Below are 117,368 nucleotides of genomic sequence, written 5' to 3' on the forward strand. Positions count from 1 at the left end.
CCCTAAGAGGACCTGGGTTAGGACAGGAATAAGGCTGTGAGACCTCACAGGAAAGGGGCTGCGTGCTCCTCGCCAAGGCAGGATGAGTTCGGAGTGACTCCCTTGCCAGGAGTGGGTCTCCAGCTCGTGAGAACTCTTCCCTCGCTGCCCCAAACTTCCACAAGGACAGAGCTAGGCCCCAGACCCGAGGGCCTGCCTTCACCCTCAATTAGGCCTCCTCTCTGACTCTTGGAGACCAGGCTAGGGATCACAGGGGTGTGATCTGGGTCAAGGGCCTGGAGGGGTCTGGGACAGGGTGCTGTGAGACGTCTGGGGCAGGCCCTCCCGCCCCGGCAGCTAGGCTCTCACAGACAGGCTGGTTTAGGCAGAGCCCCGAGGTGGGTCTGTTGGGCCGGCAGGGGAGCCCCTCCACAGCTGAGCCGCAGGAGGCCAACGAGGGGTCTGGAATTCCTCTTCCCCTCCCTCCACCTCCCCTCCTCACCCTTCTCCCTCCCTCCCCAGCCACCCTTTCCACCCCCCCACCCCCCCACCCCGCCCCCCGGCCTGCTCCGGAGCGGGGAGGCGCAGTAGGGGCTGCCCGGCCGCCAGGCAAAGGAGGGGCGCAGGGAGGGGCCCTGGACGCTGGGCCAAGCTGGGCCCCTCGGTGGAGGCCCCGCGCAGGCAGGCCCCGCCCCGGCCTCGCACATCTGGGCTGGGAGCGCGGGCCCACCCGGTGGCGCAGCCGGCGCGGCCATCCGGCCTGGGGGAGGGGGCGGCGGGCGGGGTGGGCGGTGCGGGGCGGCGGGCGCACGGCGCGGGGCTGGGCGCACGTCGAGGGCTGCGGCCACCGTTCAGGGCACGGCCACCGGCTGCGGGTCGCGATCAAGGTGGCCGGACAGAGGTCGCGCTGTCGGGAGGGCTAAGGTGAGTTCGGGGGCGAGGGGTTGCTGGGTTCCCAGAGAGGAGAAAGGCGCCGAGGTTAGCCATCCAGTCCTGGGTCCTGGGCTGTCGGCTGAGACACCACCACAAACTTCCTGAGCCCGGGAGAGGGCGGGGGCTGGTTAGGGACAGATTTGCAAGCCCCTCTCTCCAGCGAGGGCTGCAGGTTCAGGAAGGAAATTGGGGCAGCGATTATGGGCTCCCATCCGGGCTTTGGGACCCCACACACGCTCTGCGGAGGGTGGGGGTGCTGGAGAGACTCCTGTGCCGTGGGATGGCGGGGCTGGTGTGGGCCTGAGGGCTGCTCCAGGGGGCCAATTTGTGGAGGACACGGTAGCTAGGGATTAAGTGTGTGTGTTTGGGAGGCATCTTGGGTGGGGGTCCCAGGGTCTGTGATCCTGGAAGTTCTAGAGTGGCTGGGTGGCCAGGGTGCCAGTTTCAGACTGGACTAGCCCGTGACTAGGGAACTCTAGTTTCTCTCTGTGAAGCCAGCTTGGGGGTCCAGGTGGGCTGGGGTCTGGGTTCTGGGCTCCCTGCAGGGCAGTGGAACCTGTCTGTGAAACAAGCTTGTGTGGGGAAAAAAGACTGGGAGTAAACTCTAAAATATGGACTCCTTCTGAGAGCAAAGGCAGCCCTGGAGCCCCAGAATATAGGGAGGTGATGGGGAACCAGTGGACAGAGGATGGGAGGGGCTTCAGGGCCTGGGCTGTGTGGGACAGAGGTTGTTTATGAACTGGCTGCTCCCATGATGAGGACCCACCGAGGTGGGGCAGGATGTATGGAAAGGAAAGTTAAGGACAGGAGGGGCCTCAGGAGGCCATTTCTGTCACCCCTGCCCCAGTCTCCCCACCCTGCAGCTTCCCACTGGTCCCTCTCCTGGGGGACTTCTCTCCAGAGACAGACTGAAGCAGCCCTTTGGGATCTCTGATCTGTCCCTTCGGCCCCGGTTGGCTCAATCTCTGGCTTGGACGAAAGCGTGTGGCCTCCCTTTGCCTGCTGACAGAGTTCCATTAAAGTGCCAGCAGCATGCTGAGCAGAGAGCAGTGGGTGGGAGAGGCTGGGTCCCAGTGTAAGGCAGCCTATGGGGGAGAGAGGGGAAATGTAAAGATCTGGGTGGGTTCTTTGTCCTAACAGGCAGAGGACAGGTATGTGCAGAGCCCTGAAATCCAGCAATACCCCTTGCCCCCAGTATGCGGGGGGGGGGGGGGGGGGGGCATAAGTACCCAGCTTTAACACCCCCACCCCAGGAAGAGATCTTCAGAGAATTCTCTCCAAAAGACAAGAAACCCCAGGTTTTTGTGAGTCTGGGGATATCTGGGATGGGAATCTCCGGTTTTGAGTCCCGACTCAGCCACACCCTGTCCTGGTCCCCAGACCTGTCAGGAGTCAGAGTGAAACTGAAGATTAGAGGTTGATACAAGGTCAAGGGCTAGGGGTCCTCTGTCCTTGGGCAAGGATAGGGATGAGTCCATGGGCAGGGTTAAGGATCTGTCTGTGGGTAGGGTCGGGGTCAGGCTGGTTTAGCCTGTGCTTATAGCCAGGAAATGAAGTTACTTTCTGTGTAAATCAAACTACCCCACCCAATTATTCTCAAACCCATAAGCATTAGCAGTCTGAAATTAGTGGGCCCCTAGGGCAGGATCTGTCTCCTCCCGTTTCCAACTGTGGACTCTGCCCAAGACATAATTTTTGGGAGCTGAGGTTGTCCTGAGCCCCACGGTCAGCACTCTCCTTAAATGTTTCTGGGTGTGTGTACATGGTGAAGGAAGTCCCAAAGACAGATAGATGGGGCTGCTACCCCCCTTTTACTTCCACCTATCAAGGAATCAGCAGGATCCTCTTTCTTTAACAAATTGATTCTGGTCCTCCTGCCCTCCCTAAAGAAAGAAGAATGACTAGAATAAAACTCTCAATAAGACCAAAATCTTCTAACGAGAGAAAATTCAGAATCCACAACACGATGGTAAAGAACACTGCGCACATCTGTCCAACTCCCTGCCTTTATCAACAACCTTTTTTTACCTGGACTTGATCCTCATAAGTCCTTTGTGTGAACCATTTTGCAGGAAAGGCACTGAGGCATAGACAGGCAACAGGATGCATGCCAGTCAAGTGCCATAACAAGCCCTTGCCAGCCCTGAGACCCCAGTGGAGGGCACTCCGTGAATCACACACTCAGAAATGGCAGGTAACGGAACCAGCTTCAGACAGCTGGGGAGATTACAGGCATCCAATGTGGATGTGGAATCCAACTTAGAGTGATGACTCCTGACTCTTTTTTTCCTGGTGGTTCTAGATTGTTTCTCCTCCAGACATAAGAGTCTTGGTCCAAAAAAGCCATTCATTCCTTCAACAGTGTTTCCCCAGCACTTAGCTCAGAACCCCACACAAAGAAATGCTCAATAAGTTTTTGCTGAAGAATTGAAACAATGTACAAACAGGGCTGCCAGCCTCCCCCTTGTGGCCTTGATCCAACCTGTGCTGGTAAATATTTTACAGTCAACTCTTCAAGAGGGACAAAACCCCATTTTGTAGTGTTTGCCAATTTCTGTGGTGTAAATGCTCCCACCGTGGCTGATTGAAAGCTGCCAATGTGATATCAGTGAGTTCAGAATTGGGAAGAGATGCACAGAATCAGTTCTTGCCCGCTGGTGGGAACCAGCTCTCCAGCGCGCCCCTCCATCACCCTGAGCTGGGCTCCTGTCCCTGGATCTCAAGGCCCATACCCACCCTCTCTATTTGCTTTTCCTTTTCTCAGTATCACCCAGCTAGCAGCTCTATGAGTGCCAACGACCAGGCCCTATCTTTCCCCTGATTCTGATTCCTGGGCATCCAACTGTGCACCTCCGATGACAGCAAGATTGAGTGTGTCTGGAAATCTCCGTGGTGCTGGCCCTGCAGGGGTATCCTGGACATGTATGGGTGTCTGTGCATGACAGGACGGGGTTGTGTGAACTGTGAGTGAGCAAGGGTGTGTACATGGGTGTGTTCTGCCTGCGTTCTGTTAGCAAAACTTCCTGACCAGTCAGTCCACTGACTACAGAGAGGGAGTAGGCTCTGGGCAGCCCCCAGTTTTGTTTAGAGGGACCGCCATGTGCACTGAGGACCGTGGCATTGGTGATCCGAAGACTGGCCCAAGGACAGTTGAGCACACTTCTCAAACTTGAATGTGCACCAACCCCCTGGGGATCTTGTTAAAATGCAAGTTCTGACTCAGCAGGTCCGAGGCAGGGGCTAAAGCTCTGCATTTCTAACAAGCTCCCAGAGGATCCGATGCTGCTGTCCTGAGACCACACTGAGTAACGGAGCTGTTGACCTGTAGGACTGTGTCTCTAACCTGGGCCGCAGAACGTCACCAACACAAGTTCAAGTTCCTCCCATCTTAGAAAAGAAAACCCTTCCTCCCCTCCTCAAGCTTTAAGTTCCTTCAGTGATTGCCTGCGAATCAGCTCCTGATCCCAGCCACCTTCCTGGAAGTGCTAGCTAGCCCCACTCTCTTACCCTCTGTTTGCTCCTCACCTAGGCTTACCTGCCACCCACCCCATTTCCATCATTCCACCAAAATGCGTCCCTGGACCATTCATACAGGCGTTTCCAGTCTCATCTAACCACCTCTAGAGGCATTTAGCCTCACGCCTTTCTCTTACCAAGATCTTCATGAAACCATAGCAGGCATCTCGGTCTCCTCAGCGAGCCCACTTTCCACTAATCCACATTTGTGTGCAGGTTCTCCTCACTTCCTTTCTCCCACTCTACTCTCTGCCAAGCCTCGCATGACAATGACCCCCAAACACACATCTCCACTTCAGCTTCTCCCTGACTTCTAGATCGCATATCCTCTGGCTCCTTGCTCTGTCCTTTCAGCAGTTTCAGAACTGCACTCAGAACATTGCCCCCTTTCCCCTGCCAGCCTGCCCTTCTCCAGTATTCTTCATCTCACCATCCATCTCCTCGCCTGAATCAGAGAATGTCATCCTTGACACCTTCTTCCTCATCCCCCACATCCAATCCAGTCATCCTCCATCAGCCCTGTTGGTTTTAACCTCTAACAAGTCTCAAGACACACAGCCATTGAGCTCCTGCTTCCATGTTGTCCCACTCTAAGCCACCCCCCCACACCCCCCGCCCCCCCCCCCACCCCGTGCAGCCAGAGGGACTTTTGAAAATGAAATTTAGTCATGCCCCCACCTCCACTCCACCACTTCAAACCTTTCAAGATTTGCAGTTGTCCTTCATGTAAAACCAAATCTAAACTAGGGTCCTCAGGGGCCTGCCTGCAGGGTCAGGCCAGCCAGCCCTCTCTGCAGCCTTACCATGCTCCCTTTTCTGCCCCACTTGTATCCAGCTGTGACCTTGAAAGCATCCTTTGGAATCTCAAATTCACTTGGGTGATTATCTGGTTATAACCAGCTTTCCCACTAGGCTGTGGGCCCTCGGGGCAGGGACAGTGTCTCTGGGTCTCTAACGGCCCCCAGCGTCTGGCACAGAATGGGTACTGACAACATTTAGGAGCATCCAACAAAGCAACTGTTAATACCTTTTTGAGACAAGCTGGACCTGTGCGACTGAGCATTAGATGAGATTAAGGAATTACTATTAATTTTGTTACACATGATAATGGTGTTGTGGTGACGTTTTTTGTGTTTTTTTTTAGGTCTTTATCTGTTGGAGAGACACTGAAGAATTTATAGGTGAAACAATATAACATCTGGGATTTGCTTCAAAGCACTCCAGCCAAAAGTAAATAAATAAAATAAATAAACATTCAATGAGGGAACAAAGGAACAAATAAAAGCCATTCTTCTGCTTGTCTGTTCCTGTTCACAGCCACAGGGCCTGCAAAGATGCTGGCTGTCCCGGAGCTGGGCCTGCAGGGACTGTACATCGGTAAGACCCCCTCATCTCGGCACTGAGCCATCATTCCACTTGCTCCAGCACTGAGATTCACCCCAGGCTGTCCACGGGAGCCTTTCCCAGAGAGGTTCCTGAGTGTGTGTGTGTGTGTGTGTGTGTGTGTGTGTGCAGGGAGGATTGGTGCACACAAGACTGCATGTGAGTGTAGGTGCACATGTGTGTACAGAACACATCCATTTGCAGTACCCCCTGCATGTCTATTAGTGTGTGTGCGCAGAGCAGGTCTGTGTGCGCAGGACATACTGTGAATGTGTGTATGTGTCTGTTTGCCTGTGGGCTGGTCTGTGCACAGGGCCTTGTATGAGAGTGTGTATGTCTGCAGGTGGGTCTGTGTGCACAGAATTCTCTGTGTGTGTGCCTGTGCATCTGCCCGTGGCCTGATCTGAAAGCAGGCTCCGGGTTCTCTGCAGGGGTGGGAGGCCAGGAGGCAGGAGGGACACTCCTCAGGAAGTCCACTCACAAAGACCTGGCGGGCCGGGCCTTCCTTCCTGCCTCCCTTCCCAGGCTCAAGCCACAGCAACTTGGCCCCTCAAACTGGAGCTGGTGGCAGGGCCCAAGGCCACGCTGGCTGCCTGAGAAAAGGGAGCCCTGGGGGTGTGACTGTCATGTCCCTACCCCTCCAGCATTCAAGACAGACTCCAGCCCTGTCCAGGCACTTTCTAGAGTCCCCCTCATAGCTGGGCCCTCACATGTGACCCCAAGGCCAGGAAGGGCTGGGACCTGTTAGGGCCACAGGGCAGGGCAGACACTGAGGGAGCGTAGGCTCTGGCCCTGGCTCAGCCTGCAGCCAGACAGACCAGTTTGCTTTGTCTATGGTTCTTCACACCAGACTCCATCAGCCTCCCAGTCCCCATGTGTGAATCTCAGGGAACCCCAGTCTCCCTCACAGGGGCCTTTGCAAAAGCTAGTGTGGTGGTGATAGGCCAGCAGCCCACACCTGGGGTATATCTAGCCAGGCAGTCCCCTGAGCTGCCTGAGTCTCCAAACCAGGTTTTAGGCTGCTTTCCAGGGGCTGCACTGCTTCCTCCCACCAAAGGTCCAGCTCAGTCCTGGGCCTGTGAGAGGATCTCAGTTGGGCCTCCTGCCCCGCCAGTGCTGGCTGCAGCTGTATGTGTGTTGTATGTGTGTGTGTGTAGTGGGGGAGCCTTGAGACCCAACTGCCTAGTGTTGTGGACACCCCTCAGCTCCGGGCTAGGCTGGGGGAGGTGCTGCTCCACCTTGATCCTCACCAGACAGCCAGCTGGGCCTGTCCTTGGCCCTTGGTGGGGAAGGGAGGGGGGCTACGCCCTCAGGTTCTGATTAGAACCATGTGGCTGAACTCTAGGGAGCGGGGAGCAGTTAGGTCTATAGTTCCCCCACCTTTTCTGGTTTCTCCACCCTCCACCCCACCCCAGGAGCTTACCTGCCCCATTTCTTCTGCCCTTCTGTCTCTGGATTCAGTCTCCCTGGCCCCCACAACACTTCTGTCTCTCCCCTCTGCTGCTCTGTTTGAGAGGTGCTGGGGGAGACCGACAGGAGTCCCAGGTGAGGCATAGGTTATCCTCCAGAGATGGTTGCCTCTAACTGATAATGGGCCCTCAGCCTGCCCCTGCCTCAGTCACATCCTTCATCCCCACCCACTCAGTTAATCCCCCTTCCCCAGCAGGGCACCCCTTGCCTTAGCCCAGCCAGGACTGATGGGAGAGCTTCCCAGGCCTGGGGCCCAGCCACCAGCCCCCTACCCTGACTGTGCCACAGTGATTTGCCCTCTCTTTGCAGGCTCCAGCCCAGAGCGGTCCCCCATTCCCAGCCCACCCGGCTCCCCAAGGACCCAGGAGAGCTGTGGCATTGCTCCTCTCACACCCTCGCAGTCTCCAGTAAGCCGAGTGGGAATCTGGGTGGTATGGAGGGGGTGGTGCTTCAGAGAACGAGGCCTGGTGTCTGGCAGAGTCCTGGCAGGGCCTGACCTGTGCTGAGTGCCCCCCTGCCTCTGTCCCAGCACACTCCAGTCATGCCCCCCCACAGAAGGGTTAACCTCAGGTGACCTTGGACAACAGGGGTAACAATTGTAATGAGGTGAGCTCCACATACTACCTCCCAAACACCACCCTTACAGGAGACAAACAGGAGCCGTTGTAGCTAGCCAGCCTGGGGCAGGTAGACTTCTGAGCATATCGATTTTTAGGGTCCTCAAAGCACTGGGCCTCCCAGAGTTGCTCCCCCTTCTGTCAACTACGGCCCCACCTGAATACAAGTTATATCTGGGGAAGAAGAGATATGTTGCTAAAAAATAGTTTGGAAATTACTAGCTTGAAGTATCTTGGACATAACCCTCCCCTAAGCTCCCTGGGTCACCCCACCCCAGATGGCCTCACTCTAGTGATTCAGCCTAGTAACCCTCTTGTTCTCAGGGAGCCCGGGCCTGGTCTGGGAGAAGGTAGGGACTATTCTGGGCACTTGCATTGGACCTCTCTTCTCTGCCACAAAACTAACAGTCTGGTTGTGTTGCTGTGGCCACAAAGATCAAGAGGGTCAAACATACACAGGTCCATGTGCTATGAAGCTGCCAGGAGGAGCATAATTGCTCCCAGCTGGCCCCAGCTGTGAGATGGTGTGAGATGGGGGTGGGGCACAGGCAGTGCAGACAGAAGTGGGCAGAGAACCAGAAGCAAGAAAGCAGGAACTTGAGCCAAAAGCTGCACAGGGCTATCTGAGAGGCATCTCCAGGGCTCAGCCTGGAGCCTGGGAAGGGAGGGGAGCCCAGGCTGGCAGGTGTGGGGGGGTGGACCAGGGCTGTCTGGACCACAGCCAGGGGAGGGGCAGGGCTCCCATGTGCAGTGAGCCTGGCCCTTGGGCTGCTCCCTGATTCTAGGTCTTGTACTTGCAGAAGCCTGAGGCCCGAGCCCCTCAGCAGGCCCAATTCTCCGTGGTAGTGGCCATCGACTTCGGCACCACATCCAGTGGCTATGCCTTCAGCTTTGCCAGTGACCCTGAGGCCATCCACATGATGAGGTGAGGGCAGCTGGGCTAGGAGGTGGGGCTAGGGCAGTTGTCCTCACACCCTGGGATGGGCCTGGTCCCAGAAGTACTGTCACTGAGGAGACATGGGGTATGCTCAGAGCTCCTTCCACCCCTAGTCTGGGCTCTCTGCTGAGGCAAGAAGTTTGAAGATGGCCCCATACTTGGGCCCCCAGCCTCAACTGGAGCAGCTCCCTGTACTCTGCAGGAGATGCTGGGCTCTATTTTTAACTTTTTAAAAATGTATTCAGATAAACATACAATAAAATAAACAAATCTCTTTCTGGGCTTGCACACACACAATATATGCATATATATGTGGGTGTTTTTTTTAACTTATTCTTTTTATTTTTTAAATTTTTATTGGAGAATATTGGGGAACAGTGTGTTTCTCCAGGGCCCATCAGCTCCAAGTCAAGTTGTCTTTCAGTCTAGTGGAGGGTTCAGCTCAGTTCCAAGTCCAGGCACCGTTTTCAATCTTTAGTTGCAGGGGGCGCAGCCCACCATCCCATGTAAGAATTGAACCAGCAACCTTGTTGTTGAGACTCACGCTCTAACCAACTGAGCCATCCGGCCACCCCAACATATATATGATTTTTTTTTTAATTAAAAGTGGATATCACTCAATTTGCCTTGTTTTAAACTTTCAACATTATTTTGTAGACATTTCATGTCAATACATAGAGCTACCACTTTCTTTTAACAGTTGCATAGTACTCCACAGTAAGGATGTGTCATAATTTACCTGTTCTTCTACTGATAGTTTTTTTTTGGGGGGGGGCAGTTTCCTCTAATTTTTCACTATTACAAACAGTGCTGCAACGAACCTCCTTCCTTGAAAACTTGTGCTGGGATTTCTATGGGGTAGATTCCTAGAGGCAAATTCCTGGGTCCAGCATCTCAAATGAAAAACAAGGATGTAAAGTATCAGATAGTTAACTGAGTTGACAAATCACACCGTTGTCGGAAAGAGGTGTTCGAAAAATCCATTCTGATGTTCAAAGAAATGTTCAAACAAAACATTTGGTTGGAACACTCCCTCCAGGCCTCCAGACCTGATCCTTTGAACGTATTTTAGTGGGGCTGCAACCAGTAGGTGGAGCTATAGAAGACGCCAAAGTTCCCAGCCCAAACTGGCACGGAAGATTAGGGGGTTTCCCTAGGGTCTGGGAGGCTAGACGGAAGGGTGGATGGAGAGACAGACAGAAGGATCACTGCGCCAAAGATACAAGGATTGACCTTTGTAAACTCAGACTGCCCTTCCCCTTTTTCTGCTCCCTTCACATCCACATGAGGCCACAAAGACTCTGGGCATTTACAGCCCTCTAGGAGTCAGCAGCTGAGGCCATGCTGGGGCCGAAGACACATGAAGGGACACTGTCTCTATCCTGTGGAGGTGATAGTCATAAGAAGTCATTGGGGGACATCCTGGCCTCCTCCCAAGCCCTCCCCACCCCTGGCAGCCACCAAGTCCCGTCATTTCTGTCTCTGATATCTCTGGAGTACCCATCCACTTCTCTCAATGGCCACCAGCCCTAAGTTCAACCCCACCCTCTCTCACTTGGATGGTTTTTCTTTTCTGGCCTCTCTCCCCTCCAGTCTGTCCCCATGTCATGCCTCTTCACTCCCCAACTTAAAACCCACCAAGATAGAATTCTGATATGGCATTTGATGTTCTTCCTTAGCTGTCCTTAACACTCCTGTATTTTCTCCTGCTCATATTGAGCCAACCTACAGCTAGTTCTCCTGCTCTTTCACACCTCTAAGCATTTGTACATGCTGTTCCTTCTGCCTGGATTCCCAGTTCCTTCCCCAAGAGGCTGCAGTGGTGAACAGAGGGGTCAAGGCACCAGGGAAAGCAGAGGAAGAACAGGAAGGATTTCCCAGGCCAGTGAACTGGGCAGGAAGTTCTGGGTGAAGGTCCAGATGCACCTGTGAGGAGGGAGGTTTGGAATCTCGTTCAGGTTTGAGGGGACCTGCCAGAGGTGCAATCAACGAGCGTAGCTGCTGAGGTGGGCCAGATTGGAATGTCATGTATGCTTTGAAGGAGCTTGGCTGTGGAAGATGGCCTAGAGGAGGGCAAACCAGCTGGCTGAGAGAAGGACTCTGGTAGGGTGCTGGAGAGACACCAGGAAGCCAGACCCAGGCAGATGGATGGATGATGGCTTGCTGCTGTGTGTTTAAGGTGCAGGGAGGCGAAGTCAAGTGGTATACCTCATGGGAGTGGGAGCTGAGAATGTTGGATGGATCCTTTGGTCCCATAGATAGGGAGGATCCCAAGAGCAGCACTCATGGAGATTTAAGTGGATGCCAAACACCATCTTCACAAAACCCTAAGAGGCAGGTACTATTATTATTTCCATTTTACAGATGGGAAAACAGACGGGGGGAGGCTCAGTGGCCTACCAAGGTCACACAGCTCATCCCAGAGCCATCACCAACCCCACCAAGGGAGGGTTGCTGCTCACCCCACTGATAGCCCTTCCTCTCCGCAGGAAATGGGAGGGCGGGGACCCAGGTGTGGCCCACCAGAAGACGCCCACCTGCCTGCTGCTGACTCCGGAGGGCGCCTTTCACAGCTTTGGCTACACCGCCCGCGATTACTACCACGATCTAGACCCTGAGGAAGCGCGGGATTGGCTCTACTTCGAGAAGTTCAAGATGAAAATCCACAGCGCCACTGTGAGTCACATTGCGGCTCAAGACCGGCCGCAGCCAGGGGGCGGGGCCAGGAGGGGAGAGGCGGGGCTAATGGAGGTGGGCAAAGTTAAAAGGTGAGGAGGGGCGGGATAGAGGAGTGGCTAAGGGGGCGGAACTTAGACGTAAGGAGATTGAAGCGGGTGGAGGAGTGCGGTTAGAGGAGCGGGGAGGTAAAGAAGGGCTGGGGACAGAACTATTGTGAGATTGGAGCCAGAGTGGGATGGCCAAAGAAGGGAAGCACCAGGAAATAGGGAGATTTTAAGAGAGAGGTCGTCCGGAAATGGGGGCAGAGCTATGGCCGCCTGCAGAGTCACCCTGTGTCCCTGCCAGGATCTCACCTTGAAGACCCAGCTGGAGGCAGTAAATGGAAAGAAAATGCCTGCCCTGGAGGTGTTCGCCCATGCCCTGCGCTTCTTCAAGGAGCACGCCCTTCAGGTGCACGGCCCCATCCCTGCAGACGGGGGATCACCCCCAGACCTACCTTTCCCCTCAGCCCATTCCCTGCCCAGCTGATGGGCAGCCACGGTTAGATGTCATCTCCAATCCCCAGACTTCCTGTCTGGTACAGCCTGTGCTGCCCCTACAGGTGTTGGTGGAGGGGGGAATGTTAAGGATTTTTCCAGTTCTGCTGGGAAGTCCTTCCTGAGGCTTGATTAGTTTCAACAGCTCCCACTGAGGGCTGGAGACACCCCCCTAACCCAAGCCAGATGTTCCCCTCACTGTCCCCTCTTGCTCCAGGAGCTGAGGGAGCAGTGCCCATCGCTGCCAGAAAAGGACACTGTGCGCTGGGTGTTGACGGTGCCCGCCATCTGGAAACAGCCCGCCAAACAGTTCATGCGGGAGGCTGCCTACCTGGTGAGGCCTGCAGGCGAGCAGTGGACGTTGCTCTGGAGGGCCACAGAGATGGTCCCATATCCTCATTCACCCCACCACTACTTGGGACCACAGAGTCATAGTGTAAAGACCTCCAGTCTTCCCCTGCTGGGCATTTTGGAGGGTTGTTGCCACCAGAAGGGGGGTGGGCCTGCAGGAACAGAGGGCTGAGGGACCCAGGTACAGCCCAGGCTAGCTTAACCTGTCTTAAATCAGGTTTCCCAGAAGCAGAGCCCAAGATGGGGATTCTTGTGCATTGGTCTACTGAAGAAGGGCTCTCAGGAGAAAGGGGGTGAGGGAAGCAAGACAGGAGAAAAAGCTGAGCAAAGATGTGGTCTCATCTGGAGTCTAGCCTCAGCCTGATCCCATGGAGAGCTCTGGAGGGAAAGTTGTACCGCGAAGTTGGCTAGTGAGGTAAAGGGGCGAGCTTTTTGTGCATCCATATCAGTGTGTCACTGGTTGCTGAGGTTGGCGGGGGGACCTCTTCAAGCAAAGTGGTTCCCATTTGGCTGAGGGCAATTCTGCAGAGAAGGGTGCAGCTGTGAGCCAACACTCCCAGTAGCTGGGCAGGGCACCGAGAACGTCCATTTTGGCCTGCATCCGTATTTTCAGGAGCACCACCACCACCATGGCCACTGTAAGTTCTTGAGCACAGGAAATAGGACTATGAAACTAAGGAGGGAGGTGATCTGGGCCAATGTTTGCTGATTTTCCTACCATAAAAAATACAAGTTTGGAGAAAGGATGGGTGCAGCTCAGGTACCCCCTTCTCCAGTGAAGATGTGGGGAGAAAGAGGGACACAGACTTCCAGAGCCAGACTCATTGCTTGTTCCTGTCTCTGGGGCCTTGGGGGACACCATCGGACCTATAAAAGGGATCTTGGGCTTGCCTATAGAGCCCTTGGAGGACACCGTGGGCCAGGCATGCCCTAGGTGCCTCTGCTTGTCACTAGAAGGAGCTAACCCTGAGCTTAGTGGGCATCTCCCTACAGAGACCATGATGAAAGCAAAGCTGTGCCCAGCCAGAACAACCCCCACCACCACCGTAGTGCCCCTCCCAGTGCTGGTTTACCCATCCTGCTTCCTCCCACACTTCCCTGGCTGCCTGCTCAGGAAGGGCTGGCCCTGGGCAGGAAGTCTCAATACCCACCCATCCCCATGCCCCACCTGCTCAGAATCCAGGGAAACCCACAAAACCGTAAAGTACTTCCCATGGGGATCCCCTGTCCTAATGCAGGAAGTAACAGATCCGAAGTGTTTTTCTCCCCCCCCCCCCCCCCAGCTGGCCTATTTTGGTGCCTGAAATTTCCCTGTTAAGAGTTTCCTTCCTCTTACATTAGATTCCCCAGGAACAAAGTTCTTCTGGGAGTGGGGAAGCCTGTGGCTACTGTCTGGACACCAGCTCAGTGGAGGAAGAGGGTTCAGTGAGCCAAAAGGTCACTGATCTCCTCTGATCGATGGTCTGCCCATTATGCCCTCTCCCTGCCTCACCCCCCACACATACTATGCTAGAGTCTCATTAATACCCTCAGCCAGTGCCCAGCTGACCGGCCCTACCCTGTGAAGGGGAACTTGCTGCAGCCCGGGCCACCTTGGACAGCTCAGATGGGCAAATCCCAGGTGCTCTAGGTTTTGATTATGTCTAGGGTCTCTTCCTGCTGGGCAACCCCATGGTGTCCTTGGCAATGGCCATACCCCTCCCCAGTCTGGTCACAACGTGGCTGTGAGACAGCTCCAACTTTGTGCAACATGGGTAGCGTGTGATAGGAGGTAGGAGCCCCACAGGCCCCAGTTGCCTGCCCTGGGTGCCATCTTAGGTGTGACAGCCCGTGGTGCTTCTGGCCCTGCCCACCACCCATCCCCAGGCTGGCCTGGTATCTAGAGAGAATGCAGAGCAACTACTCATCGCCCTGGAGCCTGAGGCCGCCTCTGTCTACTGTCGCAAGCTGCGTCTGCACCAGCTCCTAGACCTGAGCAGCAGGGCCCCAGGCAGGGGGCGCCTGGGTGAGCGCCGCTCCATTGACTCCAGCTTCCGGCAAGGTGAGCCGCCTCCAGTGGTGGGCTTGGAGGCAATCGCTCTTGGAGAGTCAGAGGTCACTGAGACCAGAGTCTCAGCCACATCCAGCATGAAGGGGAGGCCCCCCTATTCTGGAGGAGCCCAAACTGGAGAGTAGAAACATCCCAGGTGGAGTTCAGTCTGAGGGAGGAGACACAGCCCTGAGCTGCGAGAGCCCAGTCTGAGGGCAGAAGTTTTACCCTGCCCTAGGGGCGCACTGTCTGAAGAGGGTAGTACTCAGCCCAGCCCTGAGTATGGGGGTCTAGGGAAACAGCCTCCCCTGGTCGGGGAGGGTGGTGCTTGGGTACTGACAAAGGAGACATCAGCCCCCACTCTGAGCCGATGGAGGAGGTCTTCAGGAGTTTTCCCCTAAACAGCCCCTGAATCAGCTGTCCCCCCCCCCATATCAGCCCCAAGGTCCTGTTGCCAGGACCAGGCACTGAGACAGTCAAGATCAACTTTGTTCCCACCCACCCACCCACCCCCCGCCCCCATGCTATCTCCATGACTGGGAGAGGTTCCAAGTCCTGGGCTCCCAAATTCCCCTAAGACCTCCTCAGCACACACACAGCTCCTTCAAACCCTCTAACCTAGATTTTGCCACTGCCTGAGCCCTCCTGCATTAAGGGAAGGCTCCGCAGCCAGAAATGCTTCCCCTCAGCTGTTGGTTACAGCACCTGAGATTATCCTATCATGTTTCTCTGGACTCTTTGGGGTTCAGCACTGCCCTCTCCCAGTTAGGAGTGGAGCAGCAGTTTCCAGGGCACTGGCTGCTCCAGGTGCTCATGGAAAGCATTGGCAGGAGGATGGAGATTGAGTGTTGTAGCTGAGGCACCTCCTAACCTCACTGTCTGGCTGTCCCTCAACCCCCCAGCCCGTGAGCAGCTGCGAAAGTCCCGCCACAGCCGTACATTCCTGGTGGAGTCGGGGGTCGGAGAGTTGTGGGCAGAGATGCAAGCAGGTGGGGCGACCGGGAGATGACGGGATATGTCTTGGGCCCTACGGGACACCATATACTGATGGGGGGTAAGGGAACATCAAGAAGTTGGCTCCAGCCCTTAGAAAGCCCTCCCTTCTCCATCCGCTGTACCTAACCTGGCAGCCTCCTCGGTCACCTGCATCCCCACCTCACTCGGCCACGCCCCTAACTCACGCCACTCGGGTTATCTTCCGATGGAGTTGCAGAGCCCTGGACCATTCCCCCCCCCACCCCACCCCCACACACACACACCTTGTGCCTCTACCTGGTGGCTTGAGGTTCAAATACCTGAAGCCTCTCACACACCCCCACCACCGCAAGCAGGGCTGGGCACCTGGGGCTGGGCCAGAGGCTGGGTGACTCCGGAGAGGGCTCAGGGCTAAGGGTGCAAGGCAGGCTTCGAGTGTGTGTGCCCACACTGGCTGTCACAGGAGACCGCTACGTGGTGGCCGACTGTGGCGGGGGCACAGTGGACTTGACAGTGCACCAGCTGGAACAGCCCCACGGCACCCTCAAGGAACTCTACAAGGCGTCTGGTGAGTAGCCAGCGCCCTTGGTACCCAGCCCACCAATGCCTCCTAGCAGTGGGGTCTGCACTGAGGTACCCTTTGCTCCCTGCCCCACCCCAGGCGGCCCGTATGGCGCGGTGGGCGTGGACCTGGCCTTCGAGCAGCTTCTGGGCCGCATCTTCGGTGAGGACTTCATTGCCATCTTCAAAAGGCAACGGCCAGCAGCCTGGGTAGATCTAACCATCGCCTTCGAGGCCCGCAAACGCACTGCAGGCCCGCACCGTGCCGGGGCGCTCAACATCTCACTGCCTTTCTCCTTCATCGACTTCTACCGCAAACAGCGAGGCCACAACGTGGAGACTGCCCTGCGCAGGAGCAGGTGGGCGGGGCATCGCGGGTTCAAGCAGGGTGTGCACATGGGGAACGCCCCTACAAACAAGGGTGTGGGTCCCAGGGGCCAATGGGAGTGTGCCTAATCCGCCACTCGCGCACGTCAGGCCAGCTTCTTCGGCGGCAGGGGGAGGAGCAAGAGAATCATGGGCGGGGGTGGGGGGGGGGGCGGAGGCCTGTCTCCACCCCGGGTCCACACACACACACACACACACACACACACACCAGCCAATGCGCCATGGGACCTCAAGCCTGCAACAGAAGCAGGCAAAATCCCCTGAGAGAAGGGCTGGGATGACACAACGTGCTGTCTGCCCAGGACCCTGACCCATGGGTCTGTGCCCCCTTCGCCTACAGCGTGAACTTCGTGAAGTGGTCCTCACAGGGGATGCTCAGGATGTCTTGCGAGGCCATGAATGAGCTCTTTCAGCCCACAGTCAGCGGGATCATCCAGCACATAGGTGAGCACCTGAGCTCCGGTCCTCCACCCCCACATACACACCAGATGTGGGAATAACTCTCCCTATTAGTGCCTGGAAACCTCCACACAGCCATACTCTGGAACCAGACCCAGAATCATCTGGAACACCTGGAGGACGCAGTGCGTTGGGGATTAAGAGCTAGGAGGGATGATGTGTAGTCTTGCCAAGTTAAAGAATCTCTACTGCCTCTCTGAAGTATCTAGAGAGTGAGTACAATGTCTTGCACGCGGTAGGCAGTAGGCATTTAGCAGGTATAAATGTGTATCCTTTCAGGCCCTGCATGGCGGGGGTGGGGGGGAGAGGTGTAGTATTGGCGAGGCAGAGCCCACGAGGATCTCCAGGAGCCCTCAGTGAAAGCGCTCAGTGTTTTTCTTCATCAGAACCGATCGACCATTTTATAGTTTAAATGGCTAGTTTCTAATTGCCAGGAGGGCACAGGCAGGTGAAGGGGAGGTGCCAGTGGCAGCATAATGGTGGCCTCAGTGGCTCACTCTCCCTCTCTTCCCCTTCCCTCCTCTTTACCCGCCCGTCCACCCCATCCTGCAGAGGCACTGCTGTCTCGGCCTGAGGTGCAAGGCGTGAAGCTGCTGTTCCTGGTGGGCGGCTTTGCTGAGTCAGCGGTGCTGCAGCACTCGGTGCAGACTGCACTGGGTCCCCGCGGCCTGCGCGTGGTGGTCCCGCACGACGTGGGCCTCACTATCCTCAAGGGTGCGGTGCTGTTCGGGCAGGCGCCGGGCGTGGTGCGGGTGCGCCGCTCGCCACTCACGTACGGTGTGGGCGTGCTCAACCGCTTCGTGCCGGGGCGCCATCCGCCAGACAAGCTGCTGGTCCGCGACGGCCGCCGCTGGTGCACCGACGTCTTTGAGCGCTTCGTGGCCGCAGAGCAGTCGGTAGCCCTGGGCGAAGAAGTGCGGCGCAGCTACTGCCCGGCGCGCCCTGGCCAGCGGCGCGTGCTCATCAACCTGTACTGCTGCGCCGCTGAGGACGCGCGCTTCATCACCGACCCCGGGGTGCGCAAGTGCGGCGCGCTGAGCCTTGAGCTCGAGCCTGCGCCTGCAGACAGCGGCCCCGACGCCGCGGGCGCGCCCGCAGGCCGCCGTGAGATCCGTGCCGCCATGCAATTTGGCGACACCGAGATTAAGGTCACTGCTGTCGACGTCAGCACCAATCGCTCAGTGCGCGCTGCCATCGACTTTCTTTCCAATTGAGGGCGCGCTGACGCGATGTCAGCCCCACTCTGCCCGTCCCCGCCTTTTGGTTCCGGGCTCTGGGGAGCCGGTAGGGGTGGAAGATGGGGGATGAACAATCGTCCTTGTTCTGATGTCCGAGCCCCTTACCCCTTTCCCTGCCCGGGGAGATGAGGTCGCAGGTGGGTGGATAGGGACACATCCAGAGACTGGCTTTGGGATTGGGCCCTGCCAAAGACAGGTCTAGGAGACTGGGCGCGTACACAGGGAACATGTGACTCGGAAGGCAGCATGCACCAAAAGATCGGGCCCGGCCTGAACTGGGGGTGGGGTGGGAGTGGGGGGTAGGGGCAGCAGCAGGTGGTTTGCAGGGCCTGGGACTGAAGGGCCAGTGCACTGATTGTGGGCTCAGCTCACACAGGCAGGCGGGCAGAGCAACGCTGTGCCACAGAAAAATGACTGGAAGCAGACACGAGGGACATGGGCAGTAGGACCTTCCTGGACGCGGTGCTGACCACCCAAGTATGACTGTTAACTGTAGCCTGGGCAGCAGACTAGTGAGGGTACAGGGTGAAGGCACTTATGAAGGGATGTGGGGGTAGCATGCTGGGGGATGGGCTTTCCTTCAGGAGAAATGATCCACTCAATCCCTATCCCAGCGACAGAAAGGGGGCAGTAGGGAGGACAGAGAACAATGAGGACTGGTCTCAAGTGTGCCATTATGCCCTCCCATTACATGCAACAGCCCTCCCTGCTCAAGAACACTAAGGAGGCAATAAAGCATTTATGTTCAAGGTAGAGCCATAGCCTGCTGGTACCACACAAGAGGGGATGGACCCCAGTAGTGTAGTGGAAGGGGCCTGGGTTCCAGAAAGAAGGGAGGAAGCTTTCAGCTGTGGAGGGGGCTGGGAACTGACCAGAAGGGGGTGCTGTTGTTTCCCTTTCAAGCAGAACTCCCCCCAGTCCGTAAGACCTCTCTCTGGGCTGGGCAGAAGGCTCCTCCCCATCCAAATCGAATTGGCAACTATTGCCAAGCCTAAAATGCACCACCTGTAGGTAGCTCTTCATAGGCTAGGTACTATAATACCACACAGTGCCCTTGCCTCCTGAAAGAATGATTTCAGCCAAACTGTTTCCTGGCCCATCTTTGAAGGATTGAGCATTCTCAGAGCCCTGGAGGACAAAAATACCACTAACCTCTGGTATCCACTGAAAGTTTATTTCTTTAGGGTTTTATCCCAATCCGTCATTTAAAAACCAAGTAACACACACCTGGGGGATAGAGGCTGGTAACTACACCTCCCTCCTACTCACCATGGACAGCAGTGGGAAAGAGGGAGAAGGCAGGTGGCCGAAACGAGACAGCAGCAGCAGTAATGGGGACTCCGACATCACAGAGCCAGCTCCCTCCTCTCCCAGGCTCTGGCTGCAGCTCCTATGGCTTGCAGTGGAGAGTGGGTTGAACCCACCCCAGGTCTTCCCCCCTTCCCCCTCAGATAGCCTCCTTGGGGGCTCAACCCATTTCTTCCGGCAGGAGACTGAGGCACATGGAGAGGAGGAAGTGGGAAGAGGAGGATGCAGGAGAGGCAGGGAGATGGCACAAATGAAGGCAGAGGTGAGGTGTGAGTGACACCGTGGCTTAGAAGCCCCTGGGCAATCCACCCCCACACCCACCCCAGGGAGGGACAAGGAAGCCACACCATCACACAGCATTTGGAGAGATGAGGTGGAGATTAAGGCTAAGGGGTCCCAAGGGGGGCCAGGGCGTGGGCCTCAGTCGAAGCCATGCCAGTCACTGTGCTCCGAGTCGTATTCTAGCTCAGCACCCACGCACTTGACACCGTCCAGCAGCATGGGTGTGCCATGGTGCCGGTCTGCAAGGCAAGATACAAGTCAGTATGCCAGGCTGGACCCCTGGTTCCACCCACTCTAAGGGGACCCCTCCACCTCCCCTCTGAGTTCTACCAGGGGGTAGAGAGGACCCACCAAGGAGGTAAGGAACCCCAGCCAGGGCAAGGATCCCTTTTTCAGATGGAGGAAGGCAGAAACCCCTTTGGGCCAACCTGGTACCTCCCTCTAGCCAGATGCATGCTTAATGCTCTCACCCATGACTCGTGCCTGCACCAGCACACGCACACAGGTGCCGGCACCACCTTCACAGGCGAGCAGCATTTCCTCCTTGAGGACGCCTTCCTTGTGTGCTGTGTACTCACACTTGATGCTGTAACCTGTCCGGGCAATCAGCACCTCCATGGCCTCCTGCCCCCACCCCCCAGCACTCACCACCCACCACCAAGACTTGCTGCCTCCTCCAAAGGAGCAACGATGGTCCAGGACCCATCCCCCCCAGGGCTGGGGCACAGGCCTAGGAAACTTCCCATTCTTCAGTGAGCTCCACATGCCTCCAGCCTGCAGGCCGCTCCCATTATGGCTCCGAGGGTCAAACTCAGGCTTCTAGGAGCAGGGCCTGCTGATCCCTCATAACAGCAGGCAAAGAGAGGGGGTGATGGGGAAAGGGGGTGGACAGGGCAGGCCTTGAGCATATCAGGTGGCAAGAGGCAAAGGTCTGAGGGGGTTTGCTCAGTTCACTTAAGGGTAATGTCATGAGGAGGAGGTTGGGGGATATGAAACAAGCTGGGGCTTCAGCACATGGCGGAACTGACACCCCAGCCTCTGAAGGGTGTGGGGGATCAAGTCAGCAGGGTAGGGAGAAGCAACCCCCTGCCCAAAGCCCAGGACTGGTGGGTGCTAGGAGGAGGCCACCTAGGGTTCCTGAAGCTCTGGCAGGTTTTCTTTCTTGTGGGACCGGAGGAAGGGAGGGCTGGAGGTCCAGACCCAGTTCCTCTGGCTCTCTTCATCCCACTGAGGAAACTGCCAGGCGATGGGCAGACATAGGCCAACAATATGAGCCAATGGACTTCTGTCCCGGAAATGACGCCTGTGGCATGGAACCTACCAAGTTGCCACACTGCAAGCCTGTGTAGAGGCACCATGTCCCCAACTGCTGAGCTGCCCGTCCACCCTAAATGATGGGAAGGGAGCATCCCATGCTCTTGCTCCCACTCACACCCAGGCCCTGCTGGAGGAGGGCAGGCCTCCAGTACCCGGAGCAGAGGACGCACCTTCTGGGACAGGCATGACACTGAGGAGCTTGAGGTGCAGGCTGGGAACAGGTGCCTCTTTGACGTCCTTGCTCAGCCTGTGCACCGAGGGCAGAGTGAAGGTAATCTCATACCTGTGCAGGATCTTCAGAAAGCCAACCTGCAGCAGGAAGAGTCGGGGAAGGAGGCACCTTCACTTACAGCCTCGCCCTGGGCCTGCCCAGCTTGTGCCACCTATGATCCTGTGGGCCTCTGCACCTGTTTCCTAGGGGACCCCAGGGGGGCCTAACTCCCCCCACCACTCCAGCTGGTTCACACTCCCAGGCCCTTCCCCTAAGGACTGCATCCCCACAGCTCAGCCAGCACATTTCCTCAGTATCTGTCTCATGGGACCCACAGCTCTTCAGTGGCCCATTTTATAGACAAGCAAATGGAAGCCAGGAAATGACCAGCTTGAGGCCTCTTGACCACTCCTGCCACGAGTGGCAGACAGCAAGGCACTAGCCACTGCCCAAAGGGGAGGCTAAAAGTCCCACAACCTGCCCCCACCACTACCAGCACCTTCCCAGAGCCAACAGCCCAGAGTCAGGGACACTGGTTCTCGTCATTTATGTGGAGACATGCGCCAACACAGATTGCACAGGATGAAGGATGGGATAGAGTTAGAAACACAGACATTAGACCAGCTATGTCAGTCCAGAGCTGGCCCAAGGCCTGGCACCAGCCATTGAACCCAGGCTCCTGCCTGCCCTACTGGCCTCTGAACCTGGATGCCTGCCTACCTGCCTGCCCACTCAAAGGCTCACTGTGTCCAACAGCGCTGACTCGGGGTCAAAGCAATTTCTGTTGTTCATACACAGTGCTTGGCAACCGACACCTTCTGGGATAGATGCCATACTTGGAAACTCCAGTTGTGTGAAGGGTCACAAGCCAGGGTGGTTGTTGAGCAGGTAACTGACCAGAGTGGCTGACCAGGAGGCCCGGGTGCCTGCTGTACCCACAGCTCACGTGCACATACTTCCCTGCTCAGTTTCAGGGACTGGACGGCCCTGTCCCTGGGGGCCAGTTGGATTGGCTGCACAGAGCAGTTAGCCTTTCAATGGGATCAGGCTGATGTCACTGTGTGATAAAGTTCAGTCTGTGTGGCTCCCATTGCAGGTGGAGGGTACATCTCTCAAGAGAGCTTTTTGGCTGGACCTGCCAATGGTAACCCTGGGACTCAGCTGCACCCCTTGCAGAATTTTCCAGGGGAAATACTCAGAGATGTGCAAAAAATACTCATCACTGCCCTGCCCTATTTATAACAGTGAAAAATAGAAACAGCCGTGACACCAGGAATAGGGAACAAGCTAAATCAATGACGATACATATAATGGAACACGAGGCCATTGTAACATCTCATGGAAAATTATTTACTGACAGAGGCAGGAGATAGTTCATAACAAAAGCAAGCAAAAAAACAGTGTTACACTGTGATGCCAGCTTGTTTTTGGAAACAAAGCTCAAAAAACGAAAAGAAAAGAAAGCCAGAATGACACACATCAAAATATTAACCGTGGTTATTTCTGGATAGTATGAGTGTGGGTATTTTTAAATTTCTTTATAGTTTTCTCTATCTTCCAAATTTTCTCTAATAGACATGGATGGATTTTGCAACGGGAAGGAAGGGAGAGGGAGCTATTTTTTATATTTTGGTGCATTCGGTTTATTCCCTTGGGGAAGTTATCAGCTATAGAAGGAACAAGGATTTTCGAGTTTGGCAGAAATGGGTATGAATCTGGGCCCCTCCTCAGAGTGGTCTCAATGGACCAGATCCCCACCCCCACCTCCCTCACCCCTGTATCCCTGCTCATCTCTGGAACCCTGGCTTATTGTCCAACCTGAGTGCCTCACTCCCTGTCTCCCCCAATCCATTCCCTACAGAGACACCCTCCTGCCCCTCCTACGTGAATATGGGATCCAACAGTGTCCTTCCTGGCAGCTGGAGAAGCCCTACTGGAGGGTGTGTGAGGTGTCACCAATAGGTGAGGGCGATGCTTCACCAAGCAGAAAACATGGGGTGAATCAGCCAGAAGTCTGACAAAGAAGGTAAATAAAGTCACACCTTGTTATCAGCATAATTAGCCTCACACCTGTGTGACATACATACATGCTTCCATGTCATTCTTGCACCAATTCTATGGGGTGTGAATTGTCTTCATTTCAGAGAACAGGAAGCTGATGTGACCTGCCCAAGGACACAGAGCTAAACAGCAGACCTGGACCTGTACCCAGGCCTGTGGCCCCACAGCCTTAACACCCACATTCCAATGCTATTGTTCGGGTGATGCTGATAACAGCTCTGCTCTGCTCACTTTCCTCAAGTAACATTCTAAACGCACTCATCCCATTGCAATCTCACCACCTCCCACTTTACAGATGGGGAAACCAAGGCCCAGGGAGGCATAAAGACATGCCTATGAAGCAGCTTAGAGGAAATGGAACAGACAGACCCAGGAAGCCAGACAGGGCTGAAGAGGAGGTGGAGGGAGGAAGGCCGATGATGAGGGGAGGTGTGCACATACCTTGACCAGAAAGCTGCTGTCACTCTCCTGGGTGACCATGACGACTGAGTCATGGAGCTTCTCATCAAAGTGGACATGGCTCTGGGAGCCTTCTGCATCATGGCCTGCCGCAAAGCGGATACTCCGGACTCTGGGCTTGTTGCCTAGGGAGAGTGGGAGAGGGCTCCAGGGGCTGCAGGCTTCTTCTACCACCAGGAAACAGCTCCCTCTTATTGTCTCTCCACCCCCTGCAACTGCCCTTGACACTACTCAGCACCCACTGGCGAGGCTCCTTTCAGGGCAAGGACACATCCTACTGGACACAGGATCATAAGGCTTGAGGCCCAGGCCTCCCACAAAAAATACTCACCCTGAGAATGGGTGTTGGGGGGAATCAGGGATTAGCTAATATGACCCCTCACTTAGAGGGGATAAGGCTGCCACCAGAGACAGGAAGAGACAGTTCACCAGACTCTCAGGAGGGCAGGATCCAGCCCAGCCTCAGGCTCCATGCCCCGGGCTCTCCTCCACAGGACCAAGCTCCCCATCTCTGTACCTTCTCTTGCAAATATGTCTGTACCTGAGGCCCTGCCTGGCCCTCCTGATGACCCCAACCTGGTAGGGGTTGGGGACACGGACAGGAATGGGCTCTATGGGACCTCCCTGGGGGTGGGAAAAACAAAGGGGGCCAAAAGCCACACTGAGCCCACCCACCTAGGAGAAGCTGCAGCTGCCCTGAACTCATCACTGCTCACTGGCACGAAAGATGGAAGGACCCAGTGGAGCCTCCTGGACCCTTCCCAGAGATGCCTTTCCCTCCTCTGCTTAACCCCTCACAAGGCTCTTAGCTGTCCCCTCAGGGGGGTCAGGTTCTCCAAAGCCAAGAGGCTGGGGGTTGAGATAGGCAGAGTATCAGAAGCTGGGCTGAGGGCCTAAGCTGGGGGAGGTCTATCTTGCCAAGAGCACGACCCCAGTCCTCTCTGGCCCCCACAGGCCCTAGGCCTCCCAAGAGCCCTGCTCGGAGTCCTTTAGGTGGGAGGGCCTGGGCTAGCCCTGTCCTGAGACCTTGGACACTCAGTGGAAGCCCAGGGGAGCCAGCCTGGCACTTCCACGTTCCCTGCTACGCCCCCCGACCTGACCCTCAAATCTCACCAGGTCTCCCTCGCCTAAAACTCTCCATGAGTCATTCTGGACTCTGAATGAAACCCAAATTTCTTTCCACAGCCTGCTGTGGCGCTACCCACCTTGCCAATCTCAGTGCTCACCCAAGCCCCTCATGCCCCCCAGTCCCCAAGTGGAACACGGAGGCTGGAACATGGGGACACAGGGCACACACCTCCATAGATCAGCACACCACGGAGCCAGCAGAGGTCCCCAGGTTCCCTGCTAGGGCTTGGGTGTGCCCCAGGACCTGGCACAAACACTGGTGCAATTACTGATGTAATTTGTCCTCACAATCATACACACACACACAAACACACATACACACACACACACACACACACACACAGCCAATGCAGGCCCCACATGCACCAATACCTCTCCCACCAGAACCCGCTGGAAGACCCTGCAAACCCCACTGGCCAGGAAGGCACTTACCCTTGTTGGCTGCAGCCATGGACGCCCTCCCTGTCACGGGGTGAGACACGCAGCTACTGCCGGACCCCGCCTCTCACACTCAGCAGTCTCCCATGCTCCAAGGACACCAGCAGGAGCCTGAAGAGGGGGGAGTGGGGAGGCATGGGTCAGGGCCACCCATGGCCTGAGAGCAGAGATCTCCCTTTAGGAAGGACCCAAACCCCTGCTGCTCTCAGCAGCCCAAGTGGTGCCTGGGTCCTCTAGCACAGGGGGCTTCTACCTCCACTACTCTACCCACACCCCACATTCACCCAGAGCCCTCACCCCTGCCTGACACCCTGCTGACCCAGGACCTGGCCAGCACGCGCTGAGCTGCAGCTTCTGGGTGTCAAAGTGCCACAACAGGACTCATGTGCCCTGCCCACCTGAGGCTGGTGGAAGGGCAGTCTGGAAAGGAGGTGACCTCTTTGGCACCTTCCAGGAGCCAGTTCTGGAGTTGGCGACCCCAAGGGCTGTACCCCACGCATCCAGAGGCCACATTATTAAAGTCACACCCAGTACTGCTGAGTTCAGGTCGAAGTCACCTGTACGCTCTGAGGGGAACAAGAATGGAGGCCCAAACATAAGATAACATGTCCTTGGAGCTTTCTTCCCGGTGAGAGATTAGTCAGGGCGATATGCAGGACAGGCACCTGTGGCGGGGTTGTTCCCCCAGCTCAGCTCCCCAAGAGCTAGCTGGCAGCCTCCAGGCAGGGGCAGTGGAAGGTGCCCCGAGGAAGCCTGTGTGAGCAGTTTGACCCCCAGTGAGCTGAGCTGGGACCATCTCAGCATCAAAAAGAATGAGTGCAACTGACGGAAACAGATGGAATACATAAAATTGGAGCATTCGCAGAGATTAGAAAAAAAGAGAAAGTAAAGCAAACAAACCCAGGCCCTCATTTGTCACTACTGACAGTAGCAATGCCCTAACTCTTTACTCTGAAAATTGGCAATAAGGAGAAATAATTCAGCCTGTCTCCCAGTCTTCCCTGAAATGAAATTGCCCTGGTGGTTAAAAGAAAGCTCTTCGTTACAGAAGAATTCTGGCTATTAAATAACAAAGGAATGACCAAATGCCAAGTAATTCTGCAACTCCCAAAGAACTCATTTACTGGAGGCAATGAGTCAGTGGATGCTAAACCAGGAGCGAAAAGGTTGACAGAAGTGGATGCTCACAGATGCCCACGTTCCACGGACAGATGACCTAGGTTCTTAAGGGGAATGACAGAGTTTGCAATGGAAGAACGTGACACCAGCCAGTCAGGCACCCATCACTCGACCCTCACTCACAGTGGAACCTGACACACTGATATCTCCTGGTGTGAGGCAGCACCAAGTCACAGCACCACTAACCAGGGCACAGCATCTGCCCAACAGGTCTAACCTGGATCTGATCAAGCGCCTCACTCCAACTTCTGGTTTACTGAAAACACAGAGGTGAGAGGGACAAATTAAATGATTCCACGAGAAAAAGCAATGAGACAAACCCAGGAGGCAGGATATTCTGTAGGACAATAGCAACGGTTTTTGTTTGTTTGTTTGTTTGTTCCAAACTGCAAAAGGAAAAATAAAGGGGAGGTTGTTGTAGATGGGGGGGAGGGGGGGTGGGCAAAAAACAGGCTGTGGGGCTGCCGCCTGTTTTCTGTCGAATTTTACTGGAACACAACAGCACTCGTTTGCTTCTGTTGTTTAAAACTGCTTTTGCACTAAAGCAAAACAAGTTTGAGTAGTTGCCACAGAGACCACATAGCCTGTAAAGTCTAAAATATTTACTACCTGGCCCTTTACAGAAAAAGTTTGCCAACCACTGTTCTAGATTAACACACAGAGACCAAGAAGGCAGGATAGTCTATGGGACAACTGACCTGGTTTATTCCACTACAACAGTTACAAGAAGAAAAATAAATGGGGTAGGGGGTTTCTAATTATCTACAAAAAAATACACTTGGGAGAGAATTGGGAAGTGTGAATGGGACTGGATCTTAAATGACATTAAGAAATAAGAGCTGATCTTGGTTTGTGAGCTAATGGAATTGTATTCTGTAGAGAAATATGTCCTATTTTTCAGATACAGACTGAAGTATTTAGAGATGAGTGACCCATGAATGACCTTGGCTAGTCCAAGGAATGAGGAAGAGAAACTACGGGGGTGATGGCCCCACAGTCAGGAGCAAGGCCTGTGGGGGACATGACCCTGAGATCTTTCAGACGCCTTGCTGCCCTGGGAGCCGGCCTCACCTCCCTCCCCACTTCCCAGTGTGAGAAGCCCACCCAGGCCCAAGCCCTGCCTCATGGGCAGGGTGATGAGCTTGGGTGCCAGGAGCCCCCAGAAGCAGGCGTTAGGAGACGCAGGGCAAGGCAAGGCTTGGGTCTTAGGAATTCGGGAGCAGCCAGGGCACAAACAGCCCCAGGCCAGGACACACACCCCTGCCGGCCCCCACCATTGGAGGCTAGCTCCCAGGCCCCACCCAGGGAGGGGAACTATGCCCCCACTCATCTCTGGTCAGGGCAGCTCTGGGGTCTACCTCAGAAGGGCAGCCCCTTAGTCCTGGGATGCTCAGCTTGTCCCCAGGAGAGAGGCCTACGCCTACCCCGACCACTCCAGCCACCCTCTGAAGCTGTGGGCTCAGAGCATGTGAAAAATGGCCAAGCACAAGGGTACCAGGCCCTCTTCCTACTGAAACAGGTTAGCTAGCATGTCCCTAGGTAGACAGGGAGGTGCCAGGTGGAATAAACAAGACAGCCATATCCTAAAACTCCAGGTTTTGAAATCACTCCTCACTCCAGGACATAATGTAACAAGGCCTTGAGGTTAATCATAAAATTCCTTTTGGCCTGACAAACGGATCAGATCTGGTAAGAGTGGGTTACTTTGCTAATTCCTCCACAAGGGCAAGCAGAACAATCCTGGTAGACGAATTTCTTTAGAAGGCGCCAGTTCCCTTCTTCAAACAGCTCCCCTTCCCCAGACAGACAAGGGAAGGTATAAAAGTAAAGAGCTTATGCCTCAGTCATGGGGCCAGCCACCCCCACTCGGGACCCCCTCCTACTCGGGACCCCCTCCCGCTCGGGAGCTCTGACTCTTTGCTTTCAATAAACTATCGTCTTTTTAAAACTCTTTGCCTCTCCTGGGTCCGTGTTTCCATTCTTCGGTCTCACGAGACACGATCCCAGCCTACACCCAGAAACTGCCAGCAGATCCAACATCATCTACATCATTTGGGGAATCAGAGGAAAAATATTCTTCCATCATTACCTTTCAGAGAGGCTGCTCCAGCCACAACTCTGCAGCCATGGGGGGACGACTGCCCAATGCCCACAAGGTACCCCATCTCCCAGGAAGCCTGGGTGAAACTTTTAACCAGTGGCTGATAAGCAAAGGCTCCTGGGAAGTCTTCACAAAACACTCAGACCCAGTACATGCAGGGCCCCTCCCATCTTCCCCCACAACCCACACAGCCTGTTGCCTGCTTGCCATCGCCCAGGTTGTCCCCTCTGCCTGGAACAACCCCGTCCCCCATCCACACCTTGGCCTGGGTCTCAGCCACATAGAACCTTTCTTAGGGACGCACAAACCCTACGCTACCCCTGCCCATGTCAGCATAGGCCTGAAAAATCTTTAAAAGGATCCCCTTTCTCACTTCTGGGATCATTTGATATCTATGTTCCTCACCTTACAAGGGCAGTGACTATTTTTGCCAAACCCTGTGTCCCCAGCACCCAGCCCAGCACCTGGCAGGGAGCACCTGTGTTCAGTTCATATTTATTAAATGAATGACCAAATTAAGGGGAGCCCAAGCAGGGGCCTTGGCTGGTCCCCCTAGGCAGTTGTGCGAGCAATTCTCTTGCCGGATGCTCTCAGGAAGAGCCCCACCCTACTCTCTTAGCTAACTCAGGGCCTGGAGGGCACACCCCTCCCCCAGCTCAGAGGGTGGCCTCCAACTAGGCATTCTTCTAGCCTCGCCACAATCAGCTGGTGACCTGCCCATGCTGGCCTTGAGATGGAAAGCCCAGAGGGCAGGACCTGCATCTCAAGTTCAGCCCAGAGCTCAAAACACAGCTAGCAGAGGGGAAGGCAAGTGACTTCAGGAGCCCAGAGGAGGCTGAAAAAAGCAAGCCTCCTTTCTCCTCTGGAAGCCCGATTCTCATCCACATAATTCCTCATCAGAAACAAGGGGAGAGAGGGTATGGAGTCTCCTCCTGCTGCAGCGATGTTCACAGGAAGCGCTAGGCCCCTCGAAACCCAGGCCTCCTCCTGTGCCAGCCAAGTCCTGAGTCTGGCCCAAGCTGCAGTCTCCCAGAGCCTGCAGGGACATGATTAGGAGCATGGGCTCGAGTCCAACAGTCCAGGTTCAAATTCAGGCTGCACAGGCAGGTTACTTCACATCTCCGTGCCTCAGTTTCCTCATCTGTAACACAGGAATAGGCAGTGGCCTCTTCCTCAGAGGATTTGGTACAGCGGGTGCCTGCAGCTCTGTGACAACACTCCCCACTCCACCCCCACCTTTGCAAAAGCAAACCCCCAAAGACCTGGTTTCTGAAGCAACAGCAATTTCAGGGCAGCACTGGCGAAGGGGCACTTCAGGCCAATCCTGGAACATCCAGGAATGGCTCTCAGGGTGGGCCCCCGGGACTTCGGCCTTCTCAGAATACAGCTCAAGGGTTGAGGGGCCTCCCTCCCCATTCCCTCCTCCTCATGCCTTCCTCCTCCCCCACTCCCATGCCAGCCAGGTCCCCAGGGATTGCCAGAGAGCAGATTGCTGGAAGCCTACTGTCCCCACAAAAGGCAGATGTGAAGAATGTACATTCTGAGAAATGCCACCTCCTCTCAAAAAAAAAAAAAAAAATGATACCCCTCCTTAGATGGGCAGTCAACAGGTCAGGGATAGGACCATGGACCAGTCACAGGATGAGGCGAGCTGGAAAGCTGGAACAAGGGCCTTTGAAAGCCCCTTTGGCTCTGTTACTCACAGGGCAATTGGAGGAAACTTCTCTCTGGGGGACAGAGAGCTGCCAGCTCAGGTCCCTCTCAGTTTTAGAGAATGGCTGCTTCAGGGTTACCCTTCTCCGAGGCGGGGGTCAGCTTGGTGAAGTGGAGCCTCTGGCATGAAGAGCAGGCCCAGGGACATGACAAGTGGACAGACAGATGGACAGACGAAAGGTTCTACAGGAACCCACAGTTCTCAGCCCCCTAGGTGCTAAATGCTACTGCAGGCTGTCCCATGCTGGTGCCCAAGGCTCTAGACTGGAGGGAGAGCCAAAATCAGTCTGTCCCTGCGTGGCAAGTAGAGCTCCAGAACCTGGAACCTTCTTGCCCTCTACCCCATAGCTGCACCCCTACACCACCTCTCTGCTTCAGGGGCTGCCCCCAACCTCTTGGGGCCTCATTTTTCATTTATTCCCCAATCCCCATTCTCAACCTGTTCTGGGACTTTCTGAACCAGGAATTCCACAACTGTCTACCCTCCCCATATCCCCAGCCCAGGGTTCAGTCCTGGCTTAGGCACTCAGCCCATCAGAAGCAATGTCCAGCCTCTCAAAGGCTCAAGCTTGTAAAAAGAGTGACCACTGAGGCCACACTGTTCTTCTGATTCCAGCAATAGGACTAGACAGACAGAGGGGCGCCCGTATACCTAGAACAATGCCTGGAGAAGCAAGACCAGAGGTCAGATGTGGCTGTGGCAGTTTCATATCAACTCAGTGTGGATGTGACTCCATTTCCTTCTCCCTCCAACAGGCCAAAGGTGCAAGGATAAGTAGGGGTTCTCTCTTTGTCACATATGGGTGGAGCAGGGGTGAACTGCACCCACACCATACCACACTTTCCTGTCTCCCCAAGAAGTGCTGCCCTCTGAGTCTGCCCAGCATCCCCTCCCCACAAAACCGCACTCCAAAACTTCAGCTAGAAGGTGCTTAGACCCCTCTAGCCTCCAGACTACCTGCCCCAACCAGGCCCTGCCCTACGCCTGTGACCCGGTGGTCCCAACAAGTAGAGGCCAGGAAGGGTCCATGGGTGTCAGCTGCCCCTGACCTTCAGTTACTCAGACAGAGAAACGCCCTCTCCCTACTTTCCAATACCAATATTCAAGAGGAAAGGCAACCCAATGTCTCCTTTCTCAGTCCAGCAGAGTCCCCGCTCACTAACAAGAACACTGCTCCAGAACCTAAATCGAATCCCTCCTGCAGTGTGACAAAAGGGAGGTGCGGGCCAAGTCCCCAGACGCACCAGGGCCTGGGTGTAGGACCCTGTATCCTCTCTCGCCTCCATCCCCGTGGGTGTGGCGTCCTCCATCCCCGCTCCATTCTCATCTTCTCCGAAAACAGATGCGGCTAGACGACCCCCTCACCCGCTCTCCCATCACACCTCTCCCTGGCTGCAAGGCAGCGGCTCTATACCTGAGATAACCCTGTGCCCTCCCCACCCTCACCTCTGTTGACGCAGTCTTTGGAGCCCGTACTCCCAGACATCATCGCCCTCCTCCCTGAGGGTGCCGAGGCATGCGAGGTTCAGAGAGGCTACTCGTCCAAGGTCACACAGCGAAGGGGTGGCAATAGCGGTGTGGGGGGGATGCTGACGACGCTGACCCCATTTACGCCCCCAGCCCTCACAGTGCCACACGTGCCCCCAACAGCGCCCCGCGGAAAACACCCCAGCTACACCACCTAACGGTCACCCGCGTCCCCGGGGCCTGACATCTCCCCAGCTCAGATGCCAGGGAGCCCTCCCGGGCCCGGCCAGGACACTGGAGCCCACCCCCTCGCCCCAGCCGGATGGGGTCTCATGCACAGGCTGCCTAGGATAGAGGCTCGACTGAAAGAGGATCTCCGCGAGCCTGGAGGAACCGGGAGGTAGCGGGAGGAGCAGTCTCACCGTGCGTTGCGCACCCCGCGGAGGAGCCGATAAGAACGCGGCTGCAGCGGTGGCGATAGCGGCGGCAGCCGGGGAATCAACGCGGTGCACGAGGAAGAAGCCCCGCGCCGCCACCGCCCGCCTCACGGGCACGCCCCCGCCTCCTCCCATTGGTTGGCCGTGGGGGTGGGCTAGGATGCTTCGGACCAATAAGCCGGCGCCAGAGAACAGCCAATGGGCGTGGCTCTACTGCGTCCCGTGCAGGGCCCTGCGGCTGCGCCATGCAAGCCCTTGCTTATACAGAGTTCCGGGAGTTATCGCGATGAGGGCAGCAAGGCCGTCCGAAGTACCCAGGGTGTTGCATGGAACAGAAGGGAGAAAGAGAAGGAGGAGCTCTTTAAATAGGCCCCGCCCGCGTTCCACGTTTAGCTGTGGAGTGTGCACCTCCCGTCTCTGCCTAAACATGAAAGGGGTGTCCCTTAGGCTCTACCCCCTCGAACGGTCGTAAGGCAGGGCTCAGGGCTAGGTGGGACACCTGAAAGTCACTTCCAAGCCTGCATCAGCAATTGATACAATCGATACGCGCATCGCAAGTCCCTGTCCAGGAGCCTCTCTGCGACCCTCGGGTTTCGGCTTTTTCCCCCTTCCACCCTATTCCTTGCCTCGGAGGAAGGGCTCCGGCGCGAACCAGAGCCCTGCGGGCCAGGATAAGCATCAGAACAAAGACACGCTGGGAGGGGGTTGGGAGAAACTATGCAGGCACCCCCGGGGACCGCAGCCTCTGCTCCCGGTCTCCACGGAGGCGGTTGCCATGGCAGCAGGATGCACCTAGCTCAGCTCAGCGCAGCGGGTGGAATGTGGACGCGGGCACTGAGCGGGAGGAGTGAGAGGCGTGGCCTTCGAGTCTTGAGGTTCTAGCCGCAGCTACGCCTGCGGATCTTTGAACGGGACGTTCAAAGTCCCGTACGTCCCCTTTCGTTCGCCCGGGCAATCCCAAAAGTAATCGCGGGGAGCCGTCCGGAGCCTGCGGCTCCCTCTTTTCAACTTAACTAGGGGAGAGATGACATGAGCCGCTGAGGGCCAGCTTCCTTTCGGGAGTACCGAGTCTCTGCCTTTGGGAAGCCCCCATGGCTCCTACACTCGGCTGGATCCCTGTGCTCTGGTCTGCAGACAGTTGACAAACCTATCTTCCCGAGCTATTGTTTCCATGGCTTCTTCCCCTGCTCCAAAGCGCTCCAAGCTCTGCGACTGTCTCCAGCCGAGCCTCACAAACTTTTAAGCAACATTTTGGGTGATTCGTGCGCTCTCTTGGGGTTTGAGATGATGTCCTCCAGCGTGGGCATTGGCGGACATTGGGAGGTTTCCACATTCTGATCCCAGCCCATCCGTTCCTGCCAGATGCTTTCTCACTACCCAACCCTACCGTTCCACTCGCCCTACTATGCTCCGCCTCCAATTGAATTCCCGTCTATTCTATTCTTCAAGGTCTAAAGTTGCCAGACAGTATGCCCAAAGCAGGCTACAAATGTGTTTTGTTTAGCCCAGATGGGCTTTTAAAACTTCTAATTATTTTTCTTCCTCTTCTTCCGCCTTCTCTTCCTCTTCTTATTCCTCTTTTGAAATATCAGAATATCTAACAACATAGACTCAAATTCCAGCCTGGTACCAAAGGCTGGCACATCAATTTGCCATAGTCCCCACCAATCCCTATTTTTTCACATTAATTTTACCTTCTGGGTCTGTACAAACATTTGATTTCACGATACCCTCATTATGCTACCTTCCCACCTGGAATGCCCTTCCTACTCTCCTCTCATGGGCAAAACTCACCCTCCCTTTAAGACCAGGTTAAGACCTGCCTTTTTTTAATGTCTTGTTAGCCAACTTCTCCTCAAAAACATCCCTGGCTCTTTCAAACATGCAGACCAGCTGCTAACTGTGGACTGCCTGGTGCCACAGTAGTGGTCCCCTTATCCACGATTTCACTTTCCATGGTTTTAGTTTCCTGCAGTCAACCATGGTCCCGAAATATTAAATGGAAAATTCCAGAAATAAACCATTCATAAGTTTTAAATTGTACACCGTTCTGAGCAGTATGAAGAAATCTTGCGCTGTCCTGCTCCATCCTGCCCATTATATGAATGGCTACTAAGTGACACTGTATACGCTAGTCACTTAGTAGCCATTCTGTTATCAGATTAGTTATCAGAAACAGAGAGACCATATTCACATAACTTTTATTACGGTATATTGTTATAATTGTTCTATTTCATTATTAGCTATTGTTGTCAATCTGTTACTGTGCCTAATTTATAAATTAAACGTTATTATAGCTATGCATGTGTAGGAAAAAACATAGTATTATAGGGTTTGGTACTACCGTGTTTCCCAAAAATAAGACCTAGTCAGACCATCAGCTCTAATGCATATTTTGGAGCAAAAATTAATATAAGACCCAGTCTTATTTTATTAGAGGACCGGATACAATATAATATAATACCATATAATATATAAGACCGAGTCTTATATTAATTTTTGCTCCAAAAGACGCATTAGAGCTGATGGTCCGACTAGGTCTTATTTTCAGGGAAACAGGGTATCTGTGGTTTCAGGCATCTACTGGGGGTCTTGGAATACATCCCCTGCACATTAGGGGGGACTACTATATATTGTATTATATATTCTGGTACATGTCTTGGTAAACACATGGATGCATTTCTCTTGAGTATACATTGAGGAATGGAATTACTGGAACATAGCTGTGGTGGCTTTATAATGTGTCAACTTAGCTAGGGTGAACTATATTTCCCAGAATTCTCTTCCATGTATGCTTCCAATTAAGGTGGGCCACAACAGACATTTTGGCATGAAATTTGGAGGGTGGAAGAAAAGCAGTGGCTATATTGGTTTTCATATTTGCAAGGTCTAGGCAGGAGCTTTGTAGCCCGTGCTCTTTGTTGCTGCTCTGCTGGCTCACCTCACTAACCAGGGGTAGCAGCCAGGCTTGCAACTGCTCCACCTTTTCTTGGATCCTCCTTCAGCTTCCCTGACTCCTGGGCCAGATATGAAAGGGCACCAGCTTCTCCTGCAGGACACCACATCATCAAGTTTGGAGGCCATGGGAACTGACAAGAGTTCCAGTTCATCCTTGAGGGTTCCAGCTTGTGTTCATGGATTTCGACTTGTCCTTTCTTTCCCCCACTTTATATCCATCTTCCCTTCCCAACTATCTGACCTGTGGACTTTAAGCTCCAGCATCAGATGCAAAATGATAGCCTTACAGGGCTTATTTAACAGTTACCCAAAGTCAAATCCTTTCTGCTTCTCTGATTGAACCCTAACAATAGCATAGGTATATGTTTAATTTTATATGAAACTGCCAAACTGTTTTCCGGATGGCTATACTCACTTACATTCCCATCAGCAGAGTATGAGAGTTCCAGTTGCTTCATATCCTCATCAATATAAAAATTAACAAATAATTTTGTAAAACCATGCATAACACTGCAAACCAAAGCAGGGCAACAGACCACCAATCTTCAACCTCCATTCTGAACCATGCCCTTGTAGAGCACAATTTCACAATATCTATCAAGATTACAAATGCATGTATTCTTTGACCTAACAACTCCAGTTCTGGAATTTATCATGTAGATATACTTGTACACAATACTAAATTATGAATATAGGAGGTTATTCATTTTATTACTATTAATAACAAAAGATTAGAAGCAAATCAAATGTCCATAAATAGAGGACTGATTAAATAAACTTGGTACAGGTGATAGAATTTTGTACAGTTTGAAAAGCAGAGGAAGTTTTCAATGTACTGATATGGAATAATCTTATATTAGTCAAGGTTCTCCAGAGAAACAGAATCAATGGGAGACAGAGATATTTACTATAAGGAATTAGCTCACACCATCATGGAGGCTAGCAAGTTGCAAGATCTGTAGGATTAGTCAGCAAGCTGGAGACTCGATGGTTTAGTTCTAAGCCAAAGGCTAGCAGGCCCAGGAAGAATCAAAGTTTCAATTAGAGACCAAAGGCAGAAAGAAAAAAAAAAGCCACTGTCCCAGTTCAAAGGCCATCAGGCAGGAAGAATTCTCTCTTACTCAGAGAAGAGACAGCTTTTTTATTGTATTCAGCCCTTCAACTAATTGGAAGAGGCCCACCCACCTGAGGAAGAACAACTTGCTTTACTCAGTCTACCCATTTAAATGTTAATCTTATCCCAAAACACCTTCACAGAAACACCAGAACAATGTTTGACCAAGTATGTGGGCACCCTGTGGCCCAGTCAAGTTGGCATGTAACATTGACCATCACATATCTACAAGAGATCTAGTTAAGTGGAAAATCAAGATACAGGACAGAGTAGAAAGTCTGCTTCTGCTTTCTGTTAAAAAAAAAAGTGGGGGTAAGATAAAAATAAATGTGCATATTTGCTTGTATTCATATAAGACACTCTGGATGAATATAGAAAAACTAAAGAAAAAGGTTACCTATTGGAGGTGTGTGGGGACCAAAGAGAGTTTTCAATTTTCATGGTTTTTTTTTTTAATTATTTGTGTTTTATCTATTCAAAACATTAGATAACAAAAAATTTAAATACCTTTTCACATGGCTTTTCCCTTTCTAGGATTGTGAATACTGGGGAAGACAAATCATGTTTCATATACATCTTTGTGTTCCTGGCATTTAGTACATAGTAAATACTCAATAAACATTTGAGGAGTTCATGAATGAATAAATCAGACGAAATCCAATTTAGTGTGAGGTCAGAAAGGGGAGAGGGGAGTGAGGCAGAGTGGAAGAAATATGGCAGTAGATGTCAGAAAGGAAGTTTGGAGAACAAGAGAGATGTTTCAAGAAGAGTTATAGAATTATAATGTGTGATATAATCCACCTTCATATGTAGTCCCAGAAAACAGTCAGTAAAATTCTCCATTGCTTTTGGGGTTTTCTGGGATCTATAGGGTTTTGAGATATGATTGTGGGTTGAGACAGACTCAGGCATATCTGAATACTAGGAATGGGGACTGGGAATTCAACGAGGAGGAACCTCCAGGATCTGGCCCAAGGCTCTGCTATAGAGGAGGTCAGAAGACCGTTATGGGGTGACCCTAGTCACCGTAACTGCATTCTGCCCTCATTGTGCTTCTGTCAGGCAGAACCATGCCCTACCCCACCTCCTGGTCCTCAAGTCCCTCCACAAACCATTCCTACCAGCTCCACACACCGGAGCGTACAATCGTGTGTTGTCCATGGATGAAAGGTTCAGAGAAAGAACTCTGGAGACCCAATACAGACCACTGAGAGAAAACAGTGCTAGAGCTGGGGTAAATATGTGTGCAAGGCTGGTGGTTAATTTGGGAAGGCAGACGGCAGGCTGAAGCCAGTGTTAACCTAAGACCAGGCTAAGTGCAAAGGAGAGGCACAGACCAAGGTCAGGGGTAGTCATCAATTTTTATTTTTATTTTAGGAACTCAGGTAAATAGAATTGGACTCCATGTAATCTTTGGTTTATGTCACTCTCTCCCTACTTGTCCATAAATAGCCCTTATTAACACCTGTAAACCTACCACTTGCCCCAAGAAATAAAACATTATGAATATCTTTTATCTACCCATGTGCTTCTTGCCTCTGCCCCCTGCTTTATCTCAGAAGTAACCGCTATCCTAGATCTTATCTTTCATTGCTTTTCCTCCTTGTAGCCAGCTTCTAAAATGTCTCCCAATGATCTTTGCCTCCCGATATTCGCACCCATGTTTTCCTCTCTCCTTGAATGTGCTGGATTTAGTGACTTACTTCACATAAACAGAATGACAAATGTGATGGATGTCACTTCTGTGAATACATTAGATAAGATTATAACTTCCACCTTGCTGGCAGACTCTGTTAACTCTCTCTCTCTCTCTCTCTCGCTGGCTTTGATGATGTAAACTGGCATACTGGAGATGGTCACATAGCAAAGAAATGAGGGCAGCCACCAGCCAACAACCAGCAAGAAACTGAAGCCCTCAGTCCAGCAACCCACAAGAAACTGAACTCTGTCAATAACTTCCAGAAGTCCTTCCCCAGTCAAGCCTTCAGATGAGACCACAGCTCTGGCCAACACTTTGATTGCAGCCTTATGAGAAACCCTGAAGCAAAGGACCCAGCTAAACCATATCTGGACTCTTGAGCCACAGAAAATATGAGAAAATAAATGTGTGCTGTTTTAAGCCACTAAGTTTGTGGCAATTTGTTACACGGTAATAGATAATGAACACATGTTCTTCTCGGTTCTTTTGTTGTTATAAAACATGTTGCTGTGAACATTGCTATACATGTGTCCCAGAACACAGAACACAGAGCTTGAGTTGCCTCTGGGTATATTGCAAGTATATGCCCAGGAACAGAACTGCAGGGGCTCAGGATTTACAAATGTTCAATGTTACTGGTAGTCCATAAATGATCAGAGTTAAGGTCACACCATGGCCATGGTGTTTTGGTAAGGGTTGGGAGTCAAACTTGTCTTCAGTCCATAGGACTTGGGATCAGTCTGTGGGCAGGGTTGGGAATCATATGGAGGATACAGTTAGGGGTCAGTCCATGGGCAGGGTTGAGGGTGAGTCTGTGGCCACATATGGGGAAAAACTGAAAGATGGGTTTGGACAGAGGTGGAGAACATTGTGAGGGTGGGTTTGGAGGTCAGTGTAAGTAAGGCCAGAGTTTGAGGTCAGGCTGTCCTAGTGCACAAGACCTGATCCCTGTGATATTATCAACCTACCAAGCAGTGGCACCCAGGGCCCAGCTGCCTACCAGGTAAGACCCAAAAGGCTCTTTCACTCAAGGGGTGGCGATGGGGGACAAGACCTTGCTGCCCACAAGGATCCAGGCAGAGAGAGAAAACAGGCACAAGAAAGAGAGCACAATACCTTTAATGGGGGGAGGGCAGCCCTGTCCCAGATACCCCAAACGTTATCAGTGGTACCCCATGGGAGGGGAGGACGACTGGTCTAGGTATAGGCACAGCCAACGTCTTCCCCAATCCTGGCTGAGCCCACTCCTCATTCCTTCCTCTCCAGCAGCTGTGCTCTCCAGCCTCCAGATGGGTCCCAGGTGAGCCCCCAGGAAGGGCAAGGGACTTCCTCAGCTGCTTTGGGACAGCTTCCCCCATGGCCCAGGGCTCAGAGAACTAGCCTGGATGGAGACACTGCTGTCCTCACAGCTAGGCGGGGACCCGATTCTAGGGTTACAAACTGAACCAGGGGACCAACCCCCAAGGCCCAGCACAGGGAGCGCCAAGGCGGACGCCCCGGTGTCGGTGTTGGAAACTGCTTTGGGGCTCACGCCAGGTCTCTCCATGTGGCTTCTGGGTTCTGGAAAGCGGTTCATTCTTCTGACCCGGATGGAGTGGAAGGAGATGGCTCAGTCCTGGGGCTCCGCTTGGAGGGCTCCTGTCCCGCTGCCTCCCCCTGGCCCCGCCCCGCCCCCCCTCCCGCCTCCGCTCACCCCCACACCAAATGCAGGGGCGCACTCGCACCCCAAGAGGTTCATTGGAGCTGCTGGCTCCGCCAGCCGGTTCGTGGGTCCGTTCGTGCGTCGGTCGTGGTGTCTGGGTTCTGGCGGGTACTGGGGCGTCCCAGCACCGCGGAACCGTGGCTCACCGCTGCTTACGCTCCGCCTGCTGGAGCCGCCGGGAGAGGTCTTCGATGCGCACGTTCTTGAGCTGGAGTAGGTGCTCCAAGCGCCTCACCTTCATCTGTAGGACCTGGGGCCCCCCCGCAGCGCAGATGTCCAGACCAGCTGCCCGCTCCCCTCCATCCCCTCCTCCGTAGGTCCCAATTCCCCGCACCTGCCCAGTGTGCCCTCACCTGCACAGTCTCCTGTGAGGCCAACAGCTCTTGCTCCTTTTCAGCGATCTGGAGGACCAAGCTCGGGTCGCCATGAAGCGCCTCGCTATACGCCGGACGCCGGGGCTCTGGCAGCCGGCCTCCCCTGGAGTAGAAAGCAGCTTAGTGCAGGGTCTAGACCTTGGGCCCCACCCTCACCCTTCTAGTGTCCCTGGGCCAGGACTTTTCTCCCCCCTTCCACCGTTCCTGCCTTCCCTACCTTCCCAGGAGCGTCCAGTCCTGTGTAGGGAGATCACCCAGCCTGGTGATGTCAGGAAGTCCCAGCTTCCTTACCTGAGCTGCCCCTCTCCCTGAGGGTCCGGGGCACCTTCCCCTCGGGTCTTCTGGGACAAACCTGAGAAGAGGTAAGTGGAGGAGTAACCGTTCTGGCGTCCTATTCTCCTGTCTTCCCCCCTTTTCTCCCCCCATAGAAGGAAAGACAGGAGGAAAGCTCCTTCTGGAAGGGAGGAAAAGTAAAGGTCACCTTACCCACATCCATATAGCCAGTGCCATCCTGAGGAGCCAGCTCCTGAAAGAACCCGCCCCCCCCAGGTCCACTGTGAGCTCGGGCTCGCCCATCCCGAAGGAGCCCCATGTTTCTTCCACGGTCACCCAGGCCAGACTCCCTTAAGCCAGTCACCCTTCTTCCACACTTATCGCCAAGGTGGGGCTTTCTGCAGCTTGGGGAGCTCCCCCAAAGCAGAGGAAGAAGAAGCCTCAGTGGGGTGGCACCTGTAAGGAACCGGAGCCCTGCTTCCTGCGCCTCTGCCGCTCCTCCAGGCGCTGCCTCAGCGGAATGAGCACCAACTCCACCACGCCCGGGGCACACTGCGCGATCTTGCGCATCACGTCCTCCGGTACCGAGAAGTTCAGCTTGTTCAGCACCTTCCTGGGGGTAGGCACAGGGGTGGCGGACTATGTCCTCAAGGAATGAAGTGAGGAGGGTGGGGGAAAAGGAAGGGAGTGCAGCAATAGCGGTCCTGGGCGCACAGCCCTGGGGGAATGGAAGGGCACCATATCTGAGCCCGGTTCTTGGGTGTTCTGAGTTTCTTGTCTCCTCCCCAATGGAAGAGTCCCTTGATTTTGTTACCAGACAATTCTGTCTGCGTTGTCCCTCCCCACCCTTCCACCGACACAATCCCAGCCTGGGCTTCTGAGACCATAGGAGGTGGGGGGGCTGGCACAGCCCTTCCTGGGATCCCAGGTTAGGGGCTGGAGATCCCGCTACTGTGCAGAGATATTCTACTACCTGTTCAGGTGACTCCAGTTGCTGAGCTTCTGCTGCAGAGAGTTGGCAGGGACATAATTGTGCATCTCCACCATCTTGGGGAAGTAAAACTTGATGACTTCTGCCACCAGGACTGAGGGAGTAGGAGTGGGAGCAGATATGGAAGGTGGGGGGATGGGAAAGGAAGAAGAAATGGGTGGGATGGGAAAATCAGGGATGGCAGAGTGGTGGGGCCAAGTGGAGAAGTGGAGGTGAGGAAAGGGAAAGGATGATATAGAGGGAGAGATGGTAGAGCAGAGGGGAAGGGGGTCAAGGAAGTGATATCAGTTGATCAGCCAGAGACTAAGCCTCCAGCATACCCCAGAGAGGCTGCATCCCTTCCCCATTCGCTCAGGGCATATGAAAACTGCAGTCTCTGCTCCTGCAGTAGAGAATGAGTCTCCAAGAGAGCATCTCAGGAGCCTGGGGTCCCACCTTAGGCGTTCACATGGATACACACACACTCCAACACCAAAGTCCCAGGAGAGAGTCACAGACTCACACAAGCAGACACATGGGATAAGATCCCCTTACAGATATGTACATAGAACAGAATGTGTAGACACACAGGATACACACATTCCCAGACACACACATGCACACACAAACACATAGAAATGCACAAACACATACACAGACACATACTTCTATCACTGAAGTTCCAAGAGACAGTCACCAACACACACACAAGTACAAAGAGTCACATATACACCAATATACACATACAGAGATGCATAATTCTGTCATTAAAATCCCAGGAGACAGTCTTAGACACACAGAGATCTACACAATCACAAAGAAACACATACACACACAAGAGGCCCCTGACGTACATACAGGACAGAATGTGTCAATACACATATGAACACACAAACGCTCAGACTCCCACAAGGCCAATATATAGAATACAACAATGAGCATGTACACACAGAGAGATGCACAAATACATACACAGATACACATCTTAGTCATTAAAAGTCCCAGGAGGGAGTCACTGACTCACACACTCACAGATACACACACTCACGCATAAAGTATAGAACATGTAGTCATATATATTGACAGACACATGCCCGCATTCCCAATTGAAGTCCTACCTAGGAGATAGACACCCCCCAACACACACACCCCCACATGTACACAAGCATAGAGAGACATGTATGAACACAGACCCCAACACAGTACATACAGGACAAACAAGTGGACACACAGGCGCGCACACACACTGGGGCGCACACCTCCGTCACTGAAGTCCCGGGAGAGATTTCGCTTGGGCCTGGACAGAGGGATGTTGTCTATCCACAGGTACAGCTGGTGCAGCGCCTCCTCTTCCACGCTGCCCGCCATTGGCTCCTTCGGCAAAACCAGGCAGTTCCAGCCGTGCAGCGTTCAGACCCAAACTCAGGACCTCTCAAGCGCCTCCTCCCTCGCCACTGTGGGAGCCTAGACCGGCTTCTGCCTCTCTAAACCCAAGACTCCTGTCCCAGCTGGGAGCAGCCATATTGTTTTCTGAAACCATAGCAACCATCCTTGACTCTGGATGGGACAAAGGCTTATGGGAGTTGTAGTTTTCCATGTTACCTCGTCTCAGGCCCGATTTGAAAGAGCGATTATAGGTGGCCTTGTCTTCCCCGCCTCCCAAGAAAAAATCACCTCTGCATCCACGCAACCTGCTGACCACCCACTGTCCTACTCTGAAACCTGCCAAAGCCAACCAGGTCCCAGAACTCCTGCACCAGCATCCCCAGGGCTGGGATCCCCCTTCTGGATCTTTCAGTGATCGGTCCCAAATGAAAGTAGCATCCCAATGTTTGTCAGATTTATCTGGGTGTCCATTGTTAATCTGCTGCTTCCCATCTGAACTGTGTGACAATACAAACCCTCCTTGCTGGGCCCCTCCTCAAAGTTCTGTGCTCATTGGGCCATCACCACTCTCCTCTTCCCAGCAGTGTCCTGGTGGGGCATTTAATATGTAACCCTGACTCCCAGGGGCAATACCAGAGCTCAAGGTCAGTGCCTTAGGCAGGTCATGTCACAACCCTATTACCTCCTTTGTGAAATGGGGATAGTTCTCACCTACTTGTCCCAATGGATTTATGGGGAGAATGGGAAGGGTATTTACATAAGAACTGTATTTGCATGGGACTGCTGGAATGGGAGTTGGTTATAGGTATAAGAGCTGCAAAAGCTCCTGTAGACACTTCCACACCCCTCAGCTCCCTCTGAAGAGTTTTTCCATACATTAGAAACTGATTTCAGTAACCAGTTCCATTTCTAGAGGACTATCTTCAGGAGGGTTAGGAAGATGGGTTCTTCCTTAGTCAAGGGACACAGAGTAGCAGTACAGGGCCACTACTAGGGTCAGCCTGGGGAGAAAGCTTGCTTCCACCACAGACTAGTGGAGTAGCTTTGGGCACATTACTGGACTTCCCTGTCTGTTACCTCATAGGGGCTTTGTGAGCATCTAAAGTGCATAGCGTTATCACCTGGCACGTGGCAAGAGTCCTATTAACATCAGTTGGTGTTGTCAATGAGATGATCTGTTTCAGCAAAAGAGATGTTCTTCTAGGCAGGAGACAAATGGAAGGGATTTCCCTTATTTGAGATGAGGGACTTGGATTGGCCAGGAGCACCTTGGGAGAAGGGTACTGCTCCCACCTACTTACTCCAGAGCAGGCCAGGGGTAGGTGGGCTTCCTCATGACTTTCTCATGTCCTCTCCAGGGCTCAGATTGGGGGAGGAGGTGATGGTAAGTGGACTTCCAACTGCTTTCTGCTCTTAGCTTTGAAGCCTTCAAGGCCTAAAAGGGATCCCTGTGTGCCAGGAGTGTGAAAGGCCAAGTCACTCCACCCTCTTGTTTTGAAGTAACTAACACATAGTGGCTTTGCCTTTCCAGAAGGGACCACACCCAGGACAGGCAAGAGACAAAAAAGACAACCTGGATATCCCCCCCTTAACATTCCAAGGTGGAGAGAGGAAGAACTGCAAGGAGGTGTGGGGGGGAGGGAACCATGGGGTGATGTGCCAGCCCTAGTCAAGGTGGGAAAACCGGTTTGGGGCCCAGAGCTGCCTGCCCAGCTCAAGCTCAGGCCCTCCCCTGGCTGGAACCACTGGGGCCTGAGGGCCTCAGTGCTGGAGGGCCAGGGAGGCAGGGGCTGGCCTTGAAAAGAGAAAGGGTGCAGGATCAGTGAGGGGCCTGTCTTCACCTTTGGACTGGAGGGCACTGCAGAGGGAGTTGCCAATTCATCTTTAGCCTCTTAGGGGTGCAATCTGTCCCCAGCAATATCACCTTCCTTCTGCCACTGTCCCCAAAGATAGCCAATTACTGAAAGGCCTAAAGGGCTCCCTCTTAAGGCACCAAACATAAACCAAGGGCCCCTGAAACTCCAACCTGGACTATAGGAGCTGCTCCAACACCCCTTTCTTTCTGCCCTCTGGTCCCACTCCTGCAAGGACCTTCTTTAATGAACCTTGATAGGCCTAATTCCCAGGTGCCTACAGTTTAATTTGGCCCAACACAGACTCCCTCCCTCCTCTCCCAGCCAACTGATCCCAAGTTTCTCTCTAACCCCAAAGCACTGCAAGGCCCAGTTTCCTCAAACCCAAGCCCATGCACCTGCCTCCCCTAACATGCACCTCCTAACATTTAGATATGGAGGTGGCCCCTCACCCTAGTCAGGGCTTAGGCTACTGCCACCCTCTCAACATTTGCTTCCAGGTCCCACCACAGCAAAGGACCAAAGGGAACCAAGAAAGGACATGTCCCCAAGACAGACACAAGCCCAGACCATGAAGGATGCACCCTTGGCTGTTAAAACGTTCACCCCCACAAAAGGGGGGTGGACGGATTTATTGAATTCAGACTGGGAAAGGAGTGGCTGGATGGCTGGACTCTGGGCCCAGCCCCAGGCCCCCTGCCCAAGATAAAACCCTGCCAGAGAGGGAGGAGAGGCATGGGGCCTGCAGCTGCCCACAAGGGAAATGCCCAATATCACTCCCCTGGAGGGCCTCTTGGGAACCTCCAATCTGGAAAGAAAACCAAGGGCCAAAGTAACATGGACTGGGCCAGAGAAAAAGATTGGGGAGGTGGGAAAGCAGGCAGAGGCAGGCTCGGGAGCCTGTGGTGAGTTAGACTGTGCTTCTCAAGGCGGCCTGGGGGAGGGGATGGGGGCTGCCAGCCTTGTGGGGGCCTAGGCTGGACCTTCCTCTGAAGCCCTTCCCAGAATGGCTTTGGGGTCCCCCCCACCAAAGACCTGGTGTGGACGGCAGAGGGGAGAGGCACTCTCTGGCCGGGAGCTTCCAGGGCCCATCCCTGGTGGCTGCTATGACCTAGTCCACTGATGGCATGGTGTGGTAGCACCGGACAGCTCCCCACCTGATCCCCCAAGCCCAGGGGCAAATGGGGAGGAAAGAGGACTCTGAGAAAGAGGCAATAAGCAGGTAGTGAGGCTGACCCCAGCCCCAGGCCCTACCAAGGTGACTGGGCCTGTCACAGGGCCTGGGGATCATCACTAAAGGATCTGGGGTTCCCCACTCTGGCTCCATCCACAACAGCTGCCCAAAGAGTCCTTTGCCCTGGGTTGATGCTGCCACATCTGGGTCAAGGGCATAGCTAGGCCCTGTAGCTCAGCTTTGAAGTCCAAGACCCCGAACTCCTGCCTGCCTGGCGTGGTTCTTCCTGGTCACATGGACCAGATCGTGTTCCAAGTGGAGGATGTGGCTCTGCACACGGTCGTCAATGGGGAAGGAGGTCAGGTACCTCTTGACCATAGCAAAGTAAGCCATGGCCTCCCCAAAGCTGGGCACAGGGACCTCATCACCATCTTCCTCCTCATCTTCATCATCTTCGTCATCTTCGTCATCCTCATCGTCCTCCTCTTCCTCACTGTCTGACTCAGAGTCCTCCTCACCTTCTAGGAAATGGAGGGTAGGGCACTGGGCCTCCTCCTGGGCACCATAGCCCCCAAAGCTGCCACCAGCTTCCACTACCCCCTGGGCCCAGTCCTCTGCCTCTAAGCCCTCAGAGGAGCTCTCCTCCTCTTCTTCCTCCTCCTCTTCATCACTGTCATCAACATCACCCTCCTCTTCAACCTCCTCTTCCTCCCCTAACTCCTCTCCTTCCCCCTCTTCCTCCTCCTCCTCGCCTTCTTCCTCCTCCTCTGCCTCCTCCTCCTCCCCTTCACCCTCCTCTTCCTCCTCTTCTTCTTCCTCCTCCTCCTCCTCCTCTTCTTCTTCCCCCTCGCTCTTGAGGGCAGTGGTAATGGTAGCATTTGGGCCACCCCCGAAGCCAGCCTCACGAAAGCAGGCAGCTATGTCCGACGGCTCCACTGCCTGCCAGGCCGCAGCAACGAAGTGCAGGGCCTCCATGAGGCCCAGCTGCAGGCTTGAGCGATCCTGGCCCTCCAGCGCAGCCATGGCCTTGAGCAGCATAGCCTGACGATAGTGGCCCTTCACCTGTTGGACAACTCCCCGCTCCAGCGGCTGCACCGTGCCGGGTGGGAAGAAGGCCAGCTGCACATGCCGCAGGCCCGAGGTATCTAGGGACTGGGCAGCCAGGCGGCCAGCCAGCAGCAGGACTCGGCGAGATTCTGCAGCCATGCGGGTGTCCAGGGCCTTCAGGTACTTGGCCAGGGCTTGGGTGGTGACACCACCCTTAGAGTTGGCGGTGTAGTCGCAGGGGAGGCCGGCTTGGCCTGCACGGGGCTTAGCTGACTTGCCCGCCACTAGCGGGGGTAACTTCTCGCTGCCATCAGCATTGGCGCACAACAAGACACTCAGGCGCTGGGTGGCCCTGCGCGCCCGTCCATCGCTGCCGCACAGCCCCGCGGCCTGATCGGGCAGAAAGTCGTACCATAGACTGGTCTCAGTGGCGCTGAACACGTCCTGGGAGGCATAGCCCTCGGCCACCGACGGCGGCTGCTCCTCCCGAGCGCGCCAGCCCGTCGTACTCCCTCCGCTGCCCTCCGAGGGCACCGCAGGTGGGCTGGCGGGTGCTGCTGCGGCCCGGGGAGCAGTGCTGCGCGAACGGGCGCGGGCCACGCCACTGCAGGACACCACTCCGTGGCGCCGGCGGAAGCGGTCCAGCCAGCCGTTGGAGGCAGTGAAGTCGTCCATGCCCAGCTCCTCGGCTATCCGCAGCGCCTTCTCCTTGAGGATGATGCCCTTCACAGGCAAGCCAGCAGCACGGATCTGTTGGAACCAGGCGATGAGCAGCCCCTCGAGCTTGTCATAGGGGGACAGCTTGTTGGTCTTGCGGCAGGTGGAGGCCACACCGTACTTGCGCTCCGACGCCAGGATGGCGCGCTTGTTCTTCAGGATGGTGCTCAGCGTGGACGGCGGGATGTTGAAGCGCCGCGCGATCTCGCCCTTGCGCAGGTCCGGGTTTTCCTCCACCTCCTGGATGATCCGCGACTTCTCCCGGAACGTCAGCTGCCGCCGCTTGGGGCCCATCCCGGCGCGCCCCCCGCCCCGGGGCCCGGCGCCACCGCCGCCGCCCCGGGGCGGGGGGCCCGGGCCCGCGGCGGGGGGCACCTGGCGGCCTCTCCCGCGCGCCCCGCCCGAGACAAAGCGGCTCGCGGGGCTGCGGGCGGCGCGGTGACCCGGCCGGGCCGGGGGCACCTTCGGGGGCGCCGGCGGGCGCGGCGCCGGGCGACGGGCAGCAGGCGGAGGACGTAGGCGAGGGCGGGCGGCGCGGGAGCGGAAGGCAGGAAGTGCCGCGGCGCGGGGAGCGAGGAGCGAAGCGAGCGGGGCGGAGCGGGCGGAGCGGGATCTCGCGGGAAGCGCGGGGACGCCCGGCGCCGCCTCCCCGCCCTCCGCGCCCACCCCCTTCCCCGCCGCCCCGGACCGACCGCGGGGGGGCGCTGCGGCCTGCGGGACGGGCCAGAGCTTGGGCTTCCGGTGACTAGCGCGCAGGGAGGTGGTGCCAGGCCACTGCTCCCGGTGGGAAGCGGTTTGTTGCTTATGAATAATAACTGTGTTTTGTGTTGTTTTATTAAAGTAAAAATAACCCACTTTTTATTTTGGAAACTGAAAAATACAGGAAACTAGAAATCACCTTTCACCCCCAACACCTGGAGAGATTCGCAGGCAACATTTTGATACATTTCCTTCCAGTCTTTTCTCTAGGTGTCTGCAGTTTTCTTTTTTTGAAATTCATTGCATAAAACTGGCATCAGACTGTGCTGACTATATAGCTGGCATCTCCTGCTGTTTTACCTGGCATCAAGTGATGAGAATTTTGCCATATTGGTAAAGTATTGCCAACATGCTTTTTAATGGTTGTATATTGTTCCAATTATGGATGAACTCTAATCTGTGTAGTTTATTGTTACACATTTGGGTTATTGTATAAGCAACACCAGAGTTTAAAATCTATTTGATAGTAATCCCACAATCCATAAACACTGATAACATCTCAGTGTGTCATTTTCTGGGCTTTTCCATGCATATAGTCATAAATGTGTTTGCACCTACAGAAATAATGTCATTTATATACATATGCATATAGACACATGAATCCCTGTAACCTCCTCTTCCTGTACCAACCACATAAAAATTACAAATTCTTAAAACAATGACTGCATGGCAGTGTTTTTTTAAAAGTCTATTTGATCAGCATGAGGAGTATGCAGAAAGGAAGGCTGTGACCCAGGGGCATAGGCTGAGCCAGGACCTGCAGCTGGATGATGCTTCAAGCAAGTGGGTGTAGACAAAGAAAAGAGAACCAAGGACAGTGCCTTGGGCTCTCCAAGGTAAAGGGATCAAGAAAGGACTAGCAAGAAATTCATGAGATGCAGAAGATGTGATGTATATAATGGAATATTACTGAGACATAAAAAAGAATGACATCTAGCCATTTGTTACAACATGGATGGACATAGAGGGTATTATGCTAAGTGAAATAAATCAGACAGAGAAAGACAAATACCATACAAGTATGATTTTACTTATATGTGGAATTTAAAGAAAACAAACAAATGAGCAAGCAAAACGAAACAAAGTGATGGTTGCCAGAGGAGTGGGGGAATGGGTGAAAGGGGTAGAGGGGAGTAAAGATACAAACTTCATTATAAAATAAGTAAGTCACAGGGATATAATGCACAGTATAGGGAAAATAGCCAGTAATATCATAATAACTTTGTATGGTGACAGATGGTTACTAGACTTATGGTGTTCATATCATGAGGTATATAAAAGTCAAATCACTATGTTGTGTACCTGAAACTAATAATATTGTATGTCAACTATACTTTAATAAATAGTATATTTTTTAGAAAAATGGAAACTCATAAGGAACAGCTTAAGTGGTAGGAGGAAAACCAAACCCGTATGGTGTTCTGGAAGCCAAGGGAAGAAAGTATAACTCACTGCTGGTTTATTGTGCGTTTCTCTTCATGTGTATCGGCTATTTGAATCCTGTGGATTTTCTAGTCACATCCTTTGCCCATGTATCTCCTATATTTGTCTTTTTGTTGACTTCTAAGAACTCTTCACCTCGGAATGCAAAATCTTTGTTATTACAAATATATTCTCCCTGTCTGCCACTTGTCCTTCAACTTAGCCTGCGGAGTCTTAGGTATGAGAAATTTTAAATCATTAAATAGAGGGTATTATGCTAAGTGAAATAAATCAGACAAAGACAAATACCATATGATTTCACTTATATGTGGAATCTAAAAAAACAAAAATTTTCCTGTATTGCTTCTGGGATTTGTGTTTTACTTAGAGAGTCCTTTGCTTCCCCAGAGATATAAAAAATATTCTTCTAATCACAAGGTCCAGAGGAAAATGTGGGAGACTTTTTCCTATAGGGGCCAGATAAGTGCTTGGCCCATTATGGGTGTATGGTCCCTGTGCAAAGGGGAATGTAGTGCCACCTGGCTGGGGACTCCTTCCCATGCATCTTCATTAAACTGTGTCTACATTTTGGAGGTTTCATCTGTGTGACATATGTCCCCTCCTGCCCCCTCACCCATTCTGGCTTATAATAATGGGTGTTTGGGTGAATGGACTGTGGGTGGGCTTTTTGTTTCCTACTTTGCTGAATTTTCCAAGTTTTCTTCAATAAGCAAGTACTAACATTCTCTTTAAAAAGCAAAGGATAATGGAAAGCTTGCTAAGGGGCACAAAGAATAGTGGTTAGGTAAGTGGAATGGGTATTAGGCCCAGAGGGCAGCTTTTGACAGCCTGGGCCAAGAGAAGAGAAAGTGGACTGTGGACTTCCGTAAGGTGGAGAATTGGAAAGAAGGCTTATGGAGGGAGGCGGGGGATCCCAGGGTTCCAGGTGGATTGGTGCAGGTAAAGATCAGTTGAGATGGAGTGAAAATGGGCCCTGTGCACTGCTACAGGCAGCAGGTAGACCAGGTGTCTGGAAATGGCTATGCCATCAACACGTGTCGCTTCTTTTCTGTCCTGAAAGTGGCTATACCAGTGCTCTTTGTATGGCACCAGGGATGGGCCTGGAAGTGGAAGACACTGTGGGCCTCTTGATGGAGGGCAGCTGCAGTTAGCAGGAAAGAGGTTGTCCAGCCATTTGAGGACACTTGGAGTTCGTAGATCCAAGAGAAATACCTCATCTCTCCCCTAATATTCCATAACATATGCTTTTGTTTTCAACAGTTTTATTGAGATATAGTTCATATACCATACAATTCACCCATTTAAAATATTCAATTCACAGGCATGTGGAACTATTTCCACAGTCAATTTTAGAACATTTTCATCACCGTAGAAAGAAACCCCATACCCTTTAGCTATCATTTCCCTACCCATCCCCTGCCCCTTCCCCAGCCCTGAGCAACCACTCATCTACTTTCTGTTTATAGATTTCCCTGTTCTAGACATTTCATATGAATGGAATCATATGTGTCCTTTATGATTGGCTTCTTTCATGTTTTCAAGATTCATCCAGGATGTAGTATCTATCAGTACTTCATTCTTTTAAATGGCTGAGTAATATTCTCTTTTTTTTTTTTTAATTTTTTTTTTTAATTGGGGAAGTGGAACAGTGTGTACTTCCAGGATTTTTCCAAGTCAAGTTGTTGTCCTTTCAATTGTAGTTATGGAGGGCGCAGCTCAGCTCCAGGTCCACTTGCCGTTGTTAGTTGCAGGGGGCACAGCCCACCATCCCTTGTGGGAGTCGAGTAGTTGAACCGGCGACCTTGTGGTTGAGAGGATGCGCTCCAACCAACTGAGCCATCTGGGAGCTCAGCAGCAGCTCAGCTCAAGGTGCCGTGTTCAATCTCAGTTGCAGGGAGCGCAGCCCACCATCCCTTGCGGGAGTCAAGTAGTTGAACTGGCAACCTTGTGGTTGAGAGCCCGCGCTGCAACCAGCTGAGCCATCTGGCACTGGCCCATGTGGGACTCAAACCGGCAGCCTTTGGCATTAGGAACACTGAGCTCCAACCGCTTGTACCACCGGGCCGGCCCTGAGTAATATTCTCTTGTATGCGTATGGTATTTTGTTTACACATTTGTCAGTTGATAGACATTTGGGTTGTTTCTACCTTTTGGTAATCATGAATAATGCTCCTATAAACATTTGTTTGCAAGTTTTTGTGTGGACATATGTTTTCATTCCTCTTGGGTATATATTTACAAGTGGAATTGCTGGGTCATGTGGTAACTCTATGTTTAATTGTTTGAGGAACTGCCAGAGTGAAATCATGTTCTTTTAGTTAATCTAAAAATTATACCTGTTCTTTGGAAAATATTTTAAAATACAGAAATTTTTGAAGATAAAAACATTTAATCAGCTTTAATTCTACCACTTGGATAATATCTTTAAAGGACACTTTTCTGTGATATTGTTTTTTAACAGAACCACACTTAACATAATATTTTGTAGCCCCTATTGTGAACATATTTTCATGGCAATAAATATCTATATCAGTGAGTTTCAAACTTCTTTTACTCTAGGAACCCTCTCTTCAAAAGACCATTTTTGAAAGCCCAATATACAATCATTCAATAGTCAACAATTACTTATTGGGTCCCTGCCAGGTGACAGGCATCTCTATCCCCCAGTATCTGTTATTTTTAAAGGCTGCAGGTATTACCTACGTATTGCACCTTCATTGGCTGTTGCAATATTGAAGGACACCCAGCTTGTACTCCATGTTTAATTGTTACTAACAATGCCTCAATGAACATATATATCTGTGTGTATTTTTATTATGTCCTTAAGAGAAATCCCTATAAGTGGAATACTGGGGTCAGAGGCAACCTGAGACTGGGGCCTATTCAAGGTGCAGGGAGATGGGTAGAGAGATGAATAATTTGGTCCTTGTTCTTTACTAGTTCAGTCACCTTGAAATGAGATTGAGAAAAGGGAAAAAGAAATTTCAATGAATAAAATGCACACCTTCCAGCAGTTCCTGTTTAGGAATTCATTCGATGTATCCCTTCTGCATCATTGCAAAAGCTAATAACCTAAATGTTCAGCATTAGGGAATTGAGTAAATATATACCATTATGGTACTAATATGAATCCATCTCCAAGTAAAATAGAAAAAGCAAAGTATAAAACAATGTTTCATATACTGTTTGTATATTTATAAAAATATGGGCATATACATATGCTTGTAAATGTGTAGACCTGCCCTGTCTACTATGGTAGCCTCTAATCCTATATGTGGCTATTGAGCACTTGGAATGTGGCAAGTTGAGATATGCTGTGAGTGTAAAATGCACATTGGATTTTGAAGAATTGGTACCAGGAAAAAAAGTATGTAAAATATCTCATTAATAATTTTATATTAATATATTGAAATGATAATATTTTGAATATATTAAGTAAAATATTACAATTTCGTGTTTGTTTGTTTTTTTAAAGATTTTATTGGGGAACAGTGTGTACTTCCAGGACTTTTTTTTCCAAGTCAAGTTGTTGTCCTTTCAATCTTAGTTGTGGAGGGTGCCATTCAGCTTTCAGTCATAGTTGTGGAGGGAGCAGCTCAGCTCCAGGTCCAGTTGCCGTTTCCAGTTGCAGGGGGCACAGCCCACCATCCCTTGCCAGAGTCGAACCGGCAACCTTGTGATTGAGAGGATGCGCTCCAACTAACTGAGCCATCCGGGAGACAGTTCAGCTCATTGTGCCATGTTCAATCTGAGTTGCAGGGGGCAGAGCCCACCATCCCTTTCGGGACTCGAGAAGTTGAACCGGCAACCTTGTGGTTGAGAGCCCACTGGCCCATGTGGGAATCGAACCGGCAGCCTTCGGAGTTAGGAGCACGGAGCTCCAACAGCCTGAGCCACCGGGCCAGCCCCTCGTGTTTTTTTAATGTGGCTACTAGAAAATTTTAAATTACATATGTGGCTTGCATTTGTGCCTCCCATTATGTTTCTACTGGCTTGGACTGAGACTATCTCCAGAAGGATATGCAACAAATTTATAGCAGTGGCTGCTTCTGGGAAGGGGTCCCGAAGGTTTGTGGAGGGTGGGAGAATGTATTCTCACTACCTTTTTGTACCATTTGAATTTTCTCCTTTGCCTGAATTTTTGGTAGCAAGTATTAAATGGTTTAAAAACCATTTAATATGTCACAAGCCATGACAGAAAAGGCACCAGAAAAATTAGTCCCACAAAGAAGATGCTGTTTGGGAACAGGCTTGGAGAAGCAGAAGGATTTTGCAGACATGTGGTAATTTTTCCTCCTCTTCTGGCAAAGCACCAGACCCCTTAACTGAGCCCAGCGCTTGATATGTACAGTCCAGTGCCAGGTCGTTTGTTTCCATGGGAAGATGGAGCCATGTGCCCAGAAGTGTCATTGTAACCAGCGCCTGGCTGGATGGGAGGAGCTGATCCTCTTACAATGATATTTGCGAAAAAAATTTTAGCTTATTTTTATTAACTAGGTTTGTTTTTAATTGAACACATAATCTATGATCTAGTTGGCAAAAGGAGATTCCAGAAGATACACAGAGCTGATATGTGGGATGCTGTCGGATGATCCCTCTGTGGGCCTGACTTCTCTTCACTGGCACAGAGGTGATCTTCTGACTGAGATTTCAAGGGATTCAAGAGTATAACACCCCCCTCTTTACCCCCACACACCCTCCCAGCTGTGTGTGTGTGGGGTGGTGGTGGCAGATAATACGGCTGGGTTGCTTTTGATAATGCAACCCTCAGGACAGGTCTATTTCTGGTCCTTTGGGTGGATGGCCTCACAGCCCTTCCCCCCCCCCCCCCCCCAGTTGAGGCCAGTCACAGCCTTGAACCTTGGAAGTCCAGAGTGGGACCCTTGACCCAGGGCATATGAGCCTGAAAGTTCAGTCCTGCCCATTACACAGCATAGTGCCTGGCACAGCACAGAAGGAGCTGGGCAAAATGTTGAGAGGAGAAGTAACAGTTCCCTCCCAGATCACCCCTCTCAGGTGGGACTGGGGTCTTCCCATCTGCTTCCTCCACACGTGGGTCCCTGTCCCTCTGTTTGGCCACCCCCACCCCCTGAGCCCTGGTTGGGGCTGCTCGTGAAGGGGTGTAAGGCCTCAGCTCCTGCCTTCCCAAGCTGCACGCCTCCCAGCTAAAGACCATCTCATCTACCTGGGGAGATGGGATGCAAAAGCTGCTTATGCCCACTCTTTTGGATACAACCTTCCTGCCTCGTTCCAGGAAAGCGGGCTCGCTGGAAAGTGATTAGATAATTAGAAGATGCTCAGCTTAAACTAGTGACAGATTCAGCCTCCCAGATCATCAAAGAAACACTAAACAATACGATGCCATTGGCACCACATGAGTCAAACCGCCAATGGGCAGGAGATACTTTCATAACTGGGTTTTGAGGTCACCGGACACCTTCCTCGGCCCTGGCCACCAAAACCCATGGCTAGATCAACCATTAGATCCTCCTCTGGCGCTGCCAGAGAAAATCGGGCCCCTTGGGTTCACATCTAACCTGCCACCCCCCCCACCCCCCCCCGGGAAGCCTATTAGTTACGCATTGGCCCCCACCGCGGGTCCACCTTCTGCGCTGGGGTCTACAGGTGGGAATTACGCTTTGGGGCCGCTTGGCGCTTCCTGTAGCGGTGGCAGGAGGCTGCGCGAGCATAGGTGCCTGGGGAGAATCTCGGCTCCACCACCTGCCCAACCTTGTGACCTTGAACGAGTAATGAACTCCACGCCTCAATGTCTGGGTCTGTGAAAATAGCGAACACGAACTGCGTCGAGCCGCCGTGTTTGACAAACTCCTGTAACAGTGCCTCTCATAATGCCTACCGGTGCTTGTAAATGATGTTAAACCGCGGGGGGTCCCTCTTGAGGCCCCCCTAGGGGGTTGTTGCTTCCCCTGGGGCCCTCTCCGCTGGGGGTGTGTAACTCCAAACCACATCCCGGGCAGCGGAATTTGGGAAGCCAGGATTATCAGACCCTGGTTCGAGGGTGGGGTGCGAGGGTGGGGTGGGGGGTGGGGTGGGGCGTGGGAGAAACCCCAATTCCGCCGCCCCACCCAAAGCCTGGAATTGGGCGGGGCGGGGCTGGTCCAGCCTCGCGCCTTTCACCCCGCGGGCCCGCCCTCAGTCCCGCCCTCCTCTAACCCGCGCCCCCATTGGTGGCGTACGGCGGCGCGGCCGCTGTTATTTTTCGAATATATAAGGAGGTGGAGGTGGCAGCTGCTGCTAGAGGCTTCCCCGACTGGTGGCAGGTCCCCGCATCCCTACACCCCTCCCCACCCTCCCCGCTTCCCTCTCCTCCCTCGTTCCGGCCCCGTTGCTCTTCCTCCCTTCCTCCCCTTTCCCCCCGGGCCCGCTCCCTACCTGGTCCTGTCCAGCTGTGCCCGGCCTCTGTGGGTCGCCCGGTCCTCCGGCCAGCCTTCCTTAGGCTCCGCCGCGATGGAGCTGCCCCAGCCAGATCCCGCCGCGCCGGGCTCGGCTCTAAGTCCGGCCCGCGTGCACGATGGTACCAAGCGTCCGGGCCTCCGGCTGGGAGCTCATGGCCTCCTGGGGTTCCCGGAGCGCGCGACGGCTTCCTCGCCGGTCACCACCCTCACCCAGACCATGCATGATCTCGCTGGGCTCGGCAGGTAGGGCTCCCCAAGGAGGCCGGGTGTGGGGTGAGAAGTCTGCCCCAGGTGTTGGTCCCAGGCCTCCTGGGGAATCCGGCATGGGACCCGAATCCGAGAGGCAAAGTGGGGAGGCTTCCCGGGCAGAGCCTGCTTCGGGGGCGCAGAGCAAGGGTGGTGAGGCCAGGACTTTGCTGCTCACACTCTCCAGGTGACCTGCTCTTGGCTAGCACAAGTCTCAAGACCCTCTTTTCACCCTTCTCCACCTCCTCCCTCAGTGTACCTCCAGCGTGCTGCCTCCCTAATCTCTGCCCAAATCGCCACCATTTTGCCCCAAATCGTGAGCCTAGAGGGGGAACTTGAGGGTGGCAGAGCAGTCCAGTTCTCATATGTCCATGCCCCTGCTCCCTCCATCCCCAGTTCAATCCTGGGGTTCAAGGGTTAAACGCTGGTCCTGCTCCCTGAGCTACCTGCAGGGTCCAGGCTGGTTGCCTCCCAGCAGCAGAGACCCAAGTCTTGGCCCTTCCTCCAGGAAGGCTTGTGGATGGGTAGGAGCTTAAAGGCTCTTCAGGGCTGCTCTGCTGCCCCACCATCCCCCAGGGTGGTCCCCAGCCCAGCTCCTTGCTCTTGTCTTGGGCTCATCTCCTCCTCCACCCAGGAGGACCTTTCTTAAACCAATCAACAAAGAGAAGACATGTAGGACCTCTGTAGTAGGAGCTTGCCTTGGCCTAAGAGGACAGGCCTTCCATGCCATCACCTCCCTTGGGGCAGTGCAGCAGTGGGTGGCTGGTGGGAACAGGGGCCAGCCAGCCCTTGAACCCTCCCATTTACCTTTCTCCTTCCTTGGGTCCCTGCTCCCTTCCCAGGGAGACCCCAAAGAGTCAGGTAGGCAACCTGCTCACATGCCTACCCCTGTCCCCGCGGCGGGCATCTGCATCCTCTCTGTCGTCTGAGTCCTCTGAATCTTCTGATGCAGGTGAGGCCCAGGGGTGCCAGGGGAGTTTGAGGGGCTGCCCGAGCCTCCCCACATCCCTGCCAATTAGATTAACATCTTTCCCATAACCTGGGGGCCGAGAAGCCTCTCCTGGCCTATCTCTGGTGGGGCTCACCACATCCAGCCCAGACTGGCAGAGTGGGTGGTTGGGTGGGGCCCTCTGCAGATGAGATCTCACCTATTTAAAACCAAAGTCTCTGAACCACAGCCCCACCTGGGAGGCATTAGGGCTGAAAGCTGGTCATTTTATAACATTCATTTGCCTTCAGCTATAATCTTTTACTTTAAAAAGCCATTATCTTTTCTAGAATAAATTATCTTAAACCAGTTCAAGAAAAATGCTTAGCAAATTTTTGGCTTAAAAAACCTATGTAGAAGTGTTTCCATGGTAAACAGGGAGTGGAGCCCTGGGCAAATTGGGGGGCAGTGTCAGCCCTTAGAGTCCATGGATGGGTTTTGTTTCTAAAATAGAAACAAGTTTTCTCCCTTCTCTGAATAGGGTTAGGATGAGGTGGGGAAAGTATGCGGCGGATGGCACTACTTTCAAACCAAGGCACTCTGTCCCCCCAGGTCTCTGCATGGATTCTCCCAGCCCCATGGACCCCCAGAAGGCAGAGGAGACGTGAGTAGAGAAGAGGGATTCCCCACTACCAAGGATTCCCACCTGTCTTTGGGAATCCCAGCTCTAGTGTAAACTCACTGGGGAAGCTTGGAAGAGTGGACAGACCCCTCTGGATCCCCATCTGGGGGATGACCTTCCTGAGTTCTGGGATTCTCCCTGTCTCAGAGAAGGGTCTTCTCTCACGGGAGCAGCTGGGAGTGGGCTCAGAGCTGGGGTGGTGGCCCCTGGAAACAGCAGATACTTGACGCCAGCCAGCCCTTGTCTTGTGGGAATAGAGGCCTGGTATGTGTCTCATTTTTCTTTCTGCCAATACACATTTTTTTCCTGTGAAATACCACACTTTTAAAATATGGTCCAACTAATTCAAAACCTTTATCACTCTAGGCCAAACAAAACAATTGCTGCAGGCTGGTTTGGCCCTCGGCCATCCTATCAGAAACCTCTGGCTTCAGTGACACTTGACCCTCTGGCCAACCCCTGGACCAGGCCCTTTGTGAGGGGGACTGGAGAGGGAGCTGGTGGCTTCTGCTCAGGACAGATCCCTCCCACTAGGTTGTGGGGCAGGAGTAGTACCTTGCAGAGCACAGCTTTTCCCATCCATCTGTTCAGCCTCAGCAGGCAGAGCAGCTGCCAAGCATTAGTGAAGACAGCTGGGCATCCCCAGCCTGGGCTGGGGGACTATGGCTTTGGGTGTAGGGCAGTGGCTGTCTTTTTTCCCCATTGCCTTTGATCAGACTGGGCTGGGCTGCAAGGTTTGTTCACAAACAGGAAATGAAGAGAGAATTGGGTGGGGGTGGGGGTGGGGAGGAACTGCAGATTGAGTTTTGGTGGCAACACAGAGCTGTCCCTGCTTTACCCTCCCTAAGGCCCAGGTGCATATCGGAAATGAAGCCAATGAAATTGGTCACCCCTGATGCCAGGTTGGCTGAGCATAGCCACCCCCCCACACACCCGGGGGCCAATTCCTTGATATTTTAGTCCTCAATGTCCCCTCACCTCTGCACGTGCTTTGACGGTTACACAGTTGCTCAGAAAGAAGGGTGTGTGTGTGCATAGATGCACAAAGCCCTGTGTGGCAGGTGGTCTCTGGTAACATAGCTAGGGGGGTGGGGCCTGTCTACAGGAGCTTGTGCTCCAGTCTCAATAGGAACATCTGTTGGAATTCCTTGCCTGCTGGCCTATCCTAAGGCAGGAGGAGGGGGTGGGATAGAGGCTGGGTCCCGGAAAATTCCATAGGAGGGAGGAGAAGATGTAACCCTACACATTTGTCACTAGGGGGTCTGGCATGGCAGACTGGGGCTGATCCAGGGGCACACTATACCAGGCTCCTGTCCTGGGGTAGCCAGCACAGCCCCATACAAGGAGAGGGAAGGCCAGCCTTGTTGGCATCCAGGCCTGGAGACACCCACATTGTGGGCCAAGGCCCACATGGGATGGATGAATGCCTTTCCTGGCTGCCATATGGCCCTGCTGAGGTGATTTGCATACAGGTGGAAGGCCTGTGGGCAGGCTGGCGTGACCGTTGTCTGGGTAACGCTCAGCCACCCCTATGACCTGCCCCAGCTGTCTCCATTGCTGCCATTCTCTGGCCCTCTTCCATTCAGGGCAGCCTTTAAAATCCCAGGCTGCCTTTCATCTCCCCACTCCCCAATATCTGGGCCCCCTTGTGGTTGATATTCTTCCTACCTTCCCTTTCCACTGTCCTAAGCCCTGGCCCCTAGGCCTTGTGGACTGGGGACCTGATGCTGGGGGTGGGCAATAGATCGTAGTAGGAGGTGGGCTGCATGGGACCCTTCTCTCTCCTAGGTTTGAACAGGCCATCCAGGCAGCCAGCCAGTTCATTCGAAGGTAAGTGCTCGGCCTACCTCTTGCAGGCTCCCGTGGTCTACCCACCATAGGCTACCCGTTCCCTGTTGGGTGGAGTAGGCATGGGGAAGGTGTTCTCCCAGGCCCTCCCTTAGGGGTGTACAGAGCTCTGGCATGGAGGGACATCCTGCATGCTCTCCATTGCGGTCCCAGACTCTCCAACCTTGATGTGTTCTGTTTCCTACAGCGATCATTTCACCATCCGACGCTTCCAGTCCTTGCCGGTGAGTGCCCGCTGAGGCCCGGTGGGAGGTTCAGGCACGCTGGCCAGGTCTGGGGAAGGGCAGAGGGATCCAGGGTCAATTCCAAGAGGTTTCACTTAGGTTCAGGTGTCCCTGGTCTGACTGCGGGAGATGGGGTTTGGGAGGTAGACAGGCTGGTGTGCCCATTGTCTCAGTGACACTCAGCCACCAGGCCTTGTGGACTGGGAGGTTGGGGGAGGGATGAGAAAAGTAGGGCCTGGCCTGGTGCCAGAGGAATGCAGCCTTCAGCACCTGCTGCCCTCCTGGCTCCCTAGGGGAGGCTTCTGGGCCACAGCCCTGTGCTACGGAACATCACCAACTCCCAAGCGCCCGGCAGCTGGAGGAAGAGCGAGGCACGCAGCCATGCTACTCGAAGCTCTGAGGAGGACAAAGAGAATGTGCGCTTCCAAAAGGCTGGAGTGGGAACACTCCGGGGAGAGAAGGGGGCATGCTGGGGTGCTTCTCGGGCATTTGACAATGCCCCTCCCACCCCCAATCTTGCCCACAGGATGGATTTGTCTTCAAGATGCCGTGGAAGCCCACACATCCCAGCCACACCCATGCTATGGCAGAGTGGACCACCCGCAGAGAAGCCTTTGCCCAGAGGCCAAGCTCGGCCCCCGACCTGATGGTACATCGGGAGAGCTGACCTTTGCAGGGCAGGAGTGCACGCAGGGCGCAGGGCGAGTGCCCCTGAAGGCAGCCTGGGACAGGAGGGTGATTGTGAGCCCCAACGCAGGGGAAACTTTTTCTCAGAAAGATGGGGGTGGGGACTGCCGCGGCTCCCCACCCGAGTAGTCTGCATCTGTTCATCACCCATACAGTGTCTGATCCCTGAGTGGAAGATGGAAGTAGAGGAACTGAGTCCCCTGGCCCAACACTTCTCCCTGACCCCCACCAAAGGGGCTACTGAGGAAGACGATGGGTTTGTGGACATCCTAGAAAATGACTTAAAGGTAAGCAGTTGCCCTGTCAGGGGCCCTACCTCTCCCTCCCTGGGGTCTCCCAAAGAGGAGAGAACTCTGAGCTTCTACAGCAAGACTTATGACCTCCTTCCAGTGTCAGAAGAGTTGGAGGTAACGGAGTCACAGCCTGACCTCTGGCCAATCAGAGAAGAGCAGGTGGCTGCTGCTGCAGTGTGGGGAGGATGGGCAAGGTGGATGGCCATGCTTCTCTCAGTTCTGTGCAGGCCCCAGCAGCAAGGGGGACCCTGCAGCCTCCTTGCTCTGGGGAGCTGCCCTGTGTGGATATGCTGGCAGGGCCAGGGAGACCTGTGAGAGAACAGAGAACGCTGTGTTTGGAGGACTCAGGGCCTGAGGTTTGGCCTGTACCTGCGGGGGTGACCATATTCTTGCTGATTTGGCCTCAGGATAATGATGCAGTCCCCCCAAGCATGGAGAGCCTCATTAGCGCCCCACTGGTCAAGACCTTGGAAAAGGAAGAAGAGCAGGTGAGCCTCTGGGGTGGCCCCCTCAGAACTTGGAGGGGTGGGGCCCTACCCTCCAAATGGGATTGCAGTGGGGGGCGCTCTGATCCCGGACCTGCTGCCCTTGCCAGGACCTCATGATGTACAGCAAGTGTCATCGCCTCTTCCGCTCTCCGTCCATGCCCTGCGGTGTGATCCGGCCCATCCTCAAGAGGCTAGAGCGGCCCCAGGACAGGGACCTGCCCATACAGAACAAGCGGAGGAAGAGCATCACCCCTCTGGAGGAGCAGCTGGAGGCCGAGGAACCTGTGAGTGCCCTCCTCCTGGGGTGGGGCTGCCCCGTTCTCACCCAGGGTGCAAGAAAGCGGGGTACTGGTCAGATGGGGCATGGAGGGGTGGCCTCCTCTCTGACCCTGGCTGCCATCTGTCTCACAGAAAGCCCGCGTCCTCCGCTCCAAGTCCTTGTGTCATGACGAGATTGAGAACATCCTGGACAGTGACCACCGTGAACTGATTGGGGACTACTCCAAGGTACCCTAAGGCTCGACCCCTTACTGACTGTGGCCCCCCAGCCCAGCAGCTGCTTCCGCACCTCCCTCTTGCCCCAGAGGCCCTTTTGCTTTGTCCTTTGCATCCTATCTTCCTTTACTCTCACCTAGATTCCTCTCGCTGGCTCTACTTGGTCTCCCAACTCTACCTCACATATGTCTGGGCATCAGTGGTGTTTCCACCTTAGAAGACATTTCCGAACTAACGACTAGCTTGATTCCCCTTGGGCCTCCTTCCCAGGCTTGGCAGAGCGGGGGACAAGAGGCAGGAATTCCATCACTTCTGCTCCCCTTCTTCATTTCCCCTTGGAAGGTTGTTCCCTGGGTATCAGACCAAAGAGTTGCCTCTCAGTTGCTATGGGAACCAGAGCTGAATTTGAAGGTCAAAGCAGGTGTGGTCTCTGGGCTTGGGAAAGGAACTCCATCTTTTCCATGCTCCTCATCTTACCAATTTCACTTTCTTCCTCCTCTCTCTCTCCCCGCTTCCCTTCAGGCCTTCCTCCTACAGACTGTGGATGGAAAGCACCAAGACCTCAAGTACATCTCGCCAGAAACGGTAAGTGTGGATGAGCCGTTTGCCTGTTAATGTTCCTGAGGAACAGGCTGCAATCCCTGGGTAGGGTCTAGGCCCTCCCTGACAGCCTGACCTGCTGGGACTCACCTCCATGGCCTCCTACAGATGGTGGCCCTGCTGATGGGCAAGTTCAGCAACATCGTGGAGAGGTTTGTGATTGTGGACTGCAGATACCCCTATGAGTATGAAGGTGGGCACATCAAGGTGAGACAGGGTGACAAGAGAAGCCCTGAAGATTCACTGGTTCTATCCTTCCTCTACGGGTGCACCTACCCTCTCGTGGGGAAGGTCCTGCCCAGCAAGAGGTGGGGTCACCCGTTTGGAAGACAGGGACTGCATAGGGGAGAGGTCTGCCACCCAGGCCCAGGGTTGTGGCCTGACCTCTGGCTCATCTGGCAGACTGCCGTGAACCTGCCCCTGGAACGGGATGCTGAGACCTTCCTGCTGCAGAGCCCCATCATGCCCTGCAGCCTAGACAAGAGAATCATCCTCATTTTCCACTGTGAATTCTCATCTGAGCGTGGGCCCCGCATGTGAGTCCCATCTCTGCCCAAAGTTATGGGTGCTGGGGCCATCCTATGGCCAGGAGGCCCGAGCCCAGCCTCTCGTGTTGTCGCCTCTGACCACCTGGAGCGACCTCTCCCCGGCTTCCTCGTGCATGGCACCCTCCTGGCTCCCTTTTTCTGTCCTTCCTGTCAGGCCTCCATTGCTGTGTCCTCACTTGCATCCACTGCTGCCACCCCAACAACATCGGGTTCCAAGTTTCCAGCAGTGTCCTTAAAAGCCAAGGGCCCTATCCCAGTCTTCTGACACTGACCCTTCCGGTGTTCAATTGTCCTTTTCTTTCCCTACCTCTTGTCCTCACTAAGTCTTGTCCAGATCTTTGGAATACATCTCTTAAGTTTTGTCTACTTCTCTCTGTTCTGCTTCCCTTTTTCCAGTCTAGGCCAGATATTAACAAAGATTCTGAACTGCCTTCTAGAAACAGAGAGTCCCTTCTATTTGCCTCCCTCATTCCATCTCCCCAGCTCTCCTCTTCTGTACCCAGTAGCCAGACTGACCTAAAAGGGTTCTTGTGGCTGACATGCTTACACTTGAGCCTTCTGTGGTTTTCTAAGGCCCTCAAAGGAGTGGGTGCAGGGAACAGGTCCCCTGAGGCCCACCCCACTGCACGCCGAGCTCTGACTCCCACACCTCTGTTGGTCCCAGGTGCCGTTTCATTAGGGAACGAGACCGGGCCACCAACGACTACCCCAGCCTCCACTATCCTGAGATGTACATCCTCAAAGGCGGCTACAAGGAGTTCTTCCCACAGCACCCGGTACCACAGGCAGGGGTGGTTGCAGCCTTCATGGGAGGGTTGTACTACAGAGAAAGGGCTTGGTCAGGTGGTTACTCTAAGAGAAGGAGAAGGGAGGGCTTCCCCTTCCCAAAGTTACCTGCTCTTCCATATTAATTGACCCCTCCCATCCTTCCCTAGACCTTCTGTGAGCCCCAGGACTACCGGCCCATGAACCATGAGGCCTTCAAGGATGAGCTGAAGACCTTCCGCCTCAAGACTCGAAGCTGGGCTGGGGAGCGGAGCCGGCGGGAGCTCTGCAGCCGCCTGCAGGACCAGTGAAGGGCCAGTCATGGTCCCAACCACCTTCATTGCCTTGCGTGGCCTGGGTACCAGCCACCCAGGGGTCTGCAGGGCTGAGGGTCTGCTGGAAGCCCCAGGTGCTGTCCAGGGAAAGACGGCAAGGGTGTCCCATCTACCTGCCTCTAGTCTTGGTCCCCTTGTCTGACTCCAACCATACTCCATATCCTAGTGCCACCCCTACACCCACCCCAGCCCCTGGAAGACCCGGCCTGTTAGTGAAATTGGATTAAGTCCAGCTCAAGTATTTTGTGTCCAGCAGGAGGCTTTTTGCTTTTTTCATTCCTTGTTTAGGTTAACCCTTTGTCTTCCTGTATCCAGAAAAATCCCCTTTTTTTGTAGGGGCTTTGTTTGTATGTATGAGGCTGGGGGGAAAGCCACAGCCCCCAGAATGGGCCAGAGCTGCACTTTTCCCCGCCCTGGGCATCAGCACTGTGCCCTGGCCCACACAGCACTCCTGAGTGTGTCTGCGTGTTCCCCTTTCCTGTTCCCTCTTTCCTGTCCCCCCTTATGTACACCTCTAGCACAAACATAAGCTCTTACTCTTTCCTGTTTCAGTGTTACCTGCAGGCTTGATTTGTCTGTCTTGATTTTTTTGCCCATCTCAGGTCACTCACAGGCTGAGGCTTAGGCTTCCCCTGTCCAGTTGAGGATGGAGACTCAAACCTTAATTACCCGCTTGACCTAGTTTCTGTTGCCTCACAAAGGGAAGTTATCCTTGGGGACCCCTGGGCGAGGGCGAAGGCCTATATCCTTAAGCTCACTAGAAGCCCAGCCCCCACTGTTGTGAACCTTGGGGCCTGATTTGTCAGAACCTATTGCTGTCTTGTCGTGGCCGGACAGATGGATGGACGAATGGACGGATGATGGATGGGTGGATAGCTGTAGATACACAGCGCCTTGCACATACAAACCGCTGAGTGGAAGCATTTCGGTGAGCGTGACAGCCTACAGCAGGAGTATATGTGTGTCTGTCTCTGTGGACAAAATCTTTACACTTTAAGGTTTGGAAATATTTAAGAGGAAATGTCACGGAAGCAGCTAAACCAAGGACAGAGCCACCCCTAGACTCTTACTCTCAGGATGTGGGAAGGGCTATGCTTGAAGGCTCTGATGTCATCTGTTAGGGCTTTGTTTCAATAAAGCACTGAACAAGTTGAGCAACCAGCATCGTGTCATGTGTGACCGTTGAGAAGACCACTGCAGGCTGTGATGGTGGGATGGGGCAGGAGCAGGTCAGCAGATTGGGGCTGGAAGATGCCTGGAAAGTCTGCCTCATGCTCTTTCCAAGTCTTGCCAAGCTTCCTCCTCCCCCACATCTGACTGCTCAAGTACCTCTGGGCTCACCCTTCCTGAACTGCACCAAGAAGGCAAAAGTGACCCTATCACTCCTCTAGAATTGTCCATGGCTTCCCCAAATTGCCAGCAGGATAAACAACTAAGTAGATCTTTAGGACCTGGACCCTCGCCAGTTTTATCCCTCACCTCTGACTCGAAACCCCCATACCTTGCTCTTCACAGTCCCTTGCCTTTGCATCTGCGGCAGCACCCTCAGAAATGCTTTCCCTTATCTGTTGTTCCACCTATAAGGCTTGATTTCAAATGTCACCTCCTCCCAGAAGCCTTCCTGCCCTGTCAGGAAAATGACTTTCCTCTTAGTATCCCCAGCACCCAGGAGGGGTTCTACCACCTAGGAGATGGCTGAATTCAAGATCACAAAATGGGAAAGGGCCAACCTGGGAGAGCCGGTCCCAGGCCCAAACCAGGTGTCGCAGGAAATCACCTCGGAATATCACTGCTGTTAACTTCCCCCCATCCCAGTGTGAGCTGTCTGTGATTGCAAGGACTCCTTTGCAAATGTACAAATAAGATGCTGCCTGATACATCAGGCGTCATTTCCACTTTCTGGCAAAGCATCTACCTTCTGAAGTAGGTGGCCTGATAATTATTCACTCAGTTTTACAGATGGGAAAATGAAGGTTATTTCTAGCAACAAGAAAGGGTCTCCAGATTCCCAGGCTGGGTCTAAAGGACACTTGCTCTGTCTACAACTTGACACCCAAGTTTGTTATGCCTAAAGGACTGGTCATCACTCCTGGTTCAGAGTCCCTGCAAGGGCACAACAGGTGGGGGGTGTCTGGGGGCTGGGCCTCTGCTCCGGGAGGGAGGGCACTGAAGGCTCCAAAACGCCTTCCACCAAGCAGGTAGCTGACAGGAAAGCCAGCGTTTACTTGGGTAAGGGGGCTTGTCCCAGAAAAGGAAAAATAGCTGTGCAGGCCCGAGAAAGAGTATGCCCTGGGCACTGTCATGCTGAGACTTGCCTGCTCCACTTTGAGTGCCCAGGTGCTCTGACCCCGCTCCCTTCCTGGGTTTACAGAGGAGGAAGGCAGCTGGATGCTCAGAGGGCACTCACTTGGCCCAGGTCACAGCAAATACAAGCAGAGCAGGCATTCCAGCTGCCCAGGAATCCCCCACTCCTCACCTCCTGCCTTGGTCCCAGAGCAGTCAGGAGGGTGGGGCTGGGCTGCCTGGCTTCTGCTCTGAGTGTCCTCTTCTCACTCCCATCAGTCTGTAGCCACATGGGGAGGAGGGAGCAACAGGCGCTGAGTGTCTAACAATCCCCAGGCTGTGTGCCAGGTGTTGACATGCACAGCTATGTCTGCCACCCTCATAATCCACCCTCAGAGTCATGGCTGCAGTCATGGGCACTTAGTCTGCTCCAGACAGCTTAATGTCGCCTCAGCTCACCAGGATGGTTTTCAGCTAATTTTACAGGAGAAACAGGAGGTGGGCAAGGAAGGGGCCTTGGTCAAACCAAGAGACAAAACTCCCCCAAGAGAAGGCCCTGGTGCTGGCGTCTACTCTAAGGGAGGTGTAGGCATGGGCCTGGGGGAGGGGACCCCAGGAGTTCACCTCTCCAACTTAGGCCAGGACCCCCTCTGCCTGTGGGAAATCCAGAGGCTGAAGCAGAGGTGCCCTAATCGCCCTGCCCCCCCTGCAAAGAAGCTGTAACTTTCTTCCTGGATGTTCATAAAGAGGGCAGGGTCAGACAAGGAAGCAGTTTAAAATCCTGGGCTGCTGGCCAGTTTTAAAGGTTGTTTTGCTTGGGCTAGGGCGGGGCAGGAATTCCAGCCCTTGAGGAGCCATGTGTGGTTGGCTCACGTGGTTAAAGAGCTGTGTGGGGCTGGGCACAAGCCGGGAGCTGGCCTGTGCCAGGCCTAGCCAAGTCAGCGGGTGCGTGTGGGGTCTGGGCATTGTCTGAATTACTCTCTGGGTAACTTGCAATGACAATTTGAAAAAATATATATATTTTTAAACTTGAATAATCAATCTCCTCAAGGGCACACACCTTAAGCATAGAGCACAGACCTGAGGAACCATTAAACAGTTCAAGATATAGGACCTCCTCACATCCCAGGAGGCTCCCTCAAGGTCCCTCCCAGTTACCTGAACTCCGAGATCACCCCTATTTTGACTTCTGTAAGTTCTTACTCTTTTGTATCTGGCTTCTTTCACTCAGCATAAGTGAAAGATCCATCCGTGTTTCCTTTAGCAGTTTATTCTTTTTCATTGCTGTGTAGTATTCCATTATATGGTACTCCTAAATTGACTCATTCATTCTTTTTTTCTTCTGGTTTTTAAATTTAAAAAAAACCTAAGGTATAATTTATATGCAATAAAATTCAACTGCTTGAGTGTACAGTTTTGTGAATTCTGACAAAGGCATACAGTTGTGTAACCCCCACCACAATCGAGATAGAGAACATTTCCATTCTGCCCTCCATGGATTATTTGGGACTATTTCAAATTGTACTGAGAATATACCCAGGAGTGGAATTGCTGGGTCATAGTGTATATGTTCAGTTTTAGTATTTTCCACACAGGTCTCCAGGGTTGCCATACCAATTTTCTTCCCAACAGCAGTGGCCGAGGGTTCTCTTGCTCCATATTCCCATCAAAACCGGTAAATTTTAATCTCTCTCTTACCCAGAATATTTGATTGTTGTATATAGCATATAGCTCTGTTGTCAAGGCCAAGTCTATATACCATGACGTAGCAGTAGCAGGGGTTCGAGCATCATAGACCCAGCCTGTTTTCTGACTCTCATATATCAAAACATTAGCCTTAGCCTTAATTTTTTATTGTCAGATTCTTTAAAAAGTTAAAATGACTCTGGAGTTAATTGGCTGTTATGTCACTGGCTTGTGTCCGTCCACTGTCGACAGCTCACAACCATCTAGAAAACTTACAATTTTTAAAAAGTCTTTATCCCTAGAATTGACAGGCACAGTACTTTGCAGAGGCAATAAATGTTAGTGGTACAGAAAGGAAGGGTGTTTAGACAAGGAGGTCCATGCCACGTGGGATCTGGAAACAATCAGGAGAGGGAAGTTGAGTAATAATGGAGAAGTGGCTGTTTTGCAGCCATGAAAGTCAGGCCTTGAGAAAATGTTGGATGATGTGAAGTTATTCAGTCTATTGTTCAAAGAAGACGTTGGTTATGGGACAGAAGGTAAGAAGCAATCCTACCCAATCCACTTGGGAGTTTTTGTGCCAGGCAGCGATGCTGGGATTGTTTCTGCCCCACCCAGTCCTCAAGGGCACAGACATCCTGGGAGGGGGTGGCAACCGCAGCTGCCAGGCTCTTAGTCATGGGGCCTGGGGCAGCTGGAGGGAGGGGAAGGGGCCTCACGTGGTTGGGCCTGAGCCACCTCGTGGGGCCTCCTGGCTCTCAGCCCTACAGGAAGTGAGGCCGTTTGAAAGGGCGAATCACACATGGACTCTCCCCCTGGGGCCCAGCCAACACTACTCCCAAGGGCCCTGGGGCTCCCTGAAAGGAGGGCTGGGGAAGGGATCCTGCTGGGTTGGGATTGGGAGCACTGGGAAAGGAGGTCATCCAATCCAGGTGGGATGAAGCTCCCAGGGGTGGGTTGTAGGGAGTAAGCAGTACAGGGCTTATGACCTCCCAGAGCTGGGGGCGGTGGCTGAGCTAGCCCCTGGCGTGACTGTAAGGGGACAGGGGGAAAAGGTGAGGGGAAGGGGCAAGCTGAAATCTATAAACATGCACACCTCCCTCAGCATATGTGTTAACATCAGGAAAGTTATTCGATCTCACTGTGCCTCAATTTTCTCATCTGTAAAATGGGGATAATAAAGACCTTCCTTCAAAGGGTTGTGGATTAGATCGATTGTGTTGGTGTATATAAAACACTCAGAACAGGGTCTGCCTACAGCAAGTGCCATACAAGAGTCTGCTATGGCTATTAACACTTAGGCCATCTGGGGATTACAAGGAGATCAGATAGGCAAAAGGATGAGCCTAAAAACATTTAATTTAAAAAAGGGGACCATTCTGGGGGTTTCTTCCTATTTCTGCACATGGACAACCCCTCGGTCATGGGTTACAGGATTAAAACCCAGCCACTGTATGTAGGAAGCAGGTGTATGTAGGAAGCAGTTAGGAGGCTGTGAATGGGGGTTCAGTGGAGACAAAGGAGGAAGCCATCTGGGTGGCCCATGGGTGGCTGCCCACACAGGGCAATGTCCTCTCTGAGCTGGCTCTGAGAGTGGGAGCAGAATGAAGAATGCTTGCCTGACTTTGGCCCACTTTATTCTAGGTCAACCATATCCACTCAATCTCAGCCTGCCTGTGTTCTCAAAAAAGCAGATCCCCTCTTAGTTTCCGGCTCTAATCTTCAAGAAATGGCTAGCTATCCTTATCAGGGAGTCAAGAAAAAAGAAGAAAAACCCCACTGCCTGAAGCTGCAGATTCCACCTAATTGCCCTCCCCACATCCAGAAGTAGGTGGTGGCTTGCTTGATGGGTATGCATGAAGTCTCAGGGTCTATGAAGATCATCCGGATGGATTTCCAGCTGTTAGAAAACAATGGGGGCTGTCCCGAGAGTGAGCTCCCGGCCTCTGGAGGTATGCGAGCGACCTGGGGGTTGGTCCTAATGTCTGGGAGAAGCAGGCTGCTCCTCAGCAATTCAGGATACTGCTATGCTTGGGTCGCTGGGGAATGGGCCCTGCTTTCCAATTTGGGTATCGGTCACCAAGCACATCCCACCGGTGGACATCAAGGGGGATTGAAACAGGCAAGCACCATGCTGTCTGCCACTGTGGGGCAGGATTCATCCTGACACGGGTAAAAAGCAAAGGAGGGGGTGGGGAGGAGCCAATCTGAGCGGCTGCAGGCAACTCCTTCCCAATTCAGGCCACCCAGGGCTGGGGAATGGGGTGATGGTCACCTCTGCCCATAGCCAGAGGGAGGGGAAGGGAAATGACAGGAAGGTGTGGCTCCAGGTCCCATCTAGGCAGGTGGACCGGGCCTCAAATCCAGCCATCTATCTGCTTCCTTCATGCTCCTTTAATTGTTTTGTACTGCTTTATTTAATTTTACTTTTTTTCCTTCTCTCCTCTTTTTCTGTCTCTCTCACAGTCACATTGCCCCTCTATCCATATCCCACAAACCCACATCAGTACCTACTAACTGTGTGCCAGGACCACCGCAATCTCTAGGGTAACCACTAGAAAAGCCTCGCACCAGTGAACATGCACACACATTGCCCCCAACACACTCAGACTGTTCCATTTTGTCTTCAGGGTGGGTCTGGTAACCCGAGGAAGCACTGTCCATCCTGCCCTGCCTCCAAGCTGCCACCAAACCAGAAGGCCCCAGAAAGCTCTGCTTTCCTGTTCTGCCTCTAGATTAATAGTTGTCAACATTTATTGATTGACCGAGTGCCTACTAGTGCCAGGCTCCATCCTGCCCACTGCACACGCTACCTCACTTAGGAAGGAATTAAGCTGCATATAATCCCTACACAAAAGTTTAACAAACCTAAAGTACATGCTCCTCACTTAGCAGGAAGGTTCTGCAGCAACTCAGGGACTCAGGCTCTTTCCTGCCTCACTGTCCTCAGCATATAGCTTTTGATCTCAGAGCACAAGCTCGCCGAAGGCTGTAAAATGTCAGAAATGGCACCTGGGTCTGCCCCACTTATCTGACACCACCTCCATCTGGATCCCCCACTAGCTCCAGGGAGGTGGCTCAGGCCAGCTTCTCACTGAAGTGTCCTCCATGCACCTCACAGGCTGCTCCCCAAGTGGCCTGAGATTTGGACAGGACTCACTGCCTGAAGAGTAGACAGAGGCTGGAATACTGTGTTCCAGATGTCAGGTGGCCCCCAGTGACTAGAGCCCTCTGCCAGCTCTCTGCTGTAATCAGCTGGCAGAAATGAGTCCTGGCTGAGAGTGATAAGGAATGGGGACCAGGAATTGGCCAACATTACCCCAGCCTTGTGGCTGAGGCCCCACACTCTCCAGGCCTGCCCCTCTACCTACAAATATATTTACGTATGTGTTGTACCTGCGGTCAAAACACCCACATGCCCTGGCCAGCCCCAGGCCACCTCCTCTAGCCTCTCTTCAGTAGCCCCCTTCCCAGGTCCTATGACCAGAGGGGCCCAGAGTACAAGCCCTTGGACGGCCCTGGCTCCATGGTCCCTGCCTAGGCTGCTGTGCTCTTGTCCTTCATTTCTTTAGTCACCAAGGAATGTGTCCAGATTGGTTCCAGGCCTGCCTTGTGCATCACCCTGGAGAGTGTAGCTAGGCGCCATAACCAGGCTGGATCTCATAGGAGACACTACTATAGCAGACCCTCATAATGGGTGCAAAGGGGACAGCTGAATGCTAATTGAAAGTTTGGGCAGGAAGGCTTCCCCTAAGTTTTGGTCTGAGCACATTTTGAAGGACAAAAAAACGGAGGAAAGGGCCTTCCAGGCTAAGGGAACACACAGTGGGGGCGCTGTGAGGCACAGAACACCGGGACACATCTGGGAAGGCTCCAGTTCAATGTCAAGAGGTAAAGTAGTGTGTATGTGTGTGGGGGAGAGGGGAACCCAGGGCAGGCACTGAGACCCAGACAGAACTTGGGATTGCGGGTGGGGCGGAAGCAAGGAGGCTTAACCCCTTTGGGCCAAGCCTCTAATTGGGGCTTTTACCCCACTGCAGGGCTCTGGAAGCTGGCACCTGGCAGAGACCCTTTCAGGTTTAAGGTACAAGCCTCTTTACTATGCCTCTGATGGCCTCATTCAAAGAGGGGACAAGAAGGGAGCTGGTTAGAGGTGGGAGAATGAAAGTAAAAACTGGCCAGCCTACTAAACCCTATGGGCTTCACCAGGGTCCAACGAAGTGACTGACATGTCAGGGACACACAGCTGGTGACAGGGTTGGGACCAAAGTTTGACTCGTTCTACTCCAAACCGAGCCCTAGTTTAATCCACTGCAGGTACCCACAACCCGGAATCTGACCCCAAAACTGCCTAAATATATATTTCCCCCCAAAGTCATCATTTCCAAGGAATCTGCATTTTATCAGACGCCCCAATGATTCCCACGCATTATTGGCCAGTTTGAGAACTCGGCTATGCACGTTCAGGCTCCGCGAGCCTCTCACAAGGTTGGCATGGGCAATAGGGGTCTGAACCCCGTCCACTGGTGACGACGCGTTCCCCCGGCCTCTACTCAAAGGTCTGTGGGACGGGTCGCTGCGCCCCCTCGCGGCCGCCGGGGAAGGTGGCCTGGGGCTCCGCTGTTCCAGGACTTCGGGCGGGGACCTCGCGTACCCGGTCTGGGAGTAACGCGCGGGAGCGACGCCGGGAGCTCGGAGCAAGGAGGCGTTGGTCTGATTATGAAGGTCGCCCGTGCCCTGTGTCCAGGCGTTGAAACGTCCCCCGGCTTGGTCCCCGGAGCGCCGCACTGGACGTGAGGGCCCCGCCCGCCCAGCGCGCGTCATCCTTGTGTACGCGCCCATGACTGGTGTGCGCAGGCGTGCAGGGGCCGCGCAGCCGCCATTGCTCCCCTGCTGCCGAGCGAAGCGGCCTGTTAGTAGAAGTCCGCGAGCGCAGAAGGAAGGGTGAGTGCGACGCCTCGAGGACAGCTGCCTGGGGCTGCAGGGACTGCGCATTCGGGGGGTTTCCCGCCCACGTCTGGTCCACTGGAGCAAGGAACGACAACCCCCAAAATGCACTGCGCTGCAGAGTTGCGCGAGGCAGTGACGTAAAGGGTCTTGGCCGCTACCATTCTCTATGGGCGGGGGGACGCGGTGCGGAGGGCTGATGACGCGTTCTTCTTGCAGCTAGCAGGTCGCTGGAGATCAGTGTGCCCCGATTCTCAAAGTGCCTTCGGAACCTTCCTGTTTGACCAATTTAAACTGGCGATCTATTTATCCTTAACTGCAGATATCTGCGTAGTCTTTATTTTGAAATAATCTCGAACTTATAGGAAAATTAAATATTTTTTTTTTTATGAAGAGCTGCCGTATAACCTTTGATAATTTAGGTGCAGATACAGTGACCCTTAACATCTACGTGTGGAGGTATATCAGTATGTATGTTCTAAAAACAAGGACATTCCCCTACGTTCAAAATCAGGAAGCATTGATCAAAACTATTACCTAACTTGTCCATGTTTAAATGCTTCCAGTTTTCCAAATAGTGCCCTTTTTTGAAACTACTTTTTTCTTGGCCTACGACCCCATCCAGGAACACACGTTGTATTCAGCTGTCCTGTCTCTTTAGTCTCCTTCAGTCTGGAGCAGCCCCCCAGCTTCCTTTGACTCTCAGACTTTGATACTTTTGAAGATTCTTGGCCAGTTTTGTAGAACTGAGTTTGGGGTTGTCAGATTTTTTCACCACTGACTATTTTGGGCATAGGAGGTGCTGATCCGACTCCTTATTCAAAGGCTGGGGGTGTGTCTTGGGTGGCAGAGCAGGACCAGTGAATGACCAGCCACACCAGCCTCCAAACATACTGCCTGATCCTGCTAGATCAGACTCTTTCTGTGTTTGCCTCCTCTGCAGGGGTTTCATGCTTATCTCACCGAGGTTTCTGGCTTCCCTGTAGCACCCACCCTGGAGCCATGGTCCATGCCTTCCTCATCCACACCTTGAGGGCCCTGCAGGCCGAGGACATGGGACTTTGCCGAGTGCTCTACTCCTGTGTTTTTGGTGCTGAGAACCTACCCGATGACTCACGGCCACATGGTGCTGAGAGGGACAGACTCCTCCGCAAGGAGCAGATTTTGGCTGTGGCCAGGTAACCACACAGCCCAGCCCCACACCTTTATCGAACATACTATACTGGATATAGGTTTTTGGAGTGGAGAAACAGGAGGACTAAGAAACAGAGAGAAAATTTTAGAGCAGCATTTTCCAAAGAGTCTTCCACAGTTGTTCACAAGTGTTACATGAAAAAGGGTTACAGAAAATATTAATAATAATGCTATTATTAGGTTGGTGCAAAAGTAATTGCGGTTTTTACAATATTTTTTTTAACCTTTTAAACTGCAATTACTTTTGCACCAACCTAATACTATTACTATTATAGTTAGTGTTTATTGAGCCTGAATTATGTGCTAAGCATTTATGTTCTGAGCATTTCATGTATAGTAACTCAGTCATTGTAACAGTGTTTTGAGGTAGGTACAGCTATTGTTCCCACCTTACAGATAAGTAAACTGAGGTACAGAGTTTCTGGAACTGCTCACGGTTATGCAGCTAGAAAGCAACAGATCTTGGAATTGACTGTAGGCAGGCAAACCCTAGTACAGATTAGACATACTTTGTAGTACAGGACTTCTCAGGGCTGTTAGCGTGCCTGTAGACTTTGTAATCTCTAAGGAGGAGAGAAAATGTGGTATGTGGGAACTCTTTATGCCCAGAGCCTTCTGAAAGCCTGGGATCCACAGAGCACAAATTAGGAAACACTGTTCCAGACGGGGTAGCTGGCCTTGGACCTTCCCATTCCAGATGGGGCCAGCAGGTGCCAGAATCTCCTGGAACCTCTGTGTTCTGGGTGGTAGATTAATACTCGGGGGCAGTCCTGTGCCCACTTCCTGCCATCCCCTTGTTCCTCTGGACCTCCGCCCCTTCTTGTGGCACAGAAAACCAAACAGGTACCTTTAAGACCCGCCTGTGCACAGCCCAAATTGGAAAGCAGTTCAGAAGGGATCAGAGAATGCTTTCAAAAGCCTGGATGGCCAAGTGGAAGGTCTTTTCTTTTTTATTTGGAGAGGGTGGCAGGATGGAATGAGGGTGGAGAGGTTGGATGACATGGGCTGGATGTGGCTTTTACACCACTTCTCATTGGTTGCTTTTCTTTATGTTGAGACGGCCTCTGTAAAGCAGGTGGGTCAGGCTCTTTTCCTGGTACTCTTTTCCAACCCAAGGAGCCATGTTCAAACCCTGCCTTCTCTTGGCCACACTGAGTGAAATGGTTCAGGGCCTGGAGTCTGGAGCCTGGATTCCTGTTCCAGCTCACACTTCCTTCTCTGTGGCCCTGGGTATGTCACTTAGTCTCTCTGGGGCTCAGTTTCCACATCCGAGATAGGGGGATAATGGCAGCTCCTAGCTCTAGGGGTGATCATGAGGATGACAGAAGTTGGTGACTCACCCACTTTCCACAGGCAGGTGGAGTCCATGTGCCAGCTGCAGCAGCAGGCATCCGGCCGACCCCCTACAGACCTGCAGCCCCAGTCCTCAGATGAGCCAGTGCCCCTGCATGAGGCCCCACAAGGGGCCTTCCGCCTGGCGGCAGGGGACCCGTTCCAGGAGCCTCGGACAGTGGTGTGGCTGGGTGTGCTCTCATTAGGCTTCGCTCTAGTGCTGGATGCCCATGAGAACCTGCTGCTGGCCGAGGGCACCCTTCGGCTGCTGGCTCGCCTCCTCCTCGACCACCTCCGGCTGCTAGCCCCCGGCGCCAACCTCCTGCTGCGAGCTGATCGCATTGAAGCCATCCTCGTCCGCTTCCTGCCTCATGGTCAGCTGCTCTTCCTGAATGACCAGTTTGTCCAAGGTCTGGAGAAAGAATTCAGTGCTGCCTGGCCCCGCTGACGCCTCACTGGGATGGGACTTTCCAAGAGGGCAAGGAGGGAGGATGGGGATGTTGGAACGCTCAGCCAGGTGAAACTCGGCATTTGCTTCCTGCCCCGCCTGCTCCCAGCTCTGGTGTGCTGCCACACCCAGGACAAGTGGATGGGACAAGGTAGCAGAAAAGGTGGAAGGGGGGAATCGCAGAATATCCTGTGCCTGGAGCTGCCGCATGACTTATTCAGACTGCTGGTGTGGGCCAGCCCTGCTTGTCTTTAACCCTACTTTCTCCCATCCCCACCAGCCAGCCCCAAACAGTGCACCAGCCCCGAGTGCTGGGGCAGTGAGGAACCGCTACCTGGAACTCAGCCCACCTTCTTCTTCCAAACCCAGTCATTGCAGTGCAAAAGGAGTCTGAGACTCCTAGGGTGGGGGATCTGGTCCCTGCCTTTGCACCCACTTAAGCAACATCGTCAACAAGGATTTTGTCGGTGAGGACCTGCTAGGTGTCCAGCCCCACCACAGTTCACAGATGTGTCAGTCGTTCACCAGGGGAAGATTCTGTAGGTCCTTTTGGGCCCAGCCCATGCCCATCAGGCAACCTTGAGAGAATGATGGGCTTCCCTTGTCCACAGTGAGAGAAAGTGCCGTCAGATCGGTACAAGAGGTCTGGCCTAGATGATGTTATTGTTTTCATATTGAATTAAAAGCACCGTGTGATTTCACCCTCTATCTCTGTAAATTTGATTAATGCATATGCTGCTGTAGGGTCCTGGGCTGGGTGTTTGAACCTTTGTGGTCAAGGTTGCCCCCTCTGTTTCCTTATGTGCCTTCTTTGGATGGTAGCACTTGCTTTCTCTACCACAATGTGGTGATTTGGTGTAGATTCCTGAAAAGCAGAGCCTGAGATAAGGATTAGGTGCAAGCAGTTTATGTGGGAAGTGATTCCAGGAAGCACTGGAAGGGGAGGTAGCCCATACAGATGCATTATGAGGAGGGGGTGGATAGGGAGCTTTGTGTCTCTGGGGACCAGTACACAACAGTCACCTCTGAATGACCTCACCTGAGGGGTGAGAATATGTGGGTGTTTGCTACTGCCTTCGGTCAGTGGTCATGAGTTGGTCCCAGGGCAAATTCCCTGGCTCTTCCCCCAGAAAAAGCTCTCAGGCCCTGGACAATGGTCAGGCCCAAAGGGATGTGGGTTGGGCACCAAGTTGCTGTTAGGGAATCTTTAATCAGCCGTTCCTAGTGGTGATTTAAAATGATTCCATTGAGTGTCGCTTCGGCAGCACATATACTAAAATGATTCCATTGGAAAAAATAACCTCACTTTACATCTATTTTCATGGTCGGCCCTGTTATCTGTGAGGTGTTTTCTTTCATGGGCAGAACAAGCCTAGGCAGTCAGGATGCTGGTATCAGCCCCATTTTATGCCTGCCAAGCATCAGTTGCCCTTTGGCATCCAGGAAGGACCCACCCACACCCACTTAGGAGGCAGCACCTGTGATTGGGGTTTTGCCCTTCCAAGTTTTCAGCCAAGGCCACCAACCATGCTGTGCTTTTCATCACTACTATCACCATTGGGACGAGGTCACCTTCTCCACAGATCACTCTGACCTTGAAGACCTAAAGGAACCTCAGGCTGTGTGTGTCAAGCCATGCTACTGGAAATGCCCTGCAGCTTCCCAGTGGGACACCCCTACCCTGAACAGTTTGCTCTTCTGAGCTGCCCCTCCCCTCATTCTGGGCTGGTGGTTCTGGTGGAGTGACCGTGTTTTCACGAAAGCAAACCCTTCTGGTCTCTGTTGAAAGGCCCAAGTTTGTCTGGTCTGAAACCTTTCTGCCTATTCTTCATACTGAACTTGAGCAAGAGAGTGAGACCATCTCACTTGAAAGCTGTGGGAACTGGGGTTAAGCGGGCTGGTAGCCTTGGTTCCTATGAGGTGGAGGAAACAGATGTGTAGGGAATGGCGGAGACTGAGACCCTGCCCTGGAGCCCCTGAGCCCCTGATTTTCATTGTTGTAGATGCCCAGTTAATACCCAGATTTCCTTAACCCTGAAGCTTGCCCAAAACCTTTTTGGTACATTTCCAGTTTTGGCCCAACACCTGTGAGCCGGGTTTCCACCACAACTTTTTATGCTTATTTCACCTTCATCGAGCCTGCCTTGAGCCTGACACTGCTAAGTGCTATGTAGGGTACAAGATGCCCCCAAGGGTCCAGGAGAGCCAGCTGGACACAGGTACCTGCAAAGCAGCATAGGTTGACTATCACTGAATTGATCCAAAGTGCTTTGAACATCCAAAGGATTTTTCTCCTACATTATCTCCTAGGAGTTTTATAGTTTTCTGCTTTACATTTAGGTTTACAATCCATTTTGAAGGATGTAAGATTTGTGTCTACATTGATTTTTTGTTTTTTGTATGTGATGTCTAGTTGTTCTAATACTATTTGTATTGCCTTTGCTCCTTTGTTAAAGATCAATTGACTATATTTATGTGGGTGTATATCTGGGCTCTCTTCCATTCCATTGATCTGTTTCTTCATTCTTTCACCAATACCACACTGTCTTGATTACTATAGCTTTATAGTAATCTTGAAGTCGGGTCATGTCAGTCCTCCAACTTTTTTCTTCTCCTTCAATACTGAGTTGATCTTTTGCCTCTCTATATAAACTTTAGAATCAGTTTGTCAGTATACACTAATTAACTTGCTGGATTTTGAGTGGGATTGTTGTGTTTATAGATCAAGTTGGGAAGAACTGACATCTTGACAATATTGAGTTTTCCTGTCTATGAACAGGGACTATCTCTCCATTTATTCAGTTACTTGCTCTCTTTCATCAGAATTTTGTAGTTTTTCTCGTGTAGATCTTGTACATATTTTGTTAGATTTATACCTCAGTATTTCATTTTTGGGGGTGTTGTGCAGAACATACGTGACTCCATCTTAAAGCTAATCTGCCATCTTGACATCTGTGTGAACCTGGACCCTTGATCCCTTCCACTTCCCCTGTGAGCTCTGGGATATAATCACACAGGACTCCCATTAATTTGCTCTACAGAACGGAGCGCCCTCTGTTTCTCTTAACTTGTTCTGGCACCAGAGCCTCCAGGCCCCTGGTCCCTTTGATTATCCATACATTCTCACTGCTTTTTGCTGTAAAAAACTGTCTGGGAGATGGAAGGCATGGGGAACCATTCATCTTGCCTCCTGAGACTGCTTTCTGTGTGTAAGTTCCCTATTAAGCTCTTTAAACATACAGGCTGGACTTGTCTGCCTCAGTTCTTTGGCTTTTTGGCTTCTTCAGCCACTTTGCGTACATGGCCCATTCACAAAACAGGTGTTAATGTAAATGGTAATGTTTTTAATTTCAAATTCCACTTGTTCATTGTTGGTACAGAGGAGAACAAGTGGATTTTTAATATTAACCTTACATCCTGCAACCTTACTGTGATTGTTTATTAGTTCCAAAAGTTTTTTGTTGTTTCTTTCAGATTTTCTATGTAGACCATCATGTCATCTGTAAACAGATACAGTTTTATTTCTTCCTTCCCAACCTGTATACCTTTTCTTTCCTTATTGCATTAACTAGGACTTCCAGCACAGTGTTGAAAAGGAACGGTGAGATGGGACATCCGTGCCTTGTTCCTGATCTTAGTGGGAAAGCTTCTAGTTTCTCACCATTAAGTATGATGTTCACTGTAGGTTTTTGTAGATATTCTGTATGAAGTTGAGGAAGTTCCCCATTATTCCTAGTTTTCTGAGAGTTTTTATTATGCATGAATGTTGGATTTTGTCAAATGCTCTTTTCTGCCTCTATTGATACGATCATGTGATTTTTCTTTTTTAGCCTGTTGATATGATGGATTATATTAATGAATTTTCAAATGTTGAACCAACCTTGCATACCTTGGATAAATCCCACTTGATCATGGTATATAATTCTTTTTATACGTTGTTGGGTTCTATTTGCTAATATTTTGTTGAGGACTTTTACATCTATGTCTGTGAGCAATATTAATCTGTTGTTTTCTTGTAATGTCTTTGTCTGGTTTTGGTATTAGGGTAATGCTGGCCTCATAGAATGAGTTGGGAAGTGTTCCCTCTACTTTTATATTCTGGAAGAGATTTTAGAAACTTGGTATATTTTCTTCCTTAAATGTTTGGCAGAATTACCAGTGAACCTGTCTGGGCCAGCCTTGAGTTTTTAACATGTTTATTTTTTTAATTAAATGTTATTTTCCAAACAGGTAACATGGTTTAGAAAATAAAAATGATAAAAAATTTTCATAGAAAAATTTACTCCCACCTCTGTCCCTATCCACTCTGTTCCCCCTAGTGCCCCAATGGTCAGTAGCTTTCTAGGTTTCCTACAGGTCTTTCTATTTCTCTTTATACAAATATAAGCAAATATGAACATGTGTTCTTATTCTATTTCCTGCCTGCAATGATTTTTTACCCAATAGGCTGCCTACTAGTTAAAGGATTCTGCACTCATTTGTTTCACTTAACAGTGTGTATTGGAGATTTTTTCATAACTGTACATAGCATTGTTATGCTTTTTTATTATCCATTGTGTGGATATAGTATAGTTCATTTAACAAACCTAAAAATTCTGTGAAATATTTCATGTTTACAAAAAGGTGCTTAGAATTATATAATGAGCATCCAAGTACCTATCATTCAACTTAAGGGGAAAAAAACACCGTTTACGCATTAATTTCTGCTTGTATTTTCATTAAGTTCTTCCTTCTGTTGTTATTTGGTTTATCTGTAGCTCTCTTTAAGGGTGGTTAATTCTTTTGTTTTCAATCTTTTTTAAAAAGTTGGTATCAGTGTTTAAGTTATGAATTTTCCTCTGACCACTGTTTTAGCTGTATCCCATAGTTTATGACATGTGGTGTTTTCTAGAAAATCTTCAGTTTCAGTTTTTTTCCTCTTTGATTCTCTATTTCTACATGACCTCATAAAAACAATATTCCTGAGTTCTTGGATGTTCAGGAAAAACATTTTGGAGCCTTTATACTTGATCTTTTTGCCTGGGTGTTCCAAAGATTCTTTATTTACCAGTAACATTACTAGAATATATCTTGTAGTGTAAGCATGTTGTGTTTTTTTTCAAATGTAGATTGAAATCCTTTTTTATTTCAGAAACATTTTCCTGAGTTATATCTTTAAATGGTTATTATATTTCATTGTTTTTGTTTCTTCAGGGATTCCAATTACGCCTAGTTAGCTCTCCGGGGCACATCCCAGAAAGCACACACACACACACACACACACACACACACACACACACAATCACTTCCTGAAAATGTATCTCTTATTTTCTTTTTCTTTTTTGCATTTTACTGGGGAGTGTTGGGGAACCGTGTGTTTCTCCAGGGCCCATCAACTCTAAGGCTACCCTCTGGGTCAGAGCTCATGCTCTAACCAACTGAACCCCGGGCTGCCCGTGTATCTCTTATTTTCAACGAGGTAGGAACTGCAGTGCCAAAGCCCCACTGGACCCATTTTAACCCAGTTAAACCTAGTTTAACCAGTTTAACATGGGAGAGAGCCTGCCTGCAGGCTCTGAAGTACGTGAGGCTCAGGTTTCTGCTTTCTGGAAGTTCCAGGTCCTCCACCCTTGTGGTGTCAGCCTCCCCTTAGTATTCTAATGCCAGTTGATTGATCCCTCATCCTCTCTGCAGTGGGACACTCAGTACTGCTCCAGCACGTCACTCTCAGTCATCTCATCTTCTGCTTCAGTCTCACTTGGGTCTCAGGTGGTGGCTCCTCCTGTTAGGTCAGCTGCGGGCATGGTCAAAGCGGCCAGGAGCCAAAAATACCCCTCTGCCAAGTCAGACCTCTCCTCGCATGATAGAAACTGGGGCTCCTGGCGTTTCCCAGAAAAGGCAGCAGTCCCTGGTGCGATAAACAGCTCCGGATGCAGCCGCTCGCGCCCGATCTGCGCTGGGGGTGCCTGCTCAACTGCCACCTCACTCAGCCAGCCCCCACCCCCAAATCGCATATATGCCTCCCTCCCTCTACTCTGGGCGCGACTTCACCGGCTCCCGGCTGCGAACCGGTGAACCTCGCCCGGAGGCGCAGAATAAAACACTCTGCTCAACCCACCTAACTCTCTCAGTCTCATTATCTCGCTGCAAGACTTACACTTCCCATCTCTCTGCCTTGCTGTCTCTCCTTTGAGTCCCCCAGAGAAGCAGGCATTTGGGAATAGCAGACATTTACTAAAGTTTAGGGGGATAAAGGAGAGTTATCTTAAAAGACTGACAGAGCAAAAAAACTTAAGATATATTGTTAGACACTCCTGTTTCCTGAGTCTCTTGACCATTTCCCCAAAGGGATCTTCTCACTCCTAGTCGCCACCAACCCTCAAGGCCTTGGCCTCCCATCAACTTTTAGGCTGCTCCCTTATTTTTAACTTTTTTTTTAAATTAGAAATTGTTTTTCTTATAAAATATGCATAACATAAAATTGACCATTTTAACCATTTTAAGCGTAGGGTTCCATGACGTTAAGTACATTCACAATATTGCATCTATTTCCATCATCTGAAACAGAAACTCTGTACCCATCAAGCAGTAATTCTCCTGTTCCCTCCTGTGCTCGCTGGTCTCCAACACCCTCATTTCATTCCAGTTCACTCCTTTCCTGTACATACCGAGCCTTTTAGGGCTCCTCTCCCCTCTCACCCAGCTTGGTTCCAGGCCTACCATTTGATAGCGTAGTTGTGCCCACTTAAAAAAGAGAAAGAAAAAGACTGTTCTGGGGCTCCATCTTCAACTCCATGCACGTTTTCAATTCTGCTTTGAAATCACAAGCTCTCATGAGACATGATTAAATCTCAGGCAAGACTTTCTTCCCCAGCAATGTCTGTAAGCTGGACCATAGAAAGATACTTCCTTCCTGAGATGAATCATACATTCCCCTTAAAAAGCAGGTATAGCTGTACTAATTTTTTTTAACAGCTTTCTCCACCTCCCCACCCCCCAACCCCCATTGCATACCACTGTTTATTTGTGTGTTTTTTAGTTTAATGTGTCTTTTCCCTATCAGGTAGTAACCTCCAGGAGGGTGTATATTGTGTCTTTTGTTTTCTACGTTAACACCTGGCACCTAGCAGGCACCCAGTATATATTGAACAAGTGAATGAACGAATAGATGGTTTACAGGAGCCAAGGACTCTGCAACATCACCATGTAACAACTTTTTCTTTCTCCTAGGAAGCAGATAGAAACATTAGATGGTGTCTGTTATCTCTCAAATGATAGCTCAGGACCACACATCCCTTTCCTACAAGATAAGCTGCTTGTGACAGCAAAGGAAGCAATCATGTAGCATTTGCAAATTTCCAAATTTCCTGCTACAAGACCCTCCATCTTTAGAAGTTATGCTGGCTTGCCTTCTACACTGCTATTAATAAATAGGAATGCTCTTTCCCCTCAGTGTTCTGAAAGAGGGCAGTTATGATTGGGTGTTGCCACAGGCCTATGATTTCTGCCCCTGGGAAAGGTGAGTAAAGTGGTCAGAATGCCTCGCCTCTCTGAAACAGTCACAAAGCCTGTGACTTTGGGTTTACAAAGCCTGGCAGTGGTCAGAATGACACCTTCTGTGTTCACTCCAATTATACAAGCCATGCCAGCTTGAGGGTTCAGAAGTCTTTGGACCAGCAAAGACTTCACCTTAAGCTAGAGCTGGGAGCAGTGTTCACTATCTGGGCGTTGCTTGGGAGTGAGACTTGATCAGAAGTAAAGGACATTAATACCCTCTGACATGTCTCTCACTCATGTGGTCCTGTAATATCTGTGCAAAGAAAAAAAAAACACGAAGTAAGTCCTAGCCAAGAAAGGAGCCTTCCCAGACTCAGAGAGGCTCTCAGGTAGGTGGCTGATAACAAAAAGTGATGAGTAAAAATAACTTGCCTATGTCCACGAATAATGAGGTAATAAATATAATGAAAGACAAGATTCCATTCAGGATAAAGACAAAAAGTATACAATACCTATGATCAGCTATAATTAGAAATACACTGGGTCTACATAAAGAAGACCTATGAACTATACTGAGATGCTAAAACCAGTGGGTAAAAAGTTGATGCGGAACAGGATTTAACATAGCCTCAAAGTACCTTTCCATGAATTACTTATTAATTAAAAATGAGGAAATAGTAATTCTGTAACAGAGTGAAATGCTCCTCTCTGACTCTGCCTTAATTCCAGCCTGCATTTCTCCCATGGCCTACAGGCTAAGAGCTCCTGCTATAGATAGGCTAATTAACTAAAGGAATTCTGCTTGAGGCTTGAGTGTTTTGCAAAAACAGCCTCCTTGTCAGAAGGTGCCTCTCCTGAAGAGATGGGGAAATATGTACAAAATAATGACTGTTTATCAAAGATTTACAGGAGCCTCAAGACAGGACTCAGATCAGCTACGGTCTACAGACCCAGCGGGAGCAAAGAGATTTAGAGATTTTGTGCTCTTCATTGGATCTCTGTCCGTGCCTCGCTGTTTATGGTAATTACCCACCTCTTGCCCTGCCCCTCCTCTCTTCCCTTGACATAAACGATTACTGGATTTGGGGGGTTCTTATGATGGATTTGTGGAAGTGTTAAGGCCCCCAATCTTCTTGAGCTAGTGCCTTCTCGATCAATAGACCTTTCCTTATTCCAAACTCTGACATTTTGAATATTGGACTTCGAAGCACTGGATACAGGAACAAATCTACAGAGGAGAAACCTGGAGGGTACTCCCTTTACCAAGTGATCAAAGTGAACATCCCCAGTAATGGGACAAACAGACATCCCGTGCCTCCTGAAGTGCAAGGACACATATCACTTCTGAGCGTCAACAATGCATAACCTGAACCTGATCAGGAGGGAACCCCAGACAAACCCAAATAGAGGGAAATTCTGGCCTGTTCTCTTCAAACTTATCAAGGTAGTGAAAGGCTGAGGAACTGCTTCAGATTAAAGGAGATCAAAGAAATATGACTATTCAAGGCAATGTGTGATCATAGGCTAGATCCTGAGTCATGAAAAAAAATTGTTATTGTCAGGGCATTATTGGGACAATAATGGTGATACAGGAGAGTTAGCATGTCCCTAGGGAGACACACAGGTCCCTGGTGGAATAAACAAAGACAGCCATATCCTAAAACTTCAGGTTTTAAAATCACTCCTTCACTCCAGGACAAAATGTAACAAGGCCTTGAGGTTAATCATAAAATTCCTTTTGGCCCGACAAATGGAGCAGATCTGATAAATAAGAGTGGGTTATTTTGCTAATTCCTTTAGCTTGGGCAAGCAGAACAAACCTGGTAGACGAATTTCACTAGAAGGCACCAGTTCCCTTCTTCAAACAAGTTCCCTTTTTCAAACAGCTCCCCTTCCCCAAGCAGGCAAGAGTAGGTATAAAAGTAAGAGCTTTTGCCTCAGTCATGGGGCACCCCCATTCGGGACCCTCTCCCGCTCGGGAGCTGCAACCTCTTCTCCTGCCTCTAATAAACTATCCTATTTTTAAAACTTTTTGCCTCTCCCTAGTCCGTGTTTCCGTTCTTCGGCTTCACGAGACACGATCGCGGCCCACACCCAGAAACTGCCAGCAGATCCAACATCACCCACATCAATGGGACCTGGGAGCTACAGATCTTCAAGGGATTTATGGATATAATTCAGGGGATTCTGTAAACTTAGATGGGAAAAAAAAAATTGCGTCTTTTTCACTAATCACTAACTGAAATCAACATTTCTTTTTTTCTTTTGGAAAATGTTTATAGGATTATGAGGTACAGTTGGCATACAATAAGTTGCTGTAAGGATAAATGAAGTGTTGTTGTTGTTATTTAATGAAGAAGAGGTAGCTGCTTCTCCCCTCACCTTAGGACGACTCCTTAAAAACATTATAGGCTCAACTGTTGATCAGAAATTACATAAACCCAGTCTCTGGATTTCACAATGCAAGCCTTCTGACCTTAGAACCCTATTCACCAACCTCTGAAATTAACTCGGGAATCTCTTGTGAGTTGGACAGGAAACTACCACAAGGTTCATTGGTCTCCCAAGATATAAGAGAAGTTTCCATTGTTCTTTCTTCTACTTTACTGGATAAAAAGTGTGAAATGCTGTCCAGATTGTATCATCTCATGAAGTACCTGCATGTTTGTAATCTGATTGCATTTTCAATACTAGTGTTTTCTCTCTATATATGGGGGTCTTTCTGTTGGCAGGATTCTTTATTTCCCTAACACTATACATATTTAAAGTGTACAATTTGATGAGATTTGACATATATATAATATACGACGGAAACCATCACCACAGTCAGGATAATAAACATACACATTATCTTGCAAAATTGTGCCTTTTGTAATTTCCTTCCTTTTTCAATGTCAGCCACAAATGACAATGAATCAGAGACTGGATCACCAAAAAATACGGATATTTTCATATCACCATAGAGTTGATGCAGATACCTCAGATTATCATTTATGCATGACACTACTTAAATATTTATTTACTGAAACAAACATTTAATAGTTTAATAATTGTATTTCAAGTTCTTTTGTTTTGTTTTGTTGTTGTTGTTGTTGTTTTGTAACCCTATGTACCTTTAAATGCGTTTAAAAACATTGTTCTGGCCTGGGGACTTTACCAGACAGGGAATCACTGGTCTGACCCAGGTTAAGCACCCATGCTCTAAAGAAACAGAACAGCCTCATGTATGAAACTCTCGTGTTTTGGCCTGTAAAGGCTATTCTGCAGGCAGGTCCCCACCTGATCACCCCCAAAAGCAAGCCACAAGCCAGGAATGTGCACAAAACGTCCCCAGTGCTTTTTATTGCCTCATTCTTAACATGAACAAAGTTCACCAGACATTTGGAGGAAGCCTGCCACACAAAAAGAGAAACTAAATAAGCAAACAGCAAACAATGGTTTCAGAGGAAAACCATGCAGGGGACATAAGAAAATTCTTTTTTTTTTAATTTTTATCGGGGAATTTTGGGGAACAGTGTGCTTCTCCAGGGCCCATCAGCTTCAAATCGTCCTTCAACCTAGTTGTGGAGGGCGCAGCTCACTGGCCCATGTGAGAATCGAATTGGCAACCCTGTTGTTCAGAGCTCGCCTCAAGAGAATTATTTTTAAAATGGCTCTCTTAATTACTATTCTCAGTAATTAGATTCAGGAAGGTATCACATCCATAAAGCGAAGAGAGGAACAACAGAACAAGAACAAATTCTCAGAAAATAAAAATATTGCTTACATTAGAAATGAATTAGAAGATTTGGAAAATAAGGAACCCAGGAAACAGGACAAAATGAAGGAACAGAAAAGGTAAGACACAGAGACTTGTTGCTTTGCACAAAAAAGTAATAGGGTGCTTGGGATTTGCTGGGTGGTTCTGGGAGTGGGAGGTATGGTGGGTGCTATGGACTAGTGTGGTAGATTGCCCTGACTTTCATCCCACCCTTTATTCACACCCTTGCAATATGGCTCTACATCACCTTCTGGAAGAGGTGGAGTCTGGAAAATGCCTTGAACAGTAGTTTTATTCTCAAGTGGATTCAGAAATGTGATTTAAATAGAATGCGTTGGTATAGAAAAAACTCTACCCTTGGCTTCAGCAACAGTGTAGTGTGACAGTAGAAGAAACACCTTGTGAGATGTTTACATTCTTAATAATTGACTTTTTAAAGAGTTTTAATTATTAAGACCTCTGACAATAGTCTTAATAATCTTAAAGATTTAAATGGTATAAAAATAGATGAGTTTCAGGCCTGTCTGAGGTTGTTGGAACACCGAACTCCTAACACAGAGGTCGAAGGTTCGATTCTCACATGGATCAGTGAGCTGCGCCCTCTACAGCTAAGACTGTGAACAACAGCTCTCCCTGGAGCTGGACTGCTTGGAGCTGGGCTGCCCTGAGCACCCTGGAGGTTGGCTTGAGCTGCCAAGGGCTGCTGTGTGCTGCTGTGGGGCTGCTGTGTGCTGCCGTGGGCTACCGTGTGCTTCCATGAGTGGGCGGCAGCCATCGTGAGCGGCAAGCAGCCAGCGAGAGCTGCCGTGAGCGGCTGACCCATGACTGGAAACCGACTGCCTCAGCCGGCGAGGAGCGCAAGGCTCATACCAGCATGGGCCAGGGAGCTACGTCCTACACAACTAGACTGAGAACCGACCGCTTGAACCAGACCCGGGGGTGGGGAGAGGTAGAAGAAAGGGGGGATAAAAAACATGAGTTTCATGTAGACTTTTTACCCTTTTTTGACTAAAGTTTTTCACCCTCTTCACAGATTTCTGTAACATAAATAAAATAACTGAATAATTACAACAATAACAAAAACTGAGTGAAATTTCTTGTTTTGCTTTGTCTTTTTTCCTGATCTGTTTGAGCTCATGTTTATTTGGTTTTATAGGAAGGTCATATACTTTCTTCTGATTCTCTATTAAAGAAAGCTGAAGTAGGTAAAGAAGGAAAGATACTAGAGAGAAGACAGTACGTATTATCTGATTCCATTTGTCTTAAATTCAAAAACAGGTAAAACTAAACTATGGTGATGAAATCAGAATAATGATTGGGGGTGGAGATTGATAAAGAAAGATTACAAGGGAACTTTCTGGGGAGACGGAAAACAATCCAGATCTTGATCTAGTTACACAGGTATTTACTTGGATAAAAATTAATCAAATTGCACACTTAAGATTGATGTGATTTATGGTATGTAAATTATGCTTCAAGAAACAAAACTCTTCCATGCACAAAATACCTACAGTGGTTTCTGTTTTTTTGCACCGAGCTCCAGATTCTAGGGGAGGGGCCCCATGGCAAGAGACACCAAGAGGGGCACCGCCAGTAGGGTAGGAAGCTAGGGCCATGGAGTGAGGTGGCCAGGGAAAAGTCTCCTGTGTTGGGGGAGGTCTGTGAATTTTAGGAACTCTGATATCTTACTTTGAAGGCAAGTGCTGCCCCTGTGCTCATTTCCCTGTTTCCTGCCAACCCCCATTTCAATGTCTGTTGCCAAGCAACTCATGTCAGTGGTTCTCAGGCAGGAATAGCAGGATGGCAGCCCCTGAAGGGCAGGTGACCAGCAACACAATGCCCTGAGGCATTGTGATCAGGAGTCCATGCTGACCACAGGGGCTGGACAGCCCTGGGGAACCGGATGCAGCAGGGACTGACCCACCATCTGACATGGTCCAAGTCCCCTTGTTCTGAGACCCCTGAGAAGTAAGGGCTCATACCAGACTCCGTTATGTCCCATATCATGGCTTGAACCATCTCATGTGTCTGGTCAAGGCAAGGGGGACTCTGAGAAGCCAGAGGATTCAGAGGCCCTGTTTTATAGAAAAGAAAATACTGGAGAAAAGACACCAGAGTGTCACCAGCAGTTTCTCCTGGATGGTGGCATTATGAGTACGGATTTTTATTTTCTTTATTAAACATATTTATTTTCCCCCATATTAACTATATAAGCATATATTAATTTCCCCCAGCTTTATTGAGCATATTTTTTTGTAATAAAACTGACAGTATGAAAATATAAAACAGTTTAAAGAATAACAGTTTAAAAACTTATTTGCAATGAGGTTGTAAAGGCGGGGTTTATATTTTGTTTTTCAGGCTTGGAGAGGTCCCTGAAGGGAGTCAGATATGAGAACATATCCCTTCGTGAGGCCCTCAGGACTCTCTTTGAGTCTGACTTTGCTCTCTGGGGGGGAAATGTGAGCTGGCGATTGCTGAGTCATCACATGTGAACCACATGAGTCACAGCCCTCCTTGAGCACTGGCCTGGAGACACTGGCCACCTGCCTGGGGATAAACTCTACCAGGGAAAGCCCTCCAAAGCCCTCACTGGGGGGTGCAGGTGGCCTGGCATGTAGATCGCTCTCCAGACTCACCCTTCCACTAATAAATGGACAGTGATCAGTGAATTTTACTCATGAAATAGGGTGGGATGCAATCCCAGAAAACTAATACCGATAGAATATTATTAACTAATCCAAAAGCCTTAGTAAGGCTCATTTGTCCCATTGATGTCTTCTTCTGTTTCAGGGTCCAACCCAGGATCCCACATTGCTTTCAATTGTTATACCTTTTTATTCTCCTTTAATCTAGGATAGTTCCTCAGTCTTTCCTTGTCTTTTATGGCCTTGACATTATAGATCAGCGCTATCCAATACAACGTTTTTTTTTTACTGCAAAGAAAATTTTATATATCACTAGTCATGAATCTTTGTCATTAGTTATTACATAACTGCTACCTAGTGCCATTATCCAAGTGGCATGACCATGTTATGTCCACGATTCACTTATGTGTTTACAAAATTTTCATGCTTTATGTAAGTACACATCTCTCAGTGAAGATTTAACATTGAGATGCAATCGAGCATCCATAATATCGGATGTTTTTCAGATAGCAATGTAGAAGAGATGTATTTTTAATCCCTTTTTCATTTGAGTCGCCTTATGTAAAAAAACTAATTTAGATGTTCTAAGTCTCTAACGGAGATTTTCCAATGCACTCATAGGAATGGTTACAGACAGTTAAGATTTTCAGAAACAACTTTCATGTCCACATCCTGTTGTAATTTCTGTACCATTTTGTTTTCCAGCTGCTTTCCTTGGCATGCAAAGGGGGCTGAATGAGATGAATGTTTTGCTTGACTTCTTTAATGTCCTGAACTTTCTGTAGTTCTTTATTTTTCTTCAACCTGTTCATTATAAATTTAGCTTGGCATTTCTGTTTGCGCTCTTCATTGTATCAATAGTTTTATTCCACAACTTTCACTGGTACTTCACAGGTTCATTTCTGCTTCACAGAATGCTTTAGTCTACCTGAACGTGTGAGGATTGCGCTTTTTTTTTTTTTTTTTTTTTTTTTAAAGATTTTATTGGGGAAGGGGAACAGGACTTTATTGGGGAACAGTGTGTACTTCCAGGACTTTTTCTCTAAGTCAAGTTATTATCCTTTCAGTCTTAGTTGTGGAGGTTGCAGCTCAGCTCCAGGTCCAGTTGCCGTTGCTAGTTGCAGCCCACTATCCCTTGCGAGAGTTGAACCGGCAACCTTGTGGTTGAGAGCCCACTGGCCCATGTGGGAATCGAACCGGCAGCCTTCGGAGTTAGGAGCATGGAGCTCCACCGCCTGAGCCACTGGGCCATCCCAGATTGCGCTTCTTTTTAAAGTTTTTATGACACTTGGATTTACAGAATCTGAACACCTTGCAATCATTGTGGACAAACATCAGGCAGTGGCCGGGATATATGGGTCCCTACCAGACATAACACGTCTCCATACTCATGTGTAACATGCCATGGGGACCCACCACCCAAATGCCGAGCTTGAAAGGCCAATACAACTTTTTTTTTAAAATGCTCTCCAAAAGAACTTTCTGCCATGATAGAAATGCTCTATATCTGTGCTGTCCAATATGATAGCCACTAGCTACATGAAAAATCACATTTAAAATGTGGCTAGTGGGGTTGCGGAACTGAATCTTATATTCTATTTAATTAAAATAATAGTCACATGTGGTAGGTGGCTGCTGCATTGGACAGGACAGCTGTTGAATGCCCCTCATTTTGAGTTTGTTTGATGTTTCCTCTTGATTATGAGTTTTAGCAGGTATACTATAGATGTGAGGTTGTGCCCTTCTTTGGTTTCCTGATAAAGGTGACAGGAAACCAAGTAGGTCAGAATTTTTATTGTGGCAAAATATACATAAAATCTACAATTTTAACCATTTTAAGTGTACAGTTCTGTGGCATTAAGTACAGTGTTATGCATTCATTACCACCATCCATCTACAGAACTTTTTCATTGTCCTCAACTGAAACTCTACCCATTAGATACCAATTCTTTATTCTCCACTGCAACCACCATTCTGCTTTTTATCTTTATGAATTTGACTACTCTAGGTACCTCATATACTCGTAAGTAGAATCATTTAGTATTTTTCCTTTTGTGACTGGCTTATTTCACTTAGCATAATGTCTTCAAAGTTCATCCGTGTTATAGCATGTGTTTGAATTTCCTTCCCTTTCAAGGGCTGAATGATATTCCATTGTGTGTATATCGCATATTTTGTTTATCCCTTCATTCACTGATACACATTTGGGTCGCTTCTACCTTTTGACTGTTGTGAATATGCTACTATGAACATGGATGTACAAATATCTGTTCCAGTCTCTGCTTTCAGTTCTTTGGGTATGTATCCAGAAGTGGAATTGCTGGACCAGATGTAGTTCTATTTCTAATTTTTTAAGGAACCACCATATTGTTTTCCACAGCGGTTTCACCATTTCGCATTCCCACCAGCAATGTACAAGGGTTCCAATTTCTCCACATCCTTGCCAAACACTTGTTATTTTCTGGTTGTTTTAATAACAGCCATCCCAATGGTTGATATCTATAGACTGAATGTTTTTGTCCCCCCAACCCCACCACAATTCATATATTGAAACCTAATCCCCAACGTAGTGGTATTTGGAGGTGGGAGTCTTTGGGAGGTGATTAGGTCATAAGGGTGAAGCCTTTATCAATGGAATTAGTGCTCTTCTAAAGACCCCAGAGAGCAACCTTGCTTCTTCTGCCATGTGAGGATTATGTCTATAAACCAGAAAGTGGGCCCTTATCAGACACCAAATCCATCAGCATCTTGATCTTGGACTTCCCAACTTTCCAGAACTCAGAAATAAATGTTTGTTGATTAAGCCACTAGTCTATGGATTTTTGTTATAGCAGCCCAAATGGACTAAGACAGTATCTCATTGTGTTTTTGAGGGAGCTGTATTTTTTTTTAAATGCCCTATGAAGTCCAACAAAAACAGGGTGGCAACTACATTTGGAAGCAATTCACCGCACTTCCAACACTCTTCCTGCAAGAATTAGATATGAGGTCACTGGATTGGGGGTGGGTAGCAGGCAGGAGTAATTCTTGAACCAATTACTGTTAACCCTGTCTTGGCTAAACAAGGCAGATGTGCCTTTATTACAGTTAGTTGAGTTCAGGTGTGATATTAACATTTTGTAAATGCTGAATGTTGTGAAATATCCACAAGGTTTCCAAGTAATCAATTATCATCTGAAAAGGCATCCTCCTACAATTCAGTTTGGGAGCACTGGCTTTGGAGACAGGCATGTATTCAGGCATTTGCATGTGATCTAGGCCAAACCTCTTAAACTCTCAGATGTCTTTCCTTTTAAAGTTGCAGTAACAATCTTAAGTGTACAGCTGATGCATTTTTACATATGCACAAGCCCATGTACCCAACACTCATATCAAGATACAGAATATTTCCATCCCACCGGAAGGCTCCCTTGTACTCCACCCCTCAACCTCCCCAGAGTGTTGTGAATACTATTTATGTAGATTTCTATTTATGTAGATGAGTTTTGCCTGTTTTTGACCCTTACCTTGTGACTTGGAACAGACAGCACGAACTTTCTGTGCTTGGCTTGGTTAGCCATGGTGCCCATTCATGCTGGTGAGATTCAGACAAGTTGTGTATATCAATAGCTTGTTCTTTTTCACTGTTGTATACTATTCCATGGTATGAGCACACCAGAGTTTGTCTCTCCATTCTCCTGCTGATGGACCCTTGGGTTGTTTCCAGAGTTTGCCTATTGTGAATAAAGCTACTATGAACATTATCTATTGTGAGTGTTTCTAGATGGATGTATAGGTAGGAGTGGGTGCTGAGTGAGAGGGTTGGCATGTTTAAACTTTAGTAAGAACAGCCAAACCTTTCCCCAAAGCTTTAAGTCTCTCTTTAAAACAGAAAAAATAAACTTCTATCTCATTATTGTGAGCATTTAAAGAGACCTAAGATAGGAACTTGAAGCCTGTACCTGGAACACAGGGGGCCCTCAGTAATTGCCAGCTTCTGCCCCTGCAAGTGTCCTGTGCCCCATCAGAGGAAGGACGAGGTGGCTGGCAAGCACTGCGGGAAGTCTCCCGCCCCTTACCTTTGGGTGGAGAGGCCTTTCTCACACAGCACTCAAGGCCCACACTGAGGGAGCCAGGTAAGCAGCCTTGGTACTTGTGTCCTGCACCCGGATCCTGCTTTCTCAGGCCCAGCACGCACGTCGTCTGGCTGGGCACTCACCTGGCTGGGCACTCACCTGGCTGGGCACTCATCTGGCTGGGTACGTTTGTTGAGTACTGTGTGCTAGACCCTGGGCTCCCAAGAGCGAACCACATAAAGCCTCTCCCCGCTCAAATCACTGGGCAGGAGGAGGGATTGCTTTGTGTAGAAAGCTTAGGAACTCAACAGGGCACAGACTCGGAAGTCTGGAGCCCACTTGGTTTTTAACTAGACCCTGGACTTCCCCTGAAAGCTGCCTGAGACCAACAGAGAAAGAAAATTTGCTCCTTTGCGCCCCTGCAGGAACGTAGGTCCGTCCGGAGTGCTAGACCGGAGCGTCCTGGCCTCTAAATCTAGGCCTAGTGCCACCCCCAGTCTCCCAGCGGCCTGCGCGGACCGCGAAGCTCGGCCCCCGCCGTGCGACCAATGGCCCCGCCCCTGGCGGGGGAGGGTTCTGGCGGCAAGTGGCAGTCGGCGGCTGTCGGCCGGTCGCCGGGTCGTGGCTACCCGAGGTAAGGTCGCAGCCCAGGCGCCTAGTCCTCTGGGCTCAGGGCATACAGACGCCTTTCGGGGAGGTGGCCCGCGACGTCAGGAGCCAAGTGGGACTTGGAATCCGCCAGAGTTCACGAGGTCCGGGGCGCGCGGGAGGCTGGGGAGGGGACAGGGCGCGCGGAGCTCGGGAAGAGAGAGTCCTAAGGCACTTGGAGTTTGGGGCCGCGAGGGCTCCCAGGGGGTCGGGAAGTGGGTGGCAAGGAGCGTCTGCTTGGGCTGAGGGGGAAGGTTGGAAAGGAAGGAAACGGGCGCCGGCCGCTGAGGCCCTGCCGCTGCCCTGCTCAGGCCCAGGGTGACCCCCGGGCAAGGCCTAGCTCGGGTGCGCCAACCTCCGGTGGCCTTGGCCGTGCCTCGGGGGGGAGGGTTACCGCCCTCCCTAGGTTTTGACAGTTTTCGGTGGTGACACCTGCTCAGAAGAACAGCCTCCCTGCCCTCCGTGGGACCTGGGTCTGTGGGGCTGTGAGGCCTCGCCTTTCCCGCGCGGGTGGGTATTCATCAAAAGCACTCAGACCCCTCGGACAGTCGGGTCGGAAACTCCTCGCCGAGTGGATCCGGAACCTTCGCTGCCCATCTCTGAGATCGGAAAGAGGTCCCAGGAAAACATTGAAAAAAACAAAACAACAAACCCCAAAACCCCAAACGACGTTTCCCGTATAGATGCTGTGGAGTCTCAAAAACATCTGGAAGGAGAGTCAGCGACCTGAGAACCGCGCTGCTGTGGAGGGCACGGTTCGGGACTAAATGTTGCATCCTCTCAGGTGCACCCTCACCCAGTGACCCCCCTCACTCAGATGCTGACCTTGGCCCTTTCCTGAACTTGAAGGCAGGGGTTGTGTGAGTTTCACTTGCTGCAGGGGCTCCTATGACCTGCAAAGTGTATGGTGAGTGGCAGTGAGACAGCAAGACCTGGGTTCAAATCCTGTCAGGGCCACTGGTCAGCTGTGCAACTTGGCATCACTTCTATCATGGATTTGTGGCACGGATTAAATGAGAGAAACTTAGGGTGTGCCTGCCTATAGTGGATCCTCAATAAATGTGAACAACTATGGGCTTCTTTTCTTTTTGGTGGGATCATGTCATAATCCATTGCCCCCCAAACTCTGTGCCTTAAGGGCTGAGGCTGGGATGCAGAAAAATGTTATCACCTGACTCTCCTGGTGCCTCCCTGGATGCCATGGGAGGGAAGGAGAAAAGGGTCTATTAGCTACCACAGAGTTATTCTTTGCTCATCTCCTGAAATCTCCCAGGAACCCCGGCCCTCCCTTCCTAATCCTCTTGACCTCTATCATTAGCACTTGTCCCACTAGGAATGTAGCACCTGGTGGTTGGCAAAGCAAGTCATGCAACTGGAGGCTGTGAAGCCAGTAGACAGGACTGCTGCCCGGTTTCCCATTTGGCAAGAGACTGGTTGCCTCAGCAGCTTTTGGGCACTTTGTAGTGCTGTCTCCTAGAGGTCTCACTCAAGCCTGACCCCTCGTTTCAGCCTGGCCCTCTCTGTGCCCCCTTCCCTCCCTGAAAACCCACTTGGACATTCAATAGCATTTCAAGCTTCACTTGTTCAAAATGGAGCTCTGGAGTTCCCTGTGCACCACTGCTCCTCCCCTGGATTCTCTGACTGGCTAAATAGCACCATCCATCCACCCAGCGCCCAAAGAGTCATCCTTGATTTTTCTCCTTTCCTCACCTCCCAAACCCACAAAACACCAGGAATCCAACCACCTCTCTCTCCCCACTGCTGGTTACCACCCCAGCCGTACATGTGTCTGTGCCCTGCTGTGGCCTTCTGACTTGTTTCCTTGTTGCTATCCTGGCGTCTCCATAGTCCAAGGTCCTCACAACCACCAGAGAGATCTTTAACATAGATCCTCCCCGTCCCCTCCCTGTTCAGAACCCTTCAAATGAAACCCAACACCCTTTCCGGTAACACTCTATGTGGCAGCTCCTCTCAACTTTCTTGATCTCCACCCCTCCCCCTAGCTTTCTAAGCCTGGACCACAGCGACTTGTTTTCTATTCAGACGCGCCGAGACCTGCTTTCTATTCTTCAGACAAGCTGAGCTGGTTTCCACTTTAGGATTTCTCACTTGTGCCTCTGCCTGAAACACCGAACGAGCGGCACAACTCAAACGCAGCCAATTCAGAAAGGCTTCCCTGACCAGCCCAGCCAGCAGCACACCCTTCTCCAGGGCTTCTGTTTCGTTACCCCGCTTTGTTTTCTTGGTAATGTTTATTACTCTCTGAGATTCTTATTTATGTATATGTTTACTGATTTGTTATCTGTCCCACCCCAGTAGAATATAAATTGGATGATGGCAGAAATCTCATTTCTCTGATTCCCTGCAGCTCTCCCCAGAGGGGAGGCAAATAAACAGCACACAAACAAATGCATGTAATTGCAAATTGTAAGTGCTCCATAAGCAACTGGCAGTACTTGCTTGTATGTGAGGCACTTACACATTTCAAGCTCATAAGGCAGAACTACTGTATTGTCAAAACAAGCTCTCTGATCCGTTTTAGGGGTGAGGACAAGCCTGGAAAAGACGGGTAACTTGCTCCAGGTCGATAGTGAGTTCAGGGCAGTGGAACTCAGCCTCCTACCCTAAGAACCTGTATGTAGCAAACTGCTTTGATGGTGGCCCTGCAGTCGTGTTCTGGAAAGAATCTGATCCTGAATCCTGAAGACCTCAGTTCTTTGCTTTTGCACTAACAAGCAAGCCCCCTTTATTTCTTTTTCTTTTTTTTTTAAAATTTTTCCCCTTTTTTTCCTTTATTTCTTAATACTTCATTTTCTTCACCATTAAAGTAGGATGGATCCTATTATTATGTTGGGCTTCTTTTTTTTCCCTAGTGTACCTCAAAGAAGCAGCACTTCTAAGTGGAGTCTTCTTGCTGTGAGTGGCTAGGGGCACATACAGATCTGAGGACCATGGTGGGAAGCCAGACCCTCCCCAATACTGAACAACTCTCAGGGCAGAAATGGGCCCTAAGACTTCTGAGTCTGATTTTTCTTTTTTTTGGTCATCAATTTGTTTTTAAGCACATTCCTTGAGGGCCTCTGGGATTGATTAAAGATAAAAGCCAAAATTCCAGAGATGACAAAGAAAGAACTGCCTTTTGCCCAACCCCACTCCCAACCCTGTTGCCATGTGTCATCTGTTTTCTTCCAGTCATTTGTCCTCTGTCTCAGTCCTTCCATGGGCCAGAGCCCTTGGTCACTACAGAGCCTGAACAGTGATGACGTTTGCCGAGGACAAGACTTTCCAGTATATCCGCTATAATTTCCGAAATTTTGACTGTATTCATGTTCTGGAGATTCTGCCTCACCTGTCTTGCCTCACACCAAGTGACCAGGTGAGCCATGGCATGTCAGGTAGCCAGACTGGGGGCAGGGCTGTGGAATTCAGAGCTTCATCCAAGCCAGAGCCGACTCCTTCCTTCCATCTTGTCTGTATCCCACTTCCTTCCCTTGTGGCTTCTCTAACTTTCAGAATTGTGGTTCAGGGTAGCCTTTCCAACTTTCCTGAGCTCCCTCTTGTGTCGTTTTGATGTAATGCTCAACAATATGGCGCTGGCTGCCTGAGGTTTCCAGGCTCCGGGCCCCTCACCCACTTCTATTGGCACCTTCTTTTTCTTCATTTCTCTTGTCCTTGTTCCGGCTCAGTTTTTATTTTATTCTCCTTGTTGTGAGACCCTGTCCTGGTAGGGATCCCAGGGCTCAGTTTTGAGAGTTTATGGGTGCCAGACCACCCCAAGCCCCCTCAGAACTTGCTGTGGGCACCTAGTGAAGCCAGCCAGACCCTTCCCAGTTTTTGCTGTTCGCAGATTGAACCCCTCTGTTCTCTGCTTCCTCCCCACATATGCTGGTAGCATGCGGGTCTGTGGCTGATGGGGTTTGGCCCTTTCCCCTTGTATTTTGGGGTTTATAGGGATACCTCATCACCTTGTTCTTCAGTAAATACTGGGAGTGCCAAAAAGATTATACACATGACTTGTATTCATCTTTTGTTATCAGTATATGTTGAGTATTACAATTTTAATACAGTTTTTTTCCCTTTCTTAAAATGTGTACACATTTTTTTGGCACCCTCTGTATTTTCTGTGGGTTTTGTTTCTGCTATCTGGTTGCTTGCTTGTATGTAGGGATTCAGGTAGATTTAAAAGCTCTGCAGCTATTTCATTGCCTTTAAACTTGAACTCAAACCCTAGCCTTGTCCTGGGCTCTGACCCAGTTTCAGGTGGCTGCCTCCTCTTGGTGCCCCTCCTGAGTGGGGAAGGGGTCAGGGCCACTTGGCTTGAGCAAGGAGATGGGCTGTGTCTTCCAGGACCTACTGCGGGCCTACTACGATCGCAGGGGGAACCAGAACACCATCTGGGAACTCTTCAACAGCCTTAAGCGCCGGAGTGGCTGGGTGGAATACCTCATCCGGGGACTGAGGGCTTGTGAGCTGACTGGTCTCGCTGACGAAGTGGCCCGTGTCTACCAGAGAAACCTGCCCTGTAAGCCTCCTGCCCTGACCCTCCTCTTGGAACCTTTGTCTGTTCCCCTAGCCTCCCCTCTCCTTGTCCCCTTGCCTTTGTATCTCCTCCCTTCCTCTGTCACCCTCCCTCCCATCACTCCTGGGCAGTAGACAAACCTGACTGTACATCCTAGCGCAGCTACTTAATAGCTGTGTCCCTTTGCCAGCTCCCTTAATTTTCCTGAGCCTCGGTCTTCTCTGTAAAACAGGGCTCATGGCAACATCTACCTCATAGGGCTGCGGTGGAGACCATGGGACGCTGGCATGTCAAGTACTCAGCAAATGGAGCCTCCTCTCATTTTTGTGGCTGTGACGTTTGCTTCCCATTTCTTTTCTCACTTCCTCCCACCTCTTCTCCCTCAGTTCACCTTTTCTCTCTCCACTGCTCTCTCCTTTTTCTCTCCCTTCACTGTCTCCTTTTTCTTTCTCGTGGTTTCTTCCTTTCCCTTTGCCTCTTCCACTCCCCTGGTTTTCCTTAAAGTCTTCTAGGTTCCCCACCCCAGCTCCCCAGTTACCCCTCAGCTTCCCTCAATACTCCCTGCCAGGCCAAGTGCCCAGAGGGGGATTTTGTGAGGTCAGGGTCTGAGGGGCTGAGACAGGAAGAAAACTCAAACCAGCTTTATTTATATTTCAGAATAGAGACAACTCCTGAGGCCCTGCCTGGAGATATAGCCTTAGAACATTCCCCTGCTTGTCTTCTTTTTTCTCTACCTTCCTTCCTTCCCTCCCTCCCTCCCTTCTCTCCAAACTTGTCTCTTCACTTGGAGATTAACAGTGATCCCCTGAATACAAACGGCTGTGGTGGGGGCAAAGGAGAAGGGCTGAGGCGGCAGGATCAGGTCAGGGGTCAGTTAGTGGTGACAGACACTCACAAGGAGGAGGAGAAAGCCACTGGGTCTCAGAACACCCAGGGACAGAAGTGGTGACTACTGACCTAGTCTGGATGGTGACAGGCCAGTGAGGCACCCCTCCCCCTTCGCTCTGCCTTCCTCTCCTTGTCCTTCCCTCAGTGAAGCTTGTCTCCTCTGAGGAGTACATCTCACATCAGGACAGCTTTTGGAGCTGTGGGGGGCCAATAGCCATGGCCCTGGGGGTCCAAGAGCACCCAGGCCTCTCTTATCACTGGGAACCCCCCCTGATTCCTCCTTGACTTCACTATATCTTTGTTTTCCAGTGAACCAGAAATGCCCCCCTGCCCCACTGGAGCCACCGTTAGTTCCTGCTGAGGTTCCAGGGCGCTCCACACCTGCTGTGGCCCCCAGTGCCTCCAACAACAGCTACAGAGACGAGGATCCAAGTTACCCCATGCCTGTCCAAGACACCCAGTCACCAGAGTCCCTGGGAGAGGTGCGTCCTCATAATTGACCTTGTATTCTCTGTTGCTGTCTGCCCACTTCTGCTCACTGAATCTTCCAGAAGCCCCTTCCTGCCCCCGAAAAATCGTGCCTAATCTCTGCTCAGAACCCCAGGGCTCCCCCAGTGAGGATCTTTCTCAGTCTGTTGATCAGGGCTGTCCCCTGTGGCAGCCCCAGCCCTCTTGTCAACCAGCTGTGAGGTCACAGTTTGAGGTCTTTGCAATGGTGCATGTGAGATGTTGACCAGATGAGAGGGGGTGATGGAGCAGGAGGTGATGGGGTTGCGGGTGGATGGTGGAGCTGTATTTATTGCCAGGAAAGTGAAGTTTGGGGGAAAGATGACTGATTCTAGTGGTGGGATATGATGAGTTGCCAGTGATTGTCCGGAGACTCCAAACCATGGACTTGAAGCCCAAGAAAGGGGTCTGAGCAATGGCCTTAGAGAAGGGCAACTTTCTATAGGGCCAGACAGATGGTTAGGGACTCTCCAGGGGATGGTGTGCGTGTTTTCTATGAGGTAGGTTCAAAGTCACTTGTAGTCAGAGGATATGGCAATGACCAAAGCCAAGACAAGGGCGTCCTTGTTTCCTGTGCTCCACGGTGTAGGCTCAGGCCTACAGAAGCTGCCCCACAAGTATAAGCTGCCCTTTGCCAGCTCCTGGGAGAAGCATCTGCCTTATTCACCGTTGTCCCTCTTGCAGAGCTCAAAGAAGGCCCCACAGACATCCAGCTCTGGGGCTATACTGAGCAAGCCCGGTGGCCCCCTGGAGCCCTCCTCTGACATGGCAGCCCTCAGTCCTCTGACCTCCAGTGGGCCTTCGGAGCAGGACACAGAACTGGGCAGTACCCACACAGCAGGTATGTGTGAATCTGGAGTTATAGGGCCTCTCCGACCTCTCAGTGAGGTGAGCTCTAGAGTTGCCCGTCTGGCTTCCTTGAACAGGAGGCAAGGGTGGGAATAAAGGGAGATCAGCCCATAGAGCAGCCCAATTCCTTAAAAAGTGTATCGGTTAGCATTTGCTGTGTTAACAAACAGTCCCCCAAAACTTAGTAGCTTAAACTATGATTATTAATTTGGCTCATGATTCTGTGGGTCAGTAATTGGGCTGGTTCAGCTGGATACTTCTTCGGATCTTGGCTGAAATCCCTCTTGTGTACACTACTGTACCTATAAGCTTTGCTTATGGCTATTGGTTGGGCACCTTAGTTCTCTTCCATGAGTCTGTCATCCTCCAGCAGACAAACTCGTTTCATGGCAGCTGCGCAGAGTTCCGAGGAAGGGAAGGTTCCTAGGGCATAGGTGGAGTGAGTGTTCCTCCTGCCTTATTCTGGGGCCAAAGCAAGGCACAAGGCCAGCCCAGAGTCAAGGAGTAGGGAAACAGATTCCATCCCTCGGTGAGAGAGCTGACAAAGTAACATTGCAGAGGCCGTGGATACAGGTAAAAGAAGAGAATTGGGCCACTGCTTACTCTACCAGGAGGAGTCTGTAGAGATCTACCAGCACCTGGCGGACAGTGCAGACGGGAGAGTGCAGGGCTGGGCCTGCTGCTGGCAGGGGAGCCCTTAGGCACTGTTCTACCCTAAAGGGTTGCTAGCCCCCAGGAAAGCCCTAAAACTGCTCAGCCCCCAGAGGAAGTATGGTCTTCATCAGCCAAGGGCCTGGAACCCCACACCAGACCTCGCCGCTCCCCCTCAGGAATATAGAGTTGTCTACTCTGACTCCCTAAGCTGGCATCTCTCTGTTCCAGTATTTCCCAAACTGTGTTCTACACGACACTGGTCACCCGCCAGCCCTCAGGGCAGCCACAAGGCACATGAGCAGTTAAAGACCATCTTAGTGCTCCCCACTCCTGTCGCCTCAAAACTCTGCCCTAAGCACCCACGTGCGTTTTGCAGTGTCAGCTTGCCATGGAATACCTTTCAGGAAATGCTGTGTGGACCTGGAAGGCAAAGGGCACTTAGATTTCAATATGGTTGTGGGCACAGAATTCCACGAGATTCTGTGGTGTTAGATTTGGGGTGGAGGGCACATCAGAATCACTCATGGCTTTTGTTAGCCGTAGGCCCAGGCATGTGCATTCTCAGAGTTCCAAGGGAAATCCTGATATACTGCCTTTATGGACTATTACCACCTGCTTCCCCCAGGGCAGGCCCTCTCCCCAGGGTGACTTTGTCCCTACACCACACCCCCTACTCGCCCCACGCCAAGCCCTTAGGCCTCCTAGGAGATTTTCACACACTGGGGGTTGACTGGGCCTCCGGGGTCACATGACTGGTATGAGCTCTTCTGCTTGAGCCATCCTGCTGCCCCTGGCCCTGGTCCAGGATTGCTCCCCCTAGAGGAGGGGCAGGAAGAAAAGATGGCGGTGGGAGGAGCATCCAGGATTCCAGGCTAGGGAGAAGATGGAAAAGGCAAACACAGGAGAAAAAAGGGGTGTTCCAGGCAAAAGAAGAACAAGCAAGCAGATAATTAATAATGATCTTCAAGGCTGTTAGAGAAATGGACCATTTCACTCTTGTGAGAGAACAGACTCGCAGCTGTAGGTCAAGGACTGAGGATAGACAGGCCCAAGCATGTGCCTGCAGTTGTTGGGCCTTCAGGCCTGGGAATAGTGACCAAAGGGACTATGGAGTCTCCTCCATGGGTAGGAGGTTGGGAGGCCTCAGTCAGTGCTGTAGAGATGGTGTGAGCTAGGGCAGAGGGACCCTTCTCCAGCCCTCTGATCCCAGGGAGACTGTGACTTTAGGGTAACACTCCTGTGGGTTTGTGTCTCCCCTTTTGTTTTGCTCCCTGCAGGCATGGTCTCTAGCCTCACATTGCCCCGTGGACCTGTGTCTCCGACTGTCTCCTTTCAAGCCCTGCCCCGTTCCACCCCCAGGGCAAGCTCCTTGCCTAGAACCCCAGTGTCACCTCTGTCTACTGGTACCTCCTCCTCCTCCACTGGCTTGCCTTCTGCATGGGGCGCTGGTGACCAGGCTGAGGCTACCATCTGCACCAGTGGGGCAGGGGTGCCCAACAACTCTGTGACCACCAGCACAGCGTCCTCCATGGTGTCCCCCCACTCAGCAAGTACCGGCACAGTGCCTTCCAAGTTACCCACCAGCTCAAAGCCCTCTGGTATAATGCCCACTAATGTGCTCACCAGTCTAGCACCATCCAAATTGCCCATCAACTCAACGCGTGCTGGCACAGTGCCACCCAAGGTGCCTACTGGCTCGGTCCCTGACCACAGGATGCCCACAAGCACGGTGCCCAGCAAGGCGCCTGCCAACCCAGTACCTACCGTCAGGAGCAGCAACAGACCCTCGGAGGTGAGTCCTCGTCCCTCCCGGCAGTGATCTAGTCCCGTCCCCTGGCCCTGTCCTCGTCTCCATCCTGTCTCCATCCTGGGCAGGCCCAGAGCCTCTTTTTGTGGGTGTAGGGACAGCTGAGTACCAGCCTCATCCAGACCCCACACCATGTCCTTTAGAGTAATAAGAATCATTAGGGCTATTAAGTGTGGATATCTCAGTGAGGTCAGGCCTGGTGGGCCACCCCACTAGTCACATGCGTTAACCCATTTAGGGCACACAGCTCCCTGGTACGCTTGGCAATGCCCTTTTGTAGATGAGAAAGTAGTCAGGGGTAGAGCAGGGTGGCCTGTCTGCCTCGACCCTTTGCTCTTCATCACTGGGATACCCAGCCTGTCTCTCCATGATCAGAATTTTACAGACAGCAGTCCCAGCACACACAGCCTGGGCAGCCATTCGGACCCAGCAGCCCTCACAGCTGCCTCTCTGCCTGCACATCTGACCCTACGACTGCCCAGAGGAACCAAGTCCATGGGGCCCCTTGGGTACATGGCCAGACCTGTGACCTCGTGCCCAGCCACTCCATGACCCTCAGGCCCCGGCTGAATGTTGATGCATGAGGGGCCACATACCAGCAAGGGCTCCCAGCGGTGGGGGTGAACTGACAGGAAGCCATAGGGCTGCTTTGGAGGATGTGGCTGTAGGGCCTGGGTTTCCTCCCCCCCCCCCCGCCTTTCTGCACCATCAGTGGGTTGAGTCCCCAAGAGAGGGTGGCGTCATGGGCCCTGTGGGCTGGGAACTGCAGTATTGGGGTGCTAGTTCATGCCCTCGCCTAGGACTGGCGCTGCCCAACCTGGCTTGTCCCCCTGCCATACCCAGTCTCTTCCGTTCTCGCCTTTCTTTACCAGGACACTCCAGTGTCTCCGGCGCCCACAGGTGCCACCACTGGAGGCAGCTCACCCAGTGCAGACAGCAGCGTTGAGAGCTTGGGCTCAGGGTCAGAGCTGAGCAAGCCAAACAGGCTGGTATCCCAGATAGACAGCCAGCCATTTTCTGGCTGCACCGCGGACCTTGCCATCAGCTACAGTGACAACTTGGGCATGGGCCCCGACAACACTCCGGAGGAGAATGAATATAGGTCAGTGGACATCCTGAGGATCCACGTGGAGGAGGCTCCCAGCATCGACAACCTGGCTGGCAACACTGGGACACACGTTGCCCAGCAGATCCAGGTGGAGGAGGAGGAATTGCTGTGCAGTGGGTGGGCCCACCGGGCTCCGTGGCTTGGGGCAGCTGCTGCTGGGGCACTCCTGGCCATGCTCCTGGCCGTGCTGTACCGGCGGCGCCTACCCCAGTGAACTCCCTCGGCCCTCCCTGCCATGCATCTGCACCCTTTCCTGGGGTACATCTAGCCCGAGTCATGGAGCCAGTCCCACCTGCCTTGTCCCTTTCGTGGGGCTGGTGGAGGCTGGGTCAGAGAGGAGCCACAGGCCACAGGCCTGGCTGGAGACCCTGCACCACCGACTGAGTCCTGGATGGCAGTATTTCTGTCCCAGCTCGTGCACTCTGCAGCTCCCTCACCATCCTCAGCTTTTTGGGCCCTGGGCTGCCCCTGAGCTCCTGTCCTCATCCAGCCTGCAATTTGGGTTGTCACCCTTGCCCTCTGGAGGAGGTGCCTCTTCCAGGCCTTATTCCTCTTTGCCCAAGCCCACAGATCAGGAGTTGCCACTGGAGGGTACAGGGCGTTGGCAATGCCTCCCATCCTGCTCTGGTCCCTGGCAGCTGACAGCAGATGTCTGGGGTGGGCGACCCACAGGACCTTGCTCCTTACCCCTGGTGGCCCAACCTGAGGCCGTTACTCTGGAAAGCACCAGAGTTACTTCTGGTCCCCTGCCCCTTGGGTCCTCCATCCATACTAGGCAAGGTGGGGAGGAGGTCCAGAGGTTCCTGTGGACCATGGGGAGGCCTGAAGTCACCCTCTGGAGCCCTTTTCCAGCCTCCTCATCCCCTTCTCCTCTTTCCCTCCCTCTTGGTCCCCATCCCTATGAGGGTTGGGGAGGGGACCTGTGGGGCAGAGCTCAGGACAAAGTTTGGATTTCAGCTCCACCCCTTCCTGGGCTGTGTGGCCTGGGCCAATGATCAACTTCTCTGGTCTTGCTTCTCAACGTGGACTATGAGTATCATGGCTCACCTTTTACTGCGATCTTCAGAGATTGACGCATAGAGGTGTCTGTCAAGTGCCTGGTCCAGAGGGGGTGGCCACTAAATTCTTCTCCCACCTCTCCCCTGCCCAGCCTGGTAGAGATGAGGGCAGGAGTGGCAGAGTGCCCAGTAGGTAAGGGGTCAACTCTGCAGTATAGGGTGATCTAGGCCTGCATTCTGCTTTGCCTCTCCCTCGTTCTGTGCTCTTGGGGAGATGAATAGTAAATATGTATCTAATTTATATATATATATATATATATATATATATATATATATATATATATATATATATATATATATATCCTAGTGTTGTTGTGAAGATTAAATGAGTTTATAAACCTTAGAATGGTTCCTGGCATTTACTAAGGGTGGGGAACATGTTATCACTATTCAAACTGGAGGGGCTGGAGCACGTGGCTACACCTTTAAGGGTGTGCTCAGACCCTACTGCCTCCCCTGACTTTAAGTTTGCCTCTTACTTTATCCTGTGTGTTGGGAAATTGTTGGGGAGTGGGGAGAAAGGCACGTCCACTGGGGAAACTGTAGGATAGGGGCTGGGGTGACCCCCAGCAGCCAGATGGCTTGTGGGTATCCTCGTGGCTTCTTTTTGGGTGGCCATCGCTGGACAAGGGGCAGGCACAGCAGCCTCAGGAGCTGCTTCCATTTCTGGGCTCTACAAGGGACAGGGACTAGAGCCCTGGGGAGACATCGGGGGGTGAAGGTCACTGTGGCCCACCCCTAGGCTGTCAGCCTGTAGTGTTCTGAGCCCTGCTTTGGCTGCTACAGTCCGCACTGCCCTCAGGGACTTCCACAACCTCTATTTTCAATGATCTGTACCTCTACCTCTGAACTTCTCTTCAACCCTCAACTGCAAATCCAACAACCTGCACCTTGAAACTGGGAGTGGTCCTTACCCAAGCTGTCGGTACAACTCCCCATCACCCTTACTCTTAACCTGCCCTCGGTGCTTCCGCCTCCCTCCCAGATACCCAAGTCAGTGAACAATTCATGCATACCGGTAGGTGCTACTAGTTTTAATGTGTTTCCTTCCCAGAGTACCTTTGGAAAAAAAGATCTCAAGAAAGCAATGGGTAGCCTCAAAGAATGCTATTTAAATGGTGGCATTTCAAGACAGTGACCAGTGTGTAGGATGGCCCTGGACCTCTGTCCCCAGCTCAGCCCTTAGCCCAAGGTGAAGTGTGCCTTCCCAAATGTGTGGGAGATACCTTTGGGTAAATTTGTGTAGAAAGCATTCCGGGACCTACTTGGCACTTCATGTTACGCTGTTCAGAAGCCCTGCCTTGTCCTGCATTGACCAGCACCCCTATTTTGGCTGCTGTCAGCCTGAAGGCCTCTAAAATGCCAGCTTCAAGTAGGGTTGGGACCTGGCCGGTGTATTGGGGCCTGTGGCCAGGAGAGGGCTTGGAGTAGTTGGTAAGACATGTTAGGTCTCAGGAGTGCTGGCTTTGGAGTGGCTTTCAGCTGCAGGAGGTTGCATGTGGGAGGGAGACCAGGCAGGTTACCCTCATAGCCATGGCCTGGATGATGGAGGCCAGAACCCAAGGAGGGGAGGGAGGGCCTCCATCCCCAGTGGTTGGCCCCGCCACCTATACTCACTCGGGAAAGCATACTTCACCTCAGGCTAACGGCTGGGCTGGGGCCAGAGGTCCAGTGCCATCCTGCGCTTGGCGTAGACTCACCAGCAGCCAAGGTACCTGCATATGTCTCTCTTGCCACCTCTCTCCTGTTGAAATAACATTTCTCTCAAAGCTCAAAAGCTGACACTGCTTCTGTTTCCCTGGGAAACACTGCGGCCCCTGCTTGACGACCTGCTGAAGCCAGACCAATGCTATAGCCTCACCTTATTTCCCATCTGGATGTGCTCAGGTCTAATTGGATGTACGGGAATTTCTAGTCAAAGATCAGGAAGATGCCCTTTACCCTGCCAGGCCTCGGATTATTCATAGATTTTAAGAATTTTTGTTTTGTTATGGAAAACTTTCAAATACACACAAAAATAGAATATAAGAAAAATATATAAGAAATATAGGAGAAAATAGAACAAGAACCCCCTATATGCCCCTCACCGAGCTTCAATAATTATGGACTCATGGACAATCTTATTCATCACTGCCCTGTTCTCCTTTTTCTGTACAGGTTCCTTCTGTAAGTCAGAGAGTGAGGGGCTCAGAAAGCCAAATGGCAGGCTTGGGGTGGGAGGATTTTGTGGAAGAGGCCCTCTATCTTCTCTTAAGTCAGCATTAGGCATTCCCCTCTTGATTTCTTGGGCTCTGCGGGTGACATCGCACTTGAGCCAGTTCGGAGTGTGAGCAGCACTGGGTCCGTCTTAGGAGGAGGGGACCAAACAGGGTTCCTCCATTGACAAGCTCCTTGAAGGTGTCTAGTCCCAGAGAGATGATTGACGGGTGTGTCCAGGGGTACTTTGCCCCTTTGCACCAGGAGTCTCCTCTAGGCTCTGACAGAACCCTTCCAGGAGGCAGAAACTCCCATTGGGCCAGATGCAAACTCCACAGCATGGTTCCTGCTCTCATGGGAGGCTCTTAGGAATGGAGTCATTCAGGCCTGGTGTCCTTGCTTTCCACCAACGTACCATTGCAAAGCTGATGGCCAAGAACAACCCCCTGGAAAGTAGTGTCCAGGGTTCCTGGTCTAACCTGTGATAGAAGTGATAACTATAGTGAAAATCACATGCTTCTCTTGTGCTCACCTTTCTGCTCTTTTCCCTGTAGCCCAGGGCTATGAAGTTCACACCTGATGTTGGGCATGGTCGCCCAGCATTACTCATTCTTGCTGCTGCTGCTATTAACAGCAGTAATTAAAAGGGCTACCATTTATCCTACACTTTGCTGTGTGCCAGGTGCTGGCTAAGCAGTTGACCTATATTAACTCCCCTCTTTTTTTTTAAAAAAGATTTTATTGGGGAAGCGGAACAGGACTTTATTGGGGAACAGTGCATACTTCTGGGACTTTCCCAAGTCAAGTTGTTGTCCTTTCAGTCTTAGTTGTGGAAGGCGCAGCTCAGCTCCAGGTCCAGTTGCCGTTGGTAGTTGCAGGGGGCGCAGCCCACCATCCCTTGCAGGAGTCGAACTGGCAACGTTGTGGTTGAGAGGATGCGCTCCAACCAACTGAGCCATCCAAGAGATCAGCAGCAGCCCAGCTCAAGATGCCGTATTCAATCTTAGTTGCAGGGGGCACAGCCCACCATCCCCAGCAGGAGTCGAGGAGTCCAATTGGCAACCTTGTGGTCGAGAGCCCCCAGTCCAACCAACTGAGCCATCTGGCCACCCTATATTAACTCTTTTAATCCTCACAATGACCCTATGAAAGGGGTACCATTAAGACCCAATTTATAGCTAGTCTGCAAGACTGAGAGGAAGGCAAGAGTGTTTCTAATTGCACTGTTCATGATAGCCCCAAACTGGAATCAACCCAAATGTCTATCCAGAGTAGAATGCAAGGGACAATGCAAGGGAAAAAACTCTGACCTTTGAGCTCCAGAGCTGGATATTCTCTATGTCCATGACCAATACCTGATTGGGTGTCTGGAGCCTAGGACTCCATTTAAGGTGTCACACCCACACATCCTTGCCCAGTGTGTGAAGATCTGCCACCTGCTATACAAGTATAATAATGTGCAATACATAATTAACACAGTCTCGGGGATACTGTAACAATATGACTAGCATCGCTGTGTGTGCGTGCAGGTGCAATGGCCTGAGGCTGTGTGAGGCAGGGCAGGGGGCACACGCCTAACATGCCAGACCTCCGGAGACCAGTTTGTTTAGCAGACATTGTTTATTAAAGGATTCCCCTGTGCCAGGTCTAAGGCTGAAAATGAGGAAGACACCTGCATACCCTCCAGTGGTTGGGGATGGCTCACAAAGCGTGGTGGAGACAAATAGGCTTTCACATCATCCTTTCAGGTATTTATACAATATTTATGTTATACATACTGTGTGCAGAATATTGGGAAAGGCCTTGGAGACACAGAATAATGAAGCAAAGATCCTAAGGGCCCTTTTCCACCCACTGCTCTTGTCTCCAATACAACAGCGATGGTCTAAAGGAGTGTTCCTGAAACATGGGTGGGGGTAGGGAGAGGGACAAGTGTTGTTTTGATCAGTTATATACTATTAGTAATGATATCAAATTCCAGGAAAACAGTAACACTTAGAGCCTATAGGGAATAAGAAAAATATTAAGTATAAACCATGTTTCCCTGAAAATAACACCGGGTCTTATATTAATTTTTGCTCCAAAAGACTCATTAGGGCTTCTGTTCAGGGGATGTCATCCTGAAAAATGTGAGGGCTTATTTTCTCGGTAGGTCTTATTTTTGAGGAAACACAGAATTTACAAAAACTCTTAGTAGAAAAGCTAAAATGAAAGTCTGACAAGATCAAATGTGGACAAAAATACAGAACTGAAACTCTCATGAACTTTTGGGGGAATGTAAGTAGGTATATAATAACTTTTTGGAAAACTGGCAGTACCTACTAAAGCTGAACACATGCATAACCTGTGACCTAGCAGTTCCACTCCGGGGTATGTACAAAACAGACAAGAGCTTCTATCTACCAAGATATGTGCCAGAATGTTTCTAACTGCACTGTTCCTGATGGCCTCAAGCTGGAATCAACTCAAATATCTATCCACAGTAGAATGCATTCTGTAAATTGTGGTAAAGTCACAGTAGAACACTAGTACACAGCCATGAGTACGAATGAACATATTGCTACACAAAACCACAGTGGACACATCTCACAGATATAACATTGAGCAAAAGAAGTCAGTATACACAAAAAAAGTCCCCATTGTGCGATTCCACTCATATAAAAAGTACGGAAACAAGCAAAACGTATCCATGGCGTTGAAAGTCAAGATGGTTACCTTTAGAAGGGATAGAACCTGAAAGAGCATTCTGGGGAGTGACTCTATCTCCTGATTTGGGTGTTGGTTTCATGCGTATGTTCAGTTTGGGTCCATATTCCCTGTTTGAGATATAAACTGAGATGACCCAAATGAGCACAAACGAGGCTATTTATTCGGAGCTTGCAAGAGAGTCAGCCACTATCATGTACATTTGCGGGGTTGGGGGCTCAAAGGCAGGCAGGGAGTGGGGAAAACTTTGTGGTGAAGAAAGAGAGGAACACTGGAGCGGGGCCGGACTAGAATAGGGGCATCTCTGTGATTGGTTGGGGAGCATATTTGGCTTTTTCTGGTTGGTCCTGAGTTGGAAGAGAGGGAGGAGTGGTTGGGGATTTGGAAGAAGCTGGCAGACATTGATCGTTCTTGTCCCATGACTGCAGGGGTTGTGGTTTGGCTTTCCAGGCCGGTTACTGCTGAGGTTTCGGTCAGGGTTCTTCGCTTATATGGTCTGAACATTGCCCATTTGGGTAGTCAGTGTCTCAGAGGGAAGAGTATGGGCTCTGAGAGGGGCCGCCACTGCTGAAATAGGAGGCAGGTAAGCACCTACGCACTTCCTCCAGCGCTGTGTCCCTCCCTGGGGTCTGTGGTACCACCGTGAGGGTGAGGCCAGTGGCTAGAGCCCTCTGCTCCAAGTCAGCTCCAGGTCATTGGTTAGCGACCGCACCCACCAAGGTTCTTTTTTTCTTTAAGATCTGGCTGAAAGCCCAGCTCCTCTTGGAAGCCTTCTTTGGTTAGACTTCATTTATTAGCCTTCCTAAATTCCCATGGCTTACCTCACACCCTGCAGTGTAAATTCCCATCTCCTTGCCTGCATTTAAAAAACCTACACTGAATATATTCCTTCTACTTACTCAATGCTTTTTCTAAAAAAAAACAAAAAACGAAGAAAACCAAAACCAAACCCCCTCCTCAAACCCACAACTTTTTATTGAAGTAGAATATACATACTGAAAAAGGTACTCAGACAGAAGGAATGGGGTGGGTGGGGGATGGCAAGAAGGGTGGAAGTGGGGAGAGGAAAATGGGTGGAGGTGGGAAGGGTGAAGAAGGGGAGGAAGCTCTGGGTTCTACTTCCACAGCCAACGGGGTCCGCAGCCAGCTTCTGGCATCCCTTACCCTCCTGGACCCACAAACCATGAGGCTGGACCAGGTTGTGTCAAATCCTTCCTCCTCCAGACCTCAGTCCCATTGGCCCGTGAATGTCCTTGGCTCAGACTGACACTGCACAGGCTTCTTCCCCCTCCAGCCCCCTCCTCCACCATCCACACGTGTCACTGCCTTACTATTTGAATCACTGATTTCCTAGCAATCAGCTGCTGTACACATTTAATCAGTTCACTTGTATTTATTGTAAGAAGAAAGAAAACTCCTTTCATTATCGCATGCAGCTGGGAACCGGCTTCTTGCAGGAGGCTAATCCAAAGGAATTGGGAAAGAGAGAAACTGGTAACTGATGAAAGAATTGCTTTTTTCCCCACTTGCTGTCACGATGGCCTTAGAATTGTGAGTCCAGTGACACTCTTTTGCAGTAATTCTGCTATTATTACTTCTAGAATCAAGATCTTTTAACATTTCCTTTATTCAATTTGCAGTTATGAGGATCTATTTGTCTGCTCATGAATATAAACAGAACTTTCAGTCTGGAGGGCTTGTTCTGGACCTCTCCCCCGTCCCCTGCTGCCTTCACTCTCAGGACCTTCCATGCAGAGACACGCTCTTCTGCTCTCAGGGCTGAGCAGGCTGTCACCTTCCGGGCTGGCTCAGTGCACTTATTCCTTCCCACCCAGTCCAGGGGGATCAATCTCCCCTCTGAATTTTCACCTTCCTTATAATGTAGTCTCTAAAACAGCTTTTACTTATGCAGGTAGTACGTGAACATGTGCTCGCCGTAAAAAATGAAAATCCCAAAATTCAGTTGTATAGGCCAGAGTTTCTCAAACTTCAGTATAGACACAAATCCTCTGGGGATCTTGCTAAAGGCAGGTGCTGACTCATTGAGTTACTGCATTTCTAAGGAGACTTTTTTGAGGAAAGACAAAGGACAGTAATTGAAAATTCCCTTCATCCCCCTGCAACCCTGTTCTCTTTTCAGGGCCGTCATTCCTTGCCTTTCTCTGTGTGCTTCTGTGCCATTTGATAGCCCTGACTTAATCCCATCCTTGGCTTGGGTCCAGGGACACTCTCTGAGGTCCTGTTTATAGGAGTGGGGTGCAGGGCCTTTTGGCCCCCAGCCTCCTCTATAGCTCCCTGTGGTGTTCCACAAAGAATTGTTGTCAAGCTTATAGGTCTTTGTTGAGTTTATACAACTATCCAAACAATTTGGTCATTGTTTGTTGCAGTTGGTTGAGGGCCCTCTGGTTCTGAATATTTTCTCACCGTGTGTGTGATGCAATACCTAAACCACTGATGAAATGAGGAACGGTACAGCCAGAGCGAGAGCCAGAGCCCCACACAATGCTATTCAAGACCACTGATCAACTGACCTCATTCAATTAATCAGCACTCTACTCTCCCTATATTCATCTAATGGTTAAAAGTATACATAACACAGCCCCTATGGAGGTGTCTCTGTTAATTAATGCTGTGTGAAAAATTATGCCAAAACTTAATCGCTTAAGACAACACACTTAATATCTCAGTTTCTGTGGGTTATCAGGTGCAGATTCACTGGGTCCTCTGGCTCAGGGTCTCTCACAAGGACACAATCAAGGTGTCAGTCAGGGCTGCAGCCATCTCAAGGCTCAATGTGGGGAGGGATTCACTTCCAAGCTCGCTCACGTGGTTGCTGCAGGATTTAGTACCTTACTGAAGTGTTGCTCTGTGGGCCTCACTTCCCTGTTGGCTGTTGGCCAGAGGCTGCCCTCAGTTCCTTGCCACAGGGGCCTCTCCATAGAGGAGCATACCACGTGGCAGCTTGCTTCATTAGAGCAAGTAAGAGAAAAGACCTAGAGAGAGTGACAGCAAAACAGAAGTCAGTCTTTTGTAATTTAATCTTGGAAGTGACATCCCATTTTTTTTTTTTTTTTTTTTTTTTTGGTAAGATTTTATTGGGGTAGGGGAACAGGACTTTATTGGGGCACTGTTTATTTCCAGGACTTTTTATTGGGGAACAGTAGCGTGTTTTACCCAGGACTTATCAGCTCCATCCGAGTCAAGTTGTTGTCCTTTCAGTCTTAGTTGTGGAGGGCACAGCTCAGCTCCAGGTCCAATTGCCATTGCTAGTTGCTGGGGGCGCAGCCCACCGTCCCTTGTGGGAGTGGAACCGGCAACCTTGTGGTTGAGAGGACGCGCTCCAACCAATGGAGCCATCCTGGAGGCAGCTGAGCTCAAGGAGCCGTGTTCAATCTTAGTTGCAGGGGGCAGAGCCCACCATCCCTTGTGGGATTCAAGGATCGAACCAGCAACCTTGTGGTTGAGAGCCCACTGGCCCATGTGGGAATCAAACCGGCAGAGTTCGGAGTTAGGAGCACAGAGCCACAGGGCCAGCCCACATCCCATATTTTTTGTAACGAGCACTCAAAGGGCAATTTACCAGGAAGTAGGGTTCATTGGGAGCATTTTAGAAGTTTTTCTATCTTACGGGGGAATTTGGTCCTGTCCTGCAAAACAACATATGTATTTATTCTTTGACCCAGCAATCCCATTTCTAAAAATGTAAACCAAAGATACATTGGCAAAAATAAACAAAGATGTACGTGCAAGACTTATCATTATGGCACACTTTGTAAATAGCCAAAGACTGGAAGCCAGGTTTCCATCAACAGGACACTATCTGAATAACCCATGGTATCGCTACACTGGAGTGCTATGCAGTTCTAAATAGGAATGCGGACTAGCCATATACTGCTATGGAGTGAACTTTGTGATGTCTGCTAAATGAAAAGTGGAAAAATGTTTTTAGTATACAGTAATCTTTATTTAAGAAAGAAAGAAATTTTATTTAAGAGTTGAGCTTGGCATCCTGTGTGACTCTACAGGGAGATGACTCTTGGAAATTTGGGTCTGGTTTCCTCTGGACTTCACCCCATGCAGCTTTTACCTTTGCTGATTTTGTCTCCCATCCAAGTACTAACCAGGACCGATCCTTTGCTGATTTTGTTTTGTATCGTTTCCCTGCAATAAATCTCAGCCATGAGTACTACTAAAACCAAAAATATAAGAGTTGAGACTGGATTCCCTTGTCTATTTTTAAGGAAGGGTAGACCAAAAACTAATTAAAAACATGGTTACCATAGAGAGAGGGAGGGAGGAAACAGGGTGGAAGGTTCAAGGATAGAAGCTAGACTTCTCTGGATATACCTTACCTTGCTTTATTGACTTTGGAACCATGTTAGTACTTTAATAATTATATAGCAAAATTAAATAAAAATATTTAAAATCCTTAAAAATTGAATCAAAATGGGACAAACGGGCCTCAATTGTGTGTTGAGTCGATGACTGAACTACACTGAGGGGAATTATTTCAAATGACTTTACAGCACAACAATTTGATTTTTCATCGCTGGTGCAATGCATTCTAAGGACAAAAAGAACTGCAAAGAAATCTTAAACGGTATTTAATAATCACATTGTTGGTAATATCGGTATTTTTATATTACCATATATTTATTTTTATATGAAAATATTATCTATATAGTTAGTGATAAAGCAAAAAAAAAAGTGAATGTTAAGAATAGATTTTCAGGTAAGATACAAGAGAAATATAACACCAAAAAAATTAAGTAAAAAACTCTGTAACCTTAAAAATGAATGGAAAATATTAGTATAAATTTATGATATAGTTTTCTCTTTAAAAATGTGTTTTCTAGAGCCGACCCAGTGGCTCAGGCGGTTAGAGCCTCGTGTTCCTAACGTGGAAGGCTGCCAGTTTGATTCCCACATAGGCCAGTGCCAGATGGCTCAGTTGGTTGGAATGCAGGCTCTCAACCACAAGGTTGCCGGTTTGACTACCACAAGGGTTGGTGGGCTGTGCCCCCTGCAGCTAACAACGGCAAGTGGACCTGGAGCTGAGCTGCGCCCTCCACAACTAAGATTGAAAGGACAAAAACTTAACTTGGAAAAAGTCCTGGAAGTACACACTGTTCCCCAATGAAGTCCTATTCCCCTTCCCCAAATTAAAAAAAATATATATATATTTTCTAGTTCTATCTACCACCAGAACCTGGAAACAATGAACAACCCAGTAGCAATGAGCTCTCCTAGTGTGCAAATTGTGGCCTTTAAATATCATTTCCCATTGAAAGGGATAATTACTCTTTGGAGAAATAGCTCATTCAAGATCTGGGCAGGATTTTTACAGAGTTGAGGCTGGAAACTCTGTCATATCAGAAAAAAAGGAAGCTATCTGAGGCTACAAGAATTATGCTTAAATGACTAAGGAGTCAATCCTGAGGGCTTCCATTGGCTAAAGGTGGGACAATTTGAACAGCCAAAAGAAGACTGACTCCAGTAGATTGAAATTCATCAATAGGTTTATACAATGTATGAATTCATAATAATACTAAAAAGAAAATAATTCATTAATTACTTCTAGAGGATGCAAATAAACCAGTTCATTCTGAGAACTGGTCAATAAAGAGAAAGAATCAATCTTGCTTTTTCTATACAAGTTGTACTTCAGGATACCAAAGAGTTGATGAGAGAAGGTTCTTCTTTATAAGAGAATTCCAGTTATTAATTGCAGAAGAGACAATAGAATTAGAATATCACAATTCAGCAGCCCCTAAGGAAACAATGGCTATATCATCATTAGGCAATATCCCTCAATAGCTGCTAAAACAAGTGGTGGAAAGCTGATGGAAAGCTTTCTAATGGATGGACCAGTCTGATGGTCCCTGAACTGACTGACCAATCTTAACATCTCAAAAAGAGGTAATAATGCAAATAAGTAGTTAATGTTATGAAGGAGAAGCTTTCTCTTCTCCTGATGAGATAAATAGGAACATATAGCATCACCTATGAAGAATTCTTTTAAAGAAAGCAAATCTGAATCTAATCAAGCCTCTACTTCTATCAGATTACAAGAAATATAGGGGACAGAAGAACAGGTTAACCTTCAAGGATGCAGTCGTCAAAATCCTGAATGCAGGAAATTCTTCAGGACAAATAACCTGGTTTCTCCAATAAATATATTGCAAGGGAAAATAAACGGAGGAGGGGCCGGCCTGGTGGCTCAGGCAGTTGGAGCTCTGTGTTCCTAATGCCGAAGGCTGCCAGTTCGATTCCCACATGGGCGAGTGGGCTTTCAATACAAGGTTGCGGTTCAACTCCTGCAAGGGATGGTGGGCTGCGTCCCCTGCAGCTAACAACGGTAACTAGACCTGGAGCTGAGCTGCTACCTCTACAACTAAGATTGAAAGGACGATAACTTGACCT

At 51.0% G+C, this 117,368-nt stretch overlaps 7 protein-coding genes and 1 pseudogene across 18 annotated transcripts; 4 read left to right on the forward strand and 4 right to left on the reverse strand.

Annotated features, from left to right (window-relative positions):
- The first annotated feature begins 765 nt into the window (after positions 1 to 765).
- Positions 766 to 18,803, forward strand: HSPA12B (heat shock protein family A (Hsp70) member 12B). Of its 3 annotated transcripts, XM_019733771.3 has the most exons (15): positions 794 to 903; positions 2,985 to 3,106; positions 5,573 to 5,658; positions 5,746 to 5,805; positions 7,591 to 7,688; positions 8,699 to 8,823; positions 11,325 to 11,511; positions 11,860 to 11,964; positions 12,268 to 12,384; positions 14,268 to 14,442; positions 15,333 to 15,419; positions 15,869 to 15,973; positions 16,067 to 16,325; positions 16,694 to 16,797; positions 17,365 to 18,803. In XM_019733771.3, exons 4-15 carry the CDS (start codon positions 5,763 to 5,765, stop codon positions 18,024 to 18,026), a joined length of 2,067 nt encoding a protein of 688 aa, XP_019589330.3. In that variant the 5' UTR covers positions 794 to 903; positions 2,985 to 3,106; positions 5,573 to 5,658; positions 5,746 to 5,762; the 3' UTR covers positions 18,027 to 18,803. The 3 variants fall into 3 exon arrangements, with proteins under 3 accessions (XP_019589328.3, XP_019589331.3, XP_019589330.3); XM_019733769.3 differs by lacking the exon at positions 2,985 to 3,106 and having other exon boundaries at positions 766 to 903; XM_019733772.3 differs by lacking the exons at positions 2,985 to 3,106; positions 5,573 to 5,658 and having other exon boundaries at positions 791 to 903.
- Positions 18,804 to 19,203: 400 nt separating this feature from the next.
- Positions 19,204 to 32,275, reverse strand: ADISSP (adipose secreted signaling protein). Of its 2 annotated transcripts, none has more exons than XM_019733773.3 (6): positions 32,138 to 32,275; positions 25,249 to 25,365; positions 23,671 to 23,813; positions 21,128 to 21,266; positions 20,111 to 20,233; positions 19,204 to 19,879 (listed from the first exon to the last, which is right to left on the reverse strand). In XM_019733773.3, the coding sequence occupies exons 2-6, from the start codon at positions 25,265 to 25,267 to the stop codon at positions 19,779 to 19,781; spliced, it is 525 nt and encodes a 174-aa protein (XP_019589332.1). In that variant the 5' UTR covers positions 25,268 to 25,365; positions 32,138 to 32,275; the 3' UTR covers positions 19,204 to 19,778. The 2 variants fall into 2 exon arrangements, with proteins under 2 accessions (XP_019589332.1, XP_019589333.1); XM_019733774.3 differs by lacking the exon at positions 32,138 to 32,275 and adding an exon at positions 31,695 to 31,777.
- A 7,309-nt stretch (positions 32,276 to 39,584) lies between these two features.
- Positions 39,585 to 44,919, reverse strand: SPEF1 (sperm flagellar and cilia associated 1). Of its 2 annotated transcripts, XM_019733788.3 has the most exons (7): positions 42,502 to 44,919; positions 41,246 to 41,357; positions 40,729 to 40,885; positions 40,486 to 40,525; positions 40,291 to 40,351; positions 39,979 to 40,102; positions 39,587 to 39,875 (listed from the first exon to the last, which is right to left on the reverse strand). In XM_019733788.3, the coding sequence occupies exons 1-7, from the start codon at positions 42,608 to 42,610 to the stop codon at positions 39,768 to 39,770; spliced, it is 711 nt and encodes a 236-aa protein (XP_019589347.1). In that variant the 5' UTR covers positions 42,611 to 44,919; the 3' UTR covers positions 39,587 to 39,767. The 2 variants fall into 2 exon arrangements, with proteins under 2 accessions (XP_019589348.1, XP_019589347.1); XM_019733789.3 differs by lacking the exon at positions 40,486 to 40,525 and having other exon boundaries at positions 39,585 to 39,875.
- A 148-nt stretch (positions 44,920 to 45,067) lies between these two features.
- On the reverse strand, positions 45,068 to 48,002 carry CENPB (centromere protein B). Its single transcript, XM_019733724.3, has one exon. It carries the CDS (start codon positions 47,711 to 47,713, stop codon positions 45,890 to 45,892), a length of 1,824 nt encoding a protein of 607 aa, XP_019589283.2. The 5' UTR covers positions 47,714 to 48,002; the 3' UTR covers positions 45,068 to 45,889.
- A 7,876-nt stretch (positions 48,003 to 55,878) lies between these two features.
- On the forward strand, positions 55,879 to 65,337 carry CDC25B (cell division cycle 25B). Of its 2 annotated transcripts, XM_074317440.2 has the most exons (16): positions 55,884 to 56,280; positions 57,126 to 57,235; positions 57,824 to 57,875; positions 59,682 to 59,723; positions 59,929 to 59,965; positions 60,259 to 60,381; positions 60,492 to 60,614; positions 60,808 to 60,939; positions 61,353 to 61,433; positions 61,541 to 61,717; positions 61,845 to 61,940; positions 62,451 to 62,513; positions 62,637 to 62,735; positions 62,931 to 63,064; positions 63,741 to 63,852; positions 64,012 to 65,337. In XM_074317440.2, the coding sequence occupies exons 1-16, from the start codon at positions 56,090 to 56,092 to the stop codon at positions 64,150 to 64,152; spliced, it is 1,713 nt and encodes a 570-aa protein (XP_074173541.2). In that variant the 5' UTR covers positions 55,884 to 56,089; the 3' UTR covers positions 64,153 to 65,337. The 2 variants fall into 2 exon arrangements, with proteins under 2 accessions (XP_074173542.2, XP_074173541.2); XM_074317441.2 differs by lacking the exon at positions 57,126 to 57,235 and having other exon boundaries at positions 55,879 to 56,280.
- Positions 65,338 to 72,705: 7,368 nt separating this feature from the next.
- On the forward strand, positions 72,706 to 76,774 carry AP5S1 (adaptor related protein complex 5 subunit sigma 1). Of its 2 annotated transcripts, none has more exons than XM_019733853.3 (3): positions 72,706 to 73,089; positions 74,036 to 74,270; positions 75,640 to 76,774. In XM_019733853.3, the coding sequence occupies exons 2-3, from the start codon at positions 74,095 to 74,097 to the stop codon at positions 76,064 to 76,066; spliced, it is 603 nt and encodes a 200-aa protein (XP_019589412.3). In that variant the 5' UTR covers positions 72,706 to 73,089; positions 74,036 to 74,094; the 3' UTR covers positions 76,067 to 76,774. The 2 variants fall into 2 exon arrangements, with proteins under 2 accessions (XP_019589412.3, XP_019589411.3); XM_019733852.3 differs by having other exon boundaries at positions 74,079 to 74,270.
- Positions 76,775 to 90,200: 13,426 nt separating this feature from the next.
- Positions 90,201 to 93,510, reverse strand: LOC148756039 (putative ribosome biogenesis protein RLP24 pseudogene; annotated as a pseudogene).
- Positions 93,511 to 94,499: 989 nt separating this feature from the next.
- On the forward strand, positions 94,500 to 106,312 carry MAVS (mitochondrial antiviral signaling protein). 6 transcript variants are annotated; one of them, XM_019733793.3, is made up of 8 exons: positions 94,551 to 94,639; positions 96,697 to 96,898; positions 97,846 to 98,029; positions 99,001 to 99,175; positions 100,370 to 100,542; positions 101,252 to 101,408; positions 103,348 to 103,862; positions 104,750 to 106,312. In XM_019733793.3, the coding sequence occupies exons 3-8, from the start codon at positions 97,913 to 97,915 to the stop codon at positions 105,197 to 105,199; spliced, it is 1,587 nt and encodes a 528-aa protein (XP_019589352.3). In that variant the 5' UTR covers positions 94,551 to 94,639; positions 96,697 to 96,898; positions 97,846 to 97,912; the 3' UTR covers positions 105,200 to 106,312. The 6 variants fall into 6 exon arrangements, with proteins under 6 accessions (XP_019589351.3, XP_019589352.3, XP_088645372.1 ...); XM_088789246.1 differs by having other exon boundaries at positions 94,595 to 94,639; positions 95,337 to 96,898; XM_019733792.3 differs by lacking the exon at positions 96,697 to 96,898 and having other exon boundaries at positions 94,500 to 94,639.
- The last annotated feature ends 11,056 nt before the right edge of the window (positions 106,313 to 117,368 follow it).

The sequence above is a fragment of the Rhinolophus sinicus genome, chromosome 13 (genome assembly GCF_057876585.1).
Source record: "Rhinolophus sinicus isolate RSI-liver-muscle chromosome 13, RSI-T2T, whole genome shotgun sequence".
Taxonomy (NCBI): Eukaryota; Metazoa; Chordata; class Mammalia; order Chiroptera; family Rhinolophidae; genus Rhinolophus; species Rhinolophus sinicus.

What these genes read in the sequence shown, in the direction of transcription:
- HSPA12B (XM_019733769.3), top strand. Translation starts at nt 5,763, where the DNA reads ATGCTGGCTGTCCCGGAGCTGGGCCTGCAGGGACTGTACATCG. An exon ending in TGAAAATCCACAGCGCCACT is followed by an intron (nt 11,512 to 11,859) that starts GTGAGTCACATT and finishes TGTCCCTGCCAG; the next exon opens with GATCTCACCTTGAAGACCCA. An exon ending in GTGGGCAGAGATGCAAGCAG is followed by an intron (nt 15,420 to 15,868) that starts GTGGGGCGACCG and finishes TGGCTGTCACAG; the next exon opens with GAGACCGCTACGTGGTGGCC.
- ADISSP (XM_019733773.3), bottom strand. An exon ending in ACAGCAGCTTTCTGGTCAAG is followed by an intron (nt 21,267 to 23,670) that starts GTATGTGCACAC and finishes TTCCTGCTGCAG; the next exon opens with GTTGGCTTTCTGAAGATCCT. An exon ending in TGTCATGCCTGTCCCAGAAG is followed by an intron (nt 20,234 to 21,127) that starts GTGCGTCCTCTG and finishes TTGCCCGGACAG; the next exon opens with GTTACAGCATCAAGTGTGAG.
- SPEF1 (XM_019733788.3), bottom strand. Translation starts at nt 42,610, where the DNA reads ATGGCGGGCAGCGTGGAAGAGGAGGCGCTGCACCAGCTGTACCTGTGG. An exon ending in AACTGGAGTCACCTGAACAG is followed by an intron (nt 40,886 to 41,245) that starts GTAGTAGAATAT and finishes GCCTACCCCCAG; the next exon opens with GAAGGTGCTGAACAAGCTGA. An exon ending in CAGGGAGAGGGGCAGCTCAG is followed by an intron (nt 40,103 to 40,290) that starts GTAAGGAAGCTG and finishes TTTCTACTCCAG; the next exon opens with GGGAGGCCGGCTGCCAGAGC.
- CENPB (XM_019733724.3), bottom strand. Translation starts at nt 47,713, where the DNA reads ATGGGCCCCAAGCGGCGGCAGCTGACGTTCCGGGAGAAGTCGCGGATC.
- CDC25B (XM_074317440.2), top strand. Translation starts at nt 56,090, where the DNA reads ATGGAGCTGCCCCAGCCAGATCCCGCCGCGCCGGGCTCGGCTCTAAGT. An exon ending in GACGCTTCCAGTCCTTGCCG is followed by an intron (nt 59,966 to 60,258) that starts GTGAGTGCCCGC and finishes CTGGCTCCCTAG; the next exon opens with GGGAGGCTTCTGGGCCACAG. An exon ending in AGTTCTTCCCACAGCACCCG is followed by an intron (nt 63,853 to 64,011) that starts GTACCACAGGCA and finishes ATCCTTCCCTAG; the next exon opens with ACCTTCTGTGAGCCCCAGGA.
- AP5S1 (XM_019733852.3), top strand. Translation starts at nt 72,986, where the DNA reads ATGACTGGTGTGCGCAGGCGTGCAGGGGCCGCGCAGCCGCCATTGCTC. An exon ending in CCGCGAGCGCAGAAGGAAGG is followed by an intron (nt 73,090 to 74,078) that starts GTGAGTGCGACG and finishes GCTTCCCTGTAG; the next exon opens with CACCCACCCTGGAGCCATGG. An exon ending in CAGATTTTGGCTGTGGCCAG is followed by an intron (nt 74,271 to 75,639) that starts GTAACCACACAG and finishes CACTTTCCACAG; the next exon opens with GCAGGTGGAGTCCATGTGCC.
- MAVS (XM_019733792.3), top strand. Translation starts at nt 97,913, where the DNA reads ATGACGTTTGCCGAGGACAAGACTTTCCAGTATATCCGCTATAATTTC. An exon ending in CTACCAGAGAAACCTGCCCT is followed by an intron (nt 99,176 to 100,369) that starts GTAAGCCTCCTG and finishes TTTGTTTTCCAG; the next exon opens with TGAACCAGAAATGCCCCCCT. An exon ending in GCAGCAACAGACCCTCGGAG is followed by an intron (nt 103,863 to 104,749) that starts GTGAGTCCTCGT and finishes TTTCTTTACCAG; the next exon opens with GACACTCCAGTGTCTCCGGC.